Source organism: Cyclopterus lumpus, chromosome 12, assembly GCF_009769545.1.
Source record: "Cyclopterus lumpus isolate fCycLum1 chromosome 12, fCycLum1.pri, whole genome shotgun sequence".
Lineage (NCBI taxonomy): Eukaryota > Metazoa > Chordata > Actinopteri > Perciformes > Cyclopteridae > Cyclopterus > Cyclopterus lumpus.
The window spans coordinates 12,141,634-12,285,812 of record NC_046977.1 but is presented as its reverse complement, the minus strand read 5'-3'; the positions used below and the strand labels follow the sequence as shown (position 1 = coordinate 12,285,812).

General features: G+C 40.9%; 1 protein-coding gene across 1 annotated transcript; it reads left to right on the top strand.

The window, feature by feature from the left end:
* The first annotated feature begins 41,231 nt into the window (after positions 1–41,231).
* On the top strand, positions 41,232–118,214 carry si:dkey-112m2.1 (transmembrane protein 132C). Its single transcript, XM_034547264.1, has 9 exons — positions 41,232–41,256; positions 42,344–43,268; positions 67,373–67,516; positions 89,334–89,523; positions 102,257–102,400; positions 108,519–108,727; positions 111,584–111,893; positions 116,490–116,681; positions 117,132–118,214. The coding sequence occupies exons 1-9, from the start codon at positions 41,232–41,234 to the stop codon at positions 118,212–118,214; spliced, it is 3,222 nt and encodes a 1,073-aa protein (XP_034403155.1).
* The last annotated feature ends 25,965 nt before the right edge of the window (positions 118,215–144,179 follow it).

The window sequence follows — 144,179 nt, the reverse complement described above, 5'->3', positions numbered from 1 at the left end:
AGTTAATAGTTTTATCAGAGCTATCTTAACATACAGTAGGATAACTAAACGGGTCCACTGGGCACAGGCCCAACGTGTCAGAGACCCCCCCGGCCTTCACCTAATGTCACTCAACGAGAAAAGTACCAACTTGGAAGAGACCAAAACAACTGCAAAGAGATGCACAACAGCTGCAAAGAGACACAGAAAGACATCATAGTGAAACATGGAAAGGGGCAAAACAACCACAGGGGGCGACTATGGGTCAGTGGTTAGCATGCCCGTCTTTCAATCAAGGGGTTGGCAGTTTGATCCCCGCCCTAGTCGATGTGTCCTTGAGCAAGACACTTAACCCTGCATTGCTCCCCGTAGCTGTGTCTACGGTGTATAATGTAAAGTGTCTTTGAGTATCTTGAAAAGCACTATATAAATTAAATGGATTATTATTATTATTATTACAAAGAGATTAAAAAAGACAACAAAGAGAGACAAAGCCACTACAAACATACATCCAATGGCCACAAAGAGACACAAAATAACTACACAGACAAAAATGGCAAAATGACTACAAAATGGGGAAAACAACCAGAGAAAAATGAATTAAAAAAAACACCAAAACATAACAAAGTGAAGAAACAAAGTAAGAAACTTACAGAGAGATGTCTACATACTACAAAGAGACACAAAACAACAACAACAAAAAGAGGCTAAACACCTACAGAGTATGTGTGTTTTGCTCCTGAGAATGGGTCATTTTGCATGTCTGTGTCCAGGGGCCCATTGTCTCACAGTCCACCCATGCTTGGGCTTGAGACTTTATATGTTTGACTTGGAAGTATTGGGCATGTATCGAGGCAGGGAGGGTTTAATGAAAGACGCTATTGAGCAGCATCAGGAAATGTGTAGGATTGGTTGTTTATGGAGGTTGACAGAGCTAAAAGTCAGGATAGCTCGGCCCCTGTTACTTCATGGAGTACTACCTGTTTCATATTACAATTGTACTACTGCCATGTGTTGCTCTTCTTGAGGTGTATTGCTTTTTCTTCTTTTCTGTAAAAGTATTTTCAGGACTGCATTAATAAACGTTACGGAGGGACAATGTGACCAACTTTGTAACAACTTCATATTTGAGGTGTTCACATTTTTCTTTCCACCCCAACATGTAGAGTAGATTATTAGTAATATTATAATTGTTTCTTTATGCCACTTAAGGAGTGACGACTTTTCACTATGATCAGCCCACACTTGCTCTTAAGGATGTTCATGCACCACTCCCTCACGTCGGAGGGCTCGCTGAGGGCAGCACGCAGCCTGCAGTCAGAGGCGCCCCATAGGTGGCACTGTTGGCTCTCATGAACGACCCGTGGCACAACAGGTTGCACAACTCCACTCCTCTCCTCACTGAATGGACACTAATGATCCATCCAGCAGGTTATGGGTGAGGTAAAATAAACATGTAATGTGGACTGTTTTATGTCATCGAGAACCACTTTCGCCTCAGTGTGTGGAGCATACCATTGCACGTCACACAACCTCAGATTTCTGCTTTGTATTTTGTGGAATATACTGGAATATATGCCAAGCTTCTTTATTTATCATTGGATAATTTAAAACAGTAAATAGTCCCACCACAGACCCAATGAAATAAATACACCCGATAACATGTTTGTTTATTATCGTTTAAGCTGTCTGCCTGTCCCAGTCTCGTCTCACCATTCAACAGGGAAATATAGCTAATCAAAAATATGCCTGCCACCAACCTTTTTACCCCCCCACGGTTCTAAAACTACACAAAAGCGCAATTCCCATGTGATACGGAGCGGTAATTGAACAGCACAATACTTGCTGACGTGACGCCTTCAACCCCTCTAATTTGCCAATCCAGCCCGGAGTGCGCGTCCCCCCCCCCTCCCTCAGTTTCTGCACCAGCCCTCTCGGAGTCCACAGCCACAGGGTGCAGAGCGGCAGCGGCTCCGGATCCTCCTCGCCCGCCGCCACGCGCACGCTTCTGCATCGCGTGGAAAGTTGGGAAGACTAATTTATCAGATCTCGCATGTGTTCACGCGCCACTTGCCAGGTGATTTGTATCGCTGTAAATCCACCGCTCTATGAAAAAGAAGAAGAAGAAGAAGAAGAAGAAGAAAAAGAGCAAGCTGCGCCTGTCATGACATCTCTTCGGAAAGCAGAGATTGTTGAGGAGGTTGTTTTTTTTTGCGAGTAGTTGATGAAACGATTCCAGCCTGAAAAAAAAGGAGACGCTTGTATTTTTGATGTCCGTATTGGATGAGAGCGCGGTGCCGTATCCCGTGTAGTAGGAGAAATATGGTAAGAAGCAAAGAAAAATGAAGAAAGAAAAAACACTGCATCAATTTGTCAGACTTATTCTTGTTTCTATTCAGTGATGTTTATGTGGCTTTTTTTGTAGCCTGATGGTTGTTTTACAAGTGTGCAAAGCCCACGGGCAGAGAGCCGTATAAAGAATGGATGACACGTTCAACACACTGTTGTCAAATATTAAACACCCTGGGTGCTGTAGGGTGAGCTTGGTGACAGACGCACCCCGGGGCGCCTGGTTTATCCTCAGAGGAGGAAAAACAAACAGTTAAATGAACATATACCGTGAAGAATGAGGTCAGTCCATTCATTATGTGTGCTCCATGAATGTTGGAGAACATTCGAGCAATGTGGACTTCTCTTTCCCCCTGATGCAGAATGTGGGCTGCCTAGCTGTCACTGTGTTTTTGGGGGGATGAAACTGACCGTGCGTTCCTGTTTGTGATGGCAGGTGGTGTCGCACGGAATACAGCTGATTGGTTCTAAATGGAGAACTGCTCAAAGAGGATAAATTACGTGCAAAGTTGTTCGGCTTCCTGCTGAAGGAGTTCTTCCACCACCACCACCACCACCCACACGAATAAAGATGAGTCCACGGCGAGACATGGGGCCGCTCTGGTGCGTGGGACTCACCGCGTTTCTCCTGTGCACAGGTAAGACCCCCAGAGAAACCCGAGCCCATGCCAATGAACACTTATGGAAATGCGAGGTAATCGTTATAATAATAAGAGCCACTGTAAATGCATCAACCTTTATGGGGTGGTTTTTATTCAGCTCAGGACATTTAATGAAATGCAAATGATTTCCTTTCTGCGAAGAGGACATATATGATTTATGAGACATATCATTAGCTGTAAGCTTCTGTGGCAGAATACAAAATGACTTATTTTAACGTGAATGAACTGTGACAGTTGCCTAGGGAGAGAGTGGGTTTGGGTGTTGTAGTTTGGGGGTTGGAGCAGCACCTAAATGGGATGCGGTATGTGTGTGCGTATATGGCACTGCAGAGCACCAGGAATAACAACAGTCTGCAGACCAGACACAACCCAGAAAATGAGGAGCGCCCCTCTTCACCAAGTTGGAGCAGTTCTGCACTTGAACAAAACAAAACACGTGTGTGTGGGTGGAATCTTCACCTTGATGTGTTTCTGAGTGTGTGCGCGCATGTTTTTGGGTGTTCCAGTGTATACATTTGCCTGTGAGAGTGTGGGTGTTATGTGTGTTTTTTGTAAGATGTGTGGGCTTGCGCAGACCTGTGATTCTAAAAAAAAAATGCATATATGTAGGAAAAAATATTTTTGAATGTTTTTTTTCAACTGTCAATCACAAGGCGAATTAAAAAAAACACTTTCTCTCAGATTTCACTACCAGAAGACATATATCTTTGTCATAGTCAGATGATGGAGAAATACTACTACTGCATGTGTTTATAGGAAATGCACTTTTTATTCATACATCCATGTGGTCACATTTCATTTAAACATTTCAATATGGTAATCTGAGGATGCGGCAGCCTCTGTAAACCTAAATCCATTAGCAACAAGAGCATTCAGATTATTTGACTGAAAACATACAGTTCAGCCATATTATCTAAAGCACTTATATAAAGTGTTTAAGATAATATGTTGTTAGTAACTGAACAAATACGTGACTTATTTCAGAGGTAAAGAAGCCAAAAACTGTGCGACAAATGAAAGTACAGTCCCTCTATAATAACAATGCGGCGTACAAGATTCTTCAATGTTATCCTGAAAACCTCACGGTGATGACACAGCCAAAAAATAGCCCTGCATATAATCCCCCATAACAAAGGTGAACTGCTGTTCTGTTTTTGTATGGATTAAACAAACAAGATATAACTTATTATTGAGCTTATCATTTGTATTCACCTTTGCAGACAGTTTACGGTTTCCAGTCTTGGAGCTAAACTACGATAAGCTCTCCTGTCTGTAGCTTTGTGTTTGACAGAAAGACTTATCAGTCTTCTAATTAGTTAGTTATATATTCCCTAAAATATTCATTGGAAAATAAAAAATCAGGCGAGTGGCTCTTTTCACTAGTTGAAAACATCGGCCCTACTCCGAAGACATACAGGTTGGCTGAAGATTCATCTGTATCTCGCTGGTTCTAGTCAGCCACTTAATCTTTGCAGGTGAAAGTGGAGGGGAAGGGAGAAAAAAAAAAAAAAGATTCCACCCTGTCAGTCAAACCCCCTGACGTGCAGAGTCTCAGAGGATATTATTATAACTCTCCAGCCATCTGATTGCTTTCACCAAAAGGTTCTAGGTTGTCTCTTTGAGACACACGTACTGGCAGGCACATATTGGAGAGGATACCTACACACACTCACATATCGTCAACTGGCCATCAGGACATGTGGAAGTACTTCATATAGCCTGTCATGCTGTAGGATGTGATGCAGATTCTTTAAAAACATGCACCGCTTCGTCATATAGAAAAAGGTTTCAGGGGTGAAAAGGTGCCTTGCTACCAACGAACATTGAGGCTAACACATTGCAACTATATGACATTATTAATACCACACCAACCATTGTCTGCATACTGGGTAGTTTTCATCACCTGTTAATAAGAGTGGGAGGATTCTCACTTGAAGCTCTTTTTTTTGTTGCTCTTTTGTATATGTGTGGGCCCCACCACCGTGGATTGGGATGGAAAGTTGAAAAGTTAAAAAAATTAAGAGCCTTTAGCTTTAATAAAGTAGTCTCTCTCTCTCTCTCTCTTTGAGCGTGAGGACGGAGGCTGTGAGCTGAGAGCGTTGTTGTGTGAGTAAATGGTGGTTTTTGTCTGTTTTTCTTGTTGGTAGTGGTCGACAGAAGGCAGTGTATGTTGTAGTGTGTGTGGTAGTGTGTGTGGGGTTATTGTGTGCACGAGGGGTTTAGTGGGTTGTTGTGTGCGTGTTGGCGCAGCCGGCCGGTGCGCGTTAGCAGCGTGCTAACGCGCATTGGATCTCAGCTGGTTGACTCGGGGACATGGCCTGAGAGTTGCACCGTCCTTCACGTAGGGTGAAGGAGAAGGGGCAGAGGTGCCCAGAAAGTGGAGGAAGGGATGACAGAGGTGGTCCAGCAGGTGGGGGGTAGGGGGACAGAGGTGTTCCAGGAAGTGGAGGAGGAGAGGGCTGGAGTGTCTCAGCAGGTGGAAGAGGAGGGGGCAGGGAAGGAAAGATGTGGGCAGGAGGTGGGTGTCGTGTGGTCAGACGGTGAGGTTGACATGGAGGAGGATGAGGAGAAGGGTCAGGCTCACCGGCTGAAGAGGAAGAGCAGGGAGGATGAGGAAAGCTCACGGGCCAAGAAGGGAGCTTCGGGTAAGGGGGACGAGGAGTCTGAGTCTGAGTCCAGTATGGAGGAGGACTCCTTCTCTGATGAAGGTGAGGAGCGGCCAGACGTGTACAGTGTGGACGAATTAAAAGGGTTTCTAGGCAGGACTAACAACCAGAGGATTTTAATAGAGGATCACTTCTCGGACTTGCCGAGACTTGTTAAGTCCATCCGGCTCCACATGGCCAATAAGGCCGCGAAGAGTTTTACCGATCAGGAGGGCTGGAGGTTGAGGAAGATTGCTGTCACTGTCGGTAAAGCGATTAAGTAGTATGAGGCATATTTGAAATGCAAGGGCCGACGTTCAGAGGACCGAGGTCCAGAGGACCGTACTGACGGAGGTGGCCGGTCCTGAACTGGGAGGCGTGTCGGCGGTGGTTTCCCTGCTACGAGGACGAGACGGAGGTGCTGCGGGACGAGGACGAGACGGAGAGGGACCACCTCTCAGATTTATTTGTTGTTCTATTTAGTTAATGTGTTTACAATGTGTGTGTTTGTTTGTATATATTCGTTTTTTTATGTAAAATAAAGGTTTTGTAAAAATCAAAAAATATCACTCTCACTCTCACTCTCACACACACATAACAGTATGCTCAGCTGGTAATTCCAGATGTCTGATCCCCGCTATGTTTTGCTATGTTTGCTGCTACGACCCAAACACCAGAGAATGGCCGGACCCTGTGCTATCAGAATGCTGTAGGTAGCACAGGGTGCTAATATTACAGATACTTATCAAACCCTGTTGCCGGACATTCATTGTGCGATAAAGTTGTGTTGTGTTTCAACGTGCAATGCCAACAATTTTCACATGCTGCTTTCCAAAGTATCTGTGTATGGCAATTATGTATGGACGAGGTTAGGGGAAAAACTGACAAATTGTTAAATTAAATGTGATTAAGTGGATAGTTGGAATTGTATTGCGGTAGAACAGCATCTCCTGTGTTCCGTAAGGTAAAATAACCATATTATGGGACCATAATTTACCAAATGAACGTCATGTGGCTCAGTGTTGAGCAGGGTCGTCCTTTAATCAGAGAATCGGGGGTTTGATCCCTGGCTCCGCTAGCCCATGTCGATGTGTCCTTGAGCAAATTGCTCCCGTATCTGTGCCCACGGTGATTGAATGGTTAGTTACTCCTGGTGGGCGGGTGGCACCTTACCTTACAGTCCTGGGATCATTTTCTCATAGACGTTCATACAATCGGACTTCTTTTTGCAAACAAGGGAGTCGCCCCCCTGCTGGCCATGCAGAATAAAGCAAGTTTAAGGCATATTCGCATTGGTTTCCCTTTTCAGAACTGGAGGTTGTCGCCTGGTTAGATTTAGGCCACTAAATCACTCGGTCAAGTCTAGGGAAAGATAGAGGCTAAAATAATAACAATGATGTTATGGGTTGAACTCTGGTCGCTAGCAGGAAAGTCTAACATGCTACACACTTGTCTAGCACCCCAACCTCCTCACACTCACATTCTGCTTCTTTACATAAAAGGACCGATACTTGCATCAGAAGTGAATACGGTCTAATGTGAATTTAATTCCTAGGATACTGGGATGGGATGTTTAATGTTATAATATTAAAGGAAGAAGAAACAGGCAGAGAAACTGGAGCAGACTTCAGTTATTATATATTAAATATGGGGGAATGCTAGTGTGCATAGCAAATGTAATGAGTAATTTTTTCCCTTTTAACTAATTCCTTGGCCACAGGTTTGTGTTACTGACATTCCAGAAGGTAACATCTAAATATTATGCACCTGTGTTAGAAACAGTGGAACAGTTGAGTGTGGTTGACTGATCTAAGTTCAGGGATGTTTTTCACATTCACATTGTGAGTTTAATTCCTTTTATTCTGATTCCTTTTATTTGACTTGACAGGCAATGCTCTTGCAATGATTGCACCGACATGTAAAGGCATTAGTCCACTGGGCCTCAGTTTGAATGTTTTTTCACCTCAAAGAATCTTGTTCTATGCTTTCTGACCAACATCTGAACATTGAACTCATATTACTAAACACATTCAATCTGGTTTCTTTCATTTGAGAAATATTGCACAAATCAAACCTCTACTTTTAACAAACAACATAACGCCTTTTGCTCTCCACATGGACTGCTTACCTGTATCAAACCAAAGCCTTGGTTGGTTAAATGTACCAGAACGCTTGTGATACCACAATATTCTCCCGTTGCCTACATATTCTATATAAATGCAGAATCGGTTAAAGAGATAGTTTGTAACATGTAGCCGTGTTTCTTGGTAGATAATGAATTTAATATTCATAAGCCCCAATAACTTTTATTAGTACTTTTTAATGTTTCAAGTCATTTATTATCTCGCTGCAGTGCGCATCTGCTCTGCTCTGTGTTGGGCTGTGCTCCACACACACACACACACACACACACACACGCAAAGCACACAAGCAGAGAGGCCACTGTCGTCAAGTGAACCAGGGGAAGTGAGGGACTACTACGCTTGTTACTGTACGTTTCACATTAATTTGACATGTTTGTTCACACAAACAAAGCACGAACGATTGGCCCAAAGTTTTTCTTTTGTAAACTTCTCTGCCGGCAGGTGGACAGAAGACAAGAGGAAGGACTGAAACTCAAGGATGTTTGCTTTTTTATTGGATCAGTTCCAGTGATATGTTATTGACTTTATATAGAGACCTTGCGGTTGTAAACACAACTGTTGTTAACAATATTTAGCTATGTCTAAATAATAAATTCTGTTCTGAATGTATGGCTTTTAAAACTCTTATATATCTATTTAAAACAAAGTATTTTGTTATGTAGAAGAACGAAGTATTGACAAGAGAAGCCCGAGATGTACTAAAATCCTAAAGACACCAATCCCTACCTGTAGGCCACCGTAGTTCCTTGGAAGGGGAGTGGGTTAGCTAAGGGGTATTTAGTTGGTTGCAACCTGCCACAAACCACTAGATGCAACTCACTGATCCTTTAATAGAGATTACACATCATCATTTGACTAATTACCCAGACGGCCTTGCATGGCCTGGCCCCTGCATATATATCAGAGTTGTTGAGCCCCTATTCTCCCGGTCCTCTTCCCTGATCTAGGTCTTTTATCTGTTCCTCGCTACGATTGAAATGCTGCTGAATGCATTTGTGTGTATTCATGGATGTATATGCGTATCTACATACTCGTGTGCGTATGTATGTGTGTATCTACAGCTGTCGGTATGTATGTTTGTTTGTATCTGCGTCTGCATCTATGTTTAATATGCATATATTCAAACTGGGAACAGGTCCGACCTATTAACCAAAAGAACAGATTACCAAAGATTTGTCTTTGAATTACCAGTGCTGCTGTGACCGGCATTTGTTCAAGTTTCGAGGCTGCAGTGGATTTAACATGACTGAGTTCATTCTGTGCACTGTTTTACAGTTTCCACAGCAAAGTGGTCTACTGACGAAACAGGCACAAAAAAAACACGTAAGACTTGAAACAGATAAACTTGTGTCAATGTTAGGGGAGAGGAAGCACACACACACTGTACACACATTAAGGCTGTTACATCCAAATGGGCTTCTACCACCTAGAGGGCAAAGTTTCGTGGGTTATTACTTGTTGGCTTTAAACATCTCCTGGTTTCATTGTAAGAAGAGGTCGTCAGGGCTGAGAGCTGGTATGCAATTCTGCTTTAAGAAGAAAAAGACGCTAACAGAACAAGCTGACTAGGAACCCCATATGAACATTTTCTCTACTTCTCTTTTTTTAATTTTTTACTCTTGGTTCTCCTTAAATGGTTCAAAAGGCTTTTCAATAAGCTGTAATGTTCATTACCATAAAACGAGAACTAGGATACTTCTCACTGGAGGCCTCGACCGGAAAGCTAAAATTGAGTCTACCTCTTGAACTTCGTGGGTATTTCCCGCGGCAGAGGAAAGAAAGCATTTGACTTTCCAGAGGAAAAGTCAAAGTGTACCACACTGAAAACGACACATTTTGTCTGAAAAGCAAAAGCCCTCAAGATAAATACACATTTAATAATAATTTTCCAAATCCAGTGCAAAAATGTACCATCACTGAATGAAATGCTGTATTATAAAGTGATATATGAAGACTGGCTTGCCCCATATGACACTTTACTTCACACAAGGCTCCAGAGAGCAGCAGAGGGAAACGCTGCACCAGGAAGCCATATGTCATGTTATATGGGTCATAACACAGACAAAAGTCATAACGTGAAAGTTCATGTAAAGAACACGATTGAGTCAAATTTGTAGTACAAACCCTACATTTTTGTATGCACAAAAAAGCTTCAATAAAGCCAATTGAATTACATTGACAAATTAAAATGAGCCACGAGCTCTAAGAGAGACGACAGCGTGTATGGAAGCAGCTTCACTGTCCGGTTTATACATGTAGCTATAGTATAGCCTGCTGTTGTTTGTTCTATCTTTTAATGTATCTCTTTGACATGTTGATCTCAACACTGACTAATAAGTCTTGTAACATGCTCTCTTTAATTTCTGATTATTCCTATGGATTATACACTTCTGAGAAAAAACAAACAAACATGAATTACTCATATTACAGCTGACACTTATAGTGTTTAAGTGTGTTAAGTGTTTAAAGCTGCAATCATTTATTTCATGGGCTACTTGTGGGCACATGAACAAGCTGTAAAAAAAAACACTGACATATTATGTTGTCACAACAGATGTATTTGTCCACCTGTCAATCTAATATTTACTCTCCGTTTAGCTGTTTTGGTGTCCACCAGCTGTATGAGAGAAGTAGCTCGCCAGATGTTCCACTTTTCTACCCAACGTGTTCTGTCTGCAACGTGTTGTCGAGCATGGTCTCATGCAGTTGGATTTTCAGACTTTTTTTTCTCTATGAAATCAAAAACGCCTGCAGAATTTGCGATCGATGAGTCGGACATAGGGGACCAGAAAACCCAGACGATGAGGAAAAGAGTGTAAAAAGCTGCCACATATTTGAGTCCTAATTGTCTGTTTGCCTCCAGTCATGTCATCCAATGTTAACAGAATGATATTAATTGATTAGTGCAGCTTTATATTCGGCAATGATTCTTCACCAGCCACTGAACCAATATTTGAATCCAAAAAAATATACAAAGGAGAAAAAAAAAAATATACAAATGAGAGAAAAAAAATATATACAAAGGAGAGAAATCCCAATATGTATTTTATTTTACAGATTACTATTTTCATACCAGTTATGATACATTATTTATCCATTCAATTGCTACTTCTTCAGACTATGAGATAATTTTTTACCTAGAGGTTACTCGTTTAGACTACTTCCACTGTGGCCCTTTTTCAGATGGACCCCATGGTGAGAGATGATTGGTTACAGTCACGAGAGCTCAGCAGCACTCGTTCCTCCTTGAAGGTTAAACTCCAGTTTGCGCGCATTTGTCTAGCAGCAATAACTGATTGTCTTTACTTCAGTTCTGTGTAATATTTTGCTCCCTGAATTATGTTCATGGGCAACATTCTTCCGGGTACTAGAAGCAACAAAGTGCAGGACTTTGACACTACCAGAGCTCAGGGTTCACGTCCTGAGTCCTGCGTGTGGTTTGGTTTAGGCGTGGTGACGTGAAAATTGAGGTTTTGTTTAAATATTAAAGTAAATACATGCTGTGTGATACTTCAAGTCACTTCATTCAATAATAAAGCAGGACCACAATCGTTCTGCTGTGAGTTGAACAGAACCGTAAAAAAAACATTTGGATATTTCTTTTACTTCATTAACAACATGTGCACGTTATGTTTACAGAAACAAGTAATCGAGACGATAGCAGGAGGCTCATGTAAAGAACCGTACCACGGCAACTGTGGAAATACAGTAAACAGAGAAAAACTCAGTATTTGATTTATTGCATCATCCTTAAATCCTAAGTGAAATATTAATCAGAAAAAAACTTAATTTCTCACGCAGGCATACTGTATATAAGCTTTTGCCTGGATGACCCAGATAAGCAGCTCTTCGTGGGCTTGCTGACACTAAATGCCTTTCTGGAATTGAACAATTTTTAATTGATTCAGTGGATTTGAGGAAAATCTTGCCCCCTGCTGAGACACCCTTTTCATCCACCTGGCAGACCCTATGATTTGTAGAGAAATGCCCTGAGCATCCAGTTCAAATAGCATATCATACCACCAAGGCCTTTTATTAATTTGATACAAATAGAGAATGGCCTTTGTTGTGTTATGTCTGTGGCAAAGACAGAACACTGTGGGAAAGATGTCTTCTGTTTCATCAGCAGAAAATGTCAAAGACAGCGTCAGGCTTGGTGAGTAAGTAAAATGGATAGTGAGCCCCCCCCCCGCCCCTTAGTTAGCTAATGGCATTAGCTGAAGCCATTAGCTGTGCAACCTAAGTGATTGACAGGAAGCAGCTTTGATATTGCACAGGCATTGTACTGTGCAGCACTTCTCTCTTCGCAGGGAATTAAAAATACAGGCATAATGGGGGACATAAGTGTCTCCAGTGTGGTCGCTCGTTTTATTGTGTTTTTATAATAACAAATATAGCAATTATTAATGAAGACTTTAAAAAGGCCAGGCAAGTCCAGGGCTGCTCAGCTCAAATAAAAACACAGAGGCAGACGCTGAGTTAAACCTGAGAATTCAGAAAGGCGTGGGCTTTAGACAGCATGACAAATGAGGGGATTTTATCCCTTAACTATTTCCTCGGTCACAGGACATGGTCATTTGCTTTCCCTGGAATCCACAGGATGTTACCCACTGAGGAGAAATAAATGCAAAAGAGTCTTTCTCTTTCCACAGGTTTGGCTTTACTAGAATCAAAGATGGAAAGGATAGGAAGAAGAATAATCGATATATGACAGCATTAAGATGAAACATTGCCCCCGCTTTGCTTCTTCACTCAGTGTTTGGAGAATTGGGAATACAACGCGCCCAACCATGGAAGGCACTTGAAGATCCGTGCTGATGCACCGCGACACACATAATTACACACAAACGCCCGTGTGCAGCATCACTGAAGCTTCTGTGACACATTGTAGCTGCGCACTATAAACACACACACACACACACACGCACACACACACACACACACACACACACCCACAGACTCATCTGCTTGGGCAAACAACTTCACAGCCATCCAACTGGGAAGGGATCGCACTCTCCGGGAGGTCTGGAGACAATTAGCATAACTAACAGAGCACTCTGCACAGTCCCAGCAAATCAGAAGGGAATGATAAAGAATCAGAGCGGAGATAGAATGTTAACAGCATTTTTTTTGTCATTTCCTGTATGAAAGATTGACAGAGAGAGATGGCATATCTCGCCTCACCAGCTTTGGTGGACAAGACAGTGGAGGTACAGTACGTGCTCTCTATCCTCAGTCTGTCGCATGGGCTTCAACCCCCTGTTGACATGGCCTCACTTTACACGAGAGTGGTGGGGAAGTTTTCACAATAAGTTGTCTAAGAAAGACAATTACATTTTTCTTTTCCCGTATTACTGAGGAGAATTCTGTTATTTTGTGACACTTCTGTGTGTGAGTGCCGCAGGTGCCGCGGGCAGAGATGATGACAGCGATAAGGGGAGAGTTTTATGGCAGTGCCGTTATCTGCCCAGGTCAGAACAGGACGCTATTACCTGAAGGTTTCAAACAGGATTGATGTCCTGTGTGATTTGAAGGAACACGACTAGCACTGCGGAGCCGTCATCAACTTCATTGACTTCATTCAAACTCCAAAACAAGGGTGCGATGTAACATTACACAAGCAACTGGCTCGAAGTCTTCGTAATATATACACTTCATGCAATTGTGCCAAAGCACAAAGGCAAACTCATCCGGCTGCCTGCGTGCAGAGCGGTGGCAAGGCGCAGCAGTGTGTGTTCTGTTAGCGGTGAGTTGTTGGGCCAAACACACCATCCAAAAAACAATAACATCTTGTAAAATGCTCCCCTTCGCTGTGACTCTGCACACAGCGTCGCTGGTGGGGGGTGCTCTGAGAAAGTGTGAGTCACCGCCACCACGAGAGATCCTTGAGCATGCAGGCACAACTGCTCGCCCCTTAATATTATGCAGTTTGCTGCATCAGAATGCGAGAGACGCCAGGGATAGACATAGAGGTGCACATTCGCACAGTCACACACACAAAGTATGTGTGCACGTACAAGGAATTGGACTTTTAGTTTTCCATCTTTCTTGATGTGCTGGTCAAAACAACTGGACAAATAAAGGTAATGAATAGACGGGACTTTAATGGCAAAAAGTACATATATGCATAAAAAGCCACGAAAAAGCTGTTTTTCTGTCCAAAGCCACAATATGCAACTGCCTCTATCCATCGGTCTGCGTCTTGTCTGGTTCACCTGCGTGTCTGATTCCAGTTCAAAGCGGTTCTTCACTGATTGATTTTAATTTATTAAGTAATGAGAAAATGACCGGCCTCGCACAACAGCAAAAGATTGAGAGAACAAAGAAAAGAACTCCACACAGGTGAATTATAATTTAAAATTGAAACCCGAGGGGAAACTATTCCACACACCGGGAATGTGGTTCCCAAAGCAAGACTCAATTCCCTTACCAATTTTCAGCAACGCTGCCTCAAGAGAGGTAAACATTGCTGAGAGCTCCAGCCAATAAAAAAATGTATTAGCAATAAGACTTCCATCTTCCGAAGCCTATATCCACATAGGTGTTCAAACTTTGACGCAGGAAGCCTGGAATAGCCTCAGAACTTTACAAACGCAATAATTGTGTTGCATTTGCTTCAGATTATAAGCAATGTGCAGTTGTGCATGTAACCTCTGATATACTGATTGTTTGCATGTTAAAGGGCCAGCTCTGCACGGTACACAGTTGCTTCGAAGCCATTTCAAGCACGTATCCTGTAACTTTTTGTCGGAACAAGCTACAGCGTCACTGAGTGGCTGTACGTACGTATGGTTCAGTTTTTCGGCTAATACATTGGCAGGAAGAATGAGGCCCAGATATTGATCGATCTGTGGGCTTCAGGCCAAACCTGGACACAAAATTGTGAGCAGCCTTAACAAACAGTTATTGGTCAATTTCTAGTTGCGGATGGCCAGTTGATCGGCCCTATTAGGTCGGAAAATTGTAATCTGTGCGGCAGCGGAACAGATGTTATTACAATGACAAAAATAGGCTTTTGAGCATCAACAATTGAACGCTCTGTGTGTGTGTGTGTGGAGGGGGGGGGGGGGGGGGGGGGGGGGGGGGGGCTTTGTACATGTGTGCGCATTGACATACAAAGTCTCAGGTTCTTGGTTTAAAAAAAAAAAAATGTTGTATCTGGAATGAGATTCCCAATACGGTCTTTCTACATTGTGCTCCGCTCATATTCTCCCTGGCTCAACCTACGCACCCCCTTCTTCCTCCTTCTCTCCCTACAATCCTCCCCCTCACCTTCACATCTCCGTAGTCTTAGTTCTCCTCCCTTTCATCTGCATCTCTCTTCTTCCCTCTTCATTGACTGTTTTTCATCTCTTTTGCTCACCTGTTCCAGTCTCTTCCATGTCAGAGCAACAGCTACATACATAAAGAGAAAAATATCATTGTCTAATCTAAGAGAAAGATTAACAGCGAAATGTTTTTGCCAGCAGCTTTTCCTCAAAACGGTAAGCCATCTAGGAAATGCTTGAATGTTACAAGCAAAAACCAACAATAGTTCTATAGTCATCTCCTCTGATTAATACACGTATTCACACTCTCTAGCTTGCATGAGTGAAATGAGAAGATCAACACCCCTGAGAGGAGACTGGAACAATCTTCTCATCCATCTCTTGGCAAAGAATGTCACAAAATGTCAAATTATTTCTTTAATTCCCATGACGGGATATATAACGACTGTTTATTAATGTATTTGTTATGTAAGTGTACGTAATGATGCTCTGTTTGACGACAGACGGTGTATCTCGTTTTGTCAAATTTATTTACTGAGGTATAATTTAGAATAATTTAACAATAAACATAATATCACATGTAAAATGCTACAAATACAACGCAGACAGTCATCATCCCCTTGTAACTCTTTTAAAATCTCTTCAAAAGACCTCTAAATGTATGGGCCTCTGCCACCCGGAGTTTCACACGATTTGCCCCTCACTGTTATGATCCGTCTCAGCTACGCTCGATGCCACATCTCGTTACCTTAAACTTGACGCAGCGTTTTCTGGCCCAATCTACCGACCAGTGCATCATTCTTTATTTCTGTAACCCACGAAAATATATTTTTATCCACATTTCAAATCTGCACCATGCATTCATTAATGTTTCTCTCCCGCCACCCGTGGTCTTTACTTCTTGGAATGTAATTACGGCGGGTTAGAAGACCAACAAACATACATTCCCTCCAGACTCAATCTGAATAGAAGAGAAACTGCCAATCCACCCCCTGCTCAGCCTGCTCGCTGTGACTCAACCAACAGAAAAAGTGAAGAGCGCAGAACTGATTTTCTTTCCCAATGTGCCTCCAGTGAAGGGATACCAAGTTATACGTGAAGAGAACAACATTCCTGCCGAAATGTAGGATGCTTTCGACTCATCTGAACGCGGCTCCAACATTTGTCAACACGCAGGAGATTCAAGGGCAAACTGGTTGACCAGATTACTCTAAAATATCGGATCACTTTTAGTGTATTTTGAGTGCTTCAATCTGCGCTTAGCACGTGACTGCGCAAGGGATTTTACAATATCTCTTATTTAGTCATCCTGTTCCTGTTTCCCTCATGAGCAATATGCTGTGCTGCTCTGAGCGTGCCCAAGGCCAGATATGGGCCCAGTGCCTCAGTAATAGAGGATAAATCAGTTTTTAAAAGGTCCATATAGGGTGGAGGGGGGGAGCCAAAATGTATCCAAAGCCCAAGGATTTAAACAGGGTCCTGAAATCCCCTTTGTTTCGCTGTGGGCTTGAAGCTGACGGAGTGAGCCTTCTGTGGACTCTTGGTACCGGTCTGGGGCCTCTTGAGTGCCAGCATTTTCCAGCAGGTAATTGGGCCTCTCTGAGCCAGTGTGTGTGTGTGTGTGTGTGTGTGTGTGTAATCTCTCCATGCATACAGTGAGGACACGGGCCCCTCACTTTCCAAATTGAGCATTGAGGAAAACACTATCTAATCTGATCTAAAGGTAACGGATGAGGTCGACAGCTGGACTGACGTGATCCACTCATGTCTTAACACTCCTGGCGTAAGGTGTGATTTCTATCAGCGCTTTCATTTTCTTTGGCTTTTCATTTTTCCTTTAAATAATTGAATATTAAATATAGGCCGGGGATATGTCGTGATTGCTGTAGAGTCTCTTTGGAGCTCCCGCCATGTTTTTCAATAGAAGAGAATATACAAATGTATTTCAAGCTCTAATTTACTTGACAGCTTGCCATTTCTCTAATTGCTCAAGTCTCGAGATTTCTTTAAACCAAGACAAATCTAGTTTCAGGAGCATGCACATGTTGAGAAATACATCAGTTTATGGATGTGCAGGAAACAAGAAGCAACAGTACAGTATGCTGCATGTTTGCCCTCGTATTGAATTACAATATTTGTTCTACATCTCACATGCAGGATCAGGTCACTTTCATCTATGCAGTGGTTGTCGGTCCTACACAGTTATCTGCAGCAGCAAATATGCAAACAACAACAGACACCTCTGATTCAATGTCAGATACAGTATAGGGCACATTGTAATATAGGTTATTCAAAGTGGCAGGATTGTTAAACGCTATCAAGTAGAGCTGCAGTGGTTATTGAATTTATTTCAATGATCAATTAATTAATTTACCCTTTTAAGATGTCAGTAAATTACTCATCACAAGCTCCCAGAGCCCAAGCTGACGCTACAATATGACTTGTTTTCTCCGGCCAACCGACCAAAAGGCTTAACATCATTTAATTTACAATGATATGAGAAAGAAAAGCATCAAAACCTAAATTGTATGAATCACATTATTTTCTTGATGAATGACGTGCCATTAGTTTTCAGATGGTTCTAGGTATGGAAATGACGGTCCATCAGTCTGTAAATGTTGAACGGACATTCACGGTCTTCAGAGGAGGAAGCTGACTGAGTTTGGCAATTCAGTGACTTTTATTCTCGTGTCACCAGCAGGTCAAAATGTTCACATATCCAGCAAAAATATCTCAACATCCACTAAATGGATACGCACACATGTTTGTATGGAAATTATTGGTTTCTAGATGATGTATTGTGGTGATTTTGAGGATTCTTCCATCATCATTTAGCTCCTCTGTGCCTCAGTGCAACCTCACAGAGCTGCTAGCGACTTATTACTTTCTTCCCATCACCTCCTAATAGATGAATCACCTCAAAGTTCATCCCTTATATAATTCTATCAGTACAAAGAGTGTTCAAACATAATAGTGAGAACAGGGAGAAAGCAAACATTTGCAGATCCTTGAAAGATCCTAAATCTATATTGAGACTGGTGTCAAATTGAAATGACCAGAATATCTTTCATCATACAGAGGAAACATGCCATTCAAAAAATGCAGCCTTCTACAATACCTTTAAGCTCTTGCATCAAGCGCTCTGCTTTCCTTTCGTATATTTCTCTCCATAACATGTTTGCTTTGTTGGATTTGTCAATAATATATTTTGAGTATACACAATGCAAATATTTATCTCGCCATTCTTTGGTTGGATTTAGTCAAAACGCCAGGATATACCCTCAATCTGTAAAGCTAATTACTACCACTTCCATCCCCATGTCGTACAGGGCAGAGGTTCTTTCATATGTAGATTTGATTAAATTATGCCATGGTGAGCTCATTAGATTGGATTTACATTTAGAGATGTTTTTGTGCTCCGTCCCCTCTGAACCCACTCAACACGAGCACTGCAATCACAGGATTCTGATGACCTGACATTTCCTGGCCGGCTCTTCCAACGCCGCAGCACTGCGCGCTCACAAAGTCGTGTCCGCTCATCAAAGCTGGGAAATAGCACCACGCTGCTTTTAGATTCATGGTTCACTTTGCTATATTAAACACTCTCAAGGTTTTGTAATGGGTCGAGCTTGTTAATTAAGTGGGTCAGAGAGCAGATCAAAGGCCAGCCTCTGTAGATACATTCAGTATTTTGGACCGCATCGGCTGCGAGTCAGGTCGCCATATGTCAGTCAGGGTTGGGACACTCTCACTTTCTGTCAGGCTTTAATATATATGATATTCGTAAATTTCAACATGAATCAGACATCTTTACTTTTGGATATCGAACTATCGTCATTGCGTCACAATTTATAATTGTTGAAGTTGTTTTGCTTTAGGGTTTGAGCTGGGCCGTCCGTGAGTAAGTCTTCAGCTATGACTGACAGTTTTAGGTTAGCTTGGTTAAAGAAAGCACTGGATCTAATCGTGAGAGGAACAAATTAGAGAGGTAGCCATCAATCATAAACCCCCGTTTTTCCTGCTGTCAAATTACCTCTGCTCAATCACACCACCCACGACTGCAATTTTTTATTTTTTTATTAAAAGAACACATTATCTTTCAAGCTGTCAGAGTAATGATCAGCCAGTTGATTGTGACGTGAGTATTGTGGTAAGCCAATTAAGTTCCCCTGTTCAACATTTAGGGATGAATAAGGTGCATACAGCATGCAAAACATGCAGGGATACGGTGTGCGCATGAATATTAACACCATCAATTGACGCTGCATTTCAATTTGCTCACGCTTATTCTTTCATAATGATTTTGTTATTTTTTTCCCCCTTTTTGGCTGATGTGATATTACACAGAAGAAGAATAGCTGTAGAATAAAAGGGAGGATTGAGGGCTTATCTTGCACTGCAGGTGTGGTGTTACAGGCATCTCAATGGGAATCAGACATGTGGTGTGGAGTATAAGCTCCTGCACCGTGCAGAGCATTCTCCACGTAATCCCAGTACATTCACATAACTGGGAGCTGGGACGAAGTGAAGGGCACACAGTCTGTTGGCGGCGTGACACTGACAAGCGGCCGCTGAGAGAGGGACGCGAGTGCTTTGTGCGGTTGCGATGCTTCGGCCGCTGAGCTCTGCCGGGGAGAAATTCTCTCCAAGCCAACGTGAAGGCCATCTCTGTCTTCCTTTCAGTGTTGAATAACACACACAAAAGAGAAATGATGGGCTGATAATGTTGTTAGAGGAGAAAAGGCAGAAGCTGATTCATTTTACTGTACTGCGAAATGGGTTTAATGTGGCCAAAGCTATTATCCCAGTAAATATAGCATTATCTTCAAACAAGCTCATTATATATTATTAGTGATGCTGTGCATTTAGATGCATCTTCCTTCAAAGCAGTGCAGGGAAGAGAAATTAATCCATTTTCATTGTGTATACTAATCTATTTCTGTGCTGTTCGGCTCAGCTAATCAAAAATCAGTCCCAAACTTGTGTTATCTATTTTCACTGCACATTGTGGTAAAATGAGACAGTGGATCTGGACCACTGAATATTCAGTGAGTCTTTGTAGACTAATTATAATGTGTGTGTCTTCATAAACTTGGGGACTGCATGCGGTGAATGAATACGGCAGAGCAGAAAATAAATTGATTTCTTGCTTTGATGCAGCTGTGTTGTGTGTGCACAAGTGTCTGATGAGGGGCCGGGTGAAAGAAGGAAATCTTAATCTTTATTTCTTTTGTATGATAATTTAGGCCAGCTAAAGTGCATCGCACTGTGCCAAATCCTTGCCTCAGCACAAGGATTGCAGGAAATCTATTCTGGGCCGTGATGAAATTAATGGAATATTTTATTGGTGCAGGTCATGTTTGTGGTGTTGCGGCATTGTAATGAAGAAGAATGTTGAGGAATGTTGAGGGATGGAGCGTTAAAATGCCCACGGCAGCTTCCGCTCGCTATTGAATGGGAAATAAGTCTATCATGGGAAAAGCTCCCTCAAAACAAGTAATGATTAATGTGAGTTTGTATGTGTTTGCACACGTTTGATGATTGAGTATGTGAAACATGTGCATACAAACACACAAACATCAAGACATATGCATATACATACATTCATGTGAACACATGTCTTCAGTCTTCAGGCCCCTCCCCCACATGTATTTACATTCCAATAACATAATGGCCAGTCACAATAATAGGAGCCAAGAGGGCACACTGCATGGAAAACTGGCTTTGTGCTCAAATTGCTCTCATGTGTCGAATTTGTATGCTTGTTTCTGACAAGCATACAAATTCACAGGCTAAACTTTTAAATTAAACTTGTTATTATTTCTGCTCACCTCTGAGACAACCAGACGGCCGAATGGATAAAGAAACCGTCCATCAACGTCAGCCAGCATTAAATTGAAACTTTAAATAGAACCGAGAAATTTAAAACCGCTGCATTTAGCCATTTCACAGCAGTAAAACATTGGCCCATTCATTTTGAGACATTAGTGTAATTAATACAATCAGATGAGACCATTAGATCTCAGCCGCTATTTGCTTCTGTTTTGTCAGTGAAATACACTGAAGAGGCCGGTTAAGTTCCGTGTCTTCGCAGTTAGTGGAACGAATCAAACTTTCTTACTTGTGAATAAATCTCATCACACAATGATCAAACTCATTTTGCCATTACATCCTTGTTCTTATTGCCATGCCAGTCTAGTTTTCCGTTAACCACGTCCATCAGCCAGCCATAATTACTCAGGGTTGCCTTCTTGTGCCAACAAGCTGGAGGCTCAGAAGGGCGACGTCAGCTGTGAGTGGATCATATATATAAGATGAACAAACATCTGACAAAAACAGGATCCTGCAAGGCCACACACATCGTATCCAATGTTGCTTCCCTACAGCAAAGGTGAGCTAGAGACCAGCTATACAGCCATCGGCATTCAAGCAACCTTTCCTTGATGAGCCCTGAAGTCACGGCACCTGCACACAAAGTAACTGCGCCGTCTCCAGGAATACGCTGTGATGAGGCTTACAGGACGACTCACACAGCCGCTCCGTGCATGTGACATGGCCTTGGATGTGTCGTTTTGACTTGTAAAGCAGGGAAGAGCCGGTCCACATCCTGCACTGCATTTCTCTTTATTTAGCATCCCTCAACAGAGGATACACACACACACACACACACACACGCACAGCTCTCTCTGCCTTCCGTTGTCTCAAACACAGAGATTGTATGGAAATGATGAATATTGTGTTTGCCGCTGAAACGTTAGTTGAAGACATCTTAATTGGAAAAACAACGTGAGAAGAAAATCTGAAATGGTACAGGAAAGAAGGAATACTTCTAACGGTCTAATCTTTCGGAGAGGTATGTTGAGGACACTGAATCTGAGGCAAAAACTAATTACACTGGACAGTGATACTTTAAAGTCAGGGTCAAATCTATGCTTCAACCGTGTTGTTTAGTTTTTTCCTTGGAGGCATTTCGGGTGTCCTCGGCATAAAAACTGCACGTGAACTTTTGAGACAAAGGCTACGGTTCTGGCCAGTGTTAAAGTAAAGTTGATATCGACTTGAAATCCCGCCACATACGTTTGTTGGCATCCTCTGGATCTCTGCCCTGTCTTCACGGCCCACGACTACAGTGGATCACCAAGAGCAAAAAGCTACAAAGAATACATTTGAAAGTGCTCCTTATACAATATGAAGAGGAATACACTCATTATCTGAAGAAACAATACATTTGTTAAATCACTATTATAAGGATGTAACTCCCCTTTCCTCTGGGTAAAAGGGAGTAGTGACTATTACAGTAGAATCGCTGAGGCTTGAGTGATCGGGCATCACTGTGCACGGTTGCTGAGTCAGGTCAGTGTGAGTCACCAGAGGGCATCCAGTCAGAGCATGGAGGCCGTCCTTGTGTTGATGAAGGGATCGTCCACCACCGCTTGTTCGAGCACTTCTTGTCGCTAGTTGAGTTTGCACAGATGGCAACACAATCAAACCACAAGTCAGCACATTACAACTATAATACCCTGAACTGCTATAACAGTTTCTTTATACAGTATTTTAGGATAACGGTGCTTCTTAAGAACGTGCTCATAACTCACTGCTTCCTATGCAGTACCTTGTAGATTAGAAACAACTTTCTGAGGAGAGCAAATGCATGTTATTGAATTTATTTTAGATTTTTGATTTTGGACCATTGGATCCGCTTAAACTATGTTTGTGGTCAGCACAGCAGCCAGAAGTGTTTGTGTATCCTTCTCTGGTGTTCCAGTTCAAAGCCGTCAGGGATTGACAGCGTTGAACTGGAACGTTTAAGGAGACCAAAAGAAGGATCTGTTTTTTTTCTGCCATTGGACAACTTCAAAGTGATGTTTTTCTCTGAAGGTGGTGTCAGTTACACCAGTATTGATCCATGTTCAAAATCTGAAGTTGAGTAGCCAGATAAAATCCTTGCCTTTTGCTTCCCAGACAAAAACAAACGGCAGCAAACAATGCTATGCTAACAGGACCATGTCAACCCACAATGCAACACGAGCAATTCGAACCGTCTACAACGTCTTTTGTGTACTCCAAACAATGGATTCTAATCTCAAACCTCACTCCAGAGAGCCTGGGAGGCTGTAGCCGACTCTATTTACTTCACTTCATGTAGTAACGTGTACGCTACCAGCCGATTCTGCTGCCCTGCTCCTCTCTTTAATCACAGGTTACCGCTGTCACCAGCTGGGGAGTCGATGAGCAGCATTCAGTGCAACAATTAACATCCTCGCCTTTAGTGTAAGACAACACAAACAAAAGCCCACCCGGCATGTTTAAATATGTATATATATACACACACACACACACACACACACACACACAAACTGACTGATCGTGGATGCGGTGGTCCCAGCTGCTGATAATTTAGAGGATGAATCCCATCTGTGTGTCAGGTGAGAAGCTTCACCTTTACAGGAGTGTGTGTTGCAGCTGCTAAATGACCAGCGTGCTGCTAGCAGACGACAGACCAATGCCCAGGAGCGGCTCAGTGACCCACAACACATATATACTGTAACAATGTCAGAACAGCCATCTGATCTGCATTTATTGGTTCTATTAATATATCTCATGACTGAGCAGTGGAGGAGATGAGTGGGACATGCAGAATAGTTACATGTCAAAATCTTCTTTTTCATACTTTTTCTACCTCTGTCTTCCTCTCTCACACACACACACACACACACACACTTCCAACAATTGTGATGAAATCATTTTGAAGCGATGCCATTGTCCACAGAGGCACAGATGACTGATTCAGGGTCTCACGCTGAGGGTGGCTCCCCGATGGAATAAAATGTCTGTGTTCCTCAAATGTATTTTTCTGAAGATTTCATACTTTTGCCTTTCACCACTTTGATTTTGAGCGCTTCTTTAACTGCCAAGAAGTAAAACTCTTCAAAGCTCAAAGTTCTTCTCATTCAAAAACAAAAACTAAATTGTCAAAAGGGGCTTTGAAAAAGGGACTGATTGTGTTGGAGGAGTTATCAGCTACATCTCTAAATAAATATATGGTTCAAAAAGGGGAGAAAATGCTGGAAGTCACCTCCGGAGAGCCAGTTAGTTACAGATCCAGTTTATGCTCCATCCTCAAACTAATGCAAAGGCATCACAGACATACTTTTATCTTGATGCATTTGCTTGGGCCCCGTCACCAGAGATTGATTTCAGCAAGAAAACAGGGGAGGAGGGGGGGGGTAAAGGATTGTAACAGGAACCAAAACTGAACTGTGTTTTTTGGCACACCATAATTATATTTCAATCATGCAAATGAGCTTGGTTTTGGTAGTTAGAGGGCTGTTGAAGTGTGTAATTGAAAAATGCAGAAGATTGTCTCGCATCGAAATGTCGAGGAACGCGCAGGCTGGCTGCTAATCAGAATGGCCCCCGTGTACTGAATCGCTGCCTTGATCTCTCTAGAATTGAATCGTTTTATCTTAATTAACTGTGCAGGATCCATCCAGGTTTGTGAGAGTGCCAATTTCTTTCACCAAGCTCTCTCTCTCTTTTTTTTCCATTGTACAGTTGCAAAAAAAAAAAAAAAATCAACTCTTCCCCTTTTTTTAATAAATATTTCTGGAGCCGACTGTGATATCGACGAGCAGGCAGTGATCGAAGGATGGGATGTCTTCAGTTTACCGGGGCTGCACAGACCGTATCTTAAACAGATTGGCTGCTGGCTGCAGTACATTCACTTGGTTGTCGAGCTCCCTTCACCATCGTGCGAGTGTATTTTATTTCCTCCAGTGGAAATACCCAATACTTAACGTAAGGTGCTGAAAATTATTAGTCCGGTTTAGAAGCCAACGAAAAAAAAGAGTCAACGTCCCCCAACTTACATCAATGGGAAATTATTTACAAGATGTAAGCATCATTTGTTTTCGGCTGTCCATTTTACTACTACACTTGTCTTCTCTTAACAGCTCTCCAGTGATATCATCCCATCAGTGGGCTTTTGGAGCTGCAGGAGTGTGTGAGATTTGTGTTTTCATTAGTGTTCTCATCCCTTTGCAAGCTCAAATCTCCCGCTGTGAACTTCAGCACGTTGTACAACCGGACACTTAAATTAAAAACTATTAGAGGAGAAATTAAGGAAATCAACATAGATAAAAAACAAACAAAAGAAAGACAGTCTTTTCCTTCGCTTTGATTTTAAATGTGCTTCTCCCTCACCAACATATCTTTATTGATCGATAACCCCGAGACACTGCAGATAATTTCCTCAATAAGGAGCAATTCAATTAAATCATGTTCCCCGTCTGATCCCACTGCCCAACACTATCTGAACATGCAATTTCACAGCTTTGATGGCTTGCAGCAATTAAGTAGCCTTTGCTAATTGCTCCATCATGGACACATTGAACATGAATAACGAGGAATAACATTTCAATTTTGTTTTTTGCCTTGCCCATAATGATTCAGAGAGGTCATTTTGTTATAGGAAATCGGTCCTCAAGGAAAGCTTCCACTTCAAGCATCTAAAAAGGCTGCTGCTAGTGCCCACAGCTCTCCCCTCAATTAGAAACATCTGAATTTAAAATGAGAGAGTACAAACATTTGGGCTTTAGGGGGTATAGTGTTGGATGTTGAGAGATAACAGAGAGAAAAGACACGGAAAAGATGGAGAAACAGACTGCAGCCCCCAACATCTCTGTATGACTATTACACAGCAGAAAACCCTTCTGTTTTTGCTCGGGAGCCAAGCTCACGCCAGACGGTTCTAACAGTAATTCCACACCTGACTTGACCATCGCAGCGACTCGGGCACATTATCCCGTGGCGTGAGACGGGCTGACGAGATGTTTTCAAACATGTCTGATTTCATCTTGTTCACATAGTGTGAAGTGGTGAAGGCTCACAGAGGCGGAAATCTAAGAGCAGCATCAACAACAGATAATCACAGTTTAGGCACCGGGAAGAGATGAGGAAGAGAATGAACTAGGGGTCCAAGAACAACAACAACAACATTGTGCACTCAAGCAACAACAACAACATTGTGCACTCAAGCAACACCAACACGCATTCGTCTCACGATAACTTACAAATGTATTGAAAAAAGAACATGGAATAGGCAAAATGCAGCTTGCAAATAAAGGCAAATTACGGCTCACACAAAGTTCTTTATCAATGTAAAATCTGCAATAATATCACTTGACATTTTATTACATTCATTTGGCAGAGTGTCTCACATTGTTTTAGTCACAGAGGAAGCAATCTGGGTTTTAGATTCTTTCTCAAGCACACTTTAATATGGATAGTTTTTGAGTTTTGATATTTATTGTGACGGTAAAAGCATTATACCAGGGATTCAGCATTCATTGAAGTCAAACCGTGTACATTCTTCATTGGTACCACTGACAGTTTTTCCATAAATGTGTAGAATCTACACATTTATGGAAAAACTGTCAGTGGTACCAATGAAGATGTTGTAACAACATGAAATGGAACACTTTTAGCACCCAGACAGATCAATATGCTGGAAATGTATATTTTGATGCACCCTAGTGTAGTTTGATTTCCTCTTGTCCATGGCATATGTCAATTTCAGTTAATTTTCGCCTCCTTCAGCTCATTGTTTGGTTTTACGACCTGAGGTTTACTGCGTGGTTTCACCACTGATATCAACCGTACAGACGTGATAAACCTATGCAAGATTATTTCTGCATGTTGGGGATTTGTATGCCTATAATCGATGTCTATCTATTAATAGAGCTTACACAATCGTGTCAAAGGTAAATCATCACAGTGAACAACTTGACACGTTTTGTTTCGGTCAAATATCGAATAAAATGAATGTTTCTGATGTAAGCTGACATCCAAGATCCAAGACTTGAAAGTAGACTGCTGAAGAACTTCTTACAATGTGCGGTCCATTTGCCAGAACACAAACAGTGAACAAACCGGGGCCTTGTGGAAAGGATCATTTGAACAATTGTAGCATTAAGACAGGCAAACAACAGACTTTCAACCCGTGTACCAACTTTTTTCTAAACATCTTCAGAGGAAATGACAAACAAACAAAAGAACAAAACAAAACAGCCGTATTCTGTTTTTGGCACCGGCCCTGAGTGAAACTAAAAATGAAGGATGCTGCTTGCATGCCTTTGATGCCTTTCCCACACTTCAAGCATGGCTAAATGAAAGACAAATGTGTCTAATTAGCCAGGAAGCAGGTGCAGTAAAATGGTTGGTTTTGGCGGCGGGGAGCATCTCCTCTGGTGGGCTGTAAATATTGACTGTTGTAGATTGGGTGTAGTGAGAAGAGCACAGCTGACCGTGACAGTAGCTGTGACAGCCGCTGCACAGTCCTCTCAGCTTACAATACAAAAGTCAATGTTCTGTGTTTGGGGACGGATCCACTGTTCCTCAGTGTCTTTGTGTGGACAAGTGTGTGTCTGCCAGCTCTCTTTGCGGTTGCATGTGTACAAAGTGCTCCCGTGGAAACGCTTGCGGAGTCTTATTTTTCTGTCTTTGTGCACGTGTTTCACACTGAAGATACAGCACATGCGCGTACATGCCTAAGTCTAGGCATGTTTGTGTGCGTTTTTGTATCAGCGTGTGTGACTGACAGCGTGTCAGGCTGTAATGTAAAGGGGGGTGACGCCGCAAAGTCTCTGTGATGTGGTGCTGACAGAGGCCGCGGGAGTCGAGCTCCCGCTTCTTCAGGGTTCCGCTGCAGGCTGAGTTAGAGAGCGAAGACGAAGAGAAGAAGATGAAGAAGCGGAGGAGGAGGAGGAGGAGGAAAGGAAGATGGATATGGCAAGGTTTAAAAAGACAAATAAATTGGAGGCAGGGAAAGTAGACAGAATATATGATGGATAAAATAAGAACATTTTGTTTTGATCTAAAGTGCTCAAATTTACTCTGCATGAACTCCCTAAATTAACTTTACTTCAAGATGAGTAAAAAAATAATGCATTCTATGAAATGGATGTCAGCTGTAAAACTGGCAGGGTGTAAAGATTTATACATTTGTTTAAAAGGAGCGATGCTGCTCACGACCATGCATAGCTGTAAATGCCATACCAATCTGAATCTGTCTTGCACATTTCATATATTTTTAAGAGAAAACTGCCGTATTAGTGTTGGCTATTATTTATGAGTCAAACGTCCATGTGTATATTCGCTCTGTCAATAGGTGAGTGATTTAAATATCTTTTCATTAACTCTGTTGTGACATTTCTTCCAGTTTAACTGGAGATTTTTGGAATAGAAAGCCAGCAATAATTTGTCACAGAAATCACAGAAAAGAAGAGGAATGAATGCAACTTACTCAAAGGGGAACTTTCCATTGTACACATCAAAGTCTGCTTACAGGTTTAAGGTGTATGTGAGAAAACCTTTTTGAAGGTGCGCTGTGCAATGCCTGGCCGCCTGCTGGGTCCTGACGATTTCAATTTAATGTCATCAGTTATCAAAATAAAAGGGCCAATACAAATCAACAGCTGGTCAAGCATATGCTAAATCAACCAAACTGACAAAACACAAAATACAGAAGTTGTCACTCAGTCAATACTGCTACTGCTACTTCACATTGTCGATATTGTTAGTTCATTTGAATGTTGAAGTCTGGCAAGGTCTGGAATGTTCCACTGAAAAAAACCTTTTGCGGCTCCAGAGGGAGCTGCATAAATTCTGATAAATTGCCTCAAGTGATGTCACTAGAGTCCGTGTTAGTTGAGAGTGAAACCCCAGAGATGTCCACTGTTGATTTTATCCCACCAGTCAGATCAAGTCACAATAAGGAACGTGTGTGTGTGTGTTTGTGTGTAATTCCAAGACCACCCTTGAGCTGCCGAATATTCTTTTTTATATCCAAGCCACTGAACAGTGTGTGCTGTCAGCTTGGCAGCAGTGTGTACTGGTAGAAACAGGCACTCCTCTCCATGCCCCACTGATCTCTACATGGGGGCTGAGCACGGATATGGAACACACACACACACACATGCACGCACGCACGCACTCACACACGTACACACACATATGCACACACACACACACACACACACACACACACACACACACACACACACACACACACACACACACGTGTGTGCCCTGGGAATGAGTGCCCTAGGGAGATTGCCCAGCAATGAGCAGCGCCCTTGTGGGCGTTGTGGGCGTTACGGTCCATAAGGTACGCACGTTTTAAAGGTGCTGCCCATTTTGTCAAAGTATCTGTGTAAAAAGATCTTGCATTGTTCATTTATTGGTTCCTCCTTTTTATCTCTGCTTTTCATCTGCTTGATGACAAATTAATTAGCTGAACTAATTGTTCAATTAGTTAATTGACAGAACCATTTCAGATTATTAATTTTAGTCATTTATCAAGCAACGCATGTTGTTGGGTTTTAGTGTCTCAAATGTGTGAGACTTAGCTGTTATTTATGTATTTGGTTTACTTGGGTTACAAGCCAGTTTAAAACATTTTCCTGCATCTAGACTTTATAGATGTCGACAATGCAGAATATGATAAATCAACTAATTGAAAAAACAAATGACTTAATGAGATTCTTCGAAAATGAAAATAATTCCTGGTCACAACCCTATTTCACGAATTGATCCACATTGAAAGCTAATCCATCTGAATCATTTTACTGATAGCTCAATGAGTTCATTCATCCTCTGAGTAGTTAAAGCACACATCGTTTATGCGTGGTCATTCACATTGTATGTTATCATGTCTCATTAAGGGATGCCATAACTAGCCCCAACTTCTGCGTTTTATTTGCCTGGATCTGTCGCTGCGTTCTGCTCGGGGACTATTTTTCTCTCCAAAGCCAGATCTGTAAGTTAAAATTGCATGACTGTCTCTGTGTGACAAAGAGCAACTGTGCTTTTTATCTTTGATGGCTCTTGCTGCTGAAGTGAGAACATAAAAACAACAAGCGCTCGCTGGTGGCCAGGGGAGCTAGGCCAAGCCGCCAAGAGTTGCGAGGCATGATGCCCAAAATGGCGCTCATGAACCTCTCAGCTGGGTTATTATAACACAACTAGCCGTTGAATGTGAGGCTTAAATAAAGACGTTGCTCGTAAATCACCTGCAGTTACCGATGAAAAAAATAATGCATGCTTTGTTTATTTCCTCAGCGGACCTCCTGTCTTGCCCGGCTGGCCATCAGCTCTGGTTTATATCTCGTCCTGGGAGCCGTGATCAAAGTCGGGGAGAGAGTCTTTGTTTTAACAGGGCCTGTGTGAATACAATTAATTTGTTCAGGGCACACATTCGTGTCAGATCGATGTAAACTAACATAAACAAGCGAGTTCTATTGTGCTGGTATTTAGGAAAAGGTCATTAACTTTGAATGAAGAATCATTTTGAGTTCCCAGCTCGGTCAGCGATGTTAATAGGCGGCTTAGATATTGATCCGCTTTCCTCAACCGAGTGCTATTCTCTGAGAGCCTGCTCTGCTTTTCGGACACCCTGACATGTGTTATGAATACCAATGCCTGTAAGCACAAATACGGTCATGCACAAGGCAATAGAGAAAGAGCTTACCTCATTTCCCCTTTGAAAACCCGGTTAATATTAATATTGAGAATCTGGATGATCAACAGCATGAAAACAAGCCAAAATGGAACACAAAGGTTGTCTGTATTATGTTTTTGACTGAATTCCAAAGTGGAAGTGTGAGATTTGGACATATGCCATGAAGGTGTGTACTCATAGTGAGGGTGGCAGAGGCAGTGGCGTCCTGGAGGCTCAAGCTAAAATTAAGTGGATTTATGACAGCATGGCTCAAAATAGATGGTAGTGAAAGAAAAGCAGAAACAAAAACTTCCATTAGCAATGCCATCCACTATCTAGGTTAGTCAGCATATTGGAGGTTGCATACTAGCAAGGTTTATCAAATGGCAAGCTCACTAGAAAAAATATACCTTTTAAATAAAACTGTATATATACAAATCTATCAAGAGACACAGAAAGAGGTGAAATTATTTATTGAAAATATGATGGAAAAAGAGAAGAGGCTACAGTAGTGGTTCTATGAGACTATACTTGTAGACACAGCAGTGCTTTAAGCTAAATATACTATGATTATGCATGTTAACATGTTCACAATGATAATTCTAGCAAATATAATGTTTACCATGTTCACCATTTAAGGATTCGATTTATACCCCAAATGACCTAACCACAATGGAGATGAAAAGTGGATACAATTCATCTTCAGGTCTACAGGTGATGTCTGTACCAAATGTCATGGCAACGCATCCAATAACTGTTGAGACATTTATTTCACTCAAAACAAAAAGTCAAGGGATCCATCGTCATCATCACCTGGCCACCATGAATGTTTGCCATGAACCATGAATGTGCAGCATGTTGTGGCAATAATCCATTCAGTGGAGATTGTTCTATGAATTAATGGAAAGCTGCTCACCAAAGTCAATAAGATTCATCTTCTGAGGACCTTGAACGTCTCTACACATTTTCATGACAATCCATCCAATAGTTGTTTTCAAAGTGGTGGACCGACTACCGACAATTTGTTGTACTTCTGCTTTAACTTTGAAATTGGATTTGGCTTTCAGCCATGACGGTCGTATGACCAACACAGGGCTGTCATTGTACCGTAGTTCAAATGTTGGCTATGACTCTGTCTGATACTCACCAAAGATAAACATTTGTTGTAACCTTTAAAGTAAAATGTAATTGAAATAGTTTCCCCCAAAATAGCTTGTAATTACATGAATGGGGGCAGATCATCAAGGCTCAATGTTGGTCATTGTTGCAATCTGCATGGATATTTTTGGTGCCACTTAAACACATCCTTTTGCTCGGTTCTCGTCACGTATTAATTTAGCCTTCAGTTCAGCATTTCGTCAAAGGGATTTCATAGTTAACTTGATATTGAAAGAACTAAATGTCAATTTTCAAATCCCTCATTGTGAAATGCTGTGAGCAATAAGCAGAAAGGCTTTCTGCATTTTCCTTAATGCATGACTCAAAAATTAATTCATCAGTGACTGTTCCTAGTTTCTATTTTAGCTTTAGTATACCCTACATGAACAGCAGAGATGACCGTGTTATTACAATTCTGAATCAACACACACATCACACACATGCAGCACTTTTAGATTCAAACAACCTTGATAAAAACGACATCACCTCTATTAAAAGAAAAAGCAACTCTCCAGTTGATACTTTTAAACACTTTTAAACACTAAAACATACGGATGTGTTATGCCTGACCCTCAAAGCTGCAGTTGCTGTAAAAGATATGCTGTAGTTTAGAGCTTAAATATCCTGCGCACGTCGTCTATTTTTTCGCCATTCTAGCAGTTAATTTACAAAATGTTTCAAAAGAAATGACACAATCAGATCAATTTGGCTTTAAAATCATTTAACAATGCATTTCTGTCATGTTTTGCAGTGAACCTGTCTCTGTGGCTTTAGCTAGACATCAGATACTGTAGTGGGCTATTGCCCACTCACCTTTAGTAGACACCCGTCATTGAAAACCTGAATGTGTTGAAGGTTACCCTGCTAAGCGATAAGACTTATTTAAGAATTCCACCTGGCAGCAGGCTCTCAGCTCAAAGAGTTTTAAAGGCTTTTTTGACTCAGCAAGGAGTCTTAAATTGAGTTTTAGGATGAGTTGTAGTTTAAATCTTTCAAGTGCTAGGGATTTAAACTACCATTGTCCTTTATTGGGTTTTGAGTCTTTAACACCAGGGAACCTTTTTTGGAGGCAGAGATCGGTAACATAACCCACACTCGTAGACACTGCTGCTGAACTACAGGGTGCTCCTGATCTTTTTCTACAAGATCATTTACTTTTGTTAGCCTCATTTTGCACTCAGACTTCAACATCCTTGTTCAAGGAAAATAAAACTCAAGTCAAGAGCATCACTCTACCTGAAGATTCTCCAACCTCAACAGCCTTTTCTCACCACTGTATGATTTCCACAACCTGGTATCATAGAGGGCGCATTGAGATGTCCCTTTGCTCATGTGAAATAGGGACAACGAGCAAAACAAAGATGACACTCTCGTAGTTGTACCATCTAGAAAGAAACTGATTGTCAATCTCTTACTTGGAGATGTTTTTAGATTAGATTAGATGTCTTCTAGATTTACTCCACTTGTGTATGATGAGTAACCTTGAGCCTTTGTTTGGAACATATATTTCTACCACGAATCATGGACCAAAGAGAGACAGCTTACCACCGTGATGTAAAGACATGTTATCAAGCATGGCATCTTATTTTATGACCAGCTGTAAAAATATGAAGAAACTCTCAGTAAAGCTTTTCCTCAGCAAAAACCCAAGGCGATCGCGACGTAATCATCTGACTAAACCGTTCACAGCTTCTGTTAGTCCCACAATCTGGCAAGAGGAGGACGAGGCTGATAAATAAAACTAGGTCTGAGCATTGAGTGAAAATGATAGACAGCCCTTCTCTTGGCAACTTTATTTCCATTTCCCGCTTATTCCCCCAACCACTAAGCTCACTCAAAGACTCAAATTTCTCTGTGGCACTTATGGGGGAGGATATGGATGAGGAAATGCATGCCGTGAGCGTTGCTCGCTGCAGGGAGAGACCTCCGAGTTCATCTCATTTCAGAGTTTCTGAGCAGCAGCGGAATGAATGTCTGTTCTCTCCCTCTGCTCCTGCTGGAGCGTGCCATGGACTTCCTCAGGGCCATGGAGACCAGACTCCTCTCTACCGTGCTGTTTACCACCTCACTGCTGTCAGAGGAGCGCAGCTCTCCTCCAGTGCCACCGATCTACAGTCCACTGTATCTGTGCCAGGGGCATCTCACGACATACACACCTCCGCACTCAAAACATGCACTTGGGCCATTCTTGCAGATACCAGAGTTATAACTTTTGAGGCTGAACATTTGATCATCTGTAGTTTGACCAGTGGGGTGTATGCTGCTTCAAACATTTTATTTCCTATTGATGGAGTTTGCCTGAGGCTGCACGACAGTCGTCTCTAAGGAGTTCCAAGTGTTCGTGCTCACACTCGCTTACGCACACTTAGACACACACAATACATAGCAAAGCAGCGCAGATCCCACATTCATATACATTTACAGCACAAGCATGCCGAATGGCCCATTCACATAGGCAAAGACACATAATCACACGGTATAACACGTGTCCATATCTCCGCTCTCCTGTAGCCTTCTTTGTGTCGTAGGTTTGTATTGTGTCGTCTAATCATTGGATTTGGACTCCCAACCACTTAAACCTCAACACACATGCTTTCACACACAAAACACTCATTATACGGTGGCACACAAACCCCCCCCCCATCCCTCCCTCCACCAGGCAGCAGATACAGATCCTTGAGCTGTACAAATTCAGAAGCGATGTGTGCAATTACCGCCGTCCTTCAAGATTGCATTGCTATCATCCTGTACTACTTTTACCATAACCGTGTTGTGAAATATCAATCTTTTCCATCAGTATTCTCCAGTATTGCCATATAGAGCCAGAGATTATTATTTGTTCAGCCTCTCACAACCAATTGTGTACTCTCATCCTAACTCAAGGAAATTTAAACTCCAGAGCGTTTCTCTGACTGAAAACGCAGTCACTTACCTCGACAGCCCTTTTTACTTATCATTTCTGCGACCTGTTATTAGGGAGGGGACGACAGAGATGTCCTTCTGTCAGTGTGATATGAGGATAAGAAAAAAACAACTATTTATAGGAAAAGATGCAATAAGGGACTGTCATTCTCGACTATTCTACCTGTTTATAGGATACATAAACTTGGGTCTCAGTGCTTTTTGGAAGAAAGAGACAGCTGTCGAGTGTCCAGCTGTCATCTTTTTTTCTCACATTTTTATTTTTTATTTTGGGATTTTCAGATGCTTGGCAAAGAAGGATTTATTTTTAATATATGAAGACACCTGTGCATCACACTGCAGTATTACAGTATTAGTGGTAAACATCTGCGTAATATCCCAGGTATTATCAGTCTTCTGAATCTTTACCCTAATGCTTTTAAAAAGGTACTATAAAACGCAGCCCCTAAAGCACATAAAGTAATACAACTAATGATAATTAAAATGAATGATTTTGTTTTCTAAACAAAAAATGTGATAATGAGAGACTGTGAAACAAAACTGTGCCATTATTTCTCCATTCGTGCTTTTATATTTATAGACACTAAGTGATTACACTGAATTCCTGCCCATCCCTTCTTCTGAACATAATTAATATGGTGGTTTGCATTATTTGAGTTCCTGGAGCAGCTGCAGTGCCTGATGTCCAAGGCCCATTAACTTTCTCACAATGTAACCTTGCTGGAAATGCCAGTACATTACTCACACTGCTGCATTATTCTTACCCACTGCATCTGATTTAATATATTTGTGCAAAAAAAACATCCCTGGTATATACTATACAGTAAACCTGAAATGGATTCACTTGGATGTGATTACCATGTTCCGAGAGTCTTTGCTATTAATGACGCAGGTCTCCCCCGGTCTATGGGCGCCACCGCATCATCTGTCACTGTCACTATTATTGTTTGACTGGCTTTCAAAGCACTGGGTCTTCACTGAAGGAGAGCTGGTCACATTCATTCGCTCACAGGGGCAATCTGTAGTCCTAAATGACGAAAGCAGAGCCCACATGTTTAAGCTGAAGCCTTCGATTGGCCCTCTGGGTGCCCTCGTAAGAAGGCTAACTGCTGCTCTGCTCTGCTCAGCACATTTGGCCCCGTTCCTTCAAGAGCTCTCGTCTCCTAGTTCATCTAAACAACCACCGACTTCTGAGTTACTCCCCGCTTCGCCATTCACCTCCTCCCTTCCTGACACTGTACGACACACAATCCCTGGGCCCACAGGCAACGGACAGAATGTAAGTGTCATAAAAAGCACATTCGTGTCCCTAATGTGTCTTCAAGGCAGAAAGCTTGGAGGTTGTTTTCCTCTCTGCACAACTAGCGGAGTGGTGTTCATTGCTGTTGCTCAGTAACCCCACCGGGGAGATGTGATGCCTCGCAGAACGAGTGGGAAAAAATGTTCTTCATGCAGACAAAGAAATGTTTGGAAGCCGCTGGAAGTTTTCCCGAGTTCGGCATAACTAATGCCCAAATGGGAGGTTCATCTTTTTCATTTTCATTTGTGTTCCTTTAAGATTCCCGTAACGTTGAAATACATTATTTCCAGGCGAGCAGAGACAGAAGATGGATGTTAAATGTCATTCTCAGCAGCAGTTACCTTTTGGATCTAATTGAGACGGCTTGTGGTGCATCACATTGGCTGTTTAAGAAATGACAGCTTACAAACAATTCATTTTCAGCATTGTTTGGACCATGTAATATGTAATTACTCTCCGTATCTCTGTTTCGGCAGAGAAAAGGAGGAGGCTTTCGTGGTGTCCTTGATGATAGCTGTAGAATGTTTCTGATTTGTTCTTCACGATGCAAAAATATGCAATTTTCAAATTTTGGGGTCCATGACTTAGAAATGGTCACCTCCTGTAGACCCATTAACGGTAGAAAACCTGATCAAAGAATGACAAACTGTGTCTTATAAAACCATTTTAATTCTCTACGGGCTACTTCATTTATTTTTTACTAAATTAGTTATTGTAGAATGGAAAGACAGAACATGTTCCCATAAAGAGGGGTTTAAAATACTTCTAATTTGTCTTAGAAGTATTAAACATTATCCCTAAAGAACACACAGTCTCAGAAGATGTTAAAACATAATTAAGCCTTTGTGATGAATCTGTCTTTATTGTTAAGCGATGTGCATTTCCTGCAAGTGCCTATACAATTTTAAGTTCCTATGCGTAAGAGAGGAATGTCTTTCACTCTCCTCATGCAGATTAACAGTCCCAAAGGACTGTGGCATGTGGCCTTGCTAATATATCTTTATTGATGCGATTGTGTGCTCGGAAGGTGAGATGAGAGGCAGGTGCTTGGGAGACAGAGACTACAAGCATACTGTAAATTACTTTTGTGCAGTATGTGGACATTGACCCAAAGGCCATTCTTGGAAGTAAAGAAACTATAGGATTTGTCAGAGATGAAAACAACTCAGGTTTTGAAGAAACACGAGAGGCCTCGGCTTATTGCTGATTTCTGAGAGGTATGAGGCCCTGCCCCATCCATCTTGGTTGGGTCACAGTACTTCATTTAGCCTCATTTCTCTGAAAGGGGATTATATGATTCCACCTATCGATTGCTGCATAAATGTGTTGCCTAGTGATGAAAAATGAAGTGTGCTTTGCTTTTATGTGATCAGATTAACCTCCAGCTGGGAGTGGGCTCTCTGATCTGCCCTGGTTCTCCTGCAGTGTCAGGGTGCATGTGATGGGCACTTAGAAGGATTAGTGGTGTTGTGTGCTTTGTTTGTGTTGAGCTATCACCCAGGACATTTCACTAACCAGGGGATTATATTGTCAGCCAATGAAGACGGTTTTATATCTAGTGGCCTGCACTAAATTCAAGAGGGCCCAAAGTGTGCTTTAAGATTGTAAATGAATGAGCCTAATGAATATTATGCATAATGGCCATTCTTCGTCTTGGTTCATATAAATTCCGTACAGAAAGAATGTAAATGGCCTTTTCTGGCTTTTGAGTAGGATAGTATTATTATAGTGAAATGTTTGATTAAATTTGTTAAAACACGTTCTCAGTCAATGCACCAAATACAATAGTTTTGAGGGTTTTCAATAGCTTAGCTGATTGCCGTGCTGCTCTGAGGTTTTGGAGACATTCAGCCTCCTCTTCCCTTTGTGCGCACACAAGACGAGATCAGAAACGGTCTCTGATAAGGGTTTTAAATTTCTTGACTTTGCCAATGCCATTTTCTCCATCAGAGCAGCCGTTGACATTTATTTCCAGCAGTCCAAATGCCCCAAATACCCTTTATATTCCATTGTTCTGTGGCTGAAAATAAAGAAGTTAGGTCTCGTACTGACCGACAGTAGGTCCATTGATTGTGACTTCAAGCTCCCCTCAGCCGTCCCTCTGCAAAGCAAGCTCCCGCATAGAGCAAATGTTTAACAAAAGAAAACGCCACATAAAGATGCAAATAGCTACTTTGGTCCGTCTGTAGTCCGAGAGGCTATTGAAAAGATCTTAAAACTATGACTTCTGTTGAAAGATACTGAGGGAGCATGAAAGAAAGATATTTTTTATAGTCAACATCAAATTGTGTAAAATGATGAATGAAAGATTACAGGCATCTTGATTTAAAGAGTTTATCACCGTCAACAAATCCAATGAAAAATAAAAACCCTGCTCTCCCCGTCAAGCCCACTGGTTCTTAATTAAAACACTAATCTTCCAAAATGATTCACAAATGTACTTTAAATATGTAAAGTGTACTGCAATGCTCTCGGCTATAGTTAGCTTAAGCACAGCGGGGACTAATGTTAAACATTGTCGCCATTATAGTATATATAGCATGTTAGCATGCTGACAGGTACTAATTAGCACTAAACATAAAGTACAGCCGAGGCTGATGGGAATGCTGTTGGTTAGTATTTATTGACAATGCACGGCAACTGTTACTGAAACAAGAAAGTGCATTTGAGCAGGACTACTTTCAGCTGTGTATTAATCTAATTTTGGGAACTTATGTGGGCTGAATAAACAGAGCCAATGTCCCTGGTAAGGAAGGGAAATATCACCCATTGCAAAAGTATGTGATGTGTTTTTGAGCTCATAGGAATACGCTTTAGCAAATTTTGCTCGTTAGCAGGATGAATTAATTGCAGTTTTGGTCTTTGCATAGGACTTCTGAACCATAAGAAACATGTGGAACATTGCCAGACTTTTCTTTTGAGACTGTCACGTACGGAAACAGAACTGTAGAAATAAAAAGTAAAACATGGATGTACAGACAAATGGACCAGATTTAGATTTCCCATGCCGGCCTTGTCAGTGAACATTTGTGGTTGCTGGGGGGTTTTTTTGCAGTGAGAAATGTGACGGTAAGAGTTGCCTCAGCTGGCTGGAAAGCAGTGAACCCTTACAGGTGTTTCTAAAGCAGGCGAGTGCAATGCTGTGTTCCTGATGGCTCTACAAGAAAAAAGGAGTTTAATTCTTAATTGAATATGGGACATTTCATCATCACTTGCTGTCCTGTGATCTTTTGACTTTTTCTGAACACTTGACAAAAAGTCAATCCGCCATCATCACTCCAACCCCCGTTGCTGTTCGTTTTCCCACAACTTACCTCGGACACCTCTCCCCCTACAGATTTCACATGAGAAAATCTGTTTGATGAATGTATTACTTAATAAGGCCAACTTAATATGTTTGATCAGGGACTGTTTGCAATATTCACCCGTGGTGGAGGTTAAAGATAGGATGAGAAGAGGAGGAAGGAGGCAAGATGAAGGGATTATATTTCTTGGGTGAAGTTTTACTTAGGTCGCCAGGGACAAGAACAGGTGATTATGAGACGCGCTTTGAATGTAAGCCACACATGGCCGTCTTGGGGACGTGAATGCTTTAATACAATATTGAGAGGTTATTTTAGAAGTTGGTTGCTGCATGTTGTAGGAATTCCATGGAACATACTTTAAATGCATTTTAATTTGGAAGTCCCGTGCTCCTGCGGGCCCCTTGGCTCACACCCACATATATAACATCAAGACATTACATCCTGATTCTAGCATCTGTGTGTGTGATGAGGCCAGTCCGGTTCAGCCGCATGTGTGATATGCGCTCAGACTCCTCGGCCCGCATCCTGAGGGGTTGGCAGTGCCCAAGAAAGAGTTTACAGCCAGGATTTACCACAGGGGTCAAGTTATCAGCACAAATCATCCCCTTTTTCATTTGCAGAAACAGTCCTACAAACATGATTTACAAGTACAGTAGCTGCAGATATGAAATCCAAGGGCAACTCAAAGCTGCAAATCAACCCGGCTTTGCCTCTCTATTCAAGACGTCCTATTGGTGTCAAGGAAAGGGACATATTCTAAATCTGAAGTTGCAAATTACAACTTGTTTTCAACTGTAATGAGTATTGTATAGCAGTTGTACAAGTTAACTCTGGAGTAGTTTGAAGAAGCTTAGCAACATGAAAACACACAAAGAAGCAACTGCTTACGGAATAGTGATTTATATTTATGATTCATTCATTATTATTTCCATGGCTTTGTTAGCCATATCCGTGTCAGACTTTTTACCTTTAAAGTGTTTACATGGAATAACTGTGTGGCAGTTTTTTTTCATTAGGCAAGCCAACACAATGACTTCCCCTGCTGCGGTAGAGGGACGTGTTTTGAAAGAAAATGTGTGTTTATTTGAGAATCTAATTGACTAAATAGAACCAACTTATCATGCTTGGACATGAAAGTCATAACCGATAAAGAAGGATCAGAGATTAACACACCGATCAGTTCATTAGGCACCCCATTAGGCCGGGTTACAGTCAGACTTAAGATAAAAGGTAAATAATGAAAATGGCATTTTAGCACCAGGAGCTTTAAATAACCTGGTGCATGGCACACTACGCTCTCCTTATGAGAGATGATTATTAGATGGATATACAGTATCAGGTCATTTTCTTCAGTGGTATATATATATATATATATATATATATATACTATATCATATATATATCCTCCCGTCTGTATGTCGAAGTTCATATTTAATAATGTTATTAAAGGGCCAGATATTAAATTTGTATCCTAAACATTAAGGTAAAACAGGGTTCTTGAGAGCAGGCTTTTTCCTTTTTGAAGTTGCTGACTTCTAATCTGGTTCTAGTTGCGTCCATCTGGCCATGGATCATCACAAATCACTGCCACGCCACGTCTACAACAGCACGGAGAGTCCGGGACAGAAAATCAATGGCCTCTCATGGGCTACTCCATCAGTCCAAATATCTGGAACTTGATGGTGAAGAGAAACAGGGGGGAGGGGAAGATTTACAGCAGGATGGAAGCAGTTTGAAGTATATACTGTAGGTGAGGTGAGGTTGGATGGGCATACCGGATAGTAAAGATAGGACTGTGCTGTGACTGTGAGCAAAACCGGTAAGAAAGTGGCTATCAGTAGATTTTTTTTAAATACCAGTGCCACTATGACACCTGAGTAATGTTAACAATACAAAACAGATCTTTTTTCTTTTTTTTCCCGATACCTTAGCACACATCTCCTCAGTTAGGGCTCAGGAGAGTTAAAGGGCAGGCGTGCAGTCAGTGACGTGAAGCAAAGATGGTGTGCGAGGTGAAAGGAACAGGTGCATACTACCTCTGATTTAGCTGAGCATTAGGGATATAAATCATAAAAATATTTTGCAAATTTCTAAGTGGATCCAATTTACATTTATTGTCTTAATACAAACAGATAGATGTAGAAGTTTGTCCAAATTAGAAGTAAAGAAAAACTATATTTCCCCAACTCCATACAACATATGCTATGTACTAATTGCCTGGGTATACCATTTTCTTGCAGCAGTAACATTTTTGTGCTAAGAGGAAATTATGCATCATGTGCAAGAGAGGATATCAATCAAAACTGCAGTGCTGAAATGCTACTTCACTTCACAAAGAGAAAGCAATATTGTTTTCCAAGATCGTCCTTAAGCGTCGAATGTTTTATAGTAGGGAGTAACTCCTACTTTTCCTTTGTGCATTGCACTGAAGGATTTAAAATGCATAATTAACATCACTCAATGTCTGATTCTATCACTTTTCCAGTGTAACGTAATTAAAACCTGATTAGAATGGCTGTTTGGAGCATAGAATTGGGTCTGAACTGGCATTTGAGGCAAACTTTTTATATGCAACAGTATTGAAGCATAAAAGGCAATTGGAATGAAGGAGGACGGGATGTAGGAGGGAGACAAGAGATGAAGTCATAGAGGAAAAACAAAAGACGGAAGAATTGAGGGAGGAAAACAGATTGTCGCATTGAAAAGGATAGAAGGCTGGAGGGAATGCGGACAAAAACTGATAAGCAAGAGCCTTCAGAAAGACACAAGTGTTGTGTATTGGGTTTAACAAATTATTTTAAATAAGAGCAGCAGCTCATGAAGGTTATACTCATATGAAATGTCTCCAACAAACAGTTAACATTCACTGCGAGAAGTGACTGTAGATATGATTGCCTCAGGTTGCAGGCAATGCATGCAAATGTTATGTTAAATGTGAGTATTTCATTCAATTCTTTCTCAATCTGCGCTTTGATTTCACGCCTGGCTCGGGTTTTGTTGATAGGGGTAAGACAATGAATCTTCATCATGCAGCCATAAGTACCATGATGCATGACTCCAGGTGTTTTTACCTCAGTTGTTGAAACTGAGTCATTTTGTCTCTTTGTTTCAGTGGTGGAAAGCAAGGTGATCCTGGAGGGCCTGCAGAGGTATGGCCCCACGCCAATCTATCTGCCTGTCAGCTACCGGATCCTCAATGCAGAGTCAGCATTCTTCCTACAGGAAGCAAACCAGGACTTAATGAGGAACTCAAGCCTGCAGGCTCGCACCGAGTCCTTCTTCATCCACCAGGCCCGGCAGATGCCCTTTGTCAATGCCAGCTACGGGCCGCTGTCTGTCCAGCAGCCTGTCCCTCTGGAGCTGCTGCAGACTGCGCCAGGGCCATTTAACACCCCCCCCTTCGCGACATCATCAGCGCCGACATCGGCATCATCGTCGCCTCTCTTCACTTTCAACTGGAAGGTCCACACCTATATTATCAGCGAGCGGATTCACCCCAGTTGGCCAAAGGTTCAGGTGCTGTTCTACATTGCAGGGAGGGACTGGGATGATTACAGCGCCATCCACAAGCTGCCCTGCGTCCGGATGTTCGCCTTCCACGAAACTCAAGAAGTGCGTGGAACATGCAGGCTAAAAGGTGAGCTGGGGATATGTGTTGCCGAGCTGGAGCCCCTCGCCAGCTGGTTCAGCCTGCCCACCGTCAGACCGGGTCGGCAGAGGGTCTCTGAGCAGGCCCAGGGCACTCCTGTGGAGCTCTACTACATGGTTCAAACCACGGAGAGCGGAGACTGCAGCTCAGAGGATTCAAGAAAGGGCAGCTCTGTTCACCCAGACCAGCAGAGGCCGATGGGCTATTTCGCAGGGCACACACCCATGCAGCGCATTGGGAGCGTCAGGCTGTTTCAGCCGCTGTCGGAGCTAAAGCTGGACAATAACTTTGTGGTGATGACACCCTCCAAACCCATCCGGCAGAGAGAGACACTCTCGACTTTTCTGGCTCTGTCTACGCTTTCTTCAGTGCCAATTTTCACCCTCAGGTGAGTCAGCCTCCTCCTGAGAGAACACAGTTAACGCTGCCGCTCTACTGATTATCTCTCACCCTCCAAACCCATTGAAACAGAGATCGTTGAGCATAAAAGCAGTTAATAAAAAGGCAATGGTAGACTCTTAGAGGATCGATAACACTCCACAACCACAAATCTGACAATGCACATCAACATTAGCAGTCTACCCATCTGTCATGGATATGTAAGCATGCCACAGGAGGAAATTCTCCATCATTGTTTGTCATACACTGAAATGAATTTGCAGGCAACACAGTTACAGTAGGCCTGCTACCATGTATTTACTACATGGTACTGTTGTGTTTTAAACATTTCTTACAGCTTGTTTAATCAAAATAATCTGCAGTTGGCCAAATCTGGGATTAATCTCTGGTATTAGAGATTAGAAAATGTGTGTATGATAAGCCTTTGCTTTGCCACACCAGACTCCGGTCCACAGACAACGTTGCCATGACACTGCTAGTCAACTGCCCGGCGTCAGTTTCATCGTTAATCCTGTTTATTTAGGTCATTTGTCTACTCATCAGAAAAACATGATATTGCAAATGAAAAACATAATAACACAAATTAAAAGAAGCGTTAACAAGACAGTGGTGACCAAGACCTCCCTTGTGTAATCAATTACCTCGCCTTATTGTGTGGAACAACACAGACAACACACTCAGGATGTGTTTTCCGGCTTTGCTTTTGCAGAGTAAATGTTTATTTTAGGTTTTTTTGTGAAATAACATTGTTCCAGTGACAAAGAAAGACCACATGACAAACTTGTCTCTGGATAAAATCGAAAGCTCTTGGTAGTTATTTGAAAGTTATTTGAAAGTTTTATTGAAAGCACAAAGTAAAAAGTCAAAAAACTGAAAACAAAGTTTGAAGAGATAATATTTTTTCTGTTTGCAGTTAAGGTCTCATGTTTATGGTTTGGTATCACCTTTAGAATATGTATTTTTTTTAAATTATTTATTTACACTGCTATCTGGATGACAAACAATTATAATCCTCTATCTGAATACAACCCCTAAATGTAGCCGGGCTTCCATTAAGAAGAGATTTACTGACTGCTAAAGATTAAATATATATATTTAAATAGCGATAGCTAAAGTGCTTTACAGAGAAGGTTTTGTTTGTGTTTACTGTAACCTTCAAAGTCCTTTTAGAGAAACATTACAGATATATTGAAGTGCGTAAAGCCTCCCAAGCATCATCGTTGACAGTCTGGAGGGGATTGTTTTGACTGGATAACACCTTAATTATACCCTTGCGGATTTTATGAAGATTGTTTTCATATACTCACCTTCAAAATTGTGTCTGAGAATTTTGTTTGTATCTGAAGTGTTTCCACCCAACAACACAAGGTAGTTTTTGATTCATTGAGCTTTGTCTCATACAAATTAGCATTCAAAGTGACTGCAATTGCTCCTTGTTGTGTGATGCAAATTAAGGTGTAAGGAATACGCATTCCACGGGCGACGTTAATGCCTGAGATCTAAATCATGGCAGATGAAGCAGTTAGCATCCTCAAAGTGGAGCTGTGACAGAGAGCCCTGGCAATTTGTCAACCCTTGGTGAGCAGGAAATGTGCCAAAAAGCCTCATTGCTTTTCCTCTTGCTCAAGTGATGATGAACTCCCATGAAGTATTAGCGCTCGCAGTGTGTGTTTATCACATTTGTCAGCATGTGTGTAAATGGGAACTTTAAAGGCGATATTTTTCTCTCTGTGGCATTTTGCACCCCGATCGTTCAGAAGTTCATCTTTTTTATGTTTTCCGTTGGGATGGGACTTCAAATTCAACCAAAAATACCTCATTAGCTACCAAAAGATTAAACCTCAAAGTGATGGAAAATCACATACTACTTTACAGCAAGCTTACCAGACTCTGTAATTGAACACCCGAACGCTGATGATTAATCTCGCCTCCACTTTGTTGTGAATTGCTTTTATGTTACAGGGATAAACCTGCGGTGCTATTCAATGACTTTTTCTCTTAGTTGTTGGATTTCCTGATGATGAAAAAAAACTTTTACTTGAAAACACCCTTAAAGCACTTGATATTCCCATGATGCCGGCGTGAATTCACATTCTGATCACAGGAGGTGGGGGCTGGAGGGTGTGTGAGAGTGTGTGGATCTTTGTTCTGACTTGGTGTGTGGAACGCTGTATGTGTTTGCATACTGTCGCCCAGTGTCTGACTATTCGTTGGTGTGGGTGTGTGTTTATGGACAGTTTACTTTACAAGTAGCTTTTGTGAGTTTCTTCTAGTGGCAAAGGCATCATTAACTATTTTCTGGAGTTACTCCCTTCTTCTCTCCATTCACTTTGAGATCAACTTCACACCTGTAAAGTTTCATGACTGTTTTTTTTTTTATACGACTGCAAAGCTATCACGCTGACAACATCTGTCCACAGACAAACAGAAACAGCGGGCAAAGTACTCAAAAGTTTCTGGTAGATGTACCTGTAGAAGTCAGCCGGATAGCTCAGTGTTAATAAATCTGGTTGCTGCTAAACATGTACAACACTTACATTTATGACAAATACCTGACTTTTAATGTGAATGTTATGATGGCCGATTGTCCATCTTGATTCCATATTATGCTGTGGTAGGACGAACAGAGTCATGCCAACATATTCAGTATGTGTGTCCTTTAAATCTTGGCATACTCCCGATAAGACAGTTAATCTTGGCATTTGTATTGCTCTTAAACATAATGTGTCTTTTGATTTCTTCACTCAGTGCTGCTGTGCTTTTCATTAGCTTCCGTTAACTGTCAAGAAGCAAAATAATTCATCATGGACCTTCCAGCAGCATACACGATTATGAAATTACCTGGCATCCCATCACTTCCAACGCAAGTTGCAGTTTACAATTTCATGAAGGAATAATTTATGTTCATGTGGCGTGACAAATGTGAGTGAAAACATTTTAAATATGTCCTTTGGTTGTCATACATTCCCATGACCAGTCTGGATAGAAATTAGTTGCACAGCGATATCAGCACACCTAACCAGAGGGCTATTTTATTGCCTATTTTCTCTCTCATCTTATTGAGTAGTTGGCGATATTTGATGTAATCTAAACTAATGTAATTATTGTGTGTGTAATTGCAGGCTGTAACCCTAGCCACAGGACAATCACACAGACATTTCTGCACACACAGTCATGAATATTCACAGTCACAATCACATGTGCGCACACAGACATACAGACGCTCACACACGTACATTGGACGCGCCTCGAGCCAACTGTAGCGTCATGGTGTGTTTGTCATGCTAAGGGCTCCCAGTGGAATCAGTAATTCCCTGCCTCATTAGCCGTGGGGAGAGGGGTGCAACAGGTTGGAAAAGGGTTCTCCAGCTACTCCCTATTCAACATGCAAATAAAAAACACAATTTCCTCCTGAACAAATTAACAGGCTTTTCAAAAGATAAACTGCCCCAGCTGTATTGTAATTTTGACTAAACAATCCGACATATTCCCACAGATCCTCCCGGGGGCAGTGCTGCTGATGAATGCAAATTAATTTCTAATATGTGAGAGTGCGAAGGTATGAGTATGGGGGTTCTTCACACTGTGCCAGCCCAAGCAGTCAGCAAGACTTGTGTGATTATTCAGAGATGTTCAGTGTAGGGGCTATAAATAAAAACGGGCATTCAGTTGAGGCCGGTTTGTAGTCACTCAGACATGATGCAGTGCTTCGCGTCAGCTGAGTCCGATCTTAACAGAGTTCAGATCACAGGTCGTGGGCTTTGGCTGTTTGTTATTGGCCGTTGTTTGATAAAATATCAGCAGGAGAAAAGGTTGGAATAAAGATGTTCTCCTCATTGTTTTAGCCTTATCTCGACCTCACTCCTCCATGAATTTGTTCTTGGTAAAGGTCACCCAAGATAGATAGGAATGTCTCTTTTCCATTTCTATTTCTGTTCTTATCTGTACTTTTCCTTGTATTTTATCTGCCACTCTGTCTTGGTCTCGCTTCCATCCGCTTCCATCTCTCTCTCTCTCTCTCTCTCTCTTTCTCTCTCATACTCTTGCTTTCCCTGAGCTTAACATTTTCCTTTTCTTTATCCTAAAACTTTAGCAAAATAATTCCTTTGTTTTTTATATCTAAATATCAGGAAAACTCTTGAATTACATTAAAAGTAAAGACTGAGTCAATTTACCCCGTCGTTCTCTAACCATATCCACCTTTCAGTTGTTTTTTTCAGTTGGCCTGCTCACCAGTGTTTACTTTGAAAACACAGACTTTCCTCATCTACTCAGTAATAAGTAATTAGTCATTTGAGGCCTGGGGAGACCGTTCACTATTTATACAACTGCCTATTGGGCCCTGCCACCACAAAGCAATCACCAGTAGCCCACAGCAAGTGCTTTGAATCCTTTTTTATGGTATTTTCTACCATAATGATTTCCCATCACTTTTCTCCACTTGAAACTGATGAATTTATTGGACACTGGAAACCCAGAATGTATTGCTCTCCCACATCCCTGCTGCTTGTCTTCATTTTTTCTTTGCTCTGTCCATCTGCCTTTGGAAAAGGCTACACGTCCCCAAGGGAATCGTGTGATTCCACAGGCTGGAAAAGGCTTTAAGAACGAGGCTTGCCATTCCGACTGACACATGCCTGTGAGACTATCAACAGAGAGGTCATTTCGGGTTTTCTCTTTGGTTGCTTTGAACTTGTGAAAGTCTTGCAGGCCTTTTATACGGGCAGTAGAGGGAATAAAGGGAGCAGGAGTGGGGTCGCAGTGTAAGCATGGAAAATGTGTGGTAGGTACTTTAGGGGAGGTTTACACCAAGTACTACCGAACGCTAAAAACCCACTGTGAAAGGGTTAATGTTCTAGGAGAAAAAACATAGACATCACCCAAACAAAATAATGCAATGGTAGCAACCTGCCAATCACATGGTAGCCACGCCCTAAAAAGCATTCCCTGCTTAATCCTCTATTTCTACTAAAATGGGATCATAATTTACTAAATGAACATTATGTTGTATTTAAGATGACTTGACGTTTTCTACACATGCAAATAATATGTGTGTTTCACCAAGAATTGTTCTAACTTTGCCATTAATCTACTGCATTCTGAATCAGCTGCAGATGGGGAAACAATGTCATAGCTGCAACAAAAGGAGCATTAGAAAAAGCAAGAAAATACCCCAAATCAATCAGAGATGTTTCTCACACAAGAAGCAAGACTGAATAACTCTTCATTTTATTTAGGCTATACATAACCCAGAATAGAATATCAAAAAGGCCCCAAAGATCTTAAACCTCTTTCATATTGGTTGTGAGATCCTCACTGTTTTCATGAACTCTCCACATTGCTATTAGAAGCCAAAATGCAGACTCTGGGCCATTAAATAATTGTGCATGATGGTTCATGACTAGTTGCATTAGAGCTCCTCTTCATTGAACCCAAGAAAGATAGAATAAGAATGACTTTGGTGTATAAACTACAGCTTGGTAGCTACGACTCATCGTCTCAAAAATAATGAGGTGCCCCCATTCTACTGTCCGTCATAATAGACACGCTCATCTTCAGATGTACACATGGAAGCAAAGAACCATGCTACAGCTGTACCTAAAGAGCAGACGCTCTGTGGAACGATACGTCAAAAGATAGAGATAAGATGGAGACAAGTGAACCTGGAAGTTGGTTGACATGTTGGTGCTCAGTACATAATGCTATTTTGTTGTTCCAGTCATAACCAAATGTGTATTTACACATTCAACTGAAGCAGAGTTGACAGATAACCACTTTGATTGATTAATAAATCAAGACACTGCTAATGTGCTTAACACTCATACAACAACCACACATAATAAATGGTCGCCCTCAGGCCACAACCATTACCAATAGTTTGTGGTGTATACTGTGCAGATTGGAAAACAAACGTATGATTTTGGCCTATCAAAATTAGCTTGATTACAACCATGATGTTCTGTGTGCACAGTGCATAATGGTTGTAATGAAGTGCAGTTTATGTGATCGCACACCGACGGTGACATCTAAAAATCTTGACACCAACGATCTGGATTGCAGTTGAGAATTTTCTCACAGTTTTGTTGAAGCCAAAAGGAAAACTGCTCTCTACAATAAAACATAAATCTACTGGGGCACCAACGAGAGGAGGTTGTCGTGAAGGAACTTTTTTTTTTTTTGTAACAGCTGCTGCAAATCCTTTACTCATCCCGCTGTGGTTAACATCTCCCGGCTACACTTCTACTCCAACTTCTGCCTCACTGTGAACTCCAGCTCCTGCATTCTGAGTTAAAGATGATATATGTAGGGCTGGAGGGGTTGACAAACAGGGCGGGATTAGGTAGCGAAGCAGTCCTGGCAGAATAAGCTCTGCTGGCTAACTGTGGGTTGGTCGCTGTCTCCCTCGCAAGCTTGGCCTTCTAATCACTTGTTTATCCTGCATGTTTCTCATAAGGATTTACTTTGATTAGTTTGAGCCCACAGACTTGACAGCTATAGCACAAACTCAAAGGCATGCAAATTTTAATGTGGACTTGAGGCAGAGCGGGAGAAATTATTCAATGCGGTGGTTGTCATATATCGCAAGCCTTGTTAAGAAACTGCCACCAAGACAAACAAAATGTTCTTACTTTTCACAGCTACATCCTGTCAGACGGGTTAGAGATGCACACAGATGTAAACAGTCAGAGAAACAATAAAGAAGGGTTTCAGAAAGTAAGTGTAACATGACCCCCCAGACAGGACGCTGATTGGGCCGTGCTCTGGCTTTCCTGAACACAAGTAAGCATTATTTGATGCCTGACGTGATAGATTTTGCTGTGATATGTGTCATATTTCCGGCGTGATCTCGTGACCTGCGAGAATCTAACTGCCGTGCAAGGTGAGACGAAGTGTGGAGGACAAAAAATAAGAGACGCGAGATGTCAGTCTTTAAAAATAAGAGACGCTGACAACATTTCGAATTTCTCTGTGACTCTCTGAATCTCTGTGGAATAACAGCACAGAGGGGAGCGTTTCAGTGACTGTCATTAAAAGGCAGGTGATGTCCGAGAGGACATCAAAAACAAGAGCCATTTGAAAAACAGTTGATGCCTCGCTTTGGCTAAAAAATAAAAATGAAATAAAAAGAGCTGCAATCTCTAAATTTGCAAGGATGTGTTTGAGCAGTTGGCCTGGTGTTATCTGTGGAAGCACGTTACCTCTGTGGCTGTTGACAGAGGGTTATTTATTTTTCCTCGCGCTTTTTCCCCCTCTTGCTCTCACAAAGTAGTCGGCCACTGTAATTGCTTACACAAATGTCTTTTAAAGGTGAATAACACAATACAACTAATCATACTCGAGACAATAATGCGACAGGATCACAACAGCCTCGACACCAAATTGGACCGGCGGCAGAAAAAAAGTCTCATTCATTTAAGCTAATAATAATCATCAGTGATCTGCTTTTTCAAATGATTAAACATGTGTTTTCATTAATAAGTAATAACTGGTGTGCTTGGTTAGATTGTGAGATTGTATGCAGTTGCTGCTTGGCTGACCACGATCAATGCCTTTGGCCAACGTGGTTTCAAGTGGCTTCATGCCTGAAGGAAACGTTGGTTTTGTTACAGCTGCAGGCTCATTCCTGGTTTCATACATTTCAAAGCACTTTCTTGGCTTTGGAAATGATAGTTACAGAATGTTAAAATTCACCCTCTGCACCTCCAAAATATTGTTCTTTTATGTTTTTTTCATAAAAGGTCTTCTTAGACACAAGCAGAAATACATACTTTGAGGTAGTGACAACAAAAGCCAACGGCAGTGACAAAGACCTGAGAAAGACTAAACAGAGAAAAAAATGAACTGACAAACTGACAGAGGCTGGGATCCTGGTTGAATCATTAGTACCCCATAGAATATTGAGCATGCAGCTTTGGAGCAGTGCCTTTGGCTGTGCTTTAAGCTGTGTAGTGTGGTCAGTCGGGCTGTGACTGGTTGGGAGGTCAGCCATGATCTGCAGATATAAGCTGGTACTTTGGGACTGAGCCTTCATCATCCTGTGGCGCTATCACCACTGTGGGTGGATAAGCCTTGATCTGCTCAGGGGTATGCATGTGTGTGTGTGTGAGTCTGTCAGTGTGTGTACACTGATTAGCAGAACGATACAAGTGACTGTGTGTCCACATATATGTCTATAGATGTGGTTCTGTTTCTGTGTGTATGATGCATGGGATCTGTGAGATTTTCTTTTTTTGCCACTAGACTGAAATAATAAAACCATCAGTATTTTGCATCCATGGTTAACTGGTAAATGTGTGTTTGTGTTCTCTAAACATTATTATTAGCTTAGCTATAGTAATAATAAATAACGTCTAAAAGACAACTGGGGCAACTTGAGAATAAACCTCACTAGATACAAATATTTGAACAGAGATGGTGATTAACTGACAGGTTGAAGTTGAGTTTTCAGTAACGCAGTTTATGTCTTTCATTTCTGGTGTTGAACTGACACTAAGTAGTCTCATAACTGGGATGTTTTGACTTAAATTTATGGGCTATTATTTGAAAAACTTGAATTGTCTGTTTCTTTTTGAGTAATGTCAATGTCTGCTGTCTTTGAAGCCATAGAGTTTATCCTGTTCACTGCCATTCAACTTAGTGAGTCAGCTCCATAGCTGAGTCATTAAATGTAAAAATGAGCATCTATCCATCATGTTGTTTAATTCACATTGGCCTTAAACACCTAAATAAAAATAAAACAAATCTTCCACTGATAGAGTTGATATTTAAGAGACGGCTAAATTACTTAGAGTAGGATGCAACTTTTTCAAAAGCAAAAAGGCTGAGTAGTGTAGGGTAAAGGCACTGTACCCGATGGAGTAAATAAACAACGTCTATCCCATCGACTGCTCTCACATGTGCATTCTACTGCACGTGGACTAGCTCATTAAAACATCACTCCATAGACCTACCAGTGCTCAAAAACTACTCTGATTACATATAAATAGGCAGTGCTGCTGCTATAATTGGTGAATTTGAATTAAAAAATGTCCTGTGTATAAGTACTATATGTGAGGGAAAAGACACACATCAGACAAAAATAATAATAATCAGTGTCAAATAAGAGTAAATGTTGATGTTAAAACTATAGAAGACCAAAGGCTTTTTACTCATTAGCAAGGCCCAGAAGGTGATGCAACTATCTCTTTAATCTACCTTAAATGTTATATATTTGCTTCATTTTCTTATAGATGAACTGATCTCCTTATGTTGTGCTGCTGAATATCTCAGAGTATACTTCCCTATTCAGTAGGTGGATCTAACCTCATTAAAGACAGCCTTTTGTTCTTGTAATATCAAGGGGGCTTCAGTATGATTCATCTTCATACAAATGGATAAGCCAGCAAACAAACAATCAAATTCAATAAAGAAAGCTTAAGATTGTTTTGTTCTTTTTTTAATTAACTAGACATTGATCTGTTTTATAATCATTTGGATTTACTGCATTTAAATAGAGACTCCATTTACACAGTGATTTATTAGACAATAAGAAATAGATAAACTATTACATGTCCTGTTCTTTGGTGAGAGTTTTTGCATGTGTAACTAAGGTAAATCTTGTAAAATCAGATAGTTGAAAGAAGAAATTATTCGGTATAATCAAAACTGTACATGTTTTCCCGATTTGACAATACATTAGCATTTTGAACTAGTAAATATGTCTATTTGATTTTTAAGGGATAGAAACCTTACATACATTCATTATACTGACAATGCTGCCTGCTTTAGAGATTAACAAGTACAGGATGTAAATAGTTTACTTAGTATTTATTATTTTACAACATAGATGTCTGCTTCTATGCAGATGATAATGAAGTTTTCCCCCGAAGACAATACACTTTGAGTGTGTATGCTGTATGGATGACACCATTTTCATGACTCCTCATTTTCAAGTCGAATAAAACAGAAACGGGGCCCAAACTCTGGAGTGTGTTTTGCACAGCAGTCTTTCAGCCTCCGCTGTGATCTGTGTCAGGCCCTTGGGGTTCAAATGTGGCTGCACAAACCTGCAGTGTGCATATGTTTGCTCTTTGTGTAACCACTTGGACGATCATTTCACCCTGTTCCTTCTCAAGTTGGCCATTTTCTGGCCCACAACATCGGTGACTGGAGGAGATCTGGCAGTGTCACTCCACTGTTCTCAGTACAGACGAGCTGTGTTTTGGCCCAGAGGACTCACTCGGATTCTCTTTGTCTCGCTCTCTTGACATACAAACTGGCACAAAACACATACATTTCCTTCTATTTCCACCTGCTTCTCTCCTGGGGTATTCTCAAAATAGTAGAAATATAATAATGATCTTAGCTAAAGATCGAAAACCGCGAGAGTGTCTTCATTTATTTCTCAGTTCATCGCGGTTTCAGTGCATAGCCACAGCTCCGCTGCAGTTAACCTCATGCCTCCAAAGTTCACTCACTTTCAACTATGTTGTTGTCCTTGTCCCCTCGCCAACCCAAATGTTTAGTTATTCCTTTTTTTTCCGTCCTCACAGCATAAATTAGCGAGACTAACTCATTATTTTTGGAGGTGTCTGTGCAGGTTTCAATACTTATATGATCTGGGGAAAGTTGCAGATGTGCTTGATTGAATGCGAGCACACACACCTAGACCATGTGTCAGAAGAAAATTACAGGCCTGTCTCGGCCACTTCCTGCTGGTTAGTGTCAAAGCCTGAAAGAGAGTAGCCAGCTGAGGCTTCAATTTGCTGCCTGTGTTCTTTTCTTCTGCTGGAGGACTAATGAAAGACTTTTTCAAGCACAAATGGGGTTTTTAACATTGGCTGCACTGTGGTGGCTGCTCAGTGTGTATCTAAGTGTTACTCAACAGACTCAAGGGCATGTTTCAGTGTGTATAAGAAACATCACTACTCAAAATCGGACAATATGTTTAGTGTGGCTTTGTGGATGATGCTAAAAGATGACATCATATCTTCAATGATTCCTATTTTGGCCCAATTTGCCTTTTTAGAAGTCCTGTCTTTATGTATTGCATTCTATACTTTTTTGTTTTTATATTCCTGAAAACATAGAGTACGCCTGCTAACAGGATTTCTGGAGCCACCAAAGACCAATGCGTTTACGGCTGTAATTTGTACAGCTGTGGAATTTGTGATGCTAATGTTCTTTAAATAGGCTACCTTAAGGTGGTGTTTTTGCAGTTCAAACTGTTTGCAGTAGAGTTAATCTGTGCTTTTAGTTGTGTTTTTTAATCTCACTTTAACAGTTGAACCAGTTGTATATGTTGGCCTTTTAGTTTTGGACTATAGCTCATTCACCCTGCATCCTCAGTGCAACATGGACCCAAGGGGGAAAACAACAGTTGACGGTATTACAGGGACTGAAAGCTCCAGACTGGTCAGCCCGAACTGAGACTCAGTTGTGTTCTCCTTTTAGCAACTAGCAACAGCTCCACTCTAAACCGTCTGCTCACTTTGATTGTTCTTCCCTATGAATTAGTTAAATTAAACAAAGCCAGTCTCCTTTTCAGTAATGGGACAGAGCGAGAATATCATTACAACACATTTGTTTTATCTGTGTAAATCATCATCACACTGTGTGAGTTAAGGGTTTTCAGTATGCTATTAAGAGCATTAACATGGCAGCAAACAACTATTTACAATGTAAACATATAGTGGATTAATGTCTACCTGAGCAGAAAATGAAGTCAATCTCCCTCTGTGTGTGTTGTCATCCGGGCTACTGTGTGCTGTATTTACATAGCTGCTCTGCAACGCGCTCATACAGTTGTTACAGCTGACAACACCATTCTGACCGAGGGCGTCGTCTGAGGGTTCCCCCTCAGGTTACTACTGTTAGCCCTGTCAGCACTGTTGTGAGCACTGTTAGCGATGGAGGCACCGTTAGCCTCCAGCCCCCAGCTCAGCTGTCGCCATGTTGAGAGCCGTGTGGAGGCAAAAGAAAATGCTCTGAATTCCGTGTTTAGCACCTTTAAAGCGTGATACAGCCAGACCATGTGTAACATGTGTCAGACGACCCTAAAGGAACGCAACCAAACAGGAAAAACACACCGAACATGCTATGCATGAAAGCAATCCTAATTAAAAATGGTGCCGCATTTGTGTGCTATTATAGTTTTTGTTCACATCAAGGTGGCTCAGGCCTGAATGAGCACTTGTCCTTGTCCACTCTTTCATCGCTCGTCCCCTGGCACGCAGTGTTCGACTGTGGTCTGGAGGAACAGACCCGGCATTGTCACTCCACGAGGCTCAGTGCAGACAAGCTGTGTTGTGGCCCAAGGACACACACACACACACACTCACACTCACACTCACACAGCAGCCCAAGGGAGTCCTCTATGAAGGGATCAGTGTAAACATCCAGTGGCAGTCGAGGTGTTGGGGCCCTTGTGAAGTGGAAGGGGTGCTCAGGGCATGGTGCTGGCTGATAAGCACTACCATCCATAGAGGAGAGAAGTGAGTTGGTCATCCCTGTTAAAACACCGACAGCCACCAATTCCCCCGGTAGCATATTACTGCTGCAGCACACTAGAGAAAGTGTAAAGTGCACTTATGGTGCAAGTTTGCATGAGCTTTTAAAATGTGTTTTATTTATTTATTAGCACAATTTAATACAAGAACATAACAGAGATAAATAATATTACAGTGCAGGAAGAGGCAGAAAGCCCACTGGGCTTATTTGAAGCTTCCACCTATATGTCACAATATTATAGAAAATATCAAATGAATATGTGTAAGATATGACTTCGTAATATTGGGTTTTTATATGACTATAAAAACCCTCCAGAAAAACAAAAGCATTGCTCGTTTGGCCAAAATCTGAAAAAAAAATGGACGTTACCAAATGTCTCTCATCGACACACTTTTGTCTCCTACACTAAACCACTCCTACATGGTCTTATTTTTTTTGGTCGGGGGTTGGTGGGGGGCTTAATAGATCGCGATAGTGAAAAGAGTACAGGAAATGAAGGAGACTGTTACACCCAGACCTTCTGTGTAGTTCACTGTCTGTTTTCTGTTGTGTTGCCTGTCACTTACCCTGTCTCTGGTTTCAGAATCCTCCCTCCTCGTGTGTCGTCCTCATGTGTGATTGCAGACCCCGCCCTCATTGTTGCCACCTGTGTCTCGTTTTGTTTACACCTGTGTCTCGTTTCCCTGTGTATTTAGTCTGTGTCAACCTCTTGTTCTGTGTTAGTTCGTCTCTTAATGTTGCCCAGTAAAAAGCCCTATTGCCTGAGTTCTGACTACCGCCTCTTTATCTGCATTTTGAGTCCTATTTCCTGTGGCAATCCGTGACAGAGACATCATGCCACTAAGGTCCCGGCCAGACTCCAACCATGGGACCTCGCAGGTCCCTCATTATCTCTAAAGCGCCTTGGGTGTCCCAGTCTCTTACTAACATTGACCAGTAGTTGCAGTTGTTTAAATTTAACCAATCCTTAACCATAGAGTTGGCGTATCAAGAAAATAGTCATATGCATTTTGACTGGCAAAGCTCTCCCGATCATATATGATATATGTATATGATATGTCAGATCTAGGGCGTCACAATTTTGATTCTAAATCAAAAGCAACATTTGCATGATTTACAGTTGATTGACAAAAAAAAAAAAGAAAAGTGGTACAACACAAATCTCTGAATATTGAGGGATTATTTAGTATTACTCAAAGATGGGGCTTCTGGGCACAATGTCTCAGTTTGTTATTTACACAATGCAATTTGTAAGCATAGACATGATGACAGCCACAAGTAATAGTCACATTGTGAACAAATATTTGTTCTCTGGGTTTGATATGAAATCCTTAAGTGTTAAGCTGCACAAAGGTCAGGGTATATATGTTGATGGAGAGAAAGAAAGAAACCATGTTTTCTCACCATATTAACTGATTGTTTTTCTGTGTGAGACGGCCAGAAGTCCACGGCCAGCCTGCATATAAGCCCTTCATTCACTCGACCCGCTCCTTTGGTGATGTAAGGCATGCACTCTCCATGCGAGTGCAAAGTAAGCCACTGCGGCCTCTCTGAAATGCACACCATGAACAGTGCATGATGAAAACATTTTGTAAGGATAACGTTGTCTTGCAAGGTTGTTAACATAGTGAAACAGATGGTATTGAGTTTACTTCATCACAGTTTACCATCTGCGACATGGTGGGGTCAGACTTTTTGTCTCCGCAGTTGTTCTTTTGTTCAGTTGATTTAAACTCATGCATTGGCATTTAAAGCTTTCAACATGGGATTTGCCAAATAAATCCAAAAAGTTACTGGTGAACTCCTCCTGTCATGCTGGTAATGTTTCATATCCGTACTTCCATAGTATGTTAGGTTTAGAAATCAGGCATTGCACTGACTCCAAGACTTTTGACTACCTCTAAAACCTGTGTCGACACAGATTGCATTTTACTCAAACGAACCCCCCTTGCCCCCCTTTGTTTTATTTATTTTTTTGGTATCCTTTTGTACCAAAAGAAAAGCACAGCAACCATCAGATTATCGGTTGTGTTTCCATCCAAGCCAACATCAAAGTCAATTATTCTACCCCTAAATCATCCCTCTATCTTCTCTTTGATTACTTCTCTTTTTCTCTGTTGCCATCACATCCTTCACTCTCAATTTCTTTCACATACTCGTGCACGCACCCACACCCACCCACGCACCCACACCCACCCACACACACACACCCACCCACCCACACACACACATTTCAAACCCTGCCAGATGACTATGTAGTGGCTTTTCCCTGTCTCCGGTATGTAGTGGAGCCTGCTGTGCCCACTGGTCCACATAATGAAGTGCAAATGGGGCTAATGTACTGGTTTTCATGCCAGCTTTTACAGATCAGGACTCAATTGATTCACCTGCGATGGCAGCTCTGTATTTTCCAATAATTCTGATAAGTGTGGAGACATTTCAGACGGATGGTTTATTCTGTCTCTTCAGGATGGCTGAGATTATATGGGAACATAACCTTGAGTCTGTGAAAAAAAAAAAAGCTGGAATTATTTCTTCCCTTTTTTCCCTGTGAAAGGTTATTTTTGGGGAGTTTTTCCTGATCCGACGTGAGGTCCTGGGACAGGGATGTTGTATGTGTAAAGATTGTAAAGCCCTCTGAGGCAAATTTGTAATTTGTGATATTGGGCTATACAGAATAAACTGAATTGAAAATTGAATTGAATTGAATTATGAGCATTTCTAATGTTTTGGATTTATTTCAGTACGAAGCCATTCTCTGACACTTTGCAAACACCATTGTGACAGTCTTTAGACGGATATTGTCTGAAATGTCGGGGTACCGGGCTGGCCAACATCTTTCTTGTCACATTGTCAAAACTCCCGTGGCTCTGCACAAACGTGACAAATACAACGACACATGACATCTAGACCAAGAATGTTTCAATTGCTGTCATGGCCCCCTCAGCGCACTCACACCAGCAGGAAGCATGTAATCAATTATGTCAGGAATATTGATTGTACCTATAGCGTCAGGAAGGCTGGATGATATTGTGTAACATTTGACCCCTGTACCTGACCACACATCTGTAGGCTTAAACCGACAGTCATTCAGTCAACAAATCACTCACAGATGAAGTCCGGAGAGGAATAGGCATTAAGTACCTTTTCAGCAACCCTGGCTCCCAGCGCCATTAATGGAGCTCACTTCATCAGTCCTCGCTGGCTTTTGTGTTTGTCCCCAGTGTGTCACATCCTTCAAAACCTCCCACAACAGTGTATTCATACAAGTTATGATCTAATTAGAGGGCATAATGAATAGTCAACCATTTGTAACGATCGTGATTAAAATGTTTTAGCGCTTGCCAAAGATTAATTGTTTCAGTAATGGCTTCAGATTGATGTCATTTGCATGCATATGGCAATTATGAATTTTTGTTCTTCATCTCATTGATGTGCACGCTGCAAAAGCGGTTTTCTGACAGGACTGTGTATTTTCAGTCAAAGTTATTTCCAACTCAAACTTTCAGTTTAGTGCCCTAATTATGTATACATAACATGCTACTTTTTTAAATATAAAAAATGCCTTGTCACAAATTGATTTGAAAGCATCACCCTCAATACCATCGTTCATCTGTTGCTGGTGTTTAAGGTGTTTCCTTATCGGAACCCAGTGTCTGCACAGGTTGTAATTTGGGATATTGGGCTGTGTTAATTAAACTGACTTGACTGCTCACTGCAGTGCTATTACATGTGGAAGCGGAGCAGGGATTCTTTGGCATCACCCCTCCTACTGCCAAGTTGCTTGGAGAAATGAAAAAAGTCTCAAGAGCATCATTGGAAGTGTAAAGAAGAGCTTTGGAGCGGCGCGTTTCAGCTTGTGGCCCTCGTCAGGGTCATCAGGGTGACTACCGCGTGTGCCCAGTCACATCGGTGTTAATCTGTGTAACCCTTTCTACAGCAGGTTTACCAACTTGCCATAATCTGTCTCACTACATCCTGAGATTATACTACTTGGCCCCCTTCTGCGTCCATCCAAATATTGGATCAGTCCTGGATCATCCATCCGGCCCAACAAATCCAATGCAAAGTCTAATTTTTATCCCCTGCATGCAACCTTATGTCCAATAGGTTTTACTGGAAGCAGCGTCTGCATGCGTTCGCCCTATCCCCTATTTAACTGGCACGGCTTCCATTCAAACGGCAGCGACAGGGATCAAGTCTCTGTCTGCTACAACATGACCTCATTTCTTCAGCTAATCTACCGCAGTGGTAGTGAGTTCCTGAAATCCAGCATTAAAGCGAATGAAACATTGGAATCTTTTTTTGTACACCGCTTGGCGTACATTTCGGCAATTAAAGAAAATAAAAAAAAGGAAACCCATGACACATATTTCCTATTTGTGTTAATCTGAAATCCCGTGCTTGCACTGCAAATCCAGCAACTCAAATGCGGGTTGAAATGTCCTACATGTAAGGCGCCGGATTGGTGATGTTCTTGAATTCCATATTTTGAGTCTTGCGTCGTGCGAGAGGCGGGCTGTGATTTACTGCAGGGGACTTGCTCCTGGCCATAGTGGGTGTTGCGCTGTCACACCCCTCAGTGTCATCATCCCGTTGGCCTGCTTTGTATACAGTCTCTGCACGCACACAGAGCTCTTTGTCATTTCAGTCAATACTCACCCACATCCAGCCTGTTTCTCTAATTAGAATAGCGTAGTATAATTTGTTGCAATTTTCTTTGACAGTTTTATTTTTATTTTTTCTGGCAGTTTTGGAAATAAGCTTGAATATAATGTGACATAGGGAGATAACGAAAGCTCGGGGCAGATGAGAGAAAACAAAGTCATTGACTGCTCTTAGCTATTGGCTTTGATAAATTTCACTTTTTATGAGCCACAATTTCCTTTCCTTTCTCTTCAGCTTCCTCTGCTTCCAGTTTTTAAGTAAATAATGCCTTAATTACATCCAAAACCCTCTCTATGATAACTCATGCATGTGTTGCATTCTGCCTCAAACCAGCAGCCATGCATTATGAACTGGGCTCCACATAAGTGGAGTTCATCATCATATTATTATTATAGCACTCTTGAGGCTGTTGCTTACAAAATGATGTTTTAAGGATTTCATTAGCCTCATTTGTTTAATATATAATATTAAATAACATGTGGTGGAAGTCAAAATTATTTGTTCTTTTTTAATATGAAAGCCTTCATATTGTATGACATTTCTCTGAAACCAACTAATGAAGTAGGAATGAGTTTTTCAGCCATTACAAGGACTGATTATATACATTTTGCTCACAGTCATATGTTGCACTATCCTTGTTGTTCACTGTTCCTGCACAACAGTTCTCATGCGGTGAGTGTAAAAACACCCATAAGCCTCTACGTTAACTGTAAATTACACTTGTTTTAAACACCAGGAGTCCAAATTATGTTTTTATTTTTTATTGACAGCAAAATAATTATGTTTTTAAGATGTACTGTATGAAACCTTGCCCAGTTTTTGAAATGAAATGCTCCTTTCCTCAGACAATCTCAGGGGCTCCTCTGAATTCGACTCAAATTCATTTCTCAGTGCTCCTGCCCATGTGATTGCTCTTGATCTGTCATGGATTCGTTCATGTCATGAGGCTACGGCCAGCTCGCATTTTGAACCTCTTCTCATTTGAAGTCAGCTGCTCTCCTCTGCTCTCCTCTGACAGTTATTTCTTCTTCTATTTTAAAGGCGGGAGTTTCTTCCCAGACCTCAGGTCTAAGCTCCATATGTCAGCCATCTGTCTGCTTTTCCCTTTAATTAAAGAAAGACTGCAAAAGAGACGTTGGACGAGGCATCACCATGCCTGGTGCGTGTTTCGGGCATTCAGATATGGATGAAGAGGAGATTTGGCTCACGGCAATCAACTCCTCTATACTCTCCTCTCTGAGAGAAAAGCAAAGAAAGTGCCTTCCATAGCTACCTGATTGTAAATGTGTCTCGTGTTTGGTGACAGTCAGCATCTACTCAATTAAGTAACACTCAATATAATCAACTGGAGGTTGAGACGACTAAGAGGCACTTCAAGTAGTACTCCCTTGATCATCTTTGTCTCTTGATATATGGCTAGCTTTTAACCCTTCACAGCTCCAGCACCCCATTCACCGTGCTTGATCTGTGAATAATAGTGAGATGATAGGTGGTCAATGGCAGCAAGACGGAAAATTGATATTTCGCAAGTGTAAAGCGAAGGAGCGGATACGCCTCATGCAGGGCAACAGCACTTTTCCAGCAACTTCCTGAGGACATTATAGGGTGTGGGTGAAGGTTAGGGGATGATGGTCTGCTTCAATATGCCCTCAATCTTTCTTCTTTTTCCTAAGTAAAAAGTGAGATGTTTTCAACTTTTTGAAAACGTTGAATAAAGTACCACCGAGTACTAAGTATTTTTTGCATGGTTTTTATACTGGATTGCAGTGTAGGTGTGTCCATCTCCTGTATGTTCTGCTTGGTCTGAAAGTTAAATATTCATAAATTTATTCAATATTCATTAGGATTCAGTTTCAAGCATGTATAGTGGTACGGACTAGAAAGGGCATAGAGAAAGAAAGTGGCACTGTCGGATTAATACTAAAGTTTGAGTAGTACGAAACAAGTAATGCTAACAGTGTACAGCCAGGCTAGCAGCTCTGTTATTCAATAATGCTCTTTGGAAAGAAAACGTGACAGATTCATAGCACAAAATAAAAAGTCAGAGGAACTACTAAAAGTAAAACAACTAAATATGAACGTCAACACCAGTTTCCATGACAATCCCTCAAACAGCTGTTGAGTCTTTTCACCGTTTACTCACCGATGTCAACCTGCGGGTGGCCCTAAATGAATAGTCATGGGGTCATCGAAGTCAGGAGACTACATCCTCACGGGACCATGACGATCAGTACAAAATGTCATCGTTAACAAAATCCAGTTGCACCGACTGAATGACCCTTTAGCCGAGTTGCTAGCGCGGCTCAAAGCTTTGGACAGAGTTCTTGTACACAATAAAGTCATAATGTACAGGTGTGTCGGGGCAAACACTGTAGAGCGAGAAGGATTCAGAATTCCTGCACACGAGCAGTCACTTGGACTCACTTCACTTAATTAAGACGTTTTCGGGTCCGTAGAACCTCACATGACCCGTAGGAGATAATTGAATAAAGTCACTCAAAGTGACCAGGATCTCTGGTTTCTATTTAAAATGATGAAAGAAGCAAAACTGCAGAGCGGAGAAGGATATGGAGAGCAATGGGAGAAAGTCTGTAGGAAGCGGGCAGTGTTTCAGAGAAACCCGATAGAGTCAGACAGAGGGAGATGGGATAAGAGACACGGTGAAAGTGAGACAAAAGGACGACGCAGCAGTACGCATGGGAGGAGATGAGCGTTGTCTGGCGAGGCCTTTTTATCTGATAGTGTTCATCTTGTCCTCCGTTTGCAGCGTTGCCACGCACCAGCTCTTTTAACTAGCTCTGATAATGGGAAGAACAGCATCAAACTCAATTAATTGAATTAGCTCCCTTTTTTTTTTATCTCCGCATCTGGCTGTGTCTGCTCACCCTTAAAAAACACTCCACCGACAGCTATTCCTCAGCCAATTGACTCGGAGCACATTACTCATTTATTGAACCAGCTCCCAGCCTCGTTCACCTGCCATTAGGTACCATCTATTTTAATTTTGCCTCGAGGTGATGGAGATTATTTTGTTTCTGAGCAAAAGAGATAGAGAGGGAGAAAGGGTGCATACATAAAGACGGGGTTCTAAACAGCCTGTATGTTAATTTCATAACTGGATTTAGCTGCAGGTGTTTGAGAATTTAAGGACGCTGGCCAACTTAAGGGAATTGAATTCAGCTCAACTCTCTGCCAATGTGGAACATCATATCAGATATAGACACAGTCCAAGGTGTGTGTGTGTGTGTGTGTGTGTATACTAACTGTATGTCCATTGTACGTGTGAAGTTATCGGGTTCTCTTTGTCTACATCTTTGCAAGAATAATGATCTTTTATTACCTAATACAGGGAATAATTTTCATCCTATTCATTAATTGTAATTTTAACTTTGCGTTTAGTGGGTGGCAAACCTTTGAAATGACTTTCTTAAGGTTTAAATTACATATCTCTTTGTTTTTGTTGGGAAATACGAGATTGAAACAGACAGCAAAGAACTAGTTCTTACTCTACTGACCGGAAAGCCCTCTCTTTGTGTCCTCTTCCTCCTAAATGTTTTCATCCTCTGTCCTTGTTCATCGACATTGATGCACCTCTTGTCTTTCTAATTCGCCCCTGGCTGGTCTCTGCAAACCACTATCTTCTCTGTCTGCTCAAACACCAAGCTATCCTTCCATCCCTGTGCTCACCACAAAGACCTTTACATCACCTCACATCCCTTCGTACACACACTCTTGGGTTTTCTTTTCTCCCCCACCCCCTATTGCTACTGTCATGGGAACTACGGGAGCCCATTTATTCTTTTCAAGTAAAAAACATGTTTTTGAATGACAGCATGTAATCATTCATGCAACTTTTTTTCCTTTTCATGAATGATTTGCAGTCATTATAATATTCTGGTTTGCTGAAATTGGGTTTGAAATTGGACCAAAAACATGTTGTTTTTCATTTTCTTTTCATGTACATAGCCAATATGCACACACACCTGCGTGAATATATCACCAATCGCCATTTGTTGTTAGGCGACGGCGGCCAATTGGACACATTTAACATATTGCTCAATGCCAACGGGCACAACATAATATGGGCTCAACATAGTGCCTACACATCAACGCAGTAGTGATTGACAATTTAATGTCAATAATGAGTTTGAAACTCAACTCTGCTGCAGTGGATCACATTTATTGTATTGACACTTTATGTACATGATGCTGTTCTGAAACCATTACTTATGTACAGGACTTTTTACGTGTGAGGAGTAGTTTAATAGTGTGCTATTGTTACTAAATTTCAGTGACAAATATCTACTTATTACTGTCAAAGGAGGAGTTCTTTACAGGTCTTTTTCTGCCACTCTCATCTGCAGTTGTCTACATTTGATGTGTCAAACCTGTTTTCAAGAGCTATTAGAAATTTGACCTCTCAAAGAATTAAAAAAAATAAATAAATTTGGGTTTAATTTTATTGGTAATGCATTGTTACTTTTTCTATTGTTATCTAGATCCATTGATTGCTTAATATCTGTTAAATCATGGTGTCTAAATGTTACATTCAGAATTGTTTGTATTCCATTTACATTAACGTACATTAGTATTTCATGCAGCATGTGAGAGGCATGCCAGAGTGTGGTGACAGGTGTGGTGACATGTCATCTATGCGGGGGACATCCAGGGGTGTCATTTCTGAGCATCAATCAGGGGAGAGCTGAAAACTTTTCTGACAACCTCATCTCATCTGTAAATACTCATCCCACTGATGCAGGTTTTCATGGAATTAATGAGGCAGCTTCATGTGCTGATGCATGTGAAAGGGAGCTCCTTTCGAATTGCTTTCCTTTATTGCTCCCCCCCCCCCCCCCCCCCCCCCCCACACACACACACACACACACACACTCCTCCTTCTCCTCACTCGAAATCATATTAGCCAAACCATCTCATTTACAACATGCCATTTGGTAATTTAGCCTGCTTATGTGCTGGTTAGAGTACATGCTTGGTTTGTCTGTATTGTGAGTGAGTGAGTGAGTATGAGGAAGGAAGGAAGGTAGCATACTGACACTGTAGTTCAAGGATTGACCCCTCAATCAACTAGTTGTTGACTCTATGAAATGCCAAATACACTTACATGTTTGTTTATTTATTGTTAATTAGTATTCACTATTGCTCATAGGACTGCTCATAAATGACTGAAACCATTAATTGACAATCAAAATGGAGCACTGATGCAAACACAATAAGTTAAAGGCATCTGTCATAAAACGTTAGCAAAAAAGGAAAGGAGAGGAAAAAGGTGCTGCTCGACGTCTTCATGGGGCCTAAAGCATGTCCACCCTCTAATTGGGATTACATAATTCATCAATACACCACCGTAAGACTCCAGTTCATATTAGCTGACTGTTGCCCGCCTCGTGAGTCCGCTGTCGGCGCTGGATCTGCGTGTCAGTTTTGTAGTAATTACTTGTGGTTACCCGTAACGACTAGAAACAGGAGGGCAGCGGCAATCAGTATTCTCCTCCTAGTGATTGTCTGTGTGTTCCACACCGACGGCCTTTATCTTCGCTCGTCAGGAGCGGCGACCAACACAAGGCCAGTTATCACCGCCTCGGCGGCCTGGGTAGGATCAAAGTACGACCAGTGGAACACTGAAGATGTAATGACTGCACTCTTCTAAGGACCGCTGCACGATTTGTCATGTCATTATCCAACCATAAATGCTCAGTTTCTTCTCTTCATCTTGGACAAGTTCTCTGCAGTTCCACAACGAGGACAGTCTCCAATTAGATTGATGCGGGGGGAAAAAAATTACCCTGCGTTTATGATCCACTGAATAGAAACGTTCCTTTCTCCTCACCTTTCTTTGTGCTGTTGGTGTTTTACTTCAGATCTGGCTTTCATGCCTTTCATTTTCCCCCACATAAAACGCATATTCTGCGGCATTTGTGGCAGTGGTTCGAACAAGAGCGATTTGTTATGTTGGAAGAAGAGAAGCTGCTCACGTACTTTATGGTAATCGCATGTGACAGAGGAGGAGGAGGAGGAGGAACGAAGCAAAAGCGTGTCAGTACACTGGAGGAGAAGGAGGTCACGGCTCTTCGCCACCTGTATAGCCTCCCACAGACTGTGACCAGGAGTAATGGAAGTGATGAGGGACTATAGGGTGGGGCAGAGGTGGCTTGAAGTTGCAGAGATGTGTGTGTCTGAAGTGGAGCTTGCGGCCTATTAATGCCTCAGCGAGTCCTGATGTTCTGAAGAGTCCTGAATATGTACTCTCATGGTGGTTCACTTTGTACCAGACAGATTCATATTCCTCATAAATAAAACATTTAAAAGCATTAAAAAAAAAATCTAAAATGGATAATGGAGTTCTTCTGTCAACACAATTTAGTTGGAAGTGTAATGATTGTGTTATCATCATCTAGCAACCACCATTACATTTAGCTGACACTTTATCCAAAGCGACTTACAATCATGTTACATTAATACACACAGCTACAGGGAACAATTCAGGTTAAGTGTCTTGCTCAAGGACACGTCGACTAGGGCGGGGATTGAACCGCCAATCCCCTGATAGACAGACGGACCTGCTAACCACTGACCCATAGTCACCCCCAAATACTTTTAAATATTTTTTAGCTCCAATTTAGTGATTGTATGTTAGCATATTTTTTGATCGGTCTGTTACTGTCGTCCAAAATAATATATTCTGGTAACAGATAATTGAATGTCCTTCTTCACGTGTGTGACTGAGAGACCATTTCCCATTTGAAGTTTGTTTGGAGACCTCATTTATATTTCTGTATTTTGACACTTTTGTTTGTGTCAGGGAGAGAAAGAGAATAAAAGAGGCCGGCTGAGCTTCTGAAGCTCCGAAATTTAATTTGTGAGCTGTTCTGGTGACAGTTCCAGTATCTAATGTATGTTTTTTTTTTTGTGTTTCAGGGTCAAGCTGAAGGACGGGGTGGCGTTTCTGGGAGCTAGAGCGAGTAACCCTGTTGTGTGGACGGTGAGCCAGGATGTCAGAAGTGAAGGTCACAGGGTTGTGACCCTCCACTGTCGGAGGAAGGAGAACAGTTTTAGTCAAAGGTACGTCCGACACCCTCCTTCTTCGGAATGAATCAATGTGTCAATGAAATATGAAGTGGACGACACCGTGATGAACAACCAGAAAGCAGCAGCGCACTTGCTCATTTCTCTGACAGGTGTCAGGAGAGAGTGATTGCAAAGACTGAGGATGAAAAAGGACATGACTCAGCATCTAAAGCATTCAATCCTTGGCACTGCCAGGCACAAAGCTCCTCAGCCACTAAAATGTATTGTTTGAGGAACCCTTTGTTTGCCCCTTGATTACACTTAAAGGTGCAGTGTGTAGGATTTAGATGGATCTTTTGGCAGAAACCTCATATAATAATAATCATAACTATATTTTTATTAGTGCTTCAATAACTTAGAATGAGCCGTCCATATCTACACAGGGAGCGGGTCTTCTTCACAGGAATCGGCCATGTTGCACAACAATGTTTCTGTAGCCCAGAGTGACAGACCACACGGGCAGTGTGCAGCCTACACAATATCTAGTTTGTGGACTCTAGTATCGAAGGAAGGAAGCAAATTGTAATGTTTTATAAGTTGCCAGCTTTGGCAGATGACATACATAGAGCATGAGAAAACACCTGCAACTTTCTGATCATGACAAAATGAGCTGAAGTATGCATGTGTGCTGATGTGTGTGATTGCCGACTGCATAAAGGTGTTTCCATTAATGAATAATAATTATGTCTTGAGTGTGCAAGTGTGTGTGCCGCTGTACAGTATTTGACATTCAACTCGACAGCTAAACTGTTCCAGACAAAGTAGCTGCACACAGGAAGTGACACACCCTGGCTGGGCTGTTATTTCCTTCTCAGTGCCAAGGTGACGACAGTGATAAATGACAAGTCATCTATCATTTAGATGCATCCCTCTCTCAGACCCGCTGAGGAGCAGAGACTTTGAATTATACAGTACTGCTCAAATCAAGGTCATACATGTTGAAGCTGGTATTATGTCCTGCATTTCTGTACCCGACAAAATACTACCTTGAAGTACTGAAATGATAAAGGAACTCCCGCTGTGACCCTATTTTAGGTTTCTTTAGCTTACATGAAATGGAATAACTGTCGCACGTCAGCGAATAAAAGCATCGTTCAGTCTTTTCAAAATGAGAAGAATATCAAAAAACTGAACTTTGATTTAGAAAACCACTTTGAGGAGGTTAAATGGTGACAGAGCATGCAGTAGTCACGCTCTTTTCTATTTTACTAAATATTAACAAGATGCTCACATGAACAAAACACGAAAGAACATCCTTCGCAGTGTCATTTCATCTCCTGAGGAGCCTTGTGAAGTGAACAAAATGATTCTTGGATTTGTGATTGTTGTCAAAACTGGAAAAAAAATGAACTGACTGGACTTGTACATTGCCCACCGTAAAAACATTTTTTTATATTACTTTCATAACTTACTTCCTTTATTAGCCCGAAACAAGGTTTAGGAGTTGAGATGCCCGGTCACATCGTCTATCTATTATAGCTCTCTGATTGGTCAAGCTTTCACAGAGAGGGCTCTGTCGATTCTCTGTAAATATTTTCCAGACTACAATAGAAAGAAAATACATCTTGTAAGATTTAGGCTGCCTTGAATGGGAACAACGGAGCAAGATTTGTTGAATTAAGTCTGAGTGCCTCGAAAGTGATTTCCCAAATTAATCTAATTGTTTTGCTCGCTGGAATCTGCAAAGATTTCCTCTTTGAAATAGTTTCCCCAGTAATAGGTTCATACTCATGTTAGTTTACTGCTGTCCTGTGGGTAGGTGATATCACCAATGGTCAGGTTAAGTGAGAAAAAGATCTTCATTAGACAGAATATGAATGGGGCTAATGGAAATACGTGAAGATAAAAGCCAAGGAGTTTAAAAAGACAAGTGCCCTAAAACATAAAATCTATCCTAATGTCCATTGAAGCTCACTTGGCCGACCATTAAAACAGCATCACTTCCCGAAGCTGAACGATAAACACCGGGAGCAGAAAGTGTCGCCCCCCCGGCTCGTGGTAGAAAGTGCGACATTGCAGCAATAAATAGTGTGAGCACCACGTGAGAGACGCCAACAGGGTTGACGACTAAACTAACAGCAGCCAAATAGAAAAGGTGAGATACAACAGGTGACTTACAGACACTGTATCTTAATGGAATGATGTTGGAGAGGTGAAAAGAAAACTAAAAAAAACATGCTCATGTCCCAGAGGTGTGCACGATGTGTGTGCCTTCTTCAGAACGGTAGTCCAGTTACGCTAGCAGCCACATGTTCACTGCACTGATGCAGCTGAGAGGTGAAGTGTGGCACAATCAATGACAAGAGCGTTGGTGAAACCAAGTGTAGGGGGACAAAGAGCATGTGAAATGATAACAGGGTCCATTTGATCGTCCCTCTTGCTGCACACTAAAAGCTATTACCAAGTTTATACTGCTGCAGCCGGTGGGATCTTTTTTTATTCACATTCTATTTGGACTTCCCTTATCCTCAAGCAAAACATAACAACTGAAGCAGATACACCAGGAGATTGATGTTTGACGTGATAGAGTCTCTGAATGCTTCAATTAGACTTACATGGACAATGTAAACACATATATATATATATATATATATATATATATATATATATATATATATATATATATATATATATATATACAATACATGTATGCTGCATAATTCTGCAAAACCCAATAAATTGAATTCACTTTCCTTAAAAAGTGTCTTCATTTTCTCCACTCAAACACTGACGTACATTTTGATCCGTAAAATAAAAATCTTGGAATCATCTTTGCCCAGAATATGACTCTTGACCATTATGTTATTAAACTCGTCTTGGAACTATGAATTCACACTTTCATTGTCGCCTATCTAAATTATTGTAATTACCTCTTCACATGCCTCAGTCGAGCTGCTCTAAATTTCATACAGTTTGTGTCAAAATGCAGCTGCCGGGCATATTAACTAGAAATAGCTTTCGGCCCCGCATTAATACTGTTTTTTGAGTCCTACCATTGGTGGCTTTTTGGAAAATACAGAATAAATAATTTATTTTCTGATCTCCTTTGATCCTCATTCTACCTTTTGACCTTTTTTCCGAACCTCAAATCTCTGCCTATCCATCCCCTGCTGCAAAACAAAGGTGACCACGTATTTGATATTTTATCTCCAACCCTCTGGAATCTTCTTCCCAACGCTATCAGATTTGCTGAATCTTTTTAGACTGCATGCAGCTTCTAAAAGTCTTTACATGGATCTCATCCCTATGGATGTTTTTGTTTGTTCTAGTTTGGTCTGTCTTTCATTGTGTTTTGTTTTATATCGTTAACATCTGTTTGGTCCGTCTTTTATGGTTGTGTTTTATATTGTAATATATTTCTTACCTTATTCATTACATACATACATTTTGTACATATTGTTTATGTGTGCGTGAAGCAATGGTAACTGTATGTTGTATTTACTTTGAACAAAGTACCCCAAGTGTTAAAGACTGAGAGAATATTCTTGTTGGGGACTGAAGTAGAAACTTTGGTGAACTATTTTAAAATATATTTCAAATATTTCTGCATTACACTTTTGGAAACAGTGGAAAAAACACAAAAAAGGCCACAGGTCACATTGGGCTATAAAACTGAAAATACCAAAATACATAGAATACAAAAAAATGAAACTAATGCCCGACACCCAAACATTTATCCTTCCGTCTCAACCCTGTGTGCGGACCAGGAACCCACAGGAGTGTCTTCCAGCCCCCCATGGTGTGACTGACTCACGGGCCCGTCCACTTGTTGTGCAAGCATACGTTGCTAGTGGCGTACAGCTAAAAGCTTTTGGGGCGGATGATGCACTTGTGAACTTTGGTTCCCAATTACATAACAACAAAATCCACATTACGTGTATTCTGTGTGCGGCAACATGCACCAGACCCCCCCCCCCTCCCCCTCCCACCGCGATGGTGCGCTTTGAGTGCATAAACTGTCACGGCCCGATCACATTGCAAAATTAAAGAGAGAGTCATCAGCCATGCATGTCAGGTGCACATTGTGCCTCCGGCTCTTTTGTTTCTTTTTAATATAAGCTAACACAATTTGGAGTTCCTGTTTGATTGATGGGAAGAGTTGAGGAAAAATAACCAAATGAAAGTTTTAGAACCACAATGGCAATTCTGTGGCCCAGTAATCAGCGTGTCAATCAATAATAATAATCCATTTAATTTATATAGTGCTTTTCAAGATACTCAAAGACACTTTACATTATACACCGTAGACACAGCTACGGGGAGCAATGCAGGGTTAAGTGTCTTGCTCAAGGACACATCGACTAGGGCGGGGATTGAACTGCCAACCCCTTGATTGAAAGACGGGCATGCTAACCACTGGTGGTGGTAATCATGGTAATCAATGGCTTGTTCAAGCTGCGAAAGGGAGTTTGATTTGTAATTTCAGGAGGTGAGGCGTGGCATCTAACAGCTAATCAAGATAAATCAAATCTAATGGCCGACATTTCTCAATCTGCCCACTCCCTCAAATTAACACATGCACTGGGAGATGTGCCGACTTCAAGACCGTTTGACAAACATAAGCTCTTGCAAATGCTGAATTTACTGGATATTGATACTGTAAGCATTTGGCATTGTTGAGAGTTTAAAACTTTAGAGTAACATTAAAACAGAATAGAAATCAATGAAAACAATTGTATTGACTGTTCTGAAATAAGACACATTTTTCCTCAGCTATGTGGTCACTCCCAGTAGGTCATTTTTCGTATATTTCTTTGTTTTCTTGTGTTATCTTTTCTGTTCATTCAACTCAGACTTGTACTGAGCTGCAAGTACAACCTACTATTGCTTTTGTTACTTCGACATAAAAGGTGCGAGGCCGTAATGCTGTGAAGATTCTGATACTCAAATGTTTTTCTTACTGTATATTAACTGAGTCCCGTCTGTGTGCGTACACACGTACTCTCTGACACAAGCACAAACACACACACACACACACACACACACACACGCACGCAAACAAAAAAACAAACAAACAAACAAGTGAACAAATGCAACCCTGCAGCGTCTTTTCACCCATCAAAGTCTATGTGATCATGAAACATGTCACCACATTCAATTTGTCTGCTGTTGCCAGAGAGGTCCCCCACTGTGAGAGAGTGGGAGTAAGCCTTACTCTAAAGACTGACAAGACAGCCTTACAACCACATTCAATGATGCAAGTATGTGGCCCTTAGTGGTGCTATGTAAAAAACAACACCATAATCGTACCTCTGGAGTGACAACGCCTGGATGAATGGAATTATTTTTGCTCCAACAACATATGGTTTACAGTGTATGTTTCTTCATGTTTCCACTTATTGCAGCTGTAGTGATAATTGTATTATAGGGTTAGGATTTAAAAAAAAACAATACTTGCGCGGAAGTTTCATTAAAAGTCAAGTTGTGACGAGCCTTTGATGAGGAAAGTCTTCCCAGTGTGCGAGCCCCGGTGTGAAAATAGGTTAAGGATTCAAATTGTTCTACAACAGTTTGTGAAATCATATTTTAAGCATCAGTGAAATTGAGGCCTGTCATTCTCTGTTTGCCCCAGCCATCTGGTGAGGGAGGTGACATGAGCCTCTGAGGCTCTTTCTCTGAAACAGAGGAAGCAAGCATCAATGAGGGGAATGGAAACCCCAACCTTGTTTTAGACTGAAGTGATTAGCATACTCTGCAGTGTGCCGGGGAAAGAAGAAAGCCACAATTCCCATAAAAATAGTCCATAAAGATTCTTGTTAGAGAAAATTACTGCCTCCATGCAAAATGTACTTCAATTACAGCACATATCCTTTTTCCTTGTTAAGCAAGGTAGCTGAGGTCTTTAGGGTTCCGATGAGTCAACAACATGATTCATGATGAATTGATGGGTTATCATGAACATTTATACAGACATTCATGCGTTTACTTTTCCGCTGAAGTAAATTTGAGGTCCGTTGTCTGTCACTACTTCAAACCTCAATAGTTTTGCCGGCCGTGGTGGTATTCGAAAGCATTACCTCAGGCGAGCGAGCATATGCATCCATAAAAAAAAACAAAAAAAACATCTGCTTATTATCCTACAATCAAGGTGTATTCTCTCCCATGAACCTGTAGCCCATTTCCAAGTATGCAAGGTGCTGCGGAAGGCATGCTATGCTGCTGCTTTAAAGATATCCCACAGATTCTCCTCACTTTCAGTGTAAAATTCACTATAATTATCGGGGGTAATAACATCATCAGCCCCTCTAAGTGCATACGCCGCAGAGTGCGGTTTGCAAAACTTATGAATAGCCCCTGGTACGACATGGAGTTTGGCTTTGATCCTAATCACCTTCCCTAGAATGTACTGTGCACCTCTGGGTATCTCTCACATAACTCCTCAACACTCTCAAATGCTACTATTTACAGAGGAGCAGAGGAGCAAAAAAAAAGGAGCAAGTTTTTAACTTCTTCATTCAGTCTCTTCAAAGAAATGCTGGACAATTATGTAAGCTACTGTAATCTCTGAACAGACAATTAATAGACATCAGCCATACCTCCTTAATGCTACTGCTACTCCTGTGTCTACTTACATGTGTAGCCTTTTTTTAAATGTACCCTTATACACACAATACTCTTTGTATTGTGTCCTCAACCTCAGCCTGAAATGACTTGTGTGACGACTGCTGGACCTTCTGTTTTTTATGTGGTGTCCAAATCCAATCTCATGAGTTCCCACCAGTGTCAAGTTTTAAGTGCATTTGAGAAATATCCTAAACTTGCAAGCAGATACTAGTTTCCTCAACTTGTACCCCAGATTGTGCTGGTTTCTGCCTACAATAGTCAAGGGCACTGCTTTTGAATTTTAATCGCCATATTTCTTCAAGTTTGCTAAGAAGAGCTGTTCTAACCTTTCCTTCTTCGTTCTTGTGAAAGGAAAAGTCTTCACTTTTCCCGAATGCTGCCGCCATCTTCGCTCTGCTTTCTCTCTCCTCGACTGAGTTTTAAAAACTTTTTATCACCCTGAGGAAATCCCATCCTTGTTGCCAAAATCTGTTGTGTATCACAGAACATTGAGGAAAAATAAATCTCGGGTGAAAGAACGACGAAGAGAAGTAAAAGGGAAACTACCAATGGATGCTTTATTTGGAGTCACGTGAAAACATGTCTGCCCTTGAGCAGCTCCTCACATCCACTGGCTCATTGAAAACACCAAAGCTGCCCCTTTAGATGAGAACAGAAAACAACAGAGTGCCCCAAGACCACTGGAATTATGACGAATTATTTGAAATGTTACTGTCTTTTTTGTTTAGCATGTGTAATGTCAATAGACTGGAGTAAGACATGTTGCCTGAAAGATAAAACTCAAAGCTACTCAGATGAACAATGAAGAAGTTAAGTTATGTCACATGTATAATGTGCACAATCGAAAGTTATGAATAAATATATTCTGTTTTTGATTCTGTTTTTGACCGGGGCATTGGCCCTATAGCAGCAACACATTTAAATCCTCCATGTTCATGCAAATAATTCCGCCAGGTAAACAATCCTGCAGGGGGACAATGCTCCTCATGTTGCAGCTGCATGTCTACGAATACACACTGGTAACATTTAGTTGAGCCAATATCACGCCCTATTAGGTCATATTTAGTTCAGCCAAAAGGTGCACGCGTATATCCACATGCACATGCACACACACTCACAAAGAAGGTTGTAGGACTATCGGTGGGCACCCTAGCAGCAGTCTTTCTATGCATATAAACACTCCTTAAGTGCAAATGTCTCGTCTCGAGTTCATTTCTGGTCGACCTGAATTTGCATCAACTTCTGCCACTACAAATGCAAGCATATGCAGTGAAACGCAGCTTCTTGTTTTGTCAACATTTGCCATATAGCAATATATGCAAGTATCAGAACATGTTCTTATTAATATAGGGCTTATTGCTCAACCATATTGTACAGTTAAAATGGAAGACTGTAACAAAAAAATCATCTTTTTATCAAACCAGATGAGGTTTGCAACCAACCAGAATGTGAACATGGATGAATAAATATATAGAGGGGTGTTGGTCCCTGCATTGCATTCTGTATTCAATTTCACATAAGGTTACCTGGGGCCCCAGGAGTGTGAACAGCCAACTTTGTGCTGCATATGGAACATGTGCTGTATTCATGATCTTATTATACATATTTGAGTGGCTCTGAAACAGCATGTACATTTTAACCCAATTTGACTGATTGTTCTCATGATATGGTAACAATAGCTTGAGGCCTTATATGGAGTGCAATATTCTCCTGCTCTCATCACGTCTTCGCCCCATCACAATGAATGGTTGTAATGCAGGACAGTTATTATGTGGCTTCTCTTGTGGTCATTAGAAAATAGTAGGAATGAGATATGCATTTTTTATAATCAGCAATAGTGTCACCCTACATTGGATATGGTGAATATATTCCATATGTTAGCTGCATGTCTAATGTGTGTATATAAAATTAGCCTCCAGAGCTCCAGTTCAGGCATGAATAAGTACATGAGGGTCGATTTGAATAAAGAATGGGTTATTCATTCACTGCTGACATTTGACTACACCCCATGAACCGTGAGCCCATGCAAATGTACATTGTTTGGCTTAGTGGATATGTGTCTACAAGGCAGCTTTACTCCGTGACGGAGAGTCGTTAGGGGCCGGAATAATTGACAGAACAATGATGAGTGAAGATTGAATGGGAAAAGAGTTCGATATGCAGTCCTCTTCAGTTCACAGGGCGGGGTCAAAGGGCCTCGCGCTGTTCTTTCTGATTGCACCGAGCTTAACTCAAATGGTGAATGAACACAGACAATCAATGGGACTGCATTTCAAACCGGAGTTAAATCAAAGGTCCCTTCAGTGCAATCTGATTCCAATGGAGGAACTCTCCATGCATCAGCGAGAAGCACGGATGTTAATGACCTGCCTGCTGGGGGAATCTGTGTGCGCGCACACGTGCACCTTCTTATATGTTTTTGATTAAGTGGGAAATTAAAGAATAGACTACCATTAGTTTGGGCTTTGAAGAGCGTGGCAGTTTTGATTAGCCCTGTGTTGTAATCTGTTTAATTAACACTGGTTCAAAAGCTCAAGCAGACAAAATGCTGATATTTAGAGTGTCTGTGTGTGTGTGTGTGTGTGTGTGTGTGTGTGTGTGTGTGTGTGTGTGTGCGTGCGCGTGTGTATTTTCCAGCGTGCCCTTGAACGTGTGAATGGTCTTTTGAAAGTACAATGTTGTAGATGATGGATAGGGGAGATGAAGCAATCATCCTCCCATGTGGTCTAATTAGTATGTTTGGGAACTGCTGTTTTCTTCAATTTGTTTTATCACATGTACAGGTGGTAGCATACAATCTGGATCTGAAAGATATTTGAATATGTTTCGTAATCCTTTCAAGCAATCATCCAGACATCTTATTTTTCTGTGTTTACCCAGAGGGCCACTAATGCATCGCCTGGTGGCTCCCTCACTGTCTCCCTTAAATGAATAAAAGATTTCAACAGCCGTCCAAGGCAGGCAACTATGTGATCGCTAGATGGATCGGCAACATTGATCGTGGGTAATTTAATTTACATGAGTGGCACGTGAGTCCCATGTGTTGCTGGGCCTTCTCATGCTTTATGCAATCATAAAGGCTCCATAAAAGTTCTCTTAGTCTAGACTCCAATATGATCAAAATATAAACAACAGTCGTATTTATTCCCTCAAACCTGTCATCATTAATGGATATTAAAATGGATCCAATGCCACTAATGAAATATAATTAATTTAATCTCGACGGGACTGATTTATACCACATCCTCCTACTCCGAGATACATACTGCCTTCTCCCCCATCTAGTCTTTCCCCTTTACTGCATGAATTCGATATTTACTGTGGATTCTATCATATTCTTGACCGGCATGAAGTCAAACATGCTTGATTGGTCCCTCCGGGGCTGTGATCAGGCCTCTTCTCTTTGGATAATCCAAGGGATGACGTCTGCTGGAACACAACCGGAGGTTAACTTCTTTGGTTATCTAGTATGTCTTTCTGTTGTGTTCAGGGCCCGCATTTATAAAATAGTCTTTTCATGTTGTGAGGTAATGTAAGAAAAGCAAAGAACCAACATGTTGGTTCTGTCTTAGCAGTCCAAACTCTCCTCACTAAAATGTAAGTGAACTGATGATACAGATAAAAGTGGTGTTGTTTCCTTCAGTATACATTTAGGAATTGAGCATATTCATATGTTTTAAGTAAAGGTAAATCAAAGTATTTTTTCGCTTCCTAATGAAGCTCTGCAGTTCCTCACTCAGACTTTTATCAGCAACCAGAGCCACCATTGGTCGAGTTGCCCACAGTTGGAGATTAGCCATGGAGCTGGTGCCTGTTTGATAAGGCAGGCCTATTGGCCTTGGGACCTTCGGCTCAACCCCTCTGATCCACTTCATCCTTCTAATAAATCATCCGCTGAATCTCTGCTTCCTGTTAATGCTTTAGAGCTCTCTTTGAGGTGCATTTCATATTTGAGGTACTGCAAGAACTTGTCAAAGGATTTCCTGCACACAGACAATTTAAACATGCTGCTTAAAGAGTAGAGCTACACAGATTAGGTGATTCATTGGCTGATCAATCTAAAAAATTGAATCTGCAACCATTTTAATAATCCACTAGTCATTAATATGCTAAAATATCAATCATTAGTGTAAGCATTTGTCACTGTTCTTTGTGATATTGTAATTAAAAAAACTTTGGGTTTTTGGATCAAGGTCACTCGGGATCTGGAAGCATTTTATACACTCCAACATTGTTTTATTAATTTTTTTATTACTGTATAATATACTGTATAATATATATATATATATATATATATATATATAATATATATAATATATATATATATATTATATATATGCAAGTTTTTTTTTTTGGGGGGGGTGAATAACCATTCTAAACTCAGACTTCTATGTAGGTGAGAAGTGGGGAGACATCCTTAGGTTGTCACCTGAGTGTTTGCTTTCTAACTTTTGTGTTTAACGCCAGATGGAGAGACATTTAGGGAACAGCGAAATAAGGAAACTGTGTGCCCCTCCCTCTCCCAGCATAAACTGAACCAGGGAGCCGTTTGTTTATTTAGGTTTGTGTTGGGCTGTACACATGCATGTACTGTATGTGTGTTTCTTGCCTGTTTTGATATTTATTTGTACCTTCGAGATAGAGGCAGACGGGGAGTTTTGCAGACAAATTAGGCCGGTGTCACTGATTGAAACTGGACCGGTTCAACATACCTTGGCGAAGGCTGCACTTACAATCGTTGCATAGATGTCAAATCCTGTAAATATAAACACGATGCTGGTACATTTAAATGAGCCAGTGATCCAAACTAAGCTAAAAGCTCCACTATTTAGTTATATCCATTTAAAGTATATTGAGCAATTTCAGTCATCCACAAGGGACGCTAAAAATAGAAGAAACCCAAATGCTAAACCTTCCACTGTGGGAAGTTAGTGCTACTAACTGATTTACATTGCCGGAAACAAAGTGTAAGGGTAGAAAAATACTAACAATGGCCTATCATCACAACACTCGGATGAAAAAGAAGAAGAGGCCTCATTAGAACTGGAGAGGCAAATAAAGGCTGGACAAAGAGGCAGTTAAACCCCTCTGAGTACAGCAGCAGGGCACAACTGCATTACTCTTTGTAATGTGAACATTGAAAATCAGGCTAGCCGAAAAAGAACAAAAGAAACATTTCAATACAATCTTTTGAATTTTCAAATACAAAAAGCAATTTTAGCCAGAACTCTCTTGTGGCTCAAGATCAGTAACACCTTTTTCTCGTTTTGACTTTTTATTAAATCATTTTTCAGGGCTCCAGACTTCTAACAAAATGGATGCACATTACATGGTTTTGCACATGCAAGTACAAAAGAGACTGTGGAGGAACAACCTTAAAAACAAGATTGCCCTGTCACGTCTATAGCTGATTATTTTAAAAAGCAAGCAGTGCAAATAAATGCATTATTGATCATTTTAACGTTTGCGATGTATCTAGATAGAATTTTCTCGTGACATTTAACCGTGTAGGGGGACTTTTACTGGGATTATGTAAATTGAACATACGTGTCCATGGACTGTAGAAAAACATGGACATAGTGTCCATAGCACAACGTTATTGGAGTAATTTTAACACTATAATTTCTCACACTTTGAGGCCCACAGCTAGAGGTATTCACGATATTGGACCTCCTCTTCTATTGTTTCACCATTACACCCCCTGAGGACTTGAAAAACTGAACATTTCTGAATTGCTCATGAAGAGTAAACGCAGAATAACAAAATTAACACTGTAGCCTCTAATCTTTTTCCAAAAGGATTTCCTGAATCCAAAGTTATATTTACAGAAGAGGGACTCTTCCAGGAACGTATCAGTCAAACACTTCATACTTCTTGTGTCTAGCACTTAGAGGAGTTCCTTTTTCTTAAAGTGGACAGAGCTCACAGACCAACACTGTACACAATATTGTCTTGCGACAAAACATCAGAGGCAGTACAGAGCAGGGGTGAAAATACTTTTTTTCAGTGGTTTATGTGCTCTGCTTGGCCTTTTTGTGTAGATGCTACAACTATATATGTCAACTGAAGTTCAGAAGAGAAAAGACAAGTGGAAAACAAGGACAGCATGGCAAATCTCCTCTGCTCTCACAACATCGTGGCACATTAAGAGGAAAATTGACTCAAAGAAGGACAAAAATAGTGTGTGTGTGTGTGGGGAGGGGGGGATAAAGCAAGTGGGGCCAAAAGCAAAAACAGAGAGGAAAAGACAAAAATATAAAAGGAAAAGTACAATTGTGACCAGGCTCCAAGTGTGACGCAGTACACAAAGCCTAAAATAATGCTCGTCATGAGATCCAACAGTAGCAACCAGCCACTGAGAGGCAAATATTGAAAAAGAAAACTTGATCTAATCCTTTGTCATCCTTGTTTAGATATGTGAGTAACAAGGAAAGGAATAAGTGTCATCTCTGGTGGAGGGTTAAAACTCCAAGGGGGAGATGAGCCAGTCACACTGAGTTGATCTTATTGTCCAGGATAAGAGGATGAGCCCTGTAGCCCTCTGGAGAATTTTACTAACACTACAGCTCACAGAAATCAATACGGGGATAGAAGACGCTAAAAGGTGACGGCGGTACTCTGTGGCTCTGAAGCAGGCAGTGTGTGGGCTCTCAACGCCCTGATTGTCAATGAATCCACTCATTTGAGATATTATATATCCAGAGAGACTGGAAGAAAAACAAGTTTCCCCTCACCTCTGCAAATTCTTTAATCTCGCACTTCAGTGTAGCTGACTCAGAGGTAAAAGTAAACACTTATGTTCAAAGGATTTATTTAGGCTGCATGTATTTCTCTTTTCAGAGGTTAAAGGCACTTTTTAAATGAAAACTAGCTGCGGTATTCCCTGATTACAAATTATAATCAGTGTTATTTCAAATGGATGCATACCTTAACAGCACATCAGTGAGACCATATGAGGGATGAGGGATGCTTTTTTTCTTTTTTTTTTTACCGCTAACACTCAACATTTTGTGAACATCCCATCATCATTCGCTAGTTTACTATTATAGGCTACTGTTGTACAGGATAGGTGATTTTGAGCTGTGGTTCAACATGAGACACGAACATCGGCCTCCTGGGTGAACATCCTCTGTTTGTTTGTCCCCATTCGTCGCTCTCGACCACCACCCCAAAAAGACTTAGTCGCTCTTTATGTGCCGTCACCTGACTTCCTGTATGCTCCCGTCCTAATTATTACTTCCACTAGAGGTCGGCGTCATCTTTTTGTACTCAATCGTAATCGTAATCAATCATAGAAAAAGATGTGAAACGGCCCACTGAACCCTGCTGATAGGTGTAGCAGGCCGACCCATTTGAGGCTGATAACCGCTGATAACGGAAATCCAATCAGCTGATAACATTCAAAGTAAATGGTTATTATTATCTGTCCTGTGTGTTTGGTCTAGGCTACTAAAATGCTTAGCCCGGGAATTTTTTTTATTTATTTTGTTAAATAGCGAAAAAGACAACGTATCACATTTTTTTTTAAATCTTTAAATCTTTCCCTTTCCGACTCTATGACACCTGTAGCATCCAGATGTTAAGCATGTTTAAGGTTTACCATATCCACCATCTTATTTTAGTGCGTTAGCATGCTGACATTTTCTAGTTAGCATTGATGGCAAAGTCATTAGTTTTGCAGACATTTGATCATCAACCAAAATGCTGGAGAAATCTAAAATTCAACCAGATGATGACAGTAAGGGAAAAGTTTTGGGCTCACCAAAGTTCATATTGAGGTTTACATGCATGTTCGTACCAATCCATCTTGTAGATGTAGAGATATTTGAAAGTTTTGACCTGCCGGTGGGGATAGAGGTAGAGTCAGGGGTCACCAGACTCAGTAAGATTGATCCTCTTGGCACCACGAATATCCATCTGCACAAAATGTCAAAACAATCTGTCAAATAGTTGGCCGGGCATTTCAGTCTGGACAAAAGTGATGGATGGACTAACAAAACGCAATTTCTTGACAGTAAAAGTCTTGCAGGTGTGTTCAGTATATATAAACTCTGTTATGCAAAAAAATATATAATGTGGGCTGCATTTATGTTTAGTGGCATTTGAACTGAGACATGATTTTTGGTTAAAAGCATTATTGTTTGATGGTGAGGGTCTTTGCCGTTTTTGTTTGAGGTTAACATTTTGAGAAGAAAGTTGAAACATTCTTTTGAGGCGTTTCTTTCTCTTTTTTACATTTCTGAGATCAATCTACATACATTTTCAGCCAACCTGTTGCTATGATAGTGATACAATGTTCCCCATATTTCTTTAAAGAAAACCGTAGTTGAGACAGTGTGTACCAATTTAATGCATCAAATTTGAACTGATGATTTTCATCATATGGGTAAAGCTAAAGAGCTCACTCGCTGCTATGACATCACCTTTTTGGTCATGATCGAACTTGGATTCCACTCTTAAAAGATGAGCTCCGTGTTAACATCTCCAATTTGTCAGGAAATGTCTGTTTCGTCTGCCATTTTTATAGCCTCTGATTGGCTTGAGCTTCGATACGGTGCAGAGCGGCAACACTGCCTTTTGATTGGTTGATGCACGGAGCCGCATCTGTTTCAGGCAGGGTACCCAAACCCTCTCATTTCACACACCGTTTGAGAGGAATATGAGGGAAATATAGCACGGAGAAAGAAAGAAAATAGACCAGTAGGCAGTTGAAGGAGGAATGTGCAGCAGCAACAGAAGAAAAAAAACAGAGAGAGGTTATTCCAGAAAAAATTAAAGAATAGACAGCCAAAAAAAGGCAATTTAGTAGAAGAACTGCATTATTTCTCTTTCAGTTTTTTTTCACCCTCTGCACCCCTGCCCCATTTGCACTCGGGCCCTTTTGCAGGCCTACTGTGAAAGCAAACTAATCTGTACTGACAGGGCCGGTGCTGACGCAGGTTTGATAGATCCTGGGGAAATCTCCAGCATACATAAATTGGTTATTTTACGTCTGATCTGCTCTCTTGACATGGTTTCATTTTATGATCTCTTTCATTATCGGTCTGTCATATGTCAATGTTTATCGCTCCATAAACGCATCCAGTCCACACAGATGAAACAGGCTTCCCTGGATTGAGAGCCACCAGTCAACCCCAGACAGCACAAGGTCAGAAAGTTAGTGCAAGTGATTTACGAGCGCTATACATGTATTACTAACAACGGTGACGCGGCTCACTGAGCCGTCTTCGGGGACGGATTTTCTTCGTCTCAGTCGTTTCACGACGACTAAGTCATGATTATTCACACCAAATTCTTGCACATTTACTTTTATTCTGCGGTCTGTTTCTCTCTCTCTCTCTGCCACCCTTTCCTGCTTCATCAACCCTCCCGAGCCCCAGAGAGCTTCCAACGGCCCTGAATAACTCGCCTGTAACAACCTTCTCCAGACTATCACGTTCAGTTGCATCTCAGCTCGGCTGTTCATCGGCGCAATAGATAAGTACTGCTGGTTTCAATAGGTTCTCATTAGCATCATCGAGGAGAGATATTAGACCGAAGATAGTGAAACTCATTAGAGAGGAGCCTGGACTCCCTTGGGATGTACACACATAAAATATGGTTTCTGCAGCACCAGATCCTAATTTATTAATCATTATATTCAAATGACCCCCAACTATAGCCTACATCAGGCTAAATGACCTCATTACGCACACTCTGGGGATGAACTACAGTAGCCACAGGTAGTTTCCACTGCCAATGCACAGTGACCTTTTTAACTCCAGTGTCGTAAGCAGAGGATGGAGCTCTTGCTGACAAACGGTTTCATTCATTGGAGATATCATCCAATTTCCCCTGAGGTCTTTGAACTAAATTGTATTTGTTTGAGAGACATCGGACTCCAAATACAGAAAACACTCAGCAGCACAGCTGGAGGGTAATTGAACTACAAATAATTAAAACAGCTGCACAAGTGAATCATCCGTGCCACCAGATACAGGGCACTCAGAGAGCAGGAAAGAGCAGTAACTACACCTCACCAGAACATCTTCTCTGCACAGCGGGAATGCCGTTAAAGGAATAGTTCAGAATCAGATTTGTTTATTCGCCAAGTACGTTGAACATACGAGGAATTTGACTCCGTGAAAAGTGAATAACAATAAACATAGACATAGAATACCTTTTTGTTATTAAATTAAAATATAAACAGTGCAATAATAGATACATATGATAAATAACAACGATATTATAAAGTTTATATTATAAAATAAAAGTGGCGAGTGTATTTTAATTATTACTGTATAAGATCCCAGTCAATCAGCCAAGTGTAGCAAAAAAACACCTAGCCTGACTTTGTGCACAATCAGCTGTAAATCTGGCTAATTAACTTGTCATATCATATTTGTTTACTCCACAAAAAGAGAGCGATATAAAATCTGCAAGCTGCGGTTCTACGGGGAGTGTCACACTGGAACTATCTCTCTCCCGGCCCAGTGACTTCCTTATCATCACTCTGAGGCTGTGGAGTCACTGCAGAAGGAAAATTTGTCATTTGCACATTTCTGTTTGATTATACGGATCACCCAAAGTTGGCAAAGTTTCTTTCAATGTTGCTCTGACGGAAATAACTTTCCTTCCTTGAGAAAAGCTTGTAAGAACCATTAACACTCACCAGTTAAATTTTTTAAATATTTTTCGGACCTTTTACATCCCCCCACATTCCATGACATCTACCAAGTGAAGCATTGGTACTCTACTCAATCAAGTGTGTGTGCGCAGTGTGCATCGCTTCTAGTTGCTTCTCCAAATATATTTGGAAATAATTGCTAATTAGGACTGTGCACTTTTTTGGGGGGGGATTGTAAAATGAAGATTTAGCTTCAAAGCATGAGATGGATCTTTATGTGAAGGCAGATGGCCAGCAACTACTTAATTACGGCTAATCTGGCATGTCAGGGTTCTCTTACTGCCAAGGCAACTCTACATGTGATTGTCCATACAATTTCTTCAAAGTTTTACTTTTTCCAGTTGCCAACCGGTTGGCACCAAAAAGTTCAACCACCAAAAAATGACAATTTCAATCTTAAAATGCCCCCAAATCACACATCCCAGCCTTAAAAGAATGTGAATGCTTTCTCTTTCTCTTTTTAAATTCAGTGAATTTTGGACATGCGAAGCAAGTTGAAGACGACAGGAAACTGTGATGAGCATTGTTTGCTGACATTTGAAACCATCTCAGTCAACAAATATAATTGTTGTAAAATATCACAAAATCAGACATTAACTGTCTGCGGCAAATACACCATCTGCGGATAGATTAACGGCAACAAAAAGTGAGTAATAAAGAATGAGAAAAATGTCTTCAGTCATTGGATGTTGGCAGGAGTCACTGGTATGCATCATCACCCATCTTTCTTGGAAGGCACTTACTCGCAGATGTCCTCCTCTCTTGTTTGTCTGACCCAGAGTCAAAACAAACACTGGAAACTGTGTGTGTGCAAGGTCACAAACACAAAACATCCCATCCTCAGCAAATCAAACAAACTAGTTCTCATTGGCAGAAATCTGACCACACAAAAGCGCGCCTGTGGGCAAGCCAGCGCGTGTATCCGTTATTGACACAAATATAACCACTTTTACCTGAATTGAGCTGTTGTTTTGGTTTTAGTGACTATAAACACCTACCGTACACACAAATTGTCTCTACCTCTATTGTTGGACTCGCTGTCGATTCCCTGTGTTGAAACAGAGTCAGGTCTTTGATGTATCATTGTTGTCAGTGCTAACCAAATCACTGCTATGCATGAAAGGAACCCCCTCGGGTCTCCAAAAGAGACAGCAGACTCTTTCTTTCTCCACCTTTTCTCAGAGCCAGGAACCCACGAAGGTGCTGAAGAGTGAAAAGAGGAAAACATGGCTGCATGTTTAACAGGGATTTAATTTCCCTGTTTCTGAACAAAAGGAGTTTCATTGTTGTCATTTTTTCTCCACTTCTTACCGCTCAGATCCCCTTTGTTACGACAAGGGTTTGAGTTAGAAATGTATCTTACAGAATTGAAAGTCAGCGTGCATTTTCCTCTGAGTGGATTCTTTCACCTTTGTCTGTCTGTGCTTTCACACACAACAATAGGACTGACAAATGGAGATACCTCAAAAGCCTCCTCAAAATGACATGACCGATTTTCCACCTCATTTCACCACAACAACCCGCTGCGATACCGGGGCATTGTCACTGTCCGCTTCTGTACGGCAGTGGCAGAGTCACCTCTCTGTTCCCAGGAGGCCTTTTTTGCTTTTATTGTAGCCCCTTTAACCCGGTTTCCGCTCGGTGTTTTGTCTCCCAGAAGGCAGAAGGGATAGTTGCCAGGGAGTGCATTGAATTGTATGGTAATCTGGCTGAGAAAAGGGCACACGCTGCAGTTATGTTTCTAATGAGACATGGAGGAAGAAGGCTGACCTCTGTGGCCGGTGGGTTGCAGACATTCATCATTCCAAACCCAAGCTGGTTAAAACGGTGTGAGAGAGAGAGAGAGAGAGAGAGAGAGAGAGAACTGCCCTCTATTGGGAGTAACGTTGCACTGCAGGTGAACCAGAGGATTTAGATAAAAGAGAAAGGAAATGAAAAAAAAAGAGCAAAGACTGGAAAAGACACAACAATAAAGACAACTGAAGAAGACAGATTAAATAGTGAGTCAAGGGGAGTTGTATTGTAGTATGCAGCACTAAAGCTCTGATTGCTTGCAGCTCCATCGTACAGCAATTGATTTGTCTGTAATTGTACAACCACATAATCACTGCAGTCACTACTCCTGAGCGCGGCATATTGCCAGGCAGCAGAGAATATTTTGAACTTCTTTGGATGAAATAGAAAAGAGTGATGGAGGTTGGCAAGTAACTGATACTCAAGGTCCTCAGCCATCAATTAACCTAAAAGTAAAATACTGTAGAACATTAAATGTTAGTAACACATAGGACTCCAATCTAGGATATAAGAGTATGGGTTGTGGGAGATGTTTGCTCTCAGCAGTTCATCTGTTTTGTTTTTGATGTTTTGCTCTGATAAAAAGGAAATGGATTTCAAAGAGCAAAGAAATTTGCCTCGAAATTTGTAAACGGCATCCCGGATGAAAACATGGTGGGAAAAGAGCAAACATAATGTTTCTTCATGTATCACTTATTTCAAGTTTTACTTGGTTATGTCATTACATCTGCAGGAATATTTGGCAATGATTTAGATTTTGACTATTTGATAAATCCCTTTTCATGTTTTAGATTTGGCTATTTCCACAGTACAAAACAATGTGAATATAGAACTGTTTGTAATTCAAAACGTATTCATACATAAATGGGATTGTTGGCGCTTAAAAGGGACAGAAAAGGGAGGGTAATGAGACAGGAAGGGATTTATGTCATATTTGTATTACAGTTAACAAGTTCCATTAAGTGTGCACTTTTGAATGGATCATGAACTGCAACATTCCCAGTTCAAAGCCAACTGGGGGACCCAAGAAAACATCTCTCGATACTTTTCGACTTCCAGATTCTCCCCGTCGCTCAGCCCCACTTGTTCATACTAGAAATGTAAATCGTTAAAAACAGATCACAACAATATTGTTTATTTCCTTAAATACCTGGGCACTGTAGATTTAAACAAGCATTGTTCAAACAGAATAAGAATAATACTGCATTTGTTGGGGACTATTTTCAGCCGTAACAGAAGTGGTACGGATGTGCTTTCGCTCAAATGGGAGAGAAAGTGGTAGTGAACAATGTCACACAGAACCACCACCTAACGCGATGTAACCTGAGATATTCCTGTTCAAACAGAATTATACCTCAACAGCACTCATACCGATATTCATCTCCGATCGTCCCAAAGCTTCTCAGTGGCATTTGGAAACATATTTAGTATAATTCAGAATTACCCACTGAAACCCACTGTTTGCTTGACCCAGAATTGCTATAAAAGCTGTTTTCATCCACCCTGATTTTCAGCTTCCCAAACAGTTTTCTCTTCTTCTTCTTTCTACCAGAGTGGCTCTTTAAATCTGCACTTTGAAGTGAGGCTAGCGTCTGAAGTGCGAACACATAAGGGGGAGTTTTAAATAGAGGCTTGGCCAAAATATGTTCAAGGAAAACCTTGGATCTTACCCCCGACACCCCCTTCCTCATGTTCAGTTTGGGCTCTCTCCAGGCTTGTTTTAATTGTGTGACAACCAAACAACAAAAATTCTGCAGAAAGAAAAAAATGTACGGTATACATTACACTTTATATTAAAGCCCAAAACACACACTGTACATATAATCCCTCTTGAATTTCCTTTAGCTTTTGTTTTCCCTGCCATCTAAAGTAGTCGTGTTACACAACATGATTGTTTACCTGTGTGAGCCACTTCCAGATCACCAAGTGCAAATTGCACTTTTCAAGACAGCATGCACATCAGTGCGCGGTTGTTGGAAAAGGTGTTGCATCGGGTTTTGACTTTGACAAAAAACACCGGAGGGAGAGGCACCAGCTCAAACCTAGCGCTCAGCAAATCAAACTAGTTTAGAGGATTTCGTTTGGCATTCATTGTTTTTTCTGCTTTGTTTGCATCTCCCATCAGCTGCAAGAAAATGATTTGCTTTGTCCTGACAATCTCTGTAAGAGAAGCTCTATATGGCAAGAGGAAGAAATAAATTGCTTCTTTTTGGTCATATCATAGTTCTGTGTGGATGTGAGAATGTGAGATTAGTTTCATATCAGACTTTGAGATTAAACAATAGCATATTCCTCTGCAACATCTTCATGTACTGCAGAACCATCCTCTACATGTATGCCTACAATATTTGTGTTGAAAGGCTTCTTAAACCTGATTAAAATGTACAGCTGATTTCTCAGTGGCTGTTTTTTCAGTCCTTTTTCCCTAATGGACGTTAAAGACCATTTCCTTCAATCTTTCTCTCTTTCCACCATCTTTAACATGCTTCCTATTTCCCGTTTCTGCCAGATTTTTTCGTCATCCTCTTCCCATCTTCTCTTTTCCCTCTCATCCTCATGTCTCCTTCCCTTCAACGTCTCACTGTCTTCCTCTCCTTCATTTCCTTCCTTTCCATGGTTTTCTTTTTTTCTTTTTCCTGCTGCTTTCTCATTCCTTCTGACGCCTACGTTATTGCCGTCTTGTCATTCTTTCGTTTGATCCGATTGCTTTCTGCTTCCCTCCAGTTGCCCTCCTCTTTTATCAAAATCCACTGCTGACACACATCTTCTCCCTTTCTGCCCTTGCAGGGCCGAGGCACCAGGCTACCAGCGAGTGCTGCAGGTGGACCTGGAGGTGAACGGGCTCATGGTGACTCAGGGGGGGAGGGAGGTGACGTGGCAGGTTGAGTATCCACTCACCCGTACCCTGACCAGTGAGGTGCCAACTCTCATCCGCCTGGCACCACAGGACCTGGGTGGCATCGTGCCACTAGCCATGGTGAGCGGCGGGTGGTTGAGCTGTGGAAGTGTGTACGCAGACATTTGTGCATGTGTGTGTTCAAATCATTCCTTGTGGTCCAGTAGAGTCTGTATTAGTGCAGGTTCATGCAGGTTAAGGCAGGATTACACCATGACCAGGGAGAACACTCGATTCGATTGGCTAGGAGGCGTGTGTTGTTTTCAAAACATAAAACAGGTCGTACATCATCCTTCGAAATCATCATGCAGATGCAATATGAATACTGGACTCATGGTCCATCTGTTCAAATTATAATGTAACGACATGCTTTTTAACATGCACATGCAGGGTCGACCAGAGACAAATCCAAAACGGACAATTGAACAAAAGAAGTACACATTTGTTCTGTTAAAAAAGGAGACTTGTTCCGAAGAGTACAGTCAGTAATAATTAGACAATGTGTCTAGTTCCCTACACTTCAGTTCACCCTCACCCCATAATCACATTTTTCCCCTGCAACGATTATGACTCAGACCTGTGACCTGCCCAGGGGCGGAGGAAGTATTCAGATTGTTTACTTAAGAAAATTATTATTAATACGACACTGTAAAAATACTCTGGTACCAGAAATAGTTCTGCTTTGAAAATGTTATTCACTAAAGGTATCTCAGCATTATCGGGTACATTTATTTTCAGTCGTGTCACTAATTAAATAATGAATATATTCTAATCTAAAATAGACTTAAAGTATTAAAAGAACTTAACTCAGAAAAATGTCCGCTGTGACTCATACTATTATACATACTATATCATTAGATTATTACTCATGGGTAGTTTATGAGGCAGAATTGTATTGTTGTTGTTAGTTGAGTTGGTGCAAATATTTTACTATTTTGTTTTGGACTGACCTCTTGATTATATTGTAATTTAATCAATATGGCTCATCAAATATCTGCAATTGGTATCTGCAAAAAATCCTGAACCGGGAATCTATGAAAATTATATTAGCTTCTTTTTGTTTTTTCTATTCATCCAATCTGTGAATCAAAGCAATGATAATCTGAACCAAAGTGTCGTGATCTGTTTCCTAATGTGGGGCTGTGTCTTGGTGACTAGAATTCGAGTGGACCCGTCAAGATCTCTAAGAAATAAGCCTAATGTGTGGCCAAAAAGTATTTGTTGTCCTTTATTCAGTTGACATTGGTTATGAAATGTAACAATGACTATTAGATTTAAGTGCTGGGTTTCATGTTACAGAGTTTTAGAGGGTGTTAACGTCCTTGTTGTGTTGTAGCACCATTACAATGATCCTCAGCACACTGACAAGGCAGCCAAGGATCATTTTTATCACAACTGGCACACTGGATTGTGTATTCTCAGTTGTCATAAATCTAATTGAGCATATTTTTCACGAGACAAGACTGAGGGCAAAAAGCAAATTTGAAAATCATGAGAGAATTTACAAATGTCTTCCCACATCTAGCGTTATACACTCCAGTATTACCGAATATTATATTAAATACAATGTATGTAAGCCATTAACCTTTCAAACGACCATCTCTCTATATAACCATATCTGTGATTACAAAACGCCTCTAATCCCAATGCTGTTCCCCTGATCTGTATATAAACACAGATCATAGTCATTGTTTCATGCCAAATCCAGTGTGCTGGAGTACAGAACAACACAATAAAAATAAAGTTCTCACTGTCCTGATACTTTCTAATGTCTCAACTGCAGAAGCAATAGAATATGGGGGAAAAAAGCAACGTGACAAAATGTTGCTAAACATCGAAACAAAGTCAAAGTTAAACACATGCTATATTTCCAAGGACTAAAGGCAACAGCTACTTCCACTTGTGAGATTTATCCAAGGAGGACCAAAGATGTGAACAAACACATTGGGCCTCATGAAAGAACCACAGATTTGTTCTGAAGTGGTTTGTGAGAGTGATTTAGGAGAATTGGCTGCATGCAGAAATTGTCTTGTATCTTCTCTTATTAAATACACAAATTACAAGTGGTCAAGACCAGTCAGGTGCATTTGGTCTGCTGTTTTCAAAGCCTATAGTGTATCACTATTTCGGAGTTTGAGAATGACACACTATCTTGTTTGACTATGATAATCTGTACTGTAAAGCACTTTTCTAGTCTTCCAACCACTCAAAGCTCTTTAACTACATGACATCAATTCACATCCATTCACACACTGATGGGAGGAGCTAAGGTTCCACCTGCACATCAGGACTAACTAACATTCACACACAGTAGTCACAGCTATGGGAGCATTTTGGGGTTAAGTGTCTTGTCCACGGGCACATCGACATGGTGTAGCGGAACCGGGGATCGAACCGCTGATCCTCTGATTGAAGGACGACCCTGCTCCCCACTGAGCCACAGTCACCCAATGTAATTTGCATTATCGGCAATCACTACAATATCAATATTAACCATTCATATTGTCAAACGGCTTAAATGATTTGACCCCTTCCTGTTGCATCGACCGCCTTGCTGTAGCGAGACGTTTTTCATAGGCAACAAATTCGGTAACATTTTATAATAACTACAACGTATTTTAGCATTAGTTAAGTATGAGTAAACACTTAATTCATAGTTTCTAAAGCATTGTTCCAACATTAACACTCATAAGTATGCATTTCATAAACACAGTTATAAATGTTTTATTCTTGATTAATAAGCTTGACTATTATGCGTTTCATGATTGGGTTTTCATACTTTATAAATTATGGATTCCCCATTTGTAAATTAAGTAATATATATTACAAACCAATTATTAAGTACTTATAGAAGATTAATGAGATCAAGTGTTAGTAAATTGTATTTTTCACGCGTTTATTTATATATATATAATGTAATTTAGATATGATTTAGATATGCACTAATAGGGACTAACTTCATAGAAAGCAGGACTTCCATAAAGGACATATGGGGCAGGACGCATAACCTTATATGGTATCATTGGGGTGGTAATTATGCTAATTTACAATTATCATGAATTTAGAAGCTCTAAGTCATTGTTTTTACAGAGCCACACAACATGCAAATTGCCTTTTATTGTGAGCCTTTGATCTCTGAAGGGTTTAGACTCTTTTCTCATAGTGTTAGAAGAAAATATGACAAAATTAGCATTATCGACTGGTCCCTTAAAAAGCCAGGGCCAAGTATTTTCACATAAAGCTTGCTCTTTTTAATTGTCAGTAATCTGGCTAATACCGCTCCAAGAGTTTGCTGACTGAGAAGTTAATTGAGTTTGGATTTAGACAGTCCAAACATGGTTAAATTGGCAAGTGGCTTAAGATTGCTAATTGTATTATGATAATGGCAATGTAAATTGTTTTTCTAAAATGAAAGGGAAACCATTCAGTATGCGGCAAAGATAAGAATAGTTTTAATTTCCCTCGCTGATAATGGCCACGTAAAAATCACATGCCCTTGAGCTCTTCATACACTTTTATTATGACAATTTGGTGAAGACTTATTATGCCGCTGATTTATGGCTGCTGGCCAGTAGAGTTGCCTTTGGACTTTTCAACATTAAAAGCCTTTTAATCCACCGTTACATATTCAGAAAATCATAGTCACAGTGGAGCAATATTCAAAAACACAGGGACAATGACACTAACATAAGACAAAAACCAGAGTCTAAAATCTTTTTTATGAAATCATCTTATTTTTTTAAGTTGCATATCAAAACATCAGTAGGGAAGAGATGGACATGCTTTTTTTCTGTTTGTAGTTGTGTGATACATGATAGATTGTTGCAGTGTGATCTGTAACACATCTGAAATGAACTGGGAGCCCATGCTGGGAGGGCCGGACTAGTGTTCCTTTGGATCACTTTTCTTCTGCACTGTAGAGAAGAACTGTGAAGAACAAGCTTCAAAACGTTTTTGTCAGAAAATATTAATTTAGTTTGCCCTGAACTTCATCCCATATAGACTTTTCAAGTTAGCTAACTTAAAATATAAAAAGAATCACAAGTTAGATTGAATTTTTCTACTTTAGTCCTGTGACTTTTGGACGGGTAAAAGTAACTTTACTTTCTTACTGGTAAGATTACCGCAACTTAAAATCATACACTGCAACAAAGTAAGCCTTGAATTAGCAGCCTTTTGTACACGATTGACGATAAATACTAAAGGCAGGTGAGGGTCAACAAATAGTTTGATTAAACTGGGTGTTAGTGGTTGACATCAGTCTTCACCTCTGCAGCAGAACTCGTAGGGAGACACCAATCATTGCTGGCCTGTGTTCAGAATGCCAGACACCTCTGTTCAATAAAACTCTCATTTCTCTGTGATCGCTGCTGGCCTTCACTCCCACAGAGAAGCACGAGCATGCACGCACTCTTACAGTATCTGTCTGCCAAGAAAATGAAATGCAGGACTCGTTGCTGTCTTGACTTGACAGCTCCTGTAAACTGTCCTTTAGGATGACTGACTGGAATATGAGTATGCTAACGGGAGCAACGTCGTAAGTTAGAAGGGAGAAAAAGAGGAGCAAAGCGATGGAAGGAAAAGTTTAAGGAAGAGGGGGAAACAATGGTTTGAGTCCAGGGAATTACCTGCTGAATATCTTGTTGCCAGAGGGTTATTTCTTAAACTTCAGGTCCTAGTGACTGGCATCACTGCATACAGTACAAGTAAGATCAGTACTGGATATTCATCCCGCAGCCATGGACAGAGCCAATCATTTCAGAGCAAGTGCTTTCCCAGGCTAATTAAGTCCAATCAATGAGGCCAGACTGGATATTTTAAAATGCTATTTGAATGCTGAATATGTCGCACAAAAGATGTATCCAGATTAACATTCACTTTAAAATGTAAAGAACAATTGGGGCATTGTAATGAGATGATAACACTTGTTTCAGGAAGATTTATTGCGGCATTATCTACAAACAGAACAGAATAAGCGAGGATTCTGGCGATTATATCAGAAATTACATATTGGAACATTCTTCAGTCAATTTTCATTGGAAATCAAACGCATTTTGAAGATTCAATAACAGATGTCATGGTTTTTTCAGGTGAAAAGTTTCTTTCTTTCTGTTACTTCCAGTGGTTCTCTGGTTCAGATTATAGCATACCCTTTGACATTCTTCAAATCGATAGATTTAATAGCCCCAAACAAAACTCTCAAATTATCAAAAGTGTAAACTGAGAAAGAATCTCAGGGAAAGTTCTTCCAGAGATACTTCCCCTCTGTACTCCTTTCCTCCAGACACCTCATTACTGAGATATGTTGAACTCACTGAACTCCAGTTGTGAATGCTCGCCTAGACAAATGCCTGTATATATTTTTCATATGCCTAACATGATATCCTACCGAATAAGCTGGGTAGACTGACGAGAGACAGTGAAAGTGTTTCATTAACAAGCTTGACAGACAGCTCATGTAGAGAACATGCCAACCGAGAGCCTTTTACTACGTCCTGAATGTTTGATCTCGCTCTCTTGCCACGCTGTGTCTCTCCTTTGGGCTCATTAGAAGAGACAGTGTGGCCCCATAGCTCTTTACAGTACTCTTTATAGAATGCTATCATTTGCATTTAATTCATTGCCTCTGAATCAACTCACCCCATTTCAAACTCAATAACATTAGCGTCATTCTCACAGTCCCATTACATTACAATCAGAGCCATTAGCTGGAAGCTCAACTTTACTTTTCCTTTTTTTCGGGGGGTGGGTCTCGGGTGAGCGCCTTTGTCTGTAATAATTAGTATTTGGCCAAATTTCAGCTTTCTTAATACCAGTGGAGGACAGAAAGGCAGCAGGGACAACTAATTACGAAGAAGCTACGTCCTCAGCTGGCACCGAGGAACAAATAAGTCCAAAAGGAAGCAGTCCTCATATCTGAAAGTCACACACACACACACACACCGTGCTATCAAAGCATCAGGGCGAGTCAGCGGTATTCAAGCAGGCTGCCATCAGTCACACTGTCACGCTGTCAGAAACTGTATTTGGAAATGGCCCGGAAGAGCACTAATAGGCTGTGTAGTGAGGCTATCCACCGGCATGCTAAGTGTCTTCAAGGCAGCATTAGCCATCTGTATGTGGCCATAATGCCCCGTATAGCTTAATGAAGTCCTCTTGTGTGTATATGGGCCTCTGAGTCGCTGCTCTATTGTTCCCCTGTGCATGTTGACAACATTGATTCTCCCTTTAATTTAACATAAACAAATACAATTGTTTGATAAGGATCCGGTTATGGCAACACTATTTTATAAATCATCTTTAGTTTCTGCACTGCTTTACTTACTCCTTCACTTCATCAACATCACTTATTGACCCCTATACTGCATGTGCATATATTTATATTAGGGCTGTAACTATATTGATTATTCTGCTGATTGTTTTCTACGGCAATCAATTAATTGTTTGGTCTGTAAATTGTAAGAAAAAAGCCTTTAAAAAAGGTAGGAAATCCTCACATTGGAAAAGCTGCACATCTCAACTGAAAAAACAAACGACTTTAGCAAATAATCGACAAGAAAAATAGCTTTTCTGTCGATTGACTAATCAATAATGCAATAAAAGTGTTTCAACCCTTATCATTATGTCTGTTAGAGATTTTCAGAGGCACTAACTGTGATAAAGTATGTATATTAAAACATGTTTTTACTGTTTTTCTTTGGCCATTTGGGGGCAATGGAAACAATCTGTAAATACGCTAACATATACAATCACGTTGATGTAGGAAAACCTATTTGCTTCATTGCATCAACAGCAAATACAGAGCTGCACAATCATACATTTTGAGTCATGTATCCTGCTACCTGATGAACGTAGGAACACATATTTTGAGAAAATGTGCAGATGAACGTGAATATCCACAATATGGACATTTACACACATCAGAAACAAGTAGCCTCTTGTTTTAAAAAAAATGGTTCAAGCTGCCTTTGAGCGATGTAGACAAGCCTGCAGTTTCTCTGTGGCCGGAGCAGGAGCCAGGGCATCTTCTGAAAGTGTGCGTGTTTGTACCTGTGAATATGAGACAGTGTTACATAGGAAGAGCAACATTCCCTGAAAGAATCTCACACGCACACACACACACACACACACACACACACATCAGTGTGTGTCATCTGTACTGCACATACTTAACTAACTTAATTTCATTCCTGCCACCCAACATCTCGTTCTTCCCTCTCTGGCCCAGGATGCTGCTTCTATGTCAGTCAGGCTTTACATTGAAGCTAAGTCTGTCCATTCTGTAATTTGTTGTTGTGTGTTTGTTTATTTGTTGCTGGCTTGCCTTCCACCACCGTTTCCCCGACTCTGTCAGTCTGGCTTGAAAGTCTTCTGTTCTGGGGCCAGGGTTCAGCTCTGCTGGCTTATTCTAATCAAATGGCCCCCAGAAACCGGAGAGGAGCCCTCAGAATATGGACAGGCTTTATCAGGGAGCAGGCGGTTTATTAATGCTGACTTCAGCGTTTTCCTCGACGAATGTTAAAGGGTGAGAAAGTATGAGGAGTGAAAAACAACACAGGCTTAATATTCAATCTCACTAAAAGTATTCAGCACACAATAACAACATCCAGCAGATTGTTAGGCTAACAGGTTACATAATGAATCAATATCTAATTAATGAGGAGAGTATAAATCACTGCAGTTCCTGATTTAATAATCAATAATGGTATTTCTTACTCCTGGTCATGGAAAAATGCCCCCATCTCTTTATTTGCTAATTTTGTAATTATGGTTGCTTTGCTTTTGTTAACCAGTGGAGACACAGGAGTAGATTCAAATAAGATCCTTTTTTATTGAGTTTGCAGTATATGTGAGACAACATGACCATAGGAAATGATTCTGTGACTGATATTTTATTAAACTACACTCAACACTAAACTTGAAAGTCCTCTCGAAACCCGGCAATTCAAAAAGTTCAACAGTTGCACCTGAATTGACCGACATCTTCCGCACTCCTGCGGGGGGGAAAAAAGTAATTTTCTATCTCTTTTCCTCGTTCCTATCACATGCCTCGTCATTGCAGTTATCAGCACCTTGCTCCAACATCGCAGTGCAGAATAACTTGGCTCCTGTGCCTTTTCCCCCCGAGCCATAACCGTAAAAAGATTACATACTACGAACACCACTCTCCTATGCTGTCGTATCACTTTTTCAGTAATAAAAAAAAAAAAGCCTTCAGTGTTGATTCCCCATCCCTTGCCTTCATTTTATCTCCAGCTTTAGGCTGGGTGATGTGAGGCTCCGGTGTATGTGAGTGGCAAGGGGGACACTGTATCGCTGCTGGGGGGAATATACTTTTATATTGATAATTGATATGAACTGAATAGATGAGAGTGCTGCACTGGCAAAATAAATCCTACTCACGAGGGCTGTAGGCCAACACAATGCAGGACCTGTGAGCTCATTGTCAACCACAGCCGGTTAGTGAATGGTTGAGCTGAGGTTCTGCGGCATCTGTTCCCTCAATGAATAATACATTGCTGGCCTGTGTTAAGCAGTAGTGTGGGCCCTGATCTGAGCAAAACATATCTCAGTTGTCACCTTCCCATCCTTCCCTTTGAATAAGTAATACCACCAGTTATCAGTCCTCTGAAACAAGCGATAAGGGCTGTGTGTAATGTTGATTGGACGTTATTGGCAACGGGGGAAATCCAGTTCTTGTGACTGGCAGCAAGGTATACAGACCTTTGATTATGATGCATATTTATTTTCTCTCATATCAAAAAGAGCTCACAAAGAAATAACTGAATAATTATGAGCATCATTAGTGGAGATTGCAACTGGACCTAATACATCAATCGTGACAAGATGGCAACAGAAATGTGAAATGTTGTTGATATTTTCAATGTATCACTCGCTTTTCTATGGAATAACACCTACAATGCATGGCGCATGACACTCTGGTTCAACTTCATAATTGATCAAGGACATTCCCCATACGCACATGCATACGTGTTACCATGGTTACCATGAGCTGGTACCTCGTAGCAGGCAAAATAAATTCACAGATGCTGTGAGAAAGACTTGTTAACTGTTACAGTCATTAACAACATGTAACAAACAGAATTGATTGCAAGTATAAGCTGACTGACATATACAGCGCTGAATCTGAAGCTGCGTGCAGCTGTAGTTGTAAAATGAGTCGTCCTTAATCATTCTATTTCCTGTATGCACTTCTGGTTTGGAAAGGGATGCCTAAAGCTTACAAAGCATCCCAAAGTGTTTTCAAACATCCTACTTGGCCACCCATTCACCAGATCGCAGGAACATATTGCTGAGTTTCGTTGCTGTGATTCCCCAACACCAGTGTCTGTCGTGTCCTTGAGCTGGCTTACGATCACATGCAGTCTGCAGGTTGTCTGCTACCTTTACGCACCGTTCATCCACAACCTATCAGTCCCCTCACACTCCACCCTCTTACCTGCACAGAAGTGTAATGGCCTTTTTATTGATTCCTCCCTCTCTCGCCGCCTTTCTTCTCTTCTCTTGTTGTATTCTCTGCACTGCAATGAGAGGTTGTTAAGATAAGCTGCTGCGTTCGGGGGGAGTTATGCATCTTCGTCTATGAGCTGGGCAGAATGACTGTATTTGTGTGTGTGAGCAGGTAGCTTTGTGGGTGTATATAAGTTCAATCAGGGAGAGACCAGTTAGATAAAGAAAGGATACATGTTTATTGTTAACAGATGATATGAAATGATGAAGTCTCAGAGTCTTTGGCGCTTGGACTCTACGGGGAGATTTGAAATTGAGGGCCGACGCCCCGATCATCAACGAGATAGACCCCCCCCCCCCCCCGTGGAGTCCAGACCTGGTGGTGATGAGGCTGATAGAATGATGAGGCTAATGGATCCGTGAAGACTGGGAGGAGATGGGGAGGTGGAGGGGTGCGTAACGGCAGCATGAATGAACTGAAGGTAGAGAGACAGTCATATTTAAATGAGACAGCAGCAAGATGATTGGCTTATTGGATAGAGGGGGTCTGCACAGCTGGTGTCATGATTGACGGCGCAGAACAATGACAGCAAGTAAACAATGAGTGAGCATGTGTGAGAAATGATTGGCAGACATATGAGGAATAAATGGTGGGCTGGAGGGGTATGGTCTTCCTGTCTGAACTTTTGGGGCAGATGTCGATTTCGATATTGGGGACTTAAAAAACACCGTTCAACAATAGACTTCAATGGTTCCCCTGCCATTGCCTGAAATAATTTAGTTGTAGCACCTGTTGCCTAATGCTGGACTGAGTAGTTGTGTGTGTGTTAGTGTTTGTAATGTGTCTGTTCAGAACACGGTGGCAGATCGCTTTGTCTTGCTTCTCATTGCTAAAGTAGTAGTCCACACATATCTGCAACAAACTAATAGCAGCCAGTTAATGAGTTATGTGTGTGTGTGTGTGTGTGTGTTTGTGTGTGTGTGTGTGTGTGTGTGTGTGTGTGTGTGTGTGTGTCTGCATTGTGTACAAATAGGCTTTGTGAATAAGGACGTGCATCTCAGCCCTTTATAACTCCAGGAGAATATTAGTCGGCCAGGAGATGCCGAGTGAGATTTGAGCAAATTTCATGGAAAACACAGCCTTTTGTGCCTCATGTGTCACTTCAGCTGTCTCGCTAAATCACACTTAATTCCAGCCAAGAAGTCGTGTGTTTGTGATCGTGTGTAGTATATCTGAGCTCACTCGATATTCTGTTCTTTGTGGCACAAACAAACAGTCCCCTTAAAACATGTCGAAGTTCATTAAGACCTCTCTTTTCATAGAGTAGTTCCAGAGTTAATGGCTCGTTAATGGCACTTCCCATCACATGTAAATGGTCGAAAGACACGCACACACAACACTTTCCATAGGCTTTTATTTGTCTCCGGAGACGGTACATTCTGTCTTATCATATAATTAGAAGCAAAGACGTTCATTGTTCACAGAGGAGCAGGCATGAGAGTTGATGGAAGGTCTCAGATTGTGAGCTTTGGTTTTATAGCATACAATAAGTGTAAATGCCATTTGAATATAGTTTGCAGAGAGATGGAGAAATGGAATACTTTTCTTTTTTTTTTTTACTTTTCTCTACTTCTTTTACATACCTCATCATGCATCACTTGCATCAACGGACAGACCTACCTACCTCATTTCAAGACATTACATACATTACATGTAATTACATCGACTGATTGTCAAATCATTGTATTTGAATACAGGTGTGTGTGTGTGTGTGTGTGTGTGTGTGTGTGTGTGTGTGTGTGTGTGTGTGTGTGTGTGTGTGTGTGTGTAGGTACTGTACATCATTGCCCAAAGTATTGAAACCGAGCAGCAAACACGGTTTCTTAGTCTTCAGGCTTTTCATAGTTATTAATAGAACTTTTGGTCATAATTCTATTCTCCCCATAGTATCAATCCGCAGACAGAAGGGAAGCGACAGGGAAGCCAAGTGACAGTCAATGGGAGAGACAGAGAGAGAGAGAGAGAGAGAGAGAGAGAGAGAGGCAAGCCACAAACAGCTGTTTCTTTGTGTCTCCCTGCTGATTTGACAGAGAATTGTTCATAAATTCTAAATATATTTAGCGCTCCAATGGTGCTAAATTCTTATGTGAGTGCTCTGATTATTCAGTTTGACTACAGCCATCCCTACTGGGTTTACCAGTTTGCCTTTCAAAGGTTTATGCCTCTTAGTAGTCTTTTAATGAAACTAAGCTGTGATGAGCAGGTTACACTGTCAAAGCATATCCTCAGTACAACCAACACACTCGGAGCTCAGGGATTACCAGATGCTGTCTTAATTAACCTCATTATCTTCTTCCCTCTCCTCTATAAGGCCTTCAAATCTCAAGTGTATCTTGTGATTCATCTTTAATGCCTGCCATTTGACATTCAGTATTATTATTATTCAGTATATACTAATAATAGTGATCATAATCACTTTATCTCTATAGAACTTTTATAAAACAAGCAAGACATACAAAAGGAAGAGAAATTAAAATATAGATAACTGATCACAAATAATTGTAATGATGACAAGCAGGGTCAGTGATGTCACACAGTCTATAATAGTTGCTACTAGCAGAACACACCAGAATTTCCGACCAAACTGTCGGCATACAAGTGGCATTGTGGGTAATGAAAGTGACGGGTTGTGACAAGGAAAAATAATGCATGTACTAGTCTTTGTTCTTTTACAAGTTGATGATTCCTCATCATAAACGTATGCATACCAGACAAACACTTTGTTATTCAGTCCAGCTTGACAACCAAAGGGGATCTATCTTTTAGCTTTTACTGTTTGAGGTCAAACAGAGACTCAATAGTTTAAGCAAATGTCCAAAAACAATGTATGTTATTGTAAGGCCTGTGGCAGCCATATTAGTTATGACTCTTGTCCCTCGGGAGCAAAAGGAGGAATTATTGGTGACATTATGATAGAGTTTTGGTTTTGGAGGGTCCAAATTATGTAATCCTCCTGATGGTGGCATCATGTGTCTTTCTGGTTGGCAGTGACAATTGTGACTTATATTTTTATTTTACTTTTACTTCTTTTTTCAACCGATCAAATGTCATTGATCCTTATCATACATGATTGTGTATGTTGTGTGTTTTTTTTAAAGAACATTGGCCGAAATATAATAACATTGAAAGAAATTCTTAAGCATTGATATTGATCAACTTTAAAATGCAGAATCGGTCATGCTGTAGTTTGAGTACCAGCACTCTGAGATTCTTTTTAAATAAAATGCGTTATTATTATTATTATTGTTGTACTGATTTGTGTCTTTCTTTTCCCCCTTGCAGGACACTGAGATCCTCAACACAGCCGTCCTCAACGGGCGAACAGTTGCCGTCCCGGTAAAGGTGGTCACCGTGGGAACAGACGGAAGCGTCTCTGATGTAACGGAGTCCGTGGAATGCAAGTCAGCAGACGAACAGGTTATCAAGGTTAGTGGGGATGTGTTTTGAGCAGCTGCTTTTTGTTTTGCCTTTTTCCAATCTGTCTTTGTTGTCTAGTGGTAGGTAGGTGGGTTGGTGAGTGAGCAGAATTAATAAAGGGTATTTTTAGTCTAGATGTTCTTTGTGCACATTAGTTTAGGAAGCAGGTGCAGAATTTCCTCCAGCTAAATAGGGATTGCCTTTTTTCCCTCCCTTTGTCAAATGGTGTGCCAAAAAGTGAGAGCTTCTCCTCAGGTCACAGAGTGATATCTTGGAAATAAAAAAAAAAAATAAAACAAGAAAGATTTCATCAACAATTAGCTGTCTTCATTGCACAAGTTGCTGAAAGAAAAACATTCTCCTAGCATGTACAACATGTCAAGAAAATAAAAAAAAAAACCACTTTAGGCCGCCTGTTTTTCCGTATCTTGTAAGATGATACCTGTATTTACTCATCTGATATGAATCTAACATTCAAGAAGATAGCAGCTCAGAAACCTATTAGACAAAATTGCAACTCCAATCTCCCTCTGCTCATCTTACTTGCCTCCATATAATGTTAAAACAATGTTATTGCATCACATATACGGCGTATAATATAAAACATAGTATCAATGAGGTTATTTCTTGCATTAAAGAGGTTGTTGTAAGATGAATGTATGCACCAGCCCCTGTTTGCATCGGCATTTCCCTTTGCCAATAACAGGGCTTTGATTAACCATAAAAGGTGACAACATGTTCACCCTGATTGATTTCCTATCTTGAGCAAGTTCAAAATGAGGCTCTGTAAATTGATTTTTATTGGCTTTCTGAAAGCTTAAGTAATCAATTTCAAACGTTATTGAATTCTCTGGGAAATGTTAGCCAGGATTTGTTGTCTTATTGAAAAGAAATGCACAACCATAAGAATAATCCACTATGTAAAAAGACGGAGCTCTTTCCTTTGGCAATTTTGGATTAAATATCTGCCCTTCAACATTTCCCTATTGTATTATATGACTCGAGAAATGCAAAGAAAAAACGAAGTGAGAGAATGAACTGTTTGATGTGCGAGAGAAAAAAAGAAAAGTCTGTGTTTTATTGAGGAGCTGATTGGTGTTTCTGCATTTTCGTACATGCATATCAGAGAGAAGAGGAGACGCAGATCTCTCAAAGGGTTTAATTATCCCCTGAAAAAGTACCACACATTGTGACGCTGACCTCGGTAGCGTACTCCCAAGACCACCCGTCTAGATTGGGAACAGTAAGCGGTGCCCCTCCTCTCTCCACCCTATTTTCAAAGAAAACTCAAAAGAAAACATTTTTTTGATCGGAACGCGTCTCCATCCTCTGGAACTGTTTCACTGAAACTTTGAGTACAACTCGATTGTCCCTATTCCCCTCTATTGTGAGCAAATGATTAATCGCTTAATAGAGAAGATAATCAGAAGATTAATCACTGCCATAAAGGACTCGCTTGTAAAAAAAAAAAATGATGTTTGATACCACGGGCCCTAATTGATTGCTTAACAAGTTGATTATTATAGCACAGCGGTATTTCACATAATCTCGTGACATAAAAAGCTGCTTGACGTCACGGTGGGATTTTCTTTTTTGGGGGAAGTTTCTTTGGACACTTGGATAATGTTTGCATTCACCCTGACCCATCGTGAGAGTTGATGTGTTGGACCCGTTCAGGGAAACACTCTGCGGATACCACAGAAAGGATAGATGGTGTGACCCTCCACATTGTGCATGTATTGCTTATTCTTGCATATATCGCTCATTGCTGTCAAACGGACTGTAATCGTGTACAGCCACTTGCTGTGAACACAGCTGCAGCCGGATTGATCAGACTGATTGATGGCTGTAGCATTTATGGTTCTACAATATGGCCACCGGAGCTGCCCCTATTAACCTAAGCAAAGGCAGCATTGTTAAGCCCCGTGGGATTTAAAGTGTGAATACAAGACAAACTAGTAGATATGGCAAAATATTGCAAGGGAATGCAAAATGTATTTTAAAAAAAATTGCCTCGTGAGTCTTCAGGGGGCTACGTGCTATCGCAGTGAGCACTCACTCAAAATTCCTTTCGCTTATTTTTAGTGACAATATCGCCCATCAGGATATTGCTGTGGTGAGCAGTAATAGAGCTTACTTTACTACCTGTTGTGGCATTCAAGTATGCTCTTTGCAGTCAAGAGCAATGTTATTGGAAAATAAAACACCTACAATATGGTTAGGACAAGCGTTGTTCAGTCGTATCTCATTGAAAAGGCTGCCGCCAGTCCATCATCTTACAGACAAAGACACCAGCAGGTTGGAAAATAGTTCTTATTTGCAAATGCAGAACAATGCCTATTATAAGTTACAGCCAACCTGACAGAAAGCCAATTTTGTTGTGGATTTAACAGACATAAACCTCCAGGTGCTGAAAGATAAAGCCAACACAGAAGTGCCAAAAACTGCAGCGGCTCAAATCATTTGAGGCTTGAAGGTGAAAGCGAGTCAATCTCCACAGATCCCCACGTGAGAATGCCCAACTTTGGAACTGAAATACACATGTTTACAGCCTGGTACAAAACCTGCAGCTAATTTAGATATCTAACCCGTTTAATTCATAATAAGGTTTAAAGTTATGCATACTTGAAGGCATGGCCGTCTTGACTGACAGGTGGATGCCGTACCGGGTTTCTAGCTGCTGACTGTCTGCCAAGACGGGGCCTGCCGGAGCATCCACAGCTTCACAATGGTTCTTCAGAGCGCCATGGGGGACATCACAGAGACAACGTCCATATTTCATACAGTCTGTGATTTACCTACCCTCTTTTGTTGAAATACCCTCATCTGTATACCTGATTTCAATGCCAGTCGCCTACTCTCTCCATTATTATTATTATTATTATTATTATTATTATTAAGCAGCACAGTGCTGGACAGTAACAAGTGAGGCAAGGAATTAGCATGACTCTGTGGGCTCTTCCTTGCTTCCAAGTCATACTTTGTGACTAGGCAAAACACATATTGATTGATGGGTAATATAGTTATGTTCATCAAATCTAAAAACTACCTTGAAAGTAATGGATCCAATATATTCTCCGACAGGTAAAAAAATAAAATAAAAAAAAGGCAGAATGATTTTAATATAAAGCGAGAAAAATAGTTAAATTAAGTGAAGACAAACAAAACAAGGACGCGTTTTGAGTTATATGTTTCTCTTTTCATCACAGTGATGTAGAGCCATGAGGTGTATTCAATAAACCTCACTTTATTGTTCCATTCAAAGTTTAAAATGATGAAAATCACACTTAATTACTGCTCCAAGTAATAATCAAAGAAGCATATCACTTAAGCTCCGTTCCCTGAATTTTAGTGTGAAGAAAATTATTGATTTTAAGGAATTAAAATGATTAACATCCTTTGAAAAATGCAGAAGTACAACAGTGCATTGTAAGTGACAAAGACTCTCAGCAACTGGACATTTTTACATTTTTACTATCTCATTCATAGTCGGCCTCACTCTGAATTGGATCCTGTGGAGTCCTTATCTGTGTTTGGGTGCTCTGGATACATGGACAAAAATGTAGCCTGCATGATTAGCAACACAATGAGTTGTTTCCATGGAGAGGTGACATGGACATGTGCGTGGTTTCATGACACATTCACGGTGACACATTTTTTATGCGGCGCACAACATCAGCCGATCTCAATTACATCTTTATGGTTATCAACTTCCATACCCTTCAAAAGGAAAGATGAAGATGGATCTAGAATTGGGAAACAAAGTGGAACAAAACTAGAAAGGTAGAGATGGGCTGACATCTTGACATAAACTGATTTCAGCATGGCGGTGACACGGAGGGGGCAGGCAGGCAGAGAGAGGGGGAGGGAGAGAGAGAAGGAACAGAGGAAAAGGAACATAAATAGAGGTGAGGCTTGAGAGACTTAATGAGGACTGAAGTGGATTTGTTCAGCTCACTTTCAGGGTGGTTGTCTTTCGAAACCCTGCACATTATTGTGTGTGCGTTTGTTCCTGTGACTTCAACGTGCACACACCTCTTAAATAGGCTATTTGCATACAATCAATTATCATCAACACGCATCATCTGTTCAATACCAGACAGCTCTAATTCCTCAAATAAAGATGCAACCTGTAGTTTTATTAAATGTATACCGGTGTACATGTACAGCTAGCATACTGTAGTGTAAAATACTTTTGAAGACACACACTGTCTTTCTCCTCTGTTCTATCATTGACTCTTTATATGCTATCAAGTGAAGCCACAGCGTGGATGTCCTTAAAGGCACTACACTCTACATTTAAAACTAGATTTCATTTCCAGTTAAGCTGCTTCACAAGAATATTGAGTGCTTCCTATTAATTCATTAGGTGGCCACAGTCATAAGGAACCAACGATATGTTTACACTTCTCAACGGGAACCCGTTTCCTGTGGCATGATTTGTGGATGTGATTTTTTTGCCATGCCATCACCATTCATGTCTATACAACCAATGTGTTCAAGAGTTCACAACGTTCCACATAGATCTAGCCTCGTAATGCTGCTTTCAAAGTGCACCTAATTGATGCATATAACTTTAAAACGTACCCATTCTTTCCCACGGTACCATGACCGCTGATACAGAGGGTCCGAGGTCCACCCACCGAAGTCTCTCAAAATCCTGTGGGAACGATAAATAGGATTACATAATTTATCTCCTCTGCCTGTATCAGTTTTATGAAACAAATCACAATCATTTATTGGTCAAGTACATTGCACAATGTGTAAGACTGCAACTTATGATTATATAATTTTCCTTGTTCATTATTCTGTCAAATATTTTTTACAATTAATCATTTATATGATTAGGATAATAGTGAAAACTGTGCATGAGAATTGTTCAGAGGTCAAAGAAATGCTTTCAAATGTGGTTTTGACAGACCAACAGTTAAAACCCAAACATATTTAATTTATAATGATATAAAATGGAGAAAAGCAGCAAAACCTCCTTTTGAGAAGGAGAAAATATAAATATTTAGTAATTTATCAAAATCGTTGGCAATTCCTATTCTGATTTATTCATTAAGTGAATAATGTCAGCCCTTCTTGATCCTATAAAATACGGCTACATCATTTTGATATTAACGCTACATTTGGGTGGATATTCCTTTTTCATCATTTATAAAATGTCACCGGTGGCTTGATTATGAACCTAAACTGATCATTTGACCAAAAGTTCCGTTGACTTCTTGAACTTCACACTCAGATTTCAGCCTGCGAATCGCCTTTCTTGTTACTTTGTAGAAGTCAAAGTAATACTCTAGTATGATGAGAGAGTGGGAGAGAAAGAGAGAGCTGACAGACACCAAGCTGTCAGTTTAGTACCCCAGCGATAGAGGGCTGGTCTGACATCGTTTGAGAGGAGATCCAAGTTATATGCAAAGACGTGGAGACAGATGACAGTCTTCTTGTGAGTGGTTTGTTACAAAGAAGCAATTGTCAGTAATGGGGACATGTGCTGAAATTACCAGTTGTGCCAATCAAGCTTATGATGGTATTTGAGATTGAAATGCAAGAGATTGGAAACAAAATGTGTGGAGATGCTGGTGCTTTGAAGATAATAGACGGACGTTTCAGACATTCCGGCTACATCTTTTCTCCATGTTGGACACGCATCAACAAAACCTCAATCACCGATTGGAGCTTTATTTTAAGCAGCCAATCATAATTCGGTTCGAAGTTTCGTTCTCTAGGTTGGATGAAGCAAGTCTGCGTCTTTTGTTCAGCTCCATCTGTTAAGTTGGAACCAAAGTCACATTACTTGCACAAATATAATCCTGCACGCACACACATTAAAGACTTATCTGCACACTTTCAAACACACACACACACAGAGAAGAAACTCAGCAGACCTGACACTTGAGTTTTTATTGAAGCAATGCCAAATCTTTCCACGCTCCAGCATGTCAGAAGAGGCTGCTGACAAACATCAACTGGAGAGAAACAACAGAAGAACTTTCTCAAGACAACGCAATTTAAATACGTTTGTCCAAGTTTGGAGTCTCAAGTAGATTGCCCTTCTTTCTTTTTCTCTGTGATGCTGTCTCTCACCCTGCTGCTTCCCCTTATTGTTCCCTTTTCTCTCCAGGTGTCAGAGCGGTGCGACTACGTGTATGTAAACGGGAAGGAGTCAAGAGGGAAGAGCAGGGTGATGCTCAACTTTACCTACAGTTTCCTGAGTGCCCAGCTGGAGATGAGCGTGTGGATGCCTCGCCTGCCCTTGCTCATCGATGTGGCCGACCCCGAGCTCAGCCAGATAAAGGGTTGGAGGGTCCCCGTTAGTATGGGGAACAGGAGGTAAGACCTGAATGTCTATTGTATCTGCTGCATGTTGTACTATGTATTATTGTCAAATGCACGCCTATTTTGAATTGAATTGCAACATCACACTAGCAGCTATAAGGCAACTATTTCCAGCACATTAATCCTTGCATCTTGAAACAAACACTAAACTCTTTCACAAGCTAAAAGCCAAATAGATGGTGGGCTTCATCTAGTGACTGCCCATGTATCACAGTGTAAGGTCATACAGGACAAGTCTAAACGTCTTTATTTTGGTCGTTAGCCTGAGAGGTTTTTTACAGTTCCTGCATGAGAATACGATCGCATTCTTCACTTGGTAAAATAAATGGAGACCACAATAAATTGTCTTAGTAATGTTGGTGCAGAAATATGAGGCATACAATCCAGGTGCAGCTGCAGAGTTGCTATAATGAGTGTCCCATAATTCATTGGATCCACTGGTCTCCCAAAAGGTACTTATGCTGTATATGAAATGAGTCATAATTTGGAGCATTACAGAGCGTGGCCAAAATTCCTGGGGCTGAAAAGTGACACAGTGTGCATGATCTGTGCGTTGAACCGCGAGTTGTACCTTGCGGTTACAATAAAGATATTTCTATCCATATTTATAGAAGTGATATTTATATTAGTGATAGTTATATGAGTTTTTCCTTCAAATATGAATTTGGCTGATTAAAAAAGAAATAACCCTAAAACAGTAATTACAATGATGTAGTTGTTGACTTATAGATTGTCTTTATTGTTAATAATTATTTCAAATTATTAATGGATGAGAACATCAAATCACAATGTTAACTTGATATATATTGACGGTTTAGGTTGTGTGAATCAGATTTTGAGTAAACTAAACCCCAATTAGCACCAACAGTGTATGTTTTAAATATAACCTCTATACCAACTTGTATATGATATGAAAGATCTTTGGATTACGTACTTAAGTACTTCTTTGCCATGTCCCATTGGCCTACACCCCACAGGGTGGCACTGTAACGCTCTGCTACCCACGCCTGGTGGCACGTCAGTCATGTCTGTCAAGTGCATCCCTGCATGAAGAACGCATGTTATGTGATGTGTATATGTGTATGAAAAGAGAGTGAATATAAAAAAATTAATTAAAAAAACGTTCATCAGCGAGCAAGCCACCTCATTACACCTTGACTGACCTGTCACTCAATGCTACAAACATGACCTGACCTCATGTTTCTGTTGCCAGCCACAAATGTCACCTTGGTTTAGACTGCCGTCCCCTCACTGGTGTGGAATCAGGGAAGGGGGAGGGCATGGCGAAGGGAGGGAACTAAACCAAGCCATCGGGCCACAGCATATTAACCTGTCAGCCCGTTTTTCTGCCTGACCAGCTACGCCTCATTAAACCTAATGGAAACTGTCACTGTCACTCCCCCCGGCCAGCTGACTGTTAGAGACAGAGATGCAGGCAGAGCTGGAAAGTGTAAGAGAATAAAAGGTGAGAGTGAGTGAGAGAGAGTTGAAAAATGGATTAAAGTCAAGTTAAAAATTGATGTATGAAATATAGAGTGAGAGTCAGATGTGCAGAGAGAGAAAGAGAGATATGACAATGGTAATGCACAGGACAACAAAATATACCTTTATAGTGGTAAAGAGTGATGGAAGATGGAGGATGTGGATAATGAGTGATGTATGCACCGAATAGCTACAGCAAAGTTTCTCTTCATCGGTTGACTCTTAGGAGAGGATCTGTGTCCCAAGGCCACATTTCACCTGTCACTGCAGCTCCCACAGCCCAGCATGGAGACCAGAAAATACAATATGCTGTTGCTTAATATGATGTATTATACTAGCTGAGGGAGCAGTTTATGTCTACAAGCAGTTTTAATGTTTGTTTATTTTTGGGAGGGAGCAGAATATGAACCTATGGGAGAGACAATAAATTGCAGTTAATCGTGAGATAAGACAACCTGCTGAGAATATATAATATAGTAGAGCAGAAAATAATCAAATGGACCCAAATATAAAAGAGATGTTTTAATTTTTTATTTCAGGTAGCTGACTTTTGTAACATTATAAGTGTGGTAAAACCTGTATCAAACATCTAGACGCCTAACGGCTTCAACACCATAATATATTTTTAAGTCTATTTGTATCAATGGTTGGATGTTTTTTTAGATCCACAGTGGCATCTATAAGACCTCTCTTGTAATTCTTTGCAGGATTTCTCCAATTGCCAACCTTCGTCCTTCCTCTCCGATGTTAATGTGATGAAGGGACATATAAACTTCACTAAACTAGGAGGAAAAGTGTGGAACAGACGTGTAAATGTGTAAATCCCCTACTGGGTTTGCAAACCTTCATTTGTCACAAAACATACATCTTTCTGAGATGACTGTATCTGCAAAATGTTTGCCATGGGAAAAATAAATGGCAGACATAGAAAAATATCAGTTGCCCTTTCAAAGAAAATGAGAAAGCAAGCAAGGCAGCAGTTTGTCTCTGCAAGCTGTTTTTAATGGATTTTTTAAAACACTGGGAGCCGATGACTTTCGGGAGGTCGGGAAAACCTGCAGCACAACAGACAGTAGAGGCTTTGACTGCACTGCAGTAAATACATCAGAGGGTTTAGACTTCAGAAGCATTAAACTAGTGATAAGGAAAACATGAATTATATTGAATTGTGAAATATACTGGTGATAACCTTCAAAGTATCTTTTTCACTTGAGGACTTCTCGAAATAAAAAAGGACTTTCAGTGCTTTTTACTTCACAAAAAGAAGTATACTTATGATATCGGCCTTCATACTCCTCACTATTAAAAGTCATTTGCGCCATACTTTATTACTATTGCTCGTCTGCCCTCCTTTTCTCATCTGTGCAGGTATGAGAGGGTCACTGATGACAAGGATGAAGACGATGCAGCAGGCGAGAGGAAGGAGAGCGGCTGCGTTGCCCAGTATCAGAGCACCACCCTCCGTGTCCTCACACACTTTGTGGCAGATACGGGAGAAGTTAGAGGAGCTGTGGACGAGGACAGCCTGGGCCAGCAGAGCTTCCTGCTGGGTAGTGACTGGCAGGTGGAGGTGACACAACTGGTCAAGGATTTTCTGAGGGTGGAGGTCCCGAAGGTTGCACAACTGCTGGAGGGCCAAGTTCTGATAGGAGTTAGTGCTGGAATCACCAAACTACAGGTTGTATGTGTGTGTGTGTGTGTGTGTGTGTGTGTGTGTGTGTGTGTGTGTGTCTGACATCATGGTCATGTTCACGTAGCTGTTTTGTTTAGGTGGGGGAGTGACTTTGTCTCCAACCAATCAGTAGTGACTGACACATCCATCACGTTAACCGAATTTCTAGTCGACACAGAAGCAATTAAACAACCTGCCATTCTAGTGGCAGGTTTCTAGTGGCAATTCATCTGTTGCCTTTCGACTACGACGTGGGATGATGATGTCATTCTTAATCCTTCCTACAATGCTCTGATTGGCTCGGCTGTGTTTCCAACTAAGGGAAACAGCCAGCAAGCACTACTCAACAATCTTATACATGGGAGGTATTGCAGAGGTCTGGAACTAGGCAAATATGTTGGGAAGGTCAGAGAGATAATTCCTACAGAAAAATAAATCTGTCTCAATGCACTGATTTTGATGGAGATTGTACCTTTTCCAGTTCATAACACAATATGAAATGGAAAAAAAAGAGTAGAAAGCTCCACTAATCAATAGTTTTGCTCAAATGAGAAACATGTCTCTGAATTGGCTGGACAACAACAAAATATTACCCCAAAAAAAGAGGTTGCGAGTGAGCTACATATATAGATAATGTGGAGCAAGACCCAACAGGTGTGGCTGTGGAAAGAGAAAGGTTTACAAAAACAACTACATTGATTGCAGCATAGCACAAATACTTAAGCCTATCATGAGCTAACAGAGAAACGAGGTGTCATGGCACGTCTACCACAAGCTTGCACCTCTGCAGGAAGAGAAAGAGTGATAGAACTCTCACTCTCTCTCCCTCCCTCCCTCCTTCACACACACAGCACTCATAATCCTATTTACGTTGTTCTACAACCAGGTGCTTGCTTCAGATGACACATTTGCCCACCGTCACTGACATCAATCTGGCATTTACAAGATAGCACAACACAGAATAACAGCTTGTTGACGCAGTAGACTGGAATCATAATCTCCTTCTCTGTATTTATCAATAGACGAGCTGTGCGCACCGCAGGGGTGGCTACATGTGTGTGAGATAGAGTGCTATTTCACTGTTGGCCTGGGCACGCTTTAAATGGAAGGAGAAGTCACTAGAAAGATACGTGAAATGGACTCTTGTTTTCAGCCTGATACTGATGATATGGGGCAAAAGAGGAAAATGAAAATGTGTGCACATTTTGATTGCTGGTTTACTTCAAAGTTATCATGTGGTAGATTTGCATCTTACTAATCTGTGAATATGTGATATAGTGGAATGAAGGGGGATGGCACTATGGGCCATTTAACAAACTGTATTTCAACACTTGTTGAAGCCTTAAATGCTCCATTTTCAGCACCAGATATAAATCCAGTCCTGATTTTGACACAGTCAGCTCAGACCGATGTGTACTGTGTGCATGATTGCACTTCAGGGAATGGATTAAATTATGCAGACCTTCAACAATATCCTACATGTGTAAAGCTTGGAAGATTTCATAAAGACCGGGTCCGAGAGGTTTTAAAATAATTTTGATGCTGAAACTCCAGGTAATTTTGAGGCTATAGTTTGCATTTGAATGGCTGCCACTTTTGGAATGGCTGTGGACATAAAGGCTGGTATTCTGCTCAGGTGGTCTGTGGAAAGGTTCAATCATTCTGAATGAAAACGTGCTCTTGGGTCGTTAGCACAAAGCTTTTGGCTTCTTCCAGAGAAATGTAAATTTAACACTTAGTTGAATATACAAATAAAAGCATGAATTCAGCTCCATGAAGGACTAGGGTTATTCCAATGGCTTTCCTTATTTTCCTGAAACCGACAACACCGTTTCCTGTGACCTTTGTTTACCCATATTTTTGTGAAGGACAGCTGAACACCTCCCTTGATTGGCACCTTAAAGGTAGGTTATTATAAATACTGATATATCCATGCAGGTAAACATTGGCCCTTTAGCAACATACAGAATGGGCTGGGGCTGTTTCATGATCTGACTACAATAATTAGCAAATCACAAATGATGTGTAAAAAGAGCAAATATTTATTTTGCATATTCCGATATTTGGTCCGATACTATTCAAATGTTGCATAAGCGGAAATATGGAAAGAACAAAAACTATATTGTATTTGTCTTTCCGAAACTAATTTAGCATTATTTTGCATTTGTCTTTTCCAAAGCAAATAATGGAGTACATTGTTGAATAGCTTCCTACCATTCCAGCAGCCAATGGTTCCCAATCATTTAGGTCCAATCTAGATACTATTGTGAGTATACCTTCTCTCTTTTAGTATAACCTTATTGTTGAGTAGTAATGCAGCTACAAGTGTGGACTTATTTCAATAGTAGTGATGGCCCTTTGTATGTTCACGTGCAGGTACAAGCAGATATGAACATTGTGAAAAGCATAATGTAAACTTGAGAGCTACTTCAGGAAAAAAAAGGATTTCTGCCTCAATCATCCAAGTACCAGTAAATACAGCACCATTTTTCCAAAGGCTTTCTCTTTGGAGTTATATTTTTGATCAAACTGTTCAGAATTACAATGAGGACTTGGATTTTACAATTAAATGAAAGCTAAGGATTTAAAAAGGCCACTGAGGTATTTAACGACTCCAGAGTGGCCATAGAATTGGTAATGTGATCATTAATGTGCTGGACTGCAAGTTTAATGGTGTATCAGTAGAAAATAGAAAATATCATATAGACTATTTGCATGCAAAACATATTTTGCCATGAATCTTTGCAGAAGTGTCAGTATGACGGGTCAGAGAGACATGGTCTGGCCAAAGCCGGGTTGTTTGTAACTTTGTTGATTGCATTAGGCTGGATCCCGGTGCAAACAGGATTGTGTGGGGTCAGTAAGTGAAAACCATGAGATTTGGAGAGAGAAATAATACGAGAGAAGACAGCTTTGAATGAAAAGAGGGAAGCCGGGAAGGGTTCTTCAATTCTGGTGGAATGAAGCAAACCTGTAAACTTGGGGACTGGTGTGAGAAACGGTTGTGTTGGGTATTACTAGTGGGGGAATCTCACGGCCGTGGATGCAGGCCAAAGGTGAGGCCTGCAATCTCTCTCTAACGAGTTTGAGGAGAGAGAGACGACGAATCTCTGAAAATTGAAAAAAGGACTCTGATAAAGAGGAGGAGAGGGGGTCTGACCACTTCCACAGAATCAAGGAAAGGAGCCTTAACATCTCAAAGAGGAGAGCGGCACAAAGCCTGGATATGTGTTAGTGTGTAGTCTTGGTTAGGTTTAGGAAGATCTATTTCAAGGATGCAAAAAAATGCTCCTGGCTTCTTGTGGAGCGTTCTGTAGAGGTTATAGATTGCACTTCCTGGCATCTTTAGAGGAAAACGATAATTTATGAAGTTGTGAAACTTCTCCTGATAGGAGAAGGTGATACACAACTTCTTGAACTTTATTCTTTGGCACTCGTTGATTTCCTTAGATTTCAGTAGCTTAGATTCCTAGTGAGCAAAGCATGGAGCATCCTTTTGAATTCTGCTCGATTTTATTTCACATCTCCCAACCTCTAATGAACATTTTGCGGCATTGCTTATTTTGCTTTCTTTTTATCCATACAAAATAAAAACACTTTCAGACAAACAGTGTGCATGCCTATTAATTAGAGGGAAAGTCACCACCTGTTTCACCTGTGCACTCATCTCAGTGGTGAGGTTAAACCATATGCCCACGTTTCGAGACTGTGCCTAATATTCAAGGATATCTTAGTTTCACTGTGTGGGAGGCAAAAGGGAAAATGAAAAGAGGTAAACCATAGGGAGGAAAACAACTGGTCTGTACAAATGAGGCAGTGATAGGTGCTGACAGTTCATTATGGCTGGTAAATGCGGCCATGAGAGGGTGGCTGGAGGAGAGACTGAAGCCCTAATTGGAGCGGATGGGAGGGATTCTCATCTCATAACAATAATCACAACTATTTACACGCTTACACTTCTGGCACCTCAGGGATGCAGAGAATGTAATGTGTTCGTGAGGTGAGGTTTATATGTTTGCGTGTGAGATTAGAGGTGTCTTTATGTTAGTAGCCTGAGTACAGAAATTATGAGCCGTATTGGAAGAAGTGTTCAGAAAAAGAACGAGCAAAGTGTTAGAATAATCTGCTGCATTCAAAGTGTTCAAAGTATTAGCAAAATATAGTATTCAAAAAGTACTAAATATGCAGAATTGCCCATTTCAGACTCCTATATATTTTATAATTGTTGATGCATTCATGTTTGTGTGTTCATCACTTTAAACTTACAGGTGGAACTAATGGTGTTTACTTTAAACACTGCTCTGTATTTTAAATCTAGAATAATGCAAAGTAATTCATTTTTGATTTATGTTTTGTATTAATAATTCAAGCTGCAAAGTAGCTGGTAATTTAAGCTATCAAATAAATGTAGTGGAGTAACAAGTAGTGGACTTTACACCACTGCTTATGAGTCAGCTTGGTTTCTTTTACCCATAATCCTAACCTTATTGTCAACAACTGTGGCTGCAAAGAAAATTTAAAATCTTCTTCTTCATTCACAGTAACAGTCATCTTGGATCTCAATGGACCAATGTGAATAGCAAGTGTTTCTGTGTGTTGCAGGTGCTGTCCCCTCTGACATCATCGGTCTTGGCTGAGAGGAGCATCAGGGTGGTGGATGATAAAGTGAGCGTGACAGAGCTGGGGGTGCAGTTGGTCTCTGGACTCTCTCTGTCCCTGCAGCTCAGCCCAGGGAGCAACAGGGCCATCGTCGCCACTGCAAGCACACAGGAAGTCATCGAATCCCTCAAACAGGTACTAATCCACGGTCTCCAAATATCTTGTTGCTTTTTACATTATTAATCATCCTTTAGAATTGCTACACAAGGATGGTCTTTACTGTATTAGCACTGTGCATTGTATTTGACTCACAAGTTTAGGACTTTATCCGAGTTAATATTCACAGTTATAATTAATTCGCTCTTGATATAGTGAAGCCATCTCTTTGATTTGCATATATAACCACAGAACATCACTGTTATTCCCGTAATTAGAATTTCAAATGGAAAACGGCTTCTGTCTCTTCCCTTGGAGAGAAAAGAATATTTGGCTTTCAGGATAATAGTTTTATATTCAATTGTTTCTATGAGCTTCTCTACTATAATTAAGTCATCCTTGTGCATCAGTTGAAATTTCGCAGATTACTGAGGCACAGTTATTGTTGCTATTGTAATGATAACAATTTCTGTTTGTTTATTTTCTTAGGAATCGCTTATCAGCGCTTGGCTCCAGTTCAGTGATGGATCCATGACTGCTCTAGACAACTACAACCCTGCCCATTTTACCCTGACAGCCACCTCTTTGGATGAACAGGTGGTGAAGGTGCAGCGCAGTGCAGCATGGAAATGGCCAATCATTGTTGCCAAGGGGGAGGGTCAGGGTTTGCTTGTGCGTGTTGAAATGAGCCCATCGGAGGTGTGCCAGAAGGGGAAACGACGCACAATCTTAGCCACTGGAATGGCAAACATACAGACACGGTTTGGTCAGCCAGAGGAGCAATACAGACAACCAGGAGACCGGCGAACACGTCCTGATCCTCCATATTATGGCGGGTCTATCGCTGATGTGGAAACTGGGTTAATCAACCGTGGAGCCACGACAATTAGGGGCCATGTCCCAGTGAGACCTAATGGAGGCCGTCTATCAGCGGACAGTGGGGCCAGGGTCCCAAATGAATTCTCTGAATATCCAGGCCAGGCAGACCTGCCTCGTAGCCGCAGCACTGATGACGACTTGTTACCATCCCGACGAGGCCTGACAGACCTGGAGATTGGTATGTATGCCCTGCTGGGAGTCTTCTGCCTGGCCATCCTGGTTTTTCTCATTAACTGCATCTCTTACGCATACAAGTACCGTAGCAAGCAGCTATCCCTGGAGGCCCCAGAGGCAATGCCCCATGCCCACGACTGGGTTTGGCTGGGCCAAGACGAGGGGCTATGTCTGCAGCAACAGCAGCAGGACGAGCTGAGCAGTGCCCTAGAGGAGGGTAGTCAGTTACTGAACGGGGGCATTCAGCGTGGAAATATTGCTGTTGGAGGCTGTAGTTCGAGTGGGAGGGATCACAGGAATGAGTCCCTTAACTCACCCACCACCAAGAGAAAGAGGGTGAAGTTCACTACCTTTTCCAATGTCAAGTCCAGTAATGGATGTCCTGTGCTCAGCCCATTAGCACTAGTGCAGACCAGTGAGATCAAATGGGTATGTCCGGACATCGAGCTTGGGGACTCACAGGATCTTAGGAACTACATGGAAAAGCTTAATGAGAATGCAATTAAGAACACTGCGTAGGAGCTGTTGGGTATTGTCAATGAACTAAAGAGAAACTCACCTGAATGCCTTCAGAATAAAGAGGGAATGAGGGTTGGAGGGGGAAAGGAAAAAAGGAAAACAGACTAGGACTGCTGATGAACCGCTTCTCACCGTGACAACAGGATAGTCCGTTCAGCCTCTGTTATTTCCATTACTCGGAGAGTGTTAGGCAACGGACCACAACAAGACATGATTTGCCACGACACCACAGCATAGGTATAAAGGGGAAAATGTGAACTTGATATTGTTGCTTAACTTTAATGTATGTTGTTTGTCTCTAATTGAGGTTCAGTTTCCTTTTCAATGCGCCATCTACTTTACTTTACGTTTTCTTTATTAATTAATCATATTTTATTGTTGTATTTGTTGTACTTTTTTGCACTTTGTTGCTTTTTATAAGAGTTGCTGTATGCTCTGTACCACATGTCAGCAAATATAGATTATAGGAGAGAAGAGTTAAAAGCAATTTTGTATTGTTGTATAGTTTGATTTGGAGGTATTATATGTATAGTGACATTTTGTAAAGTGCCGTTAGGTTTCGGTTTAGTTTTGTTTGTAGCTTAGTTTTTGTTTTGTCTTCAGAAACCAGATCCATGCATGATGTAATTAAGAGGAGGCATGTGTGTCTGATCTGGTACCTGAAATGACAGTGTGTAGATAACTAATACCAATACCTCTGGAGACATGTCTGTTTAATATTATTACATTCATTCATCCTGGAGCTGAGCTTTGGGTTTGTTTCAGTATGTTGATATTGGTTTAAGAATTTCTGTTAGCCCGTACATTTTAACCCTCCTTATGTTAATGTTGTTTTTCATGCGGCCCCCTTTTATTTAGTTGCATACTTCACATAAAGCAGACTTTTTACACTACTTCAAATCCTGGTATTACAAATCAAAACAATGCGGTACTCACATTCAACAGAAAAACAGACAATCACATGAAAAATGTTCAATAAAATCAGTCTACTTTATAGTTTGTAAGGCCTAGCTGGAGATCGGAAAACATCATTAATTTCTTAAACTACTGTGTGACATTTTGGATACCAGTAAAAGCGTCATTACAGTGAGTGAGCAAACTGTGAAGTGAAAGCCCAAAGTCTGACCTCTTCACTTTTTTTGACTTAATATGTCGGTATTAGTCAAGTCCATCCTTTTCTATCTCTGTTTTAAATTGGCTGCTGGACTAATTAAAACTGAAGGTGACTCTTCTCCATCATGCTGCTGTGTGAGTCATTGGTCTGACTGTTGAATTCTTCTCTTGTTCGCCTACACATACCAGTTGTACACCACACTCTTGTGTCACTTCTGGTTGCAAAAAAAGAAAATGTCGACAGACAAAAACCAAGATGGCAACGGTCAAAATGGTGAACTCCGGGCTTTAAAACGTCACCACGGTGACTACGTCCGCTTCTTATAGACAGTGAATGGTACGTACGTATGTTCGTCTGTCCGGTTCATCCTCATGAACGTCATATCTCAGGAATGCCTTGAATTTGGGACAAACGTCAACTTGGACTCAAGGATGAACTGATAAAAATATGGTGGGGAAACGTCAAGGTCACTGTGACTTTACAAAGCACGTTGTTGGCCATAACTCAAGAATGACTTAACTAATCATGACAATAATACAAAAATGTCTAACAGGGTAAAATTGTGATGCAATGCTATTTTGGATTGATATTGATGTAAACTGCATCGTCTTCTTGTCAGAGGCATACAACTGCAAGGCGGTAATTCCAGTTTTGAAAATCATTTATTGGATTGTTGTACCCCACACTGTGGTTAGATAAAAAGCAAAAAATAACAATAGACATATAGATCTGATACGAAAAAACTATTAAAAGCAAAAACAACCTTTAAGTTGTCATCTCAAATTATATCAGTGGAGGTAAATGGGTGATATGTAATCTAAATGTCTAAATGATAATCATAAAATGAAATGCTGTGGCCAGTAGATGCAGGAATGAAGTCAATATAATACATATTATCACCATTAAGCACCATATAATAATACCTGAGTAACAGTTTTGTATCATAAGCAGATGAAAAGGTTCCAGGCAAGTTCACCAGAGGCCTAAAAAGTTGTTTTCCACAGGATCACAGACATGCTCCCCTTTCTAAAAGGGCACTCTAATTAGTTCAGTCTTATTACATGTTAATGTGGCATTTCCTGTGCAATTTGTCTTGCACACTTCAGGTAGGTTACTTCTACTCAAGATATAATTTGGACCCTAATTAAAGCGAAGGCAACGGCCCGTGCACTGGAGATGTGCCCAGGTCACGGAAAGCATAAGGCCCGTGCCACACTGCCTACGTCTGTGAGACAGAGGAGGTCCCGATTGAAGTTTCTTTGTGCCATCGTTTCGAGCTATTTATTATTGAGTACCAGTCAAGACAGAGTTCCGATCCAATACTTCTATTATACAAAATAATACGGCTGCATAGTGCACACATTAAAGTTATTCAAACCAATCCAATGCATAGGCTTCACAATTGAATAGTTATGCATTGCATTAAGAAAATAAAGGTCTGTCTGTGTTGAAACACCACGTACCATGGATGACAGAAAAACACTATAGCTGGAGGTTTCAGGACACACTCACTGTTCAGGTAGGCGATGTGCAGAAGGAGCACAGTGGCCTTTTTTTATTAATCTCAGTATATTTAAAAATAAAAGCCTGTGCAACATCTATATTAACAGATATCTCTACAATGTATTGGTGATGATCAAACAATAAATCAAACATATTGAAATGTTTTAGCTATGATTAAAAACAAAGAAAGTGCTTACTATTTCCAGCTCTGCTACAGCGCAGACACTATTTTCTCTTGCTCTCTGCTTTGTTTGTATTTAGCAGTTGTTGTTTTTTAACTACAGAGCTAATGATGTAATATAATAATGGTGCTTTGGTCACAACTAAATCATTGGTAGGATTAAATGCTAATTTACCACTGAAACTCCTGGTTTCATCGACTATCAACTGCCTTTAGTTCCCGTACAGAAACTTAGTGGACTACTGACAGCAGTGTCTCAGACAACACAATGTCAATGAAGAACACAGGACTGACATAAGTTTCTACAGAAGATTGGCATACTCCAAACAACAATATTTGCACCGGACAAAGGTAGTTAACTATGTGACGCCAGTGAGTCAGCGAAGCCGATTTCAATGTACAGCCAACTCTGAATGACAGCATAACCGTTCCCAGACTCACTTAAACTCAGTGTGGTGCCTGGGATTTCCACTTGCTAGGATAATATTACAACTAAAAACAAATGAGAGACTGGACTGTACTCCTAAAGAGAGCCATTTTTGCTCAGTCCTGGGACATTCACCGGACAACCAGAGACCAATATAAACACAGTCTACTAGAAAAGATGGATATGTAAACCTTCATGAATGATGATGAATCTTCATGAGATGAATGGAGATGGTTGCTGATAAGAATTGGCAAGGGGAGAATAATCAAGGATGTGAGCCAAGAGGAAAAAGCAAGACAGGCATGAGTACTGAAGCAAACAGGAAATCTAATCTAATCTATAGAGACATTTCAAAATTTGTTTCTGAGAGCAGCTTCTATCAGATATATTAGCCGTCAGTCAAAACATACTGCTTCCAAGGTGCTATGGTCTGTGGCATATGGGAAAAAATATATTTCAACACCCCAAATTAATCCAATTATTCTACATGTGGAAGTCAATGCAGAGGTCAATGGTTTTATTGAACAGTTTAAAGGCCTCGGCAAACTGTTGTTTAATAGTGGACTGCTGCCAAAGGTCAAGAGAGGGTTTGGCAGACTTTTATCATTGAACCCACCCCAACCTGTGGTCTGAAACGGATCTACTATGTTGATAACTTTGATCTGTTCTGGGGGTGCAGGTATTTAGTTAGGACAGCTGGCCTCCACTCAAACTTCACAAGTTAAAGTACTGATGGATTATTATTGGTTCAGCCAATAAAATGATATAACCGCCTCATTGCCACGAAGACAAAAAACGCACAGCCACAACGTCAACATGCTGAAAGTCAGTCCCTCCTGCCTTCCCTCTTACTCTAAAAGGAAGCTCTGCCATGTCGTTTACTTCAGCCGCAAACAAGCACGTTCTGTGACACCGACCTAGACGATAATGAAGACGGCAGAACGAGAAAACAGCTCTCTCCTGTCGGTGCTGGTTAGACTGATGAGGCCAGCGAGGTCACCAAATGTTTGCCTGATCTCCCCAACCTCCCCTCTTCGGGTTCTCTCTGACAAGCTGAGAACACAGATAAAGGAACTGGATGGGGTGCAATTGGATACCACTGAGTTGCAGTGCCGCATCTCTAAACACTGCCAATCATATCAACCCAAAGCAAATCTGCCAGGCGCAGACGAGAGAGAAGATGCCCACAAGGACCTACAAGAGTCCATGCCCCAAGTTAAATAGAGTGAACAAGACACAGCCAACTCACACTGCAAATTCATCAACCATGGTATCCTCATGAGGTACCGTCTGTCCTCAAACCTGTCAGAAATAATCTGAAACTGGCTCTGCTTAATGCCAGGTCTCTAACAAACAGATTTTTTTATTAACTATCGTATCACTACTTTTCAACTTAACTTTATCTTTTTAACAGAAACCTTGTTCGATGAAAGCTGCTCTTATTAAATCAGGCCCTCCTAATTTAAATTTAAATTTAACAGACGTAATCAGAGGTGAAAGAAGAGTAGGATGAGTTGCAACCTTATTTAATGATGCTTTCTTGTGCATTTGTATTGACCCAGCACAAAGATGGGCCCACCAACAAGCCTTTCTAATGTCTTCGCAACTGATTTTGATATATTCTGTGTTTTAACTGATTTGTCTATTACTCCCAAAGTCCACAGAAGATCAGCAACTGTTAAAAAGTGCTACCTCAGTGAGGATACTGGTGCACTCTTCATGGAAGCTATCTCTGCATACCCTCGCCTTGCCCTCTGGGAATGACCATCAAAACAAGTTAAATTACCAAATTGAGAATGCCAATAATGGCATTGTATTTGCTGAGGTTAAATCATCAACCCGTAAACCATTTAGGACTGAGAAGACCTTCCTCACATCTGAACACCTTAATCACTGACAAATACATTGAATTTGTTGACTTCTTCAGTAATAAAATTCAGCCATAAAAATGTCAATGTCTTTGCCAAAAAGTAAATTATCATCTTCAATCCAGAGAAGGAATATGGAAAAATTTACAAGATGTTATGCTATTGACTGCAGCACACGGAAGGAAATTAAACTGCATCTTACGCCGTCTACAGCAGCAGCTGTCTTGATCCTGTATTCATTTTTCTATTCTTAACGTATTAATTCCCTTGAAAAGGGTGTCTACTCTTTCATGCACTGTTCAGTTTGTATACTGTTTTTCCTTCCTCTATCTTTTTTATATTTTAATTTCCTACGTTTATAAATTGTGCTACACAAATAAACTCACCTTGCCTATAAATTCAGAATACTTATAATATATGTTACACACTCTCTAAAAGTGAGGCCTTCTGGTGGTATTCATTATTCATTTCAACTGGAATCTCTGCAGCATTCAAAAGAACGTGAGTAACTCAGATCAATTGTGTCAGATTCTGCTGACTACTATTATTGAGCTGCCTGCCCTATTGTCATTCTCCTAACTATTGTGTCTCTCATGGTTATCGCTGTTGCTCAGATTTCTCTCTCCCGTCTCCAGCTCGTCTTTCTTCAACAGGAACAGCACTTGGCCCCGGACCTTCCTTCAACCCCTCTTTACTCCTCCGAGCCATCACTAACTGTCCAATTTTCTGCAGGCTTCAGTCAACTCCTCCCAGACAAAAGGCTGCAACCTAACATCTGTAATCATTCACTCACTCACCATCGCAAGAAATGAATGCTTTTTCCAAATCTGCAGCTCTTTCATTCCTTTCCAAATCTCCTAACCTTTAAGTAACTACTTAGGGGACTTTCTTATCGCAAACAGCCCACTCTGCCTCACTGAGGATTGTCTCCCTGAGGCTCTCCAAACTGCTTCACCTGCCTTTCTCTCCTCAGTCTAAACCCTCTTAGACTTGTGCCTGTGTCTTCGGCAATGAACTGCCAGGTATTCGCCTTGCAGGCATGAGGATCTCTGGATCTGTACTCGCACTAACTAACCATCTGACAGCAGCTGTCATGTATAGGGGAACGGACCCATGTAACCATTACAAACCATCTCCGCTGACACATCCGCTATGACAATACATTACTAGTTATCCTATTTCACAACCTCCCTATACCGTTGCAATGCCAACAATCCTCAACACAACCTTTGCTCTTTTCCTTTTCCCCTCCATTTATTTCCTTGCAGGTTGGGGCGAGCATCACCAATTAAACTCCTGATGTCACCTCTCAACCCTCTATCTGACAGTTGCCCTTCATCTAGGGTTTACATTCGTTATCCAGACGTGTGCACACTCTAGATTGGTGGAAAAGGTGAGGAAAGACACAAAACCAGGCTGGACATGCATAGGACAGGCCTAGTTTTTAGACTACAAATTAGCCTGCACGATTGTATCTCTCCCTGCAATTCTTGCTCAGAGAGTAGTCATTTCTGCATATTCACCAAGATTATTAGACATGATCTGAAGAATACACAAAATATGAAATAGTCGGGCATCATATGTTCATTATAAGCAGTGCTTGAGGTGGGAAATAAGTACCGGTACTGCCCTTAGTCACATGTCGGAGTGTGTATTGGCTGCAATCTCTTGCTACTTGAAGCGTGTTAAAGCCTTCTGTATATCACAGCCTTTGTCTGAACATTTAATTGTAAAATTCTATTGCTTTTGAGGCCCGGTGCCAAAACACTGGCTATGTGCCTTTATGATTTGCCTTTAAGAATCACCCAGGAAAAGTATAGTACCTGCCCACCTGCCGAGCGATTATAGAGATGATACACTTTGTGGCAGACCGTAAATGCAGTCTGTCCCCCTATACCTTCTGCTGGGAAAGTGGAAATGCCTCTATATTCAAGCAGTTAAAAATGAAAGTCCTACTTTATACAATTGAGAGTCCATGGTCTTGTGCTAGAAAAAAAAGAAAACGTTCAAGAACCCCCAGGTTTTTTGTATGGTTTTATTCTTAATCTCACAGCTTTATGTTAAATATGAACAAAGACTGTTGTCGAAAATGTCCCCCTTTTCAAATTCCCAGAACCCATTTATTTTCTGCTCTCTGTTACCATAACAAATCATAATGAAGCATTGTTGCTCTGTTCATTAATTTAAGCCAAATTTATTCTTGGCAGGAATCTGTGTCCAGTCTACAAGTTGCAAAAAGGTAAAAAGGTTTGCAAGACCTCCAAGTCTCTATTGTTCACATATGTACACTGGCCGGTCCGACTCCCATTGGCATACTGCATGCTTGTTTGTCATCAGGTGGGTGTAGATAAACTGAGAAGAATTATCCTCTTTGTGCATGCGTGTGTGTTAGTGTGTCAATGTGATTTATGGGTTAGACCGGTGCAATTAAAATGGGTTTGAATGTGGTATTGTTTACTTTATTCTGCTGACGTTGAAACGCTGCTCTTGGTAAAGATGAAGAAGACAGTAAATGGTAAATGGTCAATGTCCTTTTCTAGTCTTCCGAACACTCAAAGCGCTTTAAGACTACCTGTCATCATTCACCCATTCACAGTCTACCATGCAAGGTGACTGTGACTAACTAATCATTCATACCCATTCATACAATGTGGGAGCGAATTGGGGTTAATTGTCTTGCCCGAGAACACATCAACATGGACGAGCGGAGCCGGGGATCAAACTGCCGATCCTCTGATTGAAGGACGACCCTGCTCTACCTCTGAGCCAAATTTAACAAGTCAGCGAGATGGCTCAGGCCTTAGAGAATGTCACAATGAGAGACTTGAAGCAGCCCGGGAAACAATTTATAGTTCATGAAGGGAAACAAATCATGGCATTTTCAGATACATGCTGTTGATCATTGGAAATCCCTGTGGCAATGGCCTTGTTGAGCTCCAAGTAGAGATGGGGCTGCAGCTGTTAATACACCACTTCTACCCTCTGGAATTTATTTTTTGCTTATTTCATCTTTGATGGTATTTTTGTTTTTAGGTCTGTGTTTTCCCAGGTCTTTGGGGTAATATGTATTCTGGGTCCCTGAACTGATAATGATGGCTTGCTTGCTGATTTCTTTGTTCTGCAGCACAATGCCAATCTGACAGACCGGGCTTGGAGAGAGGGAAAGTTCAGGAATCAGGAAAACTGAAACCCCTTGTGGCTTACTCCACAGCACATTTGAGTGGATAGCATTGCTGGTAATGTTTGATTTAGTTACTTTCAATATGTATTTAGCTAAACAGCTCTGTGAAAGGAACAGTTTATTGAAAGGAATGGTAATGTCCCCATCAACTATATCTGGCCCTGATCCTGAGACTTTAATATCCTGCTCTGATCTGTAATTACGTTTACTTAAATGTTCATTTAAAAGGAATTGGGCACAATGAAATAACAGCTGTAACCTGCTTTATTTTACACCGCTGATTTTTTTACATGGTACTTGATCCAAATACTAAAGGCCCTGATGGTTCAAAGCTGTTACGTTTATCAGCTTATCATCCCTGTTGATATGATATCAACAGGGAGAATGATACTCCTGAGGTTGACAGGACTTATTCCCCTAGAGTGAAGTTATATCACTCTGTTGGCCAGTGAGTTATGGCAAGTTATGGCAAGTTATGGCGAGTTATGGCGAGTTATGGCGAGTTATGGCAAGTTATGATTAGTGACGGTTAGCGACACAAACGCCGGCTAAAAGGAGAAGCTGCCACCAGAACGTTTAGTACACTGCTCTAAAGTAATGATAAGTTGTGTCGTAGCTTAGTGGATCTCACTGTGAAGACTTTTGAGTACTTCACCAGTGCACATTTACACACAACCCACTACTGTATAATCCACTGTGACTTCCCCTCGTAAGACTGAATGATTTTTTAAGACAAATATTAACTTTTGCGTTTCAGTATGCATTTTCTTTTTTTAATTCCTTATCTTCTGTATTATTCGCTATAACCAAGCAATGCACAATATCAGATCCAGTCATATAAACTACTCTCATGTCACCCAGGTCTTTGTATTATGATGAAATTAGATGGATTTATCCATGAATTTATATGAATGTCATATCTATATTTAGCAACTGAGTTGTAAAACATTTCAATCACAGTAGAATAGTAAAACTTGAAACTTCAAGCGCAAGAAAATATGTAATATAATCATCATAATGAACTTGAAAAATATGTATCTTATTTACCTCCAGTCAGTAAACAAACTAAAGTGCAGAAATATATATTTTTTTAAAGCACCAGAGGATGTGAATATGGAAACATGTTGATTAAACATATAAACAAAAGCTCAACAAAGCCCCCCTCCCCTACACACCACAATCTCAGTATGAACATAAATGTAAATATTACAAAGTAAATATGGATCTCACTGGTCTCAGTAAGAGTATTGTAACAAATTACACAAACTAAAGTTCACACTGACTCTTCCTCTCTAAAAACATGTGTACAACTCAAAGCCTCAATTGTTACCGGGGTTTGGAAGCACAGGAAGACTTTGTGCTCACGTCACTGTACTCAGGAGTTGAGAAGTAAGACACAGGAACCTTACTTGTGTTTAGAGGAGCTGCAGGGCTGCATGTGACGCCCAGGGGTGCTTCCAACCCTCTGGTTGTTTAGCTTGTGTAGCATTAAAAAAACTAACTATCCCTCAGAGTGGATTTGTGATTCCATTTGACACTGTAGAGATTTTACTTTCTTTACGAAGCCATAGAGAGAGAGAGTCTATAGAGCTCTGGCATTTGGCTCAGTTAATCCTATGGCAACCATTTTGAGCAAATTACTGTGAAATGTATATAAATTTAGCTTATGCTGTAGACAAGCACAACTAATTATATATTTTTTCAGCAACACAAATTAGAAGTGTTAAGAGAAGATATATGTGAAACTTTTCCTAGACTGTAAATAGAAATAAGTGACAGTAAATTAGAGCCACCTGCTGTATTACTGGTGACATGTGTTTTCAGAGAGCACCCTCTTGCCACACTCACATGTTTGTATCGGTGCTCGCTGCCAAATATTGAGAGGAGAAGATTCTTGAGTTTCTCTGTGTCTAAGGTCCATATGTCTGTCTGTCATGTGGAGATGTGGAGATATTTGTGTAGTAAGCCCATCTACTGCAACCATCAGAGCTAAACTCTGGTCTACCCAGTACCCAGCACCTACTAAATAGTAAATATACTTGAATTTATATCGCGCCTTTCTAATCATTGGACCCCTCAAAGCGCTTTATACTCTATGTCAACATTCACGTACACTGTTGGCAGAGGCTACTAGTTCTGAATCCCGTGACATTTTCTACTCCGTCACTAATCACTCGACAAAATCAAAATCAATGCTGTCCTGGCTCCTCAGTGGTGGAACGAGCTCCCCACTGACATCAAGGACAGCAGAAGGTCTACAAAAAACATCTTTTCCGACTACACATTGAATAAAAACAGATTAGCACTTCAGTGGCAATTGAAAAGCACTTATGGTATTTGTGTAGTTTGGCTTTCTTGATTCTTGTTGTTCTGAGTTTGTACTCATGGTTGAATGCACTTATTGTAAGTCGTTTTGGATAAATGTATGATATGGAATGGAATGGAATGATGGATGTTCCACACTCCAAAAACATCAAAAGATTTCTGGTAACTGGCATTTCTATGCATTGATGTCATTCATTTTAAGAAAATAAGTTCAGGATTTATAAACAGAACAAAAAATACTGACACCGGAGATTAGAGAGCTGTTTTGCAAATAGACCTCCCTTCAGTCTGATGAAGAGAAGACATCAGAGAGGCTGCACTCAAGTGCCAATCCTGCTTTTTAACAGGCAGCAGACAAATTGTTTGGACTAGATTTGATAAGTGTTTTCTGTACTTTATGGCCTCAAACCTTTCATAATTCGTGTTTGTTGTTGTTTATTTGTCTCTAGCAACATTGCCAGTTATCTTTTTACAGAAATTGAAGTTTCTAAAGTACACCCCGTGGTTTATACACTGCAAAAAAAAAAAAGCTATTAAGAAAAAAAACGTTTTAATATATTCAACAGTAAGATGGTGAGAAATGTAGGGTTGTTGGGATTGTTGGCATGGTGTTCAGCATGTAAATGAGTGTTATTTGGGCAAAGCAGCATAGAAATCAGATTGTATAACAGTATTTGGACACAGAAATATTTCCAAATCTGCTACTAATTTAACTATAATTAATAAACCCTATGCAGTGAATTTTTAGTCAGGTTTCCCTGGATAATAAATGTTAAATCAAATTTACAGCAGGTACTCAGAATATAATGAGACAACGCTGCTCACACCAAATGTGAGCTGTGTTTTCTGTGTCTGCTGTTGTTCACGTGGTAAGCAGCTGGAGTTGTATGTGTATGTTGGTTTTTGTGTGGAAATGGAAAAAATATTGGCCACTAAAAGATCTACAGAGTAAATAATGCCAGAAGGAGAACACACACACACACAGACACACACACTCACACACGCACAGACACACACACTTTGTTGGAAGTTCCGTATCATTTGGGATCCGCATATGTTTCAGCTTTGTGAGGCTTCAGTGGTAAACAAATATCTTTACTCTGACTACAGAAAATATAAATGTGTTTGTCTTCATACATTATTATTTCTGTAAGTACACTTTGCAATGGGGACACCAGTTGTTTATATTTGAGCTAGTTAAATATTTGAGCTCCATGCAACCGTGTTTTGTAGCAACAGTGTCGTAATATATATGGAGCAATAAGGGTGTCTCAATAACAACATACGCTGTGTTGAAAATTGTATTTGAATATTAACAAACTATAACATCATCCATCTGTCCGGACAAACAAAATTCTCCTTAGAACTAGTTCTGATTCTGTAAACTGTAAACACATTTGTATTCACCACATGCACATTGGTTTACATTTCGGTAGTTTGGGAGGAGCAGCATTGTAGATATTTCATCTGGCATTTCTTTAAAGGAGAAAAGCTATTGTTTTTGTAAAAGATACAGGCAGCATCCAAGATATTACACACAATGGTTCCTACCATAGTGCGCTGACAATGACAAATATGCTGCAGCTAGACGTAATTTTTCCTGGAAAACTTGTAACAAAACAAACAGTAATCTGATTCAATACCTTTGCAACAATGATGCCTTTTAAAGCTTTTGAAGGTTATATTCTTTCCCCTTAAAACTGTCAGTCTTGACGCCCACTTTGTGTGGTGTTGTATCTTAATGTGCTGTAGATAGTTATGAGCAGGGACAAACATTTATTTGAATTGTATGTTTGTGCAACAGATCAAAGTCCAAAGATATTCATTTTGCAATTATATAAAGATATAGAAAAACAACCAAACATTAAAATGTAAGTGACATAATGGACAAACATCATATTAGATATTATATAATATTGTCATATTATAATATATATAATCATATATTACATCTTTTTGGTATTTTTTTTATTTTTGGGACCAACTGGAATGGATTAATCAACTCATCGTTTATGCACTACATCGTATATAAGCATGGGCAATATGATGATATACGCTGCAAGACAATAAAACGTTGTCTTTCATCTGAGAGTTTTATTAGCTGTCTGTTGGTTTGTTGATCAGTTGAACCTCCAATTTGGTCCAGACGGGAATATCCCAACAACTATTGGAAGGACTGCAATGAAACTTGAATGACAACGAGTGAAACCGCCACTTGCAGGGCCCTGCTCTGAATTGTTTCAAACCAATTTAACCTCTGCCTAAAGGCCTGCACTTGTGCTATCATTATGTAGTGACAACCACAGCCTCTTTCTTTTTAATCCCTTTCTTTTCCTGGCAACACAAATCGTTAGTGTGTCTCCTAACGTGAAACTGTGGCAGAAAGGGGCTCTATATTTAATGCGCTGTAAAAAGGGATCAGTTGATCGGTGTCAGAGGGTGGGAGACCCTCCGCCTCCCTGTCATGGAGCTGGGCTCACCGTACTGCCAAGTCAGCAGCTTCAAGGCAGTCTGCACTGAGATGTGACCCCTTTTCTTATTGCACTATGAGCATTTTCAAAACGTAAGTCTTTCTTTTTGTTTCCCAACACTTTCACAAACATGACAAGTTAATATGGGAGTAATGACATTTTCAATGTAGTTTTTTCTTCTTCTTCACAGTACAGGTTTTGGGATAATTTGTAGTAAGTGTGAGCAAGATTGTATAACATGCATTTTGGTTTGACTGCAATACGGGCTAGCATTCTGTGTGAGGGCTACCGGAACTTCCACAGTGACTCAGCACTTGATTAAGTCTGTAATTGAGGGCAAAGTGTAAATTGATTACTGATTCAATTAACCCCATTACAGACACACGGTTCAGATGCTAGGCAGACGTTTAGCCTTCCCACCGAAACCTTCACGGACCTGCCGACAGCCGTGGATTACAAATGGATGACCAAAAGAGCGCTTCTGCAGTGGACAGGGGGGAAGGGGGGGGTGAAACGCGTTCTGGAGCACATGGCAGCTCAATTAAAATGTGTTAAATGTGGAGATAATTCTGGGTGCTATTTTACCAACCGCCTGGGATGAAGCAGCAGCAGCAGAGAAATGCCATTTTACTTCTGCAGCCAATAATGAGAGCATGATTAAGAGGCTCTGGAGGCCGAAACAACCTGCTGCGAAGCATGCAAAATAAATCAAGTGCCCAACAGTTGCCAGTTGTGGCTTTTAGATAAAGCACTTTTTCAACTTGGCAGCATTTAGCATCTTTCACTTGAAAACTAATATTATGGACGGTCAGTACGGGTCTGGATACTAATGCCAGGAAAGGTCTTGCAGGCAATTACTGTACTTCCTACTTAAAATTCATATTGAGGCCACTGTGTTTGAGGGAAGTGCTCCAACACAAAATCAAACTGTGCCAGATATTGTAGCCTTTACTAAATCACTTATCTGAATGTATAACTAATGAATGTATAACTAATGACAGGGTGCTTCTTGGTAGCAATAACGCTGGTCAGTCATTCAGTGCACCGCCACCAGACTGCACTCATAACCATTAGTAGATCAAAGTTTCAATTTACACCGTGACATATGTTAACATCTACATGGACTGGAACATCATTCGGTAGAGACATTCTTGGAAAAGGTATCACAATGACTTAATTCCTCTGAAATTCTCAGACTGGCCATTGGCTTTTTTCGACTTCTGACTGACTGGTCCAAATATTAATTTGCCCAGTACTTTGTTTTATGATCAATTACCTGCTAACATGCTAAACTAAGATGGACAACATGTTAAACAACTCCTCCTAAAGATCAGCATGTTAGCATTGTCATTGTGAGCATGTTGACATTATCATTTAGCTCAAAGCACCAGACAGAGCTGCTAGTGTGACTGTAGACTCTTGTTGACTGTTAGGTTCCAACATTACTTATTCTTATCATATTTGCCCACGGTAAGCTGCATGGAAGTCAGATATGCTACATGCATACCCACGGTGCACTACTACTTCCTGCTTTAGCACTGCACATCAATCATGTGCTATGAAATGGTCCTATGTGAATGGAATTCCTAAGTAATCGGGAATAGAAGAATACATTTGTTGGCGATGATTAAATAATCTCCAACTATTCAAGTGAGGTTATTGTGTTTCATTATGTCTAAAATGCAAAAGATTTACCAGAACGGCTGTGTGCTTTTAAATCAAAGGATTTCTAACAGTGAGCTCTGGATTCAGAGAATAATCTCTTCACTACATTTCTATTAACCCTGCCTCCTTTTTTTCATTCATATCCCGCTACCTTCCTCCGTCTCTCTCCTGGCTCTAAAAGAAATCTGCTTTAAACCATCTGTCTCCCAGCGCAACACATGTCTCCTCTAGTCACAAGAGAGAAGGAAAAGAGCATGTGGGGACACCATAGACCCATAACAGGAGCAAATTGTCTCCCTTCTCCCCCTGCCTTCATCCATCCAGATGCCCAAGCTCCACAAGTCGGGTCAGTGTGAGCGGGATAAGGAGAACCGGCTGGTGGCCGCTGAGAAGACATCATAGAAGTGGTACACAAGGAAATCAAATAGTATGACACCAATAAGAAACATAAGCGCTGGGAACGTAAAGTAAATTCATCCCTCATTTCTTATTTCAGCAGTATCTACTTTCTCACCACGGCTTCTTCCCTTACTGGTAAAATTCAGAGCCCTAGAGCTGGTGGGAGACCTCAGCAGGATGTTTGGAGGCTATGGAGGATGAAGCCTGCGTGATACAGACAATGAATACAGGCTCTACAGGGAGACGAGGACTGCATCTGTGTTTATTTTTACTTAGTGATTGTTCTTGTCTGGGGGGCCCTCCTGTTTTTCATATACATTTTCTTTTAATTCTGGTGGTTTCAATCACTCTGTTGAGAGCCTGGTAGCATCTCAGCAGAGGTCACTTTTTACAGCGCTTCTTTATAACATTGATAAAGGATAAAGATGTATGAATGGGTGATATACTCTTGGAGGGTGCTTCATGTGTGTTGAAGTATCCACAAATAATTCAGACTGAACTGGACAGCTTTCAACCTTATGACGGTACAACTAAAGTACAGGACTGTGCCAATTGTCCTGGGTTGACACAACACACAATGAGTAAGTGTGGACAACAGCCGTCTTCTGTAGAGATGCACCGATCGATCGATATTCTGCTTGATCCGCAAAGATTGGTCTCAGATGTAGACAATGCTGTGTGAAGTATGCATCGCATACTGGTTCATGTCACGTGCACACCGGCACAGAAAGTAAGCGACTATTGTCACAGCCACACACCGTGTTGCCCACTTGGCGACTCTCTCGCTATGTTTAGAAAATGTTCAGACCCTCTAAGCCACTTTATTTATAAAACTATGGACATATTTAGCGAAAAAAGCATATTGTAATTTATTCCAATTCATGCTCAGAGTAATCGCAGTGACCGGCTCTTCTGTTTCTCCTTTTCTGTGCACAGTCAGTCGTTGTACGGCTGGCAAGAGGAAGCCTCTCGGGAGAAAATAAAATATAATACACAAATCTTGACATTCTTGCGAATAAATACTGATCCTTAAAAAGAAATTATGAATAGAAAACATAGTTTTAGATAGTTGATCCTACAGTAGGACTAAACAAACAGTGTAAAATAATATGTTTTACGTTTCTTCTCTGATATGTAAATATCATTTACAAATAATGTTCATTATTTTTTATCATACAATTGAATTGTAACCTAAAGACAAGATATAAACATGTGTCCGTGTCTCTAGTCTACTGTTCTGTCCTAGGCTTCCTAGGACTCAGAGGATAAGTCTGCTACAGAATGGCACATGACTGCTCATCCTGCAGTATTGGAAAAAACACTGAAGTCAGTGAATCACTCCCTGAATCACCCATTCTGAAATATAAAGCCATCATGCAAACAATGATCATATGAAAGCCCTCAAACCAAAGCCAATAAGAAACAAGTTAAATGGAGTATTTAATAAATAATGTTGATAATGTGGAGGACTTAAAGGAAAAGGCCATTTCATACAATCATTAAGGCTAACAGCAACAATACTGACTGATCAAAGCAAAGGTGTAAGCAGCGTACTGTAAAATACTAGCTCGGAAATGAGAGTTGAAAAAGGAGAACGTTGACTGGAGTTAGCTGATGTCTGAAAAGGTCATCGTGACATTTATTGCAGAGAAAGCAAAGGTGTAACTAATCACAATAGTAATTACTGCACTCAAGTGAACGCTTCAGTCTCAGCACCCTGCTACAGAATGTGCATGCTAACTCACTCACATAAGGCCATGTTCACATTATCACGTGAGGGGTCCATTATGTTCTGCTCTTGCTGCCCTCACCAGCACGGGAGCTGTCCAAGGTACCAACTCCTGTCCCCGGCAGTAACGGCTATCACAAGACAATTGGTTACCAATGCTTTTCATCACCGTTGTTTATGAGGTCATTTGAGGACAAGACTTGCTTTGTACATGTTCACAGCATGCCACTGACACAGCTAAACAAAAAAGAGCTTTGACAGACAAAATGCCAGTCGACTCAGGCCCTTCACCGCGGATGATTCAAATCATCAACATTTAGGAGGCAGTCCTGTTGTTTCGCCTCATGTCCTCCCAGTGCTCTGTCTTTATCTGCACTTGTGTTATTATTGGACTACTGTAGACAGAAATAAAATGCAAAATGGGTACCATGCCATTTTCAAAAAGAAAAAAATACTTTCATAAGATGGTTTGATGAATTTCATAAATACAGCTGGACCATGGATAGATCAAACTACATATGGCAGATATTTGTCAAAATCCTATCTTGATATATGGAAGGCCTGAAATGTAACCAAATAACTACATCACATATTATTTGTGCCGGTAGATAAACAGCTGCAACTCTGTAAATATTCAACGGAGCAGGGGACAAATCACAAACATTTTATCACATATTAATCTTAGGCATCATAAAGTCCTGCAGCTGATGGATCCAGCCTGTGGATGACTCCACAATTAATGTAATCGATGGAATCTTTGATTATTTTATGAACTAATTAAGAAAAAGGCATACTTATAATTTACAACTACTTATTGCTTCAAATTAAATCCCATTTGTCCAATTTTGCCATGTGCAGGCAAAAGAAAAGCTGTTCAGTTTAATACAAAAAAACATTCTGCTGCTTTTGTTCACTATGCTGTACAATGTCTCTGTGAGAAAGAAAGATATTAGCTTCAGGAAGACTTTCAGGAAAGCTCAGATTGACTTTATTCCTCCGAAATAACAAGTGAAATAATGTCTTCCTAAAAGGTTGTTGGATTTTTCACACAAAGTGGACTTAGCCTAGAAGAACATGATATTAACAGAGAGGTTGTATTACTGCGGTGAGTTTAAAACGACCCTGGACTATAATAAAAATAAACAGTAATGAACATGATTCAGCTACTTCTGTGTTGCAGAATTTTAAGACATCGGAGCAAAGGGATCTATTGAACTTAGGTGACTTAGCTTGAATATTTGTTCTTATACTTCAGATTCAGAGTGCAAACCCTGCAGAGCAATCTTATTCACATGTTAATAATATAGCTTTTGGAGGCAAAACTATGTTGAAAACTACAAGAACTCACGGAAAGATGTCACAGGTGCAACAGGAGAGTGAGAGAGGTGTCAATCAACCAGAGCATGTACATGCCCACACAAATCTGAGAAGAGATCGAGTGAGGCAAAATAATTGAAAACACCTGTCTGAGTGTCCCACTGATGATAAGGGACTTTAATCAGATCAAAATATGATATGATATGAAAATAAAGAGAAATTACAGCAAGTATACATGGTGTTTACAATCAGGAGGAGGAAGAACCAAATGGCATGGACAGAGAGTCGAGGCAAAAACAAAGCCACGTGCTTTAGGTTGCTACGAACACACATCAATGGCACACAATGTAACAGAGAAATAACACAATTGTGTTTGACTGAGATGAGACAACAGAGCAGCCTTCACCACCATCAACCCAACAAGAAATGGAAGGTTTGTCTCTACTGAACACTGACAGAGAATCCCAATCAATACACATCCCGACTCGAAAAAGTGACAAAACAAGCTTTGTATTTCAATCTCCCGACATCGTATACGTCCATGCAATACAAAAAGAGTATTTTCACTTTGAAAAAGCTTTGTGGAAGTTTTGTGGTATAAATTCAGCTAAATGTGTTTTACCTGTGGCAGTCCTTACAATGTTCAACACTTCTGATGCTGGCAAGTGTATTGAGTGATGCAGCGACTTGGAGCCCAAGATATATTTCCCCCGCGGGACAATAAAGTACATCTTGTCTATCTTATCTTCTCAAAAGTTGGGTGTTACCAACAGTATTTAGACTTAATCTATGTTCCCTTTTGGGATTACTATTTCTTTTTTTTCCATGTGATGAACGATTTGAAAGGCCAGCGTCTAAACTAGGAAGTAAAGATATTACAATTCAGGTAAAGAAACAAAAGGAGGTGTTCCTTTTAAAAAAGACAGAAAGTGACATGTTCACTGAATGTGCTGCTTTGGGTGTGTACATTTTACCATGAAAAATCTAGATTTGTCCTCATGAGTTCACACCAATAGAAGCATGCAAACAAAGTTGAACTCAAACTTCAGTCTGAGTGAATGGTGTGTGCCTCAACTTGCCGTGCTCCCAGGATGCCAGTGAGATGATTATTTACCTCAGGAAGTGATTCAGCACGTGTGACTCATCCGCCACTGCAAAATAATATTGTAGACAAATGCGAGTATTTTCAGAAGGTTTGAACCATGTGAGGAACAAGCATGTCAGAAAATTCAGCCCTCCCTCCCACTCTGATGTCACAGATGGAGACTAGTGGACATGTGTAAAGAGATTTCACAAAGCAAAGAGGCACACAGTTACCTTTTAGGCATTTGGCTGACATTTTGATCCACAGTGAACAACTTGGACAAACCTGGCTGGCTGGTGTGAAATCAAGACCACTGGTGGTGTGACATAAAGCCCACCTTGGCCTTTGAAATCTGCATAAAATGTACGTTCGGCTTGACTCAATTATCACACAGCCATGGTGAATTAGAAGGAGTCTTTGCTGTAGAGAAATTCTGCAGAGACGATGAAGAGGAGCAGCAATTAAACACAGCCATTTTATGTGTTCTCGACTGTTAGATCTCGATATGTGAACCTCGGATTTTCAGCGAGAGAAAAAGCCAGCGTTGCCGACTGGAAAAGGCTGAGCAGTTACATGACTAAAGTCAGCATGATTTTTAACATCCATCCAACAGACACAAGCTGCTCCCACTTGTCATGTTTCATTATGAATCCCAGAGGATTAAAGAACATACTGACATATCATGTAGGCTGAGCCTGTTAACTTCCAGGCTGTTTCACAGAAGAAGACTTGTATAGTCAGGTCCGAGCATTGAGCAAATGTACTGGATGGATTCGACGGAAAATACATTTTTAGCTTGAATTTGTCAATTATACATAAAAAGTTTCCGATATGTTATTCCTGTATAAGCCATTAGACACCCTGACTCTATTTCAAGTCAGGAGGCTTCATAACTTTCTATCAATTAAATTAGCTGAATAAGCTGAGCTCTTCATGAGTAGACATGAGCAGATGGGGGGAAGTCAATGATATTCATGAACAATTTTACATATAATAACACCTGCCAAGTACATCCATGCGCTTCTGATTAACAAACAGAACTGCAAGCACTTAGAATACCAGCTTTATTTTTTACTTACAATATTGTTTTTACGATGAGAAAGTGACAGCTGATGTTTTAGAGAAGCAATTTACACTTGTTTTGCTAATCAGAATGAACATATCATAAGCACGTTTTTAAAAAGGCACAATCTGCGATTCATGTAAATAAAAACAGAGACAGAGAGTAGAGGGAGACAATTAATGTGACGACGTCTTCCTCTGTAGCCAAATCAATCTGAAACAATGCCGGACAAAGGAAGTTATTCTGGAGCAATTTAACCGCAAACCAGCGAGCATTAGAGCTGTAGACTCATGAATAAATGATCCTCAGATCCCCAATTTGACATCACACAGCTACACACTGGGCCCACCATCAAAGACCCACCATCTCTGCCAGTCAGTCGTCACTGCAAAGGTAATAGCTCTCCGCCTCCCTCCCTCCCTCTCTCTCTCTCTCTCTCTCTCTCTCCTGTCTCCCGTTTTATTTTTCATGCAACACAATGTAATTGCATCTCTCTGCCACAGAATCCAGGGTGGCAACGTTTGATACTGACACACCAGGCCCGCAGATGTCCTGTGGGTGTCAAGACATCAGACGGCTGTGGGAGTAAACCTCCTGCTGGGTGCATCCCCGCACGTCGCTGCTGGATCAGCAAAACCGATCCTGAACGATTTCAGACGTGTAGCAATACTGACAATCAAAGCCTCTTATCTCGAAATGACACCGTCTTCCTTGTGATCTAAAAGCTGCCGCGGACATCGCTGCCATCACTTCTGGTGACAAAACCCGAAGCAGATGCTGCCAGATGGGGTGTAAATGTTAGCTTCTAAATAAATTGGTGTGCATTTTTCTTTGTTTTACCAACAAAGCCACGGACATTGTTATTTAAGTACATACATGAATGCATGAAAAAGCATAAAAAAGGGTGATAGCTTTTCATGACTTCATGAATTAATTTTAAAAACCTCTTGATACTCGTTTAACATTTATCGTATCAACACAGAAACGGTAACAAGATAATTAAAAAACATACTCAAACATCAATTACTTTTTTTAAGTTGTGTAAATATTGTATTTTCCTCGTACTGTTTTTTTACATAAAACCTTTTGGTGGACCCGAAGAAAAGTCCGGAGACGAAAAATTATAATAAAAAGTGTTTAATCAAACATATTACCAATAATTGCCACGGTTGAAACATCCTTGGTCGTCTTCATCTCTATTGCCTCGGAAACCTCCTCTTCCTCTTTGTCCTCCTCTTGGCATCCAGCGGACTGGTTCTTCTTGTTGCCTGTCCTCCTTTTTGCCATTCTTTTCCAGAGTTCTTGCTACTGCTTCCTCAATTTGTACAGAGATGTCCTCCATGGCTGACATTTGTTTATGGGGCTTAATGCTTTTCTTTGTTGCTGCAGCGCCCTTTTCTGCCAAATGCATCTTCAACAGCCTGAACTCCATCTTTACTCGTCCTTCTTCATCTTCTTTAATCTTTTGTCGGTAGAGCTGTACTTGGTGGGTGATGTGCTCTCTCCAGACTTCCATAGAGGCATTCTTTAGTCCAACCGTTTCTTTCATCCTAATCATCACAGGTGACATAGGACCACGCCATTCTTCCATAGAGTGGTGGGTTTTAGGTCATGTCTGGTTCCCGTGCCTGCTTCCCATGCATCTGCTGCTCTCTTTAGGTAGACCATGGCCTCTTCTCCTGATTTATATTTGATGCTGTCTAGATTGGCGAGATCGGGATGATAGGGCCATTTGGTTCTGATGTCCCAACATTGCCAGCTCGACACCATCTTGGTTTTATTCACATCCAGCTTGTCTCTGCACCTCCTGTAACTCTATCACTGGTGCCATGGTGTGTAAAGTTTCTCCATTAACTGGGTTGCATGGCTTCTGGGTGTAAAGGGCAGGGCATCGGGGGCAAGGGGGGCATTCATGTTCAGATAGGGTGGGGTAGATGCAAGGGGTAGGACCTGGGACTGGTGGTGGGGGTGTAAAGGATGCTTATGTTGGCAATGGCTGTTTTTCTTCGATAGAGGGCGCTGCTTCTTCCGGCGGGGCCTTCACCCCTGGGCACATCTGGGCGTTACTTGCTTTGGCCAATGCCATGCCATGCAGCAGTATTCTTGCCTCTACGATGGCTTTACCGGTTCTGTTGATTTCCACTGAGCAGGACGTGAACCATCCTTTTCCCTTCTGTTCCTCTCTTGCTGTGCTGTTTCTCAGCTTAAGTACTTTCATCAGCGTCATCTTCTGCTCTTTGGTGGGTCCCTCCTGGGTTGTTTCTTCCAGTAAACATTTTCCGTGCCATTTCTGGATATATTTCCTCAGCCTCCTGTGTGCTTTCTTTCTTTCTTTCTCCCGGAATTGTCATGTCCAGGGTAGCATAGCATGGGGCATCAACCCATGTGAGTGGGAATCAGATGCTGACTCTGTCTCCATATAAGGAATTAGAATGTATTTGAATGTAGAAAAATATTATTAACTAATGTTCCCAATTGTTTACACGTCTTGTTTTCTTCTGTATTGTGTTTTAATGCTTTCAATGGTTTTATGTGAAGCTATGGAAAGAAACAGTTGAGTACAGTCTTGTTGTTGTAATACCTAACTTGGACATGTGATGGTGCCAGAGGGTTAGTCCTTGCAGTACCCTGTCTGCCCGCTGGGGTATTTCGTAATAAGTCTTCCCTTCCTCTCGGGGCGCTATTTCCTATTTTGGGTGCAGTGCTCCTCCCGACCACTAAGTGTCTCGCTTACTTCCTGTTTCTTGCCCCCCTGTTCTTGCTCTCATATATACTCTTTAATTCCCCTCTTCCTGTTTACGGTCTATCACCGCATGCTTTTGTTTTAAATATATACTTTTTGTTCTCTTTCTCAGCGACTGCGCTGTTGTCTACTCTCAAGTTCTAATAGCGTCTTGCTAGCTTGCCCTCGCTCAACTCTTTCTGATTGTGTTTTTCTATCTTGTTCTCGTCCATGCAGTTTCTAAGGAGACTATAACTCAGACCGTCATCCTTGAAACGTTACTCTTCCCGACACAGATCCCTTCAAGATCACCTACTCTCAGCAAACACAGTGGCGCATCGGTTCTGTTTTATCAATGAGTGCGTCCCACACCCCTCTTCGGAAATGTGGCTCCTCGGCCCTGTCCGATGCTACCTGTATAAACTCTACGCCTCTCGAAGAGGACTTCACTCGCACAGACAATCGAAAAGCCCCGACACCTCTTTCATGCAACAGTTATACTCCTATCATCAACTGCTATTTCAGGATGTATTTACCTGTAGTCTATGTGTTTAGTTTTTACGCTAACAATTTATTTACCTTTCAAGATCACCTCCGCTCCACTGAGACCTAATTTTCTCTATAATTAACTATACAGAATTCAGTTTTAACAACGGGTTTCTGCTTACCTTCCTAGTTGAGGCCTCGTGTGAGTAGCGGGGAGAGATCCGCAGGTGTCCAGCTGAAAGTCCCAGCTGTTGGTCCAAATCGATATTTCTTCGGTCCAAAATCACCAAAGATCACGTCGGGGTCACCAATTTGTTGTGTTCAAAAAAACTTTGGGTGGACCCGAACAAAAGTCCGGAGACGAAAAGTTATAATAAAAAGTATTTAATCCAAAATATTACCAATAATTAATAACAGTTCTGATACAGTGTATAACTCTCAGCTGAGGGAACATAAGTCACATGGGTCCACAGACCGCAATCAGTTAAACTGTCTACCAGTAAGTTATGCACACAAAGTATAATCCTCAGGTGAGGGTGGTAATCTACGGCCCACGCGCAGCTATCCAGCTTGCAGTGTCCGTCTCTCCTGTTCCCCCAAAAGCCTCAAACCTCGACAAACATCCCTGTTTTATGAACTTTCGTTCCCCGGGAATCCCCGCTTCCCATTGGTTAAGCTTAACAGGAAATACATTGTACATGGTGCATAGTCTACTCATAGGCTGAGCCGTCTCTCTGTTGGTGTGCAGGCGTGTCCACGCCTCTTGAGGATGTCATCGATCAGCGCTCCTTCTGCTCTGCCATGTGTTTGCCACGTGGTCCCTCCAGGGGGTTTTCTGCTCTCTTCTCCTTCTCAGAGCAGGGTGTGACATTCCTCTTAGTTTCGAATACACATTCACAAAGCTCACTACTCCTATCATTCCCCTTCACCTGAGCATTGTGACCCACACCAAGACATTCTTTAATAATACAGTATATTATCAAATAATCTACACAGAGATATTCTTCAAAAATATAGTAAACCATTAAACAATAATTACACGTATTCTTTAATAACCAGTGTGAAGTTATAGGAAATTATTAAATCCCAATGTACACATAGCTATAGTAATGTATCCAATTATACAGTACATAAATGCAACGTGTTGTCTTTCTTTTAAATTGTTAAACGTGCCAAGAGTAAAATGATGATATTGATAAATCAGAGATACAGTGGTTAACTTTAGGGGTGGGGTTATTGTAATCAAGGCCCATTCAACTGGCGTCCACCACTATGGCTGCTTTTACACATCCAGCACAGAACAGTTATCAGCATCCAGATCAACCAGCATTGTGAGCAAGTTTCGACATGTACAACCCCCCCCCCCCCCTCCCTCCCCCCCCCCGCCCCCCCACTGTGAAAACAGGACCCACACGTGTTACACTAGTCCCAATATCCCAAGGGTCACTAAGCCATGAGTAATTAACTGGCTGTATGACCACAGACCTGACAGCAGCATGATGTAGTGCCCGACGCTCAGCTCTGGTCCACATGGGGTGTAAATGGTTTGACACAAGGATATTCCGGGTCACTGGCTTTATTGTAAGGTAGACCCACATAGTTTAGCCATCTGATGGGAAATGAAACAGAAGCCCCGACTGTTAGGGTGTAATAGTCTCCCATATCACCAAATTACCACAAGTCTGAGGTAGGATTATTTAGCAAGTGAACAAGCTGTCAGACTCTGAGAGACACATTTCCTTCATCATTTCCTGTGCAGGTAAAGAATGTGTGTATAGAGGTACAGTAGGTGTGTCATTCAGACTATGTTTTCTTTTTATATATGTTCATCAAATTGCTTTAAAGAAAGTCATACAATGTGTTTCGGTCACAACAACATTAGTGGTGTATTAACTGCTATCAAAATTATGCTAAATAAGTTGTCAACGTCACTTCAAAGTCTTCCCTTCTCCCTCCAGCAAATAATTAGCATGAACTTAACTGATGGAGTTGCAAACCACAGGACTGGTCTGACACTTGCTGCGTTTGCCACACAAAGCTGCAATGCCAACCTCAAAGCAGCAGAAAAATGTATCGAGACAACTAAATAAAGTAGTATTATCTAAATAGAATCGCCTCATCTTCTTGGCCTGGATAAGGCCGGTTTATCACTGTGGCAAAATTAACATAGTGGCCTGCAGCTGAATGTGGGAGAAAGTACGAGACCAAGATAAAGCATGAGAGAAAAGAGAGAGACAGGGCAGCGATGAACCAACGTTATGCATTCATGCCTCCTGGTTAGTAGCACACAACAAGTTTGGATGCATAACGCTTATATTATATACGGTATGAATAACATCGGTTCCTAGCTTTCTTTTGGCAAAATAGTTCATTTCAGTCAACCAACTTACAAGGAACATATGCAAAATGTGGCAACACAGTATAATTACA

Coding starts and splice junctions, on each gene's coding strand:
- si:dkey-112m2.1 (XM_034547264.1), top strand. CDS start 41,232: ATGGTGTGCGAGGTGAAAGGAACAG. Junction 67,517..89,333: donor GAGAACAGTTTTAGTCAAAG/GTACGTCCGACA, acceptor CTGCCCTTGCAG/GGCCGAGGCACCAGGCTACC. Junction 102,401..108,518: donor CAGACGAACAGGTTATCAAG/GTTAGTGGGGAT, acceptor TTTTCTCTCCAG/GTGTCAGAGCGGTGCGACTA.